We start from the raw sequence: 113308 nt of genomic DNA, 5'->3' as shown, positions 1-113308 counted from the left end.
GGTATGAGAAAAAAGGCTAGGGCTCTAGCAGTGGTAAGCCTTACTTCATTCATTGAAGATAATTAGCTTGATAATCACATATTTTAGCTCTTAGGTTCAAATCCCTCCATGGCCTCACCCCTCCCTATCTCTGTAATCTCTTCCAGCCCACAACCCTCCGAGATATCTGCGCTCCTCTAATTCTGGCTTCTTGTGATTCACTGACTTTAATTGCTCCACCGTTGGTGGCTGTGCCTTCAGCTGCCTAGGCCCTATGCTTTGAAAGTCCCTCCCTACACTTCTCTACTTCACTTTCCTCTTTTAAGACACTCCTTAAAACCTACCTCTTTAACCAAGCTTTTGGTCATCTGACCTGATATCTCCTTTATGCTTTGGTGTCAAACTCTGTTTTATAATGCTCCTGTAAAGCACCTTGGGACGTTTCATTACATTAAAGGTGCTATATAAATATAAGTTGTTGTTGTGTAGTGTACAATATAATTGGTGATATGTTTCTGGGCAAGTTGTAGGGCCTGGTTATGTTTTGTATTGTTTAAAATTATTTTCAGTTTGTTTAAGTGTCCGAATTTAGGGGTTCCTTTGTCACTGTGCAGTAACCAGGGAGACAGCATGCATCATCAGTATTAGAGCCAGTCGACACAAAAGGGGAAATGTGAGGAGTGACATTAATAATCAATAAGCTTTGAATCGATTGTAATCTCCTGACAGGAACCAGTCAGTTCCATCTGAGAACACAAAGTTCAGCTCCCCGTCCCTTATTCTGCAAACCAAATGCAGGAACCTCTCTACCTCTCTTTCGTCCTTTAACATGCTTCTCAATACCTACCTCTTTGACCAGGATTTTGGTCACCTGTCCTAATATCTCCTTATGTGGCTCAGGTTTAAATTTTGTCTGGCAACATTCCTGTGAAGCACCTTGGGATATTTTACTAAGTTAAAGATGCTATCTAAGTACAAAATGTTGTTGCAGCACCTTCAATTTGTCTAATAAATAATCAATGTTTAATGGATTTATTTTGATAATTAAAGAAACCCTTTGACAGGATCAAAAGACAAGAAATTTATTGCAGATGAGCACTTAACACATCTATATGGCATTGCTCTGTCTGCTATTTAATGGAGACATTCACACTCCTATTTTAAATGGATTATTATTGACAGCAGCAATTTAAAATATAGAGGGTGAGAAATTGGGACTGTTCGAGCCAGTTATTTGGGGGCTACAGCACTACAAGTGCCCTTCGAGCTCCAAAATGACGTCCGCAGCACATATGCGCTTGTGGGGTGAGTTGAGCCAGAGGTCATATTGGTGAGGACATCACTGTGCGCGCAGTGAACTTCTGGCAGATTGTAACATCAGTGAGTTTGCAATGTTGAATTGCTGCATGTGGTGCCATTTGAAGCTCAAACCTCCAGCTAATGCCTTTTCTTAACCTCACACAGCACATGTTCAGCAGCAGGAAGGACCACCACCCCCACCCCCTCCCACCACCAGTGCTATTTAAAGGGATCATCAACTATTTACAGGTTAGTTGGTAATTGATTGCTTCTGTCTGTGGCTTTGATTCTACAAGTGTTGGTGTTTTCTATAGTTTAAGGTTGTAGATGTCTGCAGGGAATGGGGTGGCAGGTGCTGAAGGAGTTTTTGCTGATTTCAAGGTGTCTGCACAAACCAGTCACTCCCAGACATGAGTAGATTAGTAGGAATTCCCCTTGGAATATGCATGACTTGCAGAATGGACAGAGCCAAAACAGAGGAAAAGCTGTTAGAAAACGGAGGGGAAGGGGGGAAGGGCTGTTAGCACGAGGGCACATCCACCCTTGGCGTTCATGGAGCAATTCTCCTACCTAAACCTCAATGAGGAAGTATGTTTGAGAGGCCTGCACTTCAGTAAAGATATCCGCACTGAAATCTGCCACCTTATTGCAGCCACAACTGCAACCTCAGATTAGGGCAAGGATCACATTTAATCTCTCCTGCCCTCCACCCTATCACAGACCTTCCCTTTTATTCTTCTTCCCCTCTCCCCCCACCACCACCCCCCCCCCCCCCCCCCTTTCACTTCCTCTAAACCTATTACATTTCCAAACATTCCCAGATCTGATGAAAGGTCACACAGACCTGAAATGTTAACTCTGTTTCTCTCTCCACAGGTGCTGCCAGACCTGCTGTGTATTTCCAGTGTGTTCTGTTTTTATTCCACATTGCCAGTGGCTGTGTAGGTGACCGTGACATTGAAGTTGTATGCATCTGGCTCCTTTCAGGCTGGAGCTGAAGATATTTAAAACATCTCGCAGCTTGATACCCACTGTTGTATAAGGAGGTCACTGAGGTTCTGTATTCAATGACAGCTAACTACATTTCATTCTCTCTTGACTCTGGTGCGCAGCATGCACACAATGAAAGCCATGCTGTCACACATTGTTGTGCTGACACAATGCTTTGCTGCCTGGACCACTCTAGAGGAAAGTTATTTGGCAGGGCAGGCATCAAGATTCGTGCTGGTTTGCTGCATGCTGGATAACCTTGCCACCAGAAGTGAAAAGCTCAGGTGCAGGAGCGTAAGGAGGAGGAGGAGGAACATGAGGACAAGTAGGGGAGGAGGTGAAAGAAGAAGGGAAGAGACAACCTCGACAGCCCCTTTCTGGTCAGGCTGTCTAAAAAGAACTCATCTGAGTGCGTACTAGTAACCACAACCCCAATTCCCTATTTACCAACAGTCCAACTGTGATGGAATATAGGTAGAGGCTTAATTAGGTAGCATTTGGAAATAGTTAGTGTATTATGCCTCTTAGAGTTAGGGATTGAATGGATGATCAGTTTTTAGAATTTACTGATGTTCCCCTTTAAGAAGGTAGAGTTAAATATTTCAAGGTCCCTGTTAGAATAGAATTTCTGTTGCCAGGAAACTGGAAGATAAACACACACATTGAAATATCCTGTGTGGCATCAGTAAGAGGTAGCAATAAACTTAATTAGTTTATGGGTTGTTGATTCAGACAAATCGGCACTGGAGGTTGCTGTGGGGCATCATGGAAAGGGCAATTATAGAAAATGGACTCACAGGAACAAGGTCAAGGAACAAGGAAGAGGTCAAGTAAACACAATTATAAACATTTTGACCAGATAAAAGCTCACAACTTCAAATTCCAGTAAAATATTAAGTGGAAATGGTAAATAAAAATATGGATTTTAAAAGGAACTCAGGAAGGTCACATAAATGCTGGAAGTCAGATGACACCTTAGAAATAGTATTAAAATGAGAAGTTTTGAAAGCAAAGTTTAGGTGTGTTGTATTCTCAAACAACACTTCTCATCCCATGCCTTACTCGGGGGATTTAAGGTAAAAGTTTACTTTAAATTTTGATGGATATTCTGGATATTCTAAGATAATTTTGCTGTAACATTAACAAGGTTAAACTTTTGGATTTTATGTTAGAAATAAGAATATGTGTTACATTTCTCAGTAATATTTGATATTGTGATACACTTATCCACTTAAGTTTTTTGCATGTTAAATTCTTTAATATATATAAAAAAGTTAATAAATCGTCTCATGTAGTATTCTGTATATAACTACAAGAACCCCCTCTCTGTGACTCTTTAAGTGGAGAGATATGTCTTGAAGAGAGTTTCCCAGACCCTTATAATATCTGGGATATTTATGACTTAGCCATAATATTAAAAATAAGCTAATAGTCTCTGTTGGTTTTCTTTCTTTGAGGGAAAGCTAGTGCAATTCTTTGGACCCAAATGAGTGTCTGAGAATTTGTCCGGTTTGAACTTGATTAAAGGAGATTCTTAGGGATGTATGCCTGATTTGGTTTAGTCCCAATAAGGGGTTAAGGTTATACATCACTTCACAACATCTTACCATCCTCTGTCACTGTCCATCACAGCATTCACTTGGACACAATGCAAAAATAAAAAAAGCACAAAATAAGCATGGCAAAACAAATTTATAACTTAAATTATGCCATATTGCATACAAAAGTTGCTAATCACCCTTGTGCAGTCCCTTACTGCCTGTCTTCCGCGAGACTTTGCCTGTCCTACTGCTCCTACGCAGTGCTACTCCAGTGACTTCAGCATGGCTGGTGGAGACTAAAATATGGCAGACCAGCCAGGTGTGCATTGGAATAGTCAAGTCTAGAGGTCATGACGGCATGGACAAGTATTTCAACAGCAGATGAGCTGAGACAGGCAAAGTCGGGCAATGTTATCAAGGTGGAAATAGGCGGTCTTAGTGCTGGCACAAATATGTGTTTGGAAGCTCATCTCTGGGTCAAATGTGATACCAAGGTTGTGAACAGACTGGCTAAATCTCAGACTGCTGCCAAGGAGAGGGATGGAGTCAGTAGCTAGGAAATGGAGTTTAGAGGTCTTAAAGGACCAGGTCCTGTTGCAAACAGGCATGGATGGCCGAACTGCTTCATTATCTGAGAAGTTATGATGGAACTGAACACTATTCATCAGCGAACATCCCACTCCCAATTTTCTGATGGATGGATGGTCGATGAAGCAGCTTAATTTGTTTGGTCTAGACCATTACCCTGAGTAATGCCTGAAGCTATCTTCTGTGGCTGAAATGGTTGACCTCCAACAACCACAACCATCTTCCTTTGTGCTGGGTATGACTCCAGCCAGTGGAGAGTTTTCCCCTGGATTCCCATTGACTTCAATTTTGCTAGGGTTCCTTGATGTCACACTCTATCAAGTGCTGCCTTGCTATCAAGACCAATTATTCTCACCTCGCCTCTGGAATTTAGCTCTTTTGCCTATGGATCAAGGCTGTCATGAAGTCTAGAGCTCAGCATTACTGGCAGAACCCAAACTGAGCATTAGTGAGCAGGCTATTGCTGAGTAAGTGCTGCTTGATAGCACTGTCAATGACACCTCCCATCACTTTGCTGATGATTGAGAGGAGGCCGATGGGACAGTAACTGGCCGAATTGGATTTGTCATGATTTTTGTGGACAGGGCATAACTGCACAGGTGGTGAGGGAAACAACAAGAGGTAAAAATCTACTAGAACTTCTCCTCACCAATCTACCTGTTGTAGATGCATGACAATATTGGTAGGAGTAACCACCACACAATCCTTGTGAAAACAAAGTCCCATCTTCAAACTGAGGATACCCTCCATTGTGTTGTGTGGCACTACCGCCGTGCTAAATGGGATAGATTCAGAACAGATCTGACAACTCAAAACTGAGCATCCATGAGGCACTGTGAACCATCAGCAGATGCAGAACTGTACTCAACCACAACCTGTAACCTCATGACCTCGCATATCCCTCACTCTACCATTACTATCAAGCCAGGGATCAACCCTGGTTCAATGAGGAGAGCAGGAGGCATGCCAGGAGTATCACCAGGCAAACCTAAAAATGAGGTGTCAACCTGGTGAGCCACAACACAGGACTACTGGCATGTCAAACAGTGGAAGCAGCATGCTATAGAGCTAAACGATCTCACAACCAACGGATCAAATCAAAGCTCTGCAGTCTTGTCACATCCAGTCATGAATGGTGGTGGACAATTAAACAATTGACAGGAGGAGGAGGGGCTCCACAAACATCCGCATCCTCAATGATGGGGAGCCCAGCATATCAGTGCAAAAGATAAGGCTGGAGCATTTGCAACCATCTTTATCCATAAATACTGAGTGGATGATCTATCTCGGCCTCCTCTTGGGGTCCCAGCATCACAGATGCCAGTCTTCAGCCAATTCGATTCACTCCACGTGATATCAACAAATGGTTGAAGGCAGAGGATATTACAAAGGCTATGGGACCTGACAACATCCCGGTTGTAGTACTGAAGACTTGTGCTGTAGAACTTGCTGCACCCATAGCCAAGCTGTTCCAGTACAGCTATAACACTGGCTTCCACCCGACAGTGTGGAAAATTGCCTGGGTGTGTCCTATCCACAGAGAGCAGGACAAATCCAAACCGGTCAATTAGTGCCTTACCAGTTTGCTCCCGATCATCAGCAAAGTGATGGAAGGTGTCATCAACAGTACTATCAAATGCCACTTAAACGGCTATAAACCTGCTCACTGATGCTCAGTTTGTGTTTCGCCAGGGCCACTCTGTTCTTAACCTCATTGCAACCTTGGCCCAAACATGGACAAAAGAGCTGAGTTCCAGAAGTGAGGTGAGAGTGATTGCCCTTGACTGAGAGTGGCATCAAGGAGCCCTAATCAAATTGAAGTAAATGGGAATCAGGAGAAAAACTCTCCACTGGTTGGAGTCATACCTAGTGCAGAGGAAGATGGTTGTGATTGTTGGAGGCCAATCATCTCAGCCTCAGGACATTGCTGCAGGAGTTCATCAGGGTAGTGCCCTAGGCCCAACCATATTCAGTTGCTTCATCAATGACCTTACCTCCATCACAAGGTCAGAAGAAGGATGTTCGCTGATGTTTGAACCATGTTTAGTACCATTCGCAACTCCTCAGATACAGAAGCAGTTCGTGTCCATATGCAGCAAGAACTGGACAGCATTTAGGTTTGGGCTGATAAGTGGCAAGTAGCATTTGTGCCACACAAATGCCAGACAATGTCCATCTCCAACAAGAGAGAATCTAACCATCTCCTCTTGATGTTCAATGGCATTACCATCGCTGAATCCCCCACTATCAATATCCTGGGGGTTACCATTGACTAGAAACTGAACTGGAGCATCCACATAAATACTGTGGTGACAAGAGCTGGCCAGAGGCTAAGAATTCTGCAGCCAGTAACTCACCTCCTTACTCCCCAAAACCTGTACCATCTACAAGGCACAAGTCAGGAGTGTGATCGAATACTCTCTGCTTGCCTGGATGAGTGCGGCTCCAACAACATTCAGGAAGCTCGACAGCATCCTGGACAAAGCAGCCCACTTGATTGGCACCCTATCTACCACCTTCAACATTCACTCCCTCCACCACTGACACACAAGGCAGCAATGTGTACCATCTACTTACCAAGGCTCCTTCAACAGCACCTTCCAAAACCGTGACCTCTACCACTCAGAAGGACAAAGGCAGCAAATGCATGGGAACACCACCACCTGCAAGTTCCCCTCCAAGTCACATACCATCCTGGCTTGGAAATATATCGCTGTTCCTTCACTGTCGCTGGATCAAAATCCTGAAACTCCTCTCTAACAGGACTGTGGGTGTACCTGTATCACATGGACTGCAGTGGTTCAAGAAGGCAGTTCAACACCACCTTCTCATGGGCAATTCAGGATGGGTAACAAATGCTGGCTTAGCCAGCGACACCCACAACCCATGAAACAAATTTTTAAAAACAAGTTCCGTTCCCCTCTTACCCCTGTGCTCACTGACCTACATTGATTCCCAGTCAAGCAACGTCTTGATTTTAAAATTTTCATCCTTGTTTTCAAATCCCTCCATGGCCTCGCCCTCGCTATCTCTCTAATCTCCTCCAGCCCCACAACCCTCCAAGATATCTGCACTCCTATATTTCTGGCCTCTTGTGCACCTCTGATTTTAATGCTCTACCCTTGGCCGTGCCTTCAGTTGCCTAGATCCCAAGCTCTGGAATGCCCTCCCTACACCTCTCCGAATCTCCACTTCGCTTTCCTCCTTTAAGACACTCCTTAAAACCTATCTTTTTTTGATCAAGCTTCTATTCATCTGACCTAATATCTCCTTATGTGGCCCGATGCCATACTTTGTTTTATAATGCTCCTGTGAAGTGCCTTGGGATACTTTATAAGGCTAATGGTGCTATATAAATATAAGTTGTTGCTTTTGTTGGACAACATTCAGGCTCAGGCCGCTCAGTGGTAAGTAAAACTTGCGCCACACAAATGCCAAGCAATGACCTTCTTCAAAAATAGAAAGTATAAGTACTTCCCCTTGACATTCAACAACATTAGCATTGTTGAATCCCCCACCATCAACATCCTGGGGGTCATCATTGACCAAAAACATAACTGGACCAGCCGTATAAATACTGCTGCTACAATAGCAGGTCAGAGGCTGGGAATACTGCAGCAACTCCTGGCTCCTTAAAACGTTTCCACCATCTACCAGGCACAAGTCTAGATGGGTGCAGCTCCAACAGCACTCAAGAAGCTCAGTACCATGCAGATCAAAGCAGCCTGCTTGATTGGCACCCATCCACCATCTTAAACATTCATTCCCTTCACCATCGGCGCACCCTGACGGCAGTGAGCACCATTTATAAGATGCACTGTAGCAACACATTAAGGCTTCTTCAACAGCACCTTCCAAATCAGTGTCATCTACCACCTAGAAGCACAGGGACAGCAGGCGCAAGGGAACACCACCACCTGCAATTTCCCCTCCAAGTCACACATCTTCTTGACTTGGAAATATATCGCCATTCCTTCACTGTTGCTGGGTCAAAGCCATGGAATTCCCTCCCTCACAACATTGTGGGTGTACCTACACCACATGGACTGCAGCGATTCAAGAAGGCAGCTCACCATAACCTTCTCATGAGATGGGCAATAAATACTGGCCTTGCCTTTGATGCCCACATCCCGTGAATGAATAAACAAAAACTGGGGGAAGAAAAAACAATAACTGGTCACTTATCTCACTGTAACAATAGTGACTGCGCTTCAAGGCAATTCATTGAATATAGAACATTTCGGAGACATGTCACAAGGCATTATATAATCACAAGTTCGTTCTTTTGCTGATTGTGAGTTAGTGCTGGCACAAAACAGTTGAATACATAAAACAATCAACACACATTAAATCAATTCACTGTGTGACACACTTTGAGATATTTTGATGTGAGAATATAAATGCATGATCATATATTATTATAGCAACTCTATGAGTCAGGTACCATTTACAGTTGCCACCTGTCTAGCTTTGATGGGTTATCCAGGAATTTCTAAATGGCAAAACAGGTATCAAAGGTATTTTTGGGAGCCCATTATTTAATTTACCTGTGCCTTTATAATGTGGAGGAATTTATTATTGAAATAACTAAAGAATTTGTTCATTTTAGTCAGCAATGAAGCAAATCTCAGAATGTGAGTCATGAGTGTGTGCTCTATCCTGCCATTTGTCCAGTTTTGGACTTAGAAAAAGATGCCAAACCTGAGTCCAAATGAGTTGCAAGATACAGTCTCAGAATAGCAAATCAGTAGCATGTGGTATCCTGTGCTTGGAACTTTGTTATGGCATCCACTCCCTGTGTTATTCCCCAGGAACCCACTGAACTGTTGGTTAACCTGCCCATGTGATGCTGTTGTTCTACAGGTCAAACATCATCCACAGTTAATGCACCCTGATACCTGCCTCTTTTTCTCTCCGTGCTTACATTCTCAATGCTACAGTCCAAGTTAAGGTGCTGAATGTCAGACAGCAAAATATCAATGGCAAAGCAAATGACTCAAGTTTTTTCTCAAATCAGTTGTTACAATAAATGCTGTGGTTGCAGAAATGTGACTGCTCATAATTTATTGAAGAGACCCTGGGGTCTGTTCTGACCTGAATTGTTAGATTCTGCACTTAACGTCTAGCAAGAGGCCAATAAATCTTGGACCCAGCCCAGCCTCCTTGCATCCTCCTTTCTTCAATTTTCCAAATGATCTTTCTCTAATTGGCCTGTGTTTTTATCTGGGGATCCCAGGAGATCAAGAAAAAGATTTGCATTTATATGGCGCCTTTCATCTGCCAAAACACTTTACAGCCAATGAAGTATTTCTGAAGTGTAGTCACTGTTGTAATGTAGGAAATGCAGCAGCCAACTCACACAAACAGCAAACTCATACAAACAGCAATGTGATAATGACCAGATAATCTGTTTTACTGATGTTGATTGAGCGATAAATATTGACTAGGACACCGGGAATAACTCCCTTACTCTTCTTCAAAATAATACCACAGGATCTTTTAAGTCCACCTGAGAGGGCCACGTGGGCCTCAGCTTTTAACTTCTCATCCAAAAACAGCACCTCTGACAATGCCAGCCTTGATGTTTGTGCTCAAGTCCTAGAGTGGAACTTGAGCACAAAATCTTCTGACTCAGAGACAAGAGTGCTACCAACTGAGCCACGGCTGACAGACAATCTGATGCTGATCACAGGACTTTCGGGTGGCGTGTGGCATGTATCTATTGTGGCACAAGGCATCGCAGTGGTGTGGGACAGGCTGAGGGAACCAAAGAATCTTTTCCTGTCTGTCATTGTTTGCACGCTGATATATACTTGCTTACTACAGAATTTTGTGACTTCTGGAAAAAAAAGGCTAGTATTTGTGTAGCATCTTATTGTGTTGCTTAGAATCATCTCAAATGACTTTGGACAACTTCACATACAAATGAATTGTTTTGAAATTCAGTGACAAACAGAATGGAAAATGGAATTAGGACCATTGCTCATGTCCCACTCCAGAACTTGAGCACAAAAATCAAGGCTGACACTACTGAAGGAGTGCTGCACTGACAGAGGTGTTGTCTTTTGAATGAGAAGTTAAAAGCCGAGGTCCACGCGGTCCTCTCAGGTGGACATAAAAGATCCTGTGGCATTATTTCGAAGAAGAGTGGGGGAGATGTTCCCGGGGTCCTGGTCAATATTTATCGCTCAATCAACATCATTAAAACAGATTATCTAGTCATTATCACATTGCTATTTGAGGGAGTTTGCTGTGTGCAAATTGGCTGCCGCATTTCCTACATTACAACAGTGACTACACTTCAGAAGTATGTCATTGGCTGTAAAGCGTTTTGGTACATGAAAGACCAACATGGACCCATTGAGTCAAACAGCTGTTGTATTTTCTAGGTAAAACGTGGCAGCTATTTTGCACAAAGCAAAATCCCATAAAGAGAAATGAATTAAACTGCTTTAGTCCAGGACACAGGAGAAATCATCTAACCATCCTCCAGCCTCCAGAAGTGCTAGATATTTACTATTCCTGATATTACTGAAGAACAAAGCTCCACGCAAACTTTATATACTACAAATCATTTTCAGTTTCACACAGCTCTCTCTTTTCAAAAAAAATATGGTTGCCTTGATCCTGGACATTCAAAGGCCACTGATAAAATGGCATTAGCAGTTTATCAATGTACCACCAGCTCATCCCTCAATGGAGCAGCCAATAACAGCACAAAGAGAGCTGGAAGTGGAGTGAGGCAGTGGTGGAAACTCAGGCAATTCGTACATGATTGAAAAATGTAAAACAGAGGGGCGGTCAGAAATGATGAGGAAAATCTAGAATTGGGTTGACATTAATGTCACTGGTGGTCATAAGGACTTATCCCTACTATCATAAAATGTTTATAGAATTTCTAAGGTTTATAGGCACTTTGCCGAAAACAGGTTCACATTTCCTAATTATCTCATTTGACATATGGATTGTCATCCCAATTCTCATCCCGTTTACAAGGTTCAACTTTTCAATGTTATTTCCTCAATGCTGAGGAGATCAAAGTTATCAAAGCATTACATTAAGGGAATTCAGCACCCAGACTTAAATTTGTTTATTCGTTGCACAACTTTCAGCAAAGTTTACAAGAAGACTAATAAGAATGCTCATCTAAATTTGCTCAGTGGGGTTTATCAAATATAATAATCACTGTCTCTGATATCTGAGCAATGACGTTTACCTGCTAGTACTGGCTGCTGTCCATTTGACTCAGTACGGTTCTCCACCTCAGTAGGAACCTCAGCAGTTTGTGTTAATCCAGGTTGCATGTTCCACATTGTGCTGCCAAATGTCACCACGATGTACAAAATGATTTCTCTCATAATCCTAGCATTTGATTAAATGTGTCTGTCTGAGGCCGTGAGTGTGACAGAAGCCGATCTATCCTCTGCTTTCTTCTGTCATCGTTGTTTACCACAGAAGATCTTGCATTTCTTGCACAGCACTTCCTGTTTGTGACCATTGTTCCTTCATCCAAAAGTAATGAGAATAAACTACAGTATCCTACACTTACAACAGTGGCTACACGTGAAAAAGTACTTCATTGGCTGTGAACCGTTTTTGGATGTCCTGAAGTCGTGAAAGGCACTAAATATAATTAAAGTCTTTCTTTCTTAATTATGGTGGGTAGCATTCTCACCTCTCAGTCAGAAGGTTGTAAGCTCAAGTCCCCCTCCAGAAACTTGAGCACAAAAATCTAGGCTGACACTAAGTGCTGCACTGTCAGAGGTGCCGTCTTTTTGATGAAACGTTAAACCAAGGTCCTGTCTGCACTCTCAAGTGGGCATAAAAGATCCCATGACACTATTTCAAAGAAGAGCAGGGGAGTTATCTCCAGTGTACTGGCTAATATTTTTCCCTCAATCAATATCACTAAAAAACAGATCATCCAGTCATTATTACACTGCTGTTTGTAAAAGCTTGCTGTGCACAAATTGCCTGCACAGTGGCGCAATGGTTATCACCGCAGCCTGACAGCTCCAGGGACCCGGGTTCGATTCTGGGTACTGCCTGTGCGGAGTTTGCAAGTTCTCCCTGTGTCTGCGTGGGTTTCCTCCGGGTGCTCCGGTTTCCTCCCACATGCCAAAGACTTGCAGGTTGATAGGTTAATTGACCATTATAAATTGCCCCTAGTATAGGTAGGTGGTGGGGAAATATATAGGGACAGGTGGGGATGTGGTAGGAATATGGGATTAGTGTAGGATTAGTATAAATGGGTAGTTGATGGTCGGTATAGACTCGGTGGGCCGAAGGGCCTGTTTCAGTGCTGTATCTCTAAACTAAACTAAACAACAGCGACTACACTTCAAAAGTACTTCATTGGCTGTAAAACACTTTGGGCCATCCTGAGGTTGTAAAAGGCGCTATATAAACACAAGTCTCTCTTTCCTTTTTGTATATAATGAAAGAGAGATTATATTGAACAGGAAAGATAGATATAAAAATGCACCATGGATGGCTCAGCTGCACAGGGGGGAAGGAAAAACAGTGGAAGAGCAATAGTCATAGGGAGTTTGATAGTGAAGGGAATAGACACACACTTCTGCGGTCACAGACATGTCTCCAGGATTGCCTCCCTGCCGCCAGGGTCAAGGATGTCACTGAGCGCCTGCAGAGCATATTGAGAGGGGAGGGTGAACAGCCAGAGCTTATGGTCCATGTCAGCACTGATGACATAGGCAAAAAAGAGGGATGAGGTCCTACAGGCAGAATTTAGGGGGCTAGGACAGAGATTGAAATGCAGGACCTCAAAGGTAGTAATCTCCAGATTACTCCTGGTGCCATGTGCTAATGAGTACAGAAATAGGAAGATCGAGCTGATGACTACATGACTGGAGAGATGATGCAGGAGGGAGGGTTTCAGATTTGTGAGGCATTGGAACTGCTTCTGGGGGAGGTGGGACCTGTACAACCTGTGTGGGTTGCACCTCAACAGGACTAGGACTACTATCCTCGCAGTGGGGTTTGCTAGTTCTGTTGGGGAGAGTTTAAACTAGTTTAGCAGGGGGATGGGAACCTGAGAATAGATTCAGAAGGGAGAGAAGAAAAGTTGGAAATGGAAGGTAGAAAAATAGTAAGCATGTTTGGAAGGCAGAGGAAACAATGGCTAGAAAATAGACAAGGGTGCCTGGCAGTGCTAAATGGTGTTTTCGTCAATGCAAGGTATCAAGAGAATAGGGCAGATGAAATAAGAGCACAGACTGGCAGGTGAAAGTATGATATTATAGCTATTACTGAAATGTGAATTAAAAGAGCAGGAACAGCAGCTCAACTTTCCTGGTTACCGGGTTTTCAGACGAGATAGGGAGGGGAAGAAAAAAGGATTGGGCTCCCAATATTGATTGAAGAAACAATTATAACTGTAAGGACAGATGATATGGGAGGAGGATCATCAAATGAGGCAATATGGGCTGAAGTGTAGAACAAAAAAGGGGCAATCACACTACTGGGAGTGTACTATAGACCTCCAAACAGTCAGAGGGAGATGGAAGAGTAAATATGTAGGCAAATATCTGAAGTACCAAAACGATAGGGCAGTAATAGTGGGGGATTTTTAACTAGTCTAATATTTACTGGGGTAAATTTAGAGTGAAAGGCACAGAGGGAGCAGAATTCTTAAAATGCATTTAGGAGAATTTTTTTAGCCAGTACATTGCAAGCCCAAGAAGATGTCTCTGGACTTAGTTTTAGGGAATGAAGCTGGCAGGTGGAAGGGGTGTCAGTTGGGGAGCACTTTGGTGGAAGTGATCATAATTTTAGAGCTTTAGGGTAGTTATGGAAAAGGACAAAGTTTGACCAGGAATAAAAGTTTTCAATTGGGGAAAAGCTAATTTTACTAAGATGAGATGTGATTTAGGTAAAGTGAACTGGAAACGGCTACTTGAAGGTAAATCAGTGCCAGATCAGTGGGAGGCATTCAAGGAAGAGATAATGAGGGTTCAGAGCAAGTATGTTCCCTTAAAGAAAAAGGGTGGGACTAATAAATCCAAAGCCCCCTGGATGTCAAGGTGCTTAAAGGAGAGGATAAAGAAAAGAAAGGAAGCTTGTGACAGACGCCAAACGCTCACTACTACAGAAAACCTCGAGGAGTATAAAAAGTGTAGGGGTGAAATTAAAAAGAAAATTAGGAAAGCAAAGAAAGGGTATGAAAAAATATTGGCAAATAAAAACAGGAAAGCCCACAGATTTTTAATAAATTCATGATGGGTGTCATGATCCTGGTGCTTTTTTGGGGGAAATATGCAGCATGTCTTTAAGACAGCAAATGATCAGTTCTGCTTTAAGGCAGCAAGCTTCTGGAGTTACCGAGTAAAGGTGCATCTTGGTTGCCCTGGATACAACCATTTAGAGACCAAGGACAGGACATACAATGTTGCGAATGACTTTTGAAAAACTGGCTTTTGTAGAGACACAGTCATAGACGCAGCTGGGCCAGCATGAACTGAAGAAGAGATCACTGTCAATTTAAACTGAAGGAAGTGAATTTAGACTGATTATTTTTACCCCTCAAAATTCTAAAAGTTAAGCCAGATTGATTCTCTTGAAAGTGGTTGTGAGTTGTTGATCTGCTGCGGTCATCGCTGGAAGGAAGAGGAGTTTGAAGCTTTGGATGTTGGACTGGATTCCCGAATTCCTCATTGGACTCTGGAAGATTGCGAGTGGACTTTGAATCAGAGGACTGTTTCATCAGGAAGTGTAAATCTGAAAGGACTTTATTGTTATTCCTATTTTTTAAATGTTGTTTTATCTTAGTAGGGTTGAAGATTTTAGATTTTTTAAGTTAATTTGTTGATATCTAAAGATACCTGTTTGGTGCATTGCTCCCACCGCAATCAGAATCATATATTTTGATTGGGGGCTTTGTCTTGAGTGGTTGTTCATTAACAAGAGCAATAAAGAAAGAGTAGGGTTTATTAGGGACCATAAGCGTAATCTGTGTGTGAAGGCGAAGGGCATTGGTATGGTCTTTAATGAATATCTGGCATTTGTTTTCACAAGAGAGACGATGCAAACATTGCAATCAGAGAGGAGGAGTGTGAAATATTAGATTAAATTAACATAGTGAGAGAGAATGTACTCAAGGCTTTAACATCTTTGAAAGTGGACAAATCCCCAGTCTCGGACAAAATGTATCTTAGGCTGTAAAGGGAAGCAAGAGAAGAAATAGCGGAGGCTCTGATCATCATTTTCCAATCCTCTCTGGCTACAGGTGTGGTGCCAGAGGACTGGAGGACAGCTAACAATGTACCATTGTTCATAAAGGGAGAAAGGGATAGACCAAGTAATTCCAGGCTAGTTGGCCAAACCTCGGTGGTGGCAAAATTAATGGAAAAAATTCTGAGGGACTGGATAAATCTTTATTTAGAAAGACATGGATTAGTCAGCATGGATTTGTTAAGGGAAGGTCGTGTCTGACTAACATGATTGAACTTTTTGACGAGGTAACAAAGAGAGTCAATGAGGGTAGGGCATTTGATGTACTCGATATGGATTTTAGCAAGGTTTTTAATAAGGTCGCATATGGCAGACTGGTCACAAAAATAAAAGCCCATGGGATCTAAGGCAAAGTGCCAAGTTGAATCCAAAACTGGCTCAGAGGCAGGAAGCAAAGCGTAATGGTTATTGGATGTTTTTGTGACTGGAAGGATGTTTCCAGTGGGGTTCCACAGGGCTCAGTACTATGTTCCTTGCTTTTTGTGGTCATGTCAGTGATTTGGACTTGAATGTAGGGGCATGATTAAGAAATTTGGTCATGTGGTTAATAATGGAAGAACAAAGCAGTAGACTGCAGGAAGATATCAAACGGACTAGTCAGATGGGTGGAACAGTGGAAAATGTTCAATCCAGAGAAGTGTGAGGAACAAACATGATGGGCTCAATGGTCTTGTTTTATTAATTTCATGGGATGTGGGCATCACAGGCAAGGCCAGCATTTGTTGCCCATCCCTAATTGCCCTTGAGAAGGTGGTGGTGAGCTGCCTGCTGAAACCGCTGCAGTCCATCCAGTGCGGGTACACCCCGAGTGCTGTTTGGGTGTGAATTCAGGATTTTGATCCAGTGTATGTGGAAGAACAGCGATATAATTCCAAGTCAGGATGGTGTGTGGTTTGGAGGGGAACTTGCAGGTGGTGGCGTTCCCTCGTGTCTACTGCTCTTGACCTTCTAGGTGGAAGAGGTCGTGGGTTTGGAAGTTGCTGTCTAAGGAGATGTGATGAGTTGCTGCAGTGCATCTTGTATGTGATACACACTGCTGTCACTGTGCATTGGTGGTGGAGGGAGTGAATGTTGAAGGTGGTAAATGGGGCGCCAGTCAAGTGGGCTGCTTTGTCCTGGATGGTATCGAGCTTCCTGAGTGTTGTTGGAGATACACCCATCCGGGCAAGTGGAGAGTATTCCATCACACTCCTGACTTGTACCTTGTAGATGGTGGACAGGCTTTGTGAGTCAGGAGGCAAGTTAATCACTGCGAAATTCCCAGCCTCTGATCTGCTCTTGTAGCCACAGTATTTATGTGGCTGGTCCAGTTCAGTTTATGGTCAATGGTAACCCATCCTGCACCCCCTGACTCCACCCCCCCCCACCCCCCACACAACCCCAGGATGGTGATGGTGGGGGTTTCAGTGATGGTAATGCTACTGAATGTCAGGGGAGATGGTTTGATGCTCTCTTGTTGGAGATGGTCATTGCCTGGCACTTGTGTAGTGAGAATGTTACTTGCCACTTATCGGCCCAAGCCTGAATATTGTCCAGCTTTTGCTGCATATGGACGTGGACTGCTTCAGTATCTGGGAAGTTGCAAATAGTATTTATCATTGCACAATCATCAGCGAACATCCCCACTTCTGATCTTAAGATGGAGGGAAGGTCATTGATGAAGCAGCTGAAGATAGTTGGGCCAAGGACGCTACCCCGAGGAACAACTGCTGTGATGTCCTGGGGCTGAGATGATTGACCACCAACAGCCACAACTAATAGTAAGAGTAGGGGATTTTAACTACTCCAAAATTAACTGGGATAGTTTTAGTGTGAAAGGAATTGAGGGAGCAGAATTTTTGAGGTGAATTCAGGATATATTTTTGGCCAGTATGTAGAAAGTCCAACAAGAGAGGGCACAGATTCAGACTTAGTTTTAGGAAATGAAGTTGGGCAGGTGGAAGGAGTGGCAGTGGGAGAGCATTTTGGTGGTAGTGATCATAATTCAGTCACTTTTAACATAATTATGGAAAAAGACATAGATAGGAGTTAGAGTTCTCAATTGGACAAGGCCAATTTTACTAAACCGAGGAGTGATTTAGCGAAAGTGGACTGGACAACAATGCACCAAGGCTCCTTAGACAGCACCTTCCAAACCCGCGACCTCTACCAACTAGAAGGACAAGAGGAGCAGATGCATGGGAACACCACCACCTGCAAGTTCCCCTCCAAGTCACACACTATCCTGGCTTGGAACTATATTGCCGTTCCTTCACTGTCGCTGGGTCAAAATCCTGGAACTCCTTTCCTGACAGCACTGTGGGTATACCTACCCCAAATGGACTGCAGAGGTTCAAGAAGGCAGCTCACCACCACCTTCTCAAGGGCAATTAGGGATGGGAAATAAATGCTGGCCTAGCCAATGACGCCCACATCCCATGAATTAATTTTAAAAAGCTGCTTGAAAGTAAACCAGTGTCAGATCAGTGGGAGGCATTCAAAGGGGAGATTCAAGGGATTCAGAGTAAACATGTTCCCACAAAGAAAAAGGGTGGGACGGCCAAATCTAGAGCCCCATGGATGTCAAGGAGCTTACAGGGTAAGATAAGGCAGATAAGGAAAGCTTATGCCCGACATCGAGATCTCAATACTACAGAAAGCCAAGAGGAGTATAGAAAGTGGAGGGGTGAAATCAAAAAGGAAATTAGGAAAGCTAAGAGAGGGCATGAATATATATTGGCAACCAAAATCAAGGTGAACCCTTGTTTTATCAATACATTAAGAGTATGAGGATAACGAAGGAAGGAGTAGGGCTCATAAAAAATCAAAAAGGTAACCTATGTATAGAGGCAAAGGATGTGGTAATGGTTCTTAATGAATACTTTGTGTCTGTCTTCACAAAAGAGGGGGATGATGCAGATATTGTAGTTAAGGAGGAGGTGTGTGAAGTATTGGATGTGATAGACAAGGGGAGGGAGGAAGTATTAAAGGGATTAGCATCCTTGAAAGTTGATAAATCACCACGGCCAGATGAAATGTACCCTAGGCTGGTAAAAGAAGCCAGAGAGGAAATAGCAGAAGGTCTGACCATCATTTTCCAGTCCCCAGTGGATACAGGTGTGGTGCCGGAGGATTGGAGGACTGCTAACGTCGAATCTTTGTTTAAAAAGTGAGCGAGGGATAGACCGAATAATTACAGGCAATCAGTTTAACCTCGGTAGTGGGCAAATTATTGGAATCTATTCTAAGAGACAGGATAAACTGTCACTTAGAAGGGCACGGATTGATCAAGGATAGTCAGCATGGATTTGTTAAGGGAAGTTCTTATATAACGATTGAATTTTTTGAAGAAGTAAAAAGGAAAACTGATGAGGGTAATGCAGTTGACGTGGTCTATATAGATTTTTGCATGGCTTTTGACAAGGTCTCACATTGCAGACTGATTAAAAAACTAAAAGCCCATGGGGTCCAGGGAAATGTAGCAAGGTGGATGCAAAATTTGCTCAGTGGCAGGAAACGAAGGGTAATTGTTGACGGGTGTTTTTGCGACTGGAAGGCTGTTTCCAGTGGCATTCCGCAGGGCTCAGTACTAGGTCCCCTGCTTTTTGTGGTATATATTAACAATTTGGACGTAAATGTAGGGGCATGATCAAGAAGTTTGCAGATGACACAAAAATTGGTTGTGTTGTAGGTAGCAAGCGAGGCAATTACTGGGGACACAAATTTAAGGTGATTAGTAGAAAGATTAGAAGGGGCTTGAGGAAAATCTTTTTCACCCAGTGGGTGGTGGGTGTCTGGAATTCACTGCCTTGATCGGCAATGGAGGCAGAAACCCCTAACTCATTTAAAAGGTACCTGGACCTGCACCTGAAGTGCTGTAACCTGCAAGGCTACGGACCGGGTGCTGGAAGGTGGGATTAGATTGGGGAGCCAGTTTATTCAGCCAGCGCAGACATGATGGGCTGAATGGCCTCTTACTGTGCTGTAACTTTTCTATGGATAATGTTACGATGGGGTGAAGAAGGGGTTTCAGGCTCCTCTCTGGCCCCTTTCCTGGATTGGCCGCAACAGGGTTTAACTTTTAAAACAGTGCTTTTAGCTTCACCACAGTGAGTCCTCGCTCACTGCTGTCTAATTATAATTATAAATGAACCTTAGGGTTAAACAAGAAAGTTGTTGTAAATCGTGGCGCGGAGTCAACTCCCCCTTGGCACCTTTATTCCCATCACCCACTTGATCCTGGCCGTCACGTGGGACTAAGTCCTCTTAATTCAGGCTCAGGCTGGGTGTTTGGGATATCAGGTTACAGGAGAGCCACACTCCACCTAAACCGTCGGCTACAGTTAATGGCTTAGTACAAAGAGGAGGAAACTCAGTCCTTTCTTTAACTAACAATTTACTTTATTCACGTTGTTGTACAATGTAAGAATAAGGCTTATACACTTTTAGATTTAGAGATACAGCACTGAAACAGGCCCTTCGGCCCACCGAGTCTGTGCCGACCATTAACCACCCATTTATTACTAATCCTACACTAATCCCATATTCCTACCACATCCTCACCTGTTCCTATATTCCCCTACCACCTACCTATACTAGGGACAATTTATAATGGCCAATTTACCTATCAACCTGCAAGTCTTTGGCTTGTGGGAGGAAACCGGAGCACCCGGAGGAAACCCACGCAGACACAGGGAGAACTTGCAAACTCCACACAGGCAGTACCCAGACTTGAACACGGGTCGCTGGAGCTGTGAGGCTGCAATGCTAACCACTGCGCCACTGTGCCACTTGATTAGACAAAAGCATGCAACTCAAACTGGGTTATACAGTTAATAACAAAGCTAGCTAGAATCGATCAGCACACCCACTAGGTTCCTCTGACCTTTCCCTGACCTAGTCACAGAAAACAAAGGATAATACCCGAAAAAGTGGAGAGCTGACGCTGGCCAGGCGTTCCATTCTCTCTCTCTTTTACGTTGTCGCCGCGTTGCTCATGCAGGGTCTTCCACTTCCACGATGGTTGGTCTCCGAAGTTTCTCGCTGGCTCTATGCCTGAGAATCTCTATACTTATTCTCTTTCTTATCTCTTCAAAACTGTGCTGTTGCTTTCCGGTTGGTTTAAGCCTGCTCACCTCGTTCGTATCTTCTCCTTATTGGCCCAGGCCCAATATACTGCCTGGTATCACACCGTGTCCAAATAAAGCTCTATTCCTGTGATCTCTCCCTGGTCTTGTCACATAAATTAATTAGTTCAAACTGTTTTTTACCAGTGTCAGAGCTCCGGTTACTGTAGTTCACAAGCTATTCCAGCAGTTTGTAACAGACTCTGTATTTCTTTCAGCCCCTGGCCAACAGTGTGAGTTTATTCACCTTAACACTCTAACTCAGTTAAAATTACTAAAAATACATGATGCAACCATGCTAGCATGCATATGTGACAAACACACACAAATAGATACGAAGGGGGAGACAGAATAAAGGGGGCGGGATTTGGTGTAGTAAATGGAATTCAGTTACTGTCTTTGGCTTGGATATAAAGACCTTGATTGGAGTTAAGTCTTGCAGTTCTCATTGGGGCCTAATGCACACATGCAAACCTGTTTCGCTGGTACCAGAAATCTGAAGAAGTCCTGTTAAGCTGCTTCCGTGGGTCCCTGGAACTTTGCTGACGAGAGAGACCAAAAGAGAGTGGTGTTTTCTTCTTGAAGTTCAATTGTACTCTCTCCCAAACATTTCTGTGAGGCACAATTCAATCAATTCCCAGGTTGGCCAGCAGGTTAGTCATGTGACCAGCTCTTTGCTTTGAAACAGTATCGCCTGCAAGGGTTGTTGATTTGTCAAAGCTTACAAGGCACATTCGGTGGGGGTTGTGGGGGGACGGTTGTGGAATGCTGGCTTTTATACAGACAATGGCTCTCAATGTCTTTTGATTATCACTGTTGCCCAGACCAATCTTGCTAATTGAATCAGGGAGCACTTCCATTGTCTCTCTACTCAGTTTTCTCTCAGAATGCAAATATGTAGCCATGTTTTCAGCTGTTCAGCTCTGTGGTCTTTTTAAACAAGTTATGTTCAATGTCCAGTAAAAGTTCAAATAGTATTCCATATGACAAAATTGATTTGTTTCCATTTGGCAGGTATGGTTTTGTCACAATAGCTGTAGGCTGCAGGAAGATATCGATGGACTAGTCAGGTGGGCAAAAAAGTGGCAAATGAAATTCAACTTGGAGAAGTGTGAGGCGATGTATTTGGGAAGGTCAAATAAGGCAAAAGAATATGCAATTAATGGGTGTATACTGAGAGGCGTAGAGATAGTGAGGAACCTTGGAGTGAATGTCCACAGATCCCTGAAGGTAGCAGGACAGGTCGATAAGTGGTTAAGAAGGCATATGGAATCTATTTATTTTATTTTTTATTTATTTTTATTGAGAGATACAGCACTGAAACAGGCCCTTCGGCCCACCGAGTCTGTGCCGACCAACAACCCTACAGTAATCCCATATTCCCTCCCTACACTAGGGGCAATTTACAACAGCCAATTTACCTATCACCTGCAAGTCTTTGGATGTGGGAGGAAACCGGAGCACCCGGCGAAAACCCAATCCTTTCCTTTATTAGCTGAGGTATAGAATACAACAGCAGGGAGGTTATGCTGGAACTTTACAAATCACTGGTTAGGCCACAACTTGAGTACTGTGTGCAGTTCTGGTCACCTCATTGCAGAAAGGATGTAACTGCACTAGAGAGGGTACAGAGGAGATTTACGAGGATGTTGCCAGGACTGGAAAAATGCAGCTGTGAGAAAAGATTGGATCGGCTGGGGTTGTTCTCCTTAAAGCCTGGCTACCTGACCTGAACCCGACCAAACCCGACTACATGTATCGGTTTCGGGTCGGGTCAGGTCTGTATTCAGCGTCCAGCATTCAGGCTCGGGTTGGGTTGGGCAGGCAGTACAGTTTTGTTTTGAATTGTTTTTGTTTTAGTCTATCATCTTTTTCTGTTTCAAAAATATGTTTGTTTTTTTCGGGTCAGGTCAAGTATTTAAAAAAAATTAAAGGACTCAGACTGGGTCAGATTCGGGTTGGCTGTTGTCGGGTTGGGATCGGGTCGGGTTTTAATTTTAGATCCAAGCCAGACTTTAGTTCTCCTTGCAACAGAGAAGGCTGCGGGGAAATTTGATTGAAATGTACAAAATTGTGAGGGGCCTGGATAGAATGGATGTGAAGGGCCTATTCACCTTAGCAGAGAAGTCAGTAACCAGGGGGCATAGATTTAAAGTGATTGGTAGAAAGATTAGAGGGGAGATGAGAAAAATAAATTCACCCAGGGGCTGTTGGGAGTCTGGAAATAACTGCCTGAAAGGGTAGTAGAGGCAGAAACCCTCAATTCATTTAAAAGGTGTCTGGATATGAGCCTCAAGTGCTGTAACCTCCAGGGCTACAGACCAAATGCTGGAAAGTGGGACCAGGCTGCGTGGCTCCTTTTTCAGCTGGTGCAGACACAATAGACCAAGAGCCTATTTCTGTGCTGTCAAATTTCTATGATTCTATGAACTGTCTTCCTTGGTGCTAGGTATGACTCCATGCAGTGGAGAGATTTCCCCCCGATGCCCATCGTCTTCAATTTGACTAGGGTTCCTTGATGCCACATTTGGTCAAATGCTGCCTTGATGTTAAGGGCAGTCACTCTCACCTCACCTCTTGAATTCAGCTCTTTTGTTCATGTTTGGACCAAGGCTATAATGAGATCAGGAGCCGAGTGACCTTGGCAGAACCCAAACTGAGCATCAGTGAGCAGGTTATTGCTGTTTAAGTGGTGTTTGATAGCACTGTCATGATACCTTCCATCACTTTGCTGATGATCGAGAGCAGACTGATGGCGGTAATTGGCTGGATTGGATTTGTCCTTTTTGTGGACAGGACTTACCTGGGCGATTTGCCACATTGTCAGATAGATGCTAGTGTTGTAGCTGTACTGAGACAGCTTGGCTAGGGCCATGGCTAGTTCTGCAGCACCAGTCTTCAGTACTCCAGCTGGAATGTGGTCAGGGGCCATAACCTTTGCAGTATCCAATGCCTTCAGCCACTTCTTGATATCACGTAGAGTGAATCAAAGACTGGCATCTGTGACATCAGGGACCTCAGGGGGAGGCCAGGATGGATCATCAACTCTGCAGTACTGGCTGAAGATGGTCGCCAATGCTTCAGCCTTTTCTTTTGCACTGATGTGCTGGGCCCCTCCATCGTTGAGGATGAGGATATTTGTGGTGCCTCTTCTTCCAGTTAGTTCTTTAATTGTCCACCACCATTCATGACTGGATGTGACAGGACTGTAGAGCTTTGATCTGATCCATTGGTTGTGGGATCGCTTAGTTCTGTCCATTGCATGCTGCTTCCACTGATGACATGCAAGTAGTCCTTTGCTGTAGCTTCACCAGGTTGACACCACATTTTTAGGTATGCCTGGTGCTGCTCCTGGCATGCTTTCCTGCACTCCTCAATGAAGCAGGGTTGATCCCTTGGCTTGATGCTAATGGTAGAGTGAGGGATTTTTTTTTTTAATTTCCAAAATATACTTTATTCATAAAAATCTGTAAAAATTACATTGCCAAACAGTTTCCAAACAGCACCAAAAAATACAAACATTGCAAAGGAGATCAGTTTCCTTCAATACTGTCATGAGTTTCTTCCCAACCCTTCCGTTTCACAATTGTCATGTCAATTACAGTTTTACATTTACAGCAATTGAGAATATTAACGATACAGTTCGAGGGGTTTCCCACTGATCCAGCCCCTCAGTCCAGCTTGGTGGGGGAACCTTACACTGTGGTCTTTCCCCATTGAGCCTTTGCTGCGGCTGCCCCAAGCTTTAGTGCGTCCCTCAGCACGTAGTCCTGGACCTTGGAATGTGCCAGTCTGCAACATTCGGTGGTGGACAACTCTTTGCGCTGGAAGACCAGCAAGTTTCGGGCAGACCAAAGGGCGTCTTTCACCGAATTGATAGTCCTCCAGCAGCAGTTGATGTTTGTCTCGGTGTGCGTCCCTGGGAACAGCCCGTAGAGCACAGACTCCTGTGTTACAGAGCTGCTTGGGATGAACCTTGACAAAAACCACTGCATCTCTTTCCACACCTGCTTTGCAAAGGCACATTCCAGGAGGAGGTGGGCGACCGTCTCTTCCCCACCACAGCCAACGCGGGGGCACTGTGCGGAGGGGGCGAGACTTCGGGTGTGCATGAAGGATCTGACGGGGAGGGCCCTTCTCACCACCAGCCAAGCTACGTCTTGGTGCTTGTTTGAAAGTTCTGGTGATGAGGCATTCCGCCAAATGACTTTGACGGTCTGCTCGGGGAACCATCCGACAGGATCCACCGTTTCCTTTTCCCGTAGGGCCTTGAGGACATTCCGTGCAGACCACTGCCTGATGGACCGGTGGTCAAAGGTGTTTTTCCGCAGAAACTGCTCCACGAAGGATAGGTGGTACGGCGCCGCCCAACTGCATGGTGCGGTAGAGTGAGGGATATGCCAGGTCATGGGGTTACAGATTGTGGTTGATGACAATCCTGCTGCTGCTGATGGTCCACAGTGCCTCATAGACACCCACTTTTGAGCTGTTAGATCTCTTCTGAATCTATCCCATTTAGCATGGTGGTAGTGCCACATAACACAATGGAGGGTATTTTCAGTGTGAAGACAGGACTTTGTTTGCACAAGGATTGTGTGGTGGTCACTCCGACAAATACTGTCATCGACAGATGCATCTGCAACAGCTAGATTGTTGGGGACAAGGTCTAGTAGGTTTTTCCCTCTTGTTGGTTCTCTCACCACCTGTGCAGGCCCAGTCTGGCAGTTATGTCCTTTGGACTCATCCACCTCAGTCCATAGAGGTGTAATGAGGTTGTCATTTTTTTTGTTGAAACTTGAGAATCTGTATTTGAAAAACTGAAAAGGATTTAATGGGCATTATATCATCTGGAGGTTGCTGAAATTTGTGGGTGTTTTTCTTAAAAGGAAGACCAACAAAAAGGTTGACCAGTAAACAAGTACTGGAAAGCATGAGATTTCAAATAAACACAGCAGCTGTTCTAACCTGAAGGGACAGATGTTTACAAGGAAATGATAGATCACGATTGTGGCTGTCACAGGGTTGTTGCTAAATTGTTTTCTGTTTTATTTTGAACTGTTAAAAACCAGCTGTTTTTTGGGCTGAAAGAGGCAGTTGGGATCTGCATATTGACCTGCCAGGAGATTAGAAGAGAAACCAGACAACTGTTATCTCTCTTTGAAGAATCCCTGCTCTTGAAAAGCAAAAGCCTGTATGAAGTTGTACTGTTGCCTCCTGTATTTTGAAGACAGAATGTTTGCAGAAACCTTGCATCTTTAAAAGGACTTTGCTTCGAATGTTTGAGAACTGAAACCTTTGTTGTTGGACACCTGCTGTAAGACCTATGTGAAGCCTTCTGTAGTTGAATTTCTTTGAACATCTACCCCAACAGACTGTTCATCAACCTCACCTGGAAAGATTCAGAGTGGCAGCCACCTATTCAACTTTGGGACACCTCGCCAAAACAAAGGACTTCCATCTTTTCTCTTCAGTATGTTTTTTTTTATTCCTTCTATTTCTTTGTGACAGTTGTGAACAAAAATCCCTTTTTTCTCCCAGTTAACCGGGTTATGTATGTGATTGCAAGTGAGTGTGTGTGAGGGCTAGGATAAAAGGGGCTTTAATATTTCAGATCTCGTATATATTTACTTCATATTGGTTAAGCCTTGTTTTATAATAAACGGATAATTTTGTTGTATATTAAAGAAACCTGGTTGGTGTGCTTTATTCTGGAGACAAATAGAGTATGTAATTGACTGTTTCGGTAAGTGGGAAAATTTATTGATATGCTATGACATGTGGAAAAGTGGGACTGAAGTAACAGTGCTAACCAAGCCACTCGGTGATGGACATTGAAAACCCCCACCCAGCGTACATTCTGTGCACTTGCCACCTTCAGTGCTTCTTCCAAGTGGTGTTCAACATGGAGAAGCACTGATTCATCAGCCAAGTTGGGGCAGGGGGGCAGGGTGCGGTAGGTGGTAATCAGAGGTTTCCTTGCCCATGTTTAACCTGATGCCATGAGACTTCATGGGGCCCAGAGTCAATGTTGAGGACTCCCAGGGCAACTCCCTCCTGGCTGTATACCACTGTGCCACCACTTCTCATGAGTTTGTCCTGCTGGTGGGACAAGACATACCCGGGAATAGTGATGGTGGTATCCAGGACATTGGATGTAAGGTATGTTTCCATGCTGTAAATTTCTATGATTCTATGATATCTACAAAGACTTACATTTATTCCTTGATGCCAACTTTCATTAATAGAGCATCTTTAATAGAAAAAGGTCTTCACAAAGGAAAGCAGAAACTTAGCCAAAATGGGAGATTAGGAGGTGGGGGGCGGGGGGGGCTGGTGGGTGGGTGATGAGTGTATCCTTGGTCAAATAGGTGGGTGTTAAGAAAATGCAGTGGAGAGGTTTAGGGAGGGAATTCTAGATAGTGGAATCCAAGTGGCTAAAGAGATGGCTCTGTGGGGACCTGGAACCATCTTTAACGCTCTGTGGGCCTGATTTTTATTTAGAATCATAGATTGGAGATTGGTTACTGCACAGGAGGAGGCCATTCAGCCCATTGTGTCCATGCCGGCTCTCGGCAAGAGCAACTCAGCTAGTCCCACTCCCCCGCTGTTTCCTCGTAGCCCTGCAAACTTTTTCTCCTCAGGTGCTTATCCAATTCCCTTTTGAAAGCCATAATTAAATCTGCCTCTACCACACTCTGAGGCAGTGCATTCCAGATCGTAATCACTCACTGCGGAAAAACATTTGTCCTCATGTCGCCTTTGGTTCTTTTGCCAATCACCTTAAATCGGAGTCCTCTGCTTCTCGATGCTTCCACCAATGGGAACAGTTTCTCTCTACTGACTCTGTCGAGACCCCTCACAATTTTGATATGTTGCACATGAGCAAGTAGTACGTTGATACTATCGAATTTGACACAAATATTTCTATTTGAGGAGCATGACGTTTAACCCTCAGACCTTGAAGCAGATGCAGGTATCTTTACATTTAAAAGATTCATCAAGCAGTGAGACATATGTATCAGGGAGTACCAGGGTTGATCTTTGGTTCCTGTTGAGTTAGCTAATCACAGCCAAGATGATGGTAGTACAGGATTACAATTAGTTTCACTGTCTCTGGTCGGACACTTACTTCTGTTACCTTATGATGCGGAGGCATTAATTACTGGTATTAAGATTATCAATAAATATGATCAAAAAATAAACAATCAGAATTCAAGCCGTGATCCCATCACTACCCCAACTTAAAAACGTAAGAAATGCTGGAAGGGGAAAATAGCATTTTGGTCATTTGGTCCAGAATCCATGTAATTCCACCTCCGACATGGTTTCTTCCCACTTCCCCCAGGTTCTCTCCTCTCTTCCTAACCTCTATTAATGTCTCTATAAACCTAGAACATCTTTCTCAACACGTATGGCTCTAATTCCTTTTTCAACAATGTCAACTGACCTAGAATTAGCTACTTTTTTGCCACACATCCACTATCCATTTTAGGGAGCGGAAATTCTCCTCATTTCTGATCTTGTTCAAGCCTTGTAAATTTCCTTCTCCGTCCCTCGACTCTGGTTCACTGTCCACGATAACTAGCCTACTTGACCTTAACTTCTCATTACTTAAAACTGCCACCTTTTAATTTAATGAAATCATCTCAGGTTGCTTAGTGTGATGTCAGCAGGCATACGTTACTCATCAAATATCTTTTGACATCAGTAGATGTGGTACTAGTATTACAGTTGTCTGTTCAGGTAAGTTATAGGATTATATGTATTGTACATATTTATTGATCCATTAATTATCCATACTACTGCAGCTGCTGTAATATTTCAATGGCACACAACTGTTGGTGTTATAAATGTACTACCTATTGACAAAAGTTGGAATGTTATAGACTATAGTTCTTGCCATTATTCATCTTCCTATCCAACTTAATATTAGGTATCAAGATATATTCCTCCGTGTCGATGGCTCTTTCCTCCCCAACTCACAGGCCATTTCCCTCTCCCTGTAATAACTTTTAACAGGGTACAACCCCACAAGTATCAGCTACTCCATTTTGAGTACCATACTCAAAAACTAATGTTTACAACTGAGCGAAGACACTGATCTTTCTTGGCAGGCTATCATACATGGGGTACATCATAGCCAAACCTCAGTCTCAGCCTTTCCTCACAAGATGTACACACACATTCTTGCAAAAAGTAGGTGATGGGGACAGGGGGTTGGTGGTCACAGTCAATGGTCAGTGGAAGCTCAGGGGCCTTAAAGTCAACTGCAGCACTACATGGCAGGCCCGGCTGAGATGATCTAGTTCCAACGCAGACTAGATATTTGTACTTTGTTCACTGCATTGAGGCCACACAGGTGCACAGGAATCAAAAATTTTAATTTATGTCCGTAGATCAAAAAAAGAGCGACGAGTGTGCCTTTAAGAGACTGAGCGGTCCCTGCCGAAGCGCTGATTGACAGGCGTGATTGGAAGTGACGTCCAGAACCCGCCCTAACCGTTCCGAGCCTCGGCCAATCAGGAGGCGGCGTGCGTGACGAGCGGTGCATGGAATGACCTCATCCCTAGTGTGGGATGACGTCAAATTCAAGATGGATGGAATCACTGCGGCGGCGCGCGGCACTAAATTCTGAAGCAAAAAAATAATAACCGGAAGCGGGCATTTTGCAGCGACTTTTCTTCTCCAAAGTCGGGGACGCCTGTGAAGAAGGTGAGTAATTACCGAATTTATCGTCAGTGCAAGACGGAAGTTCTCAGACTTGTCTCTCTCTCTATCTCATGTGAGGGGATAGCAAAGAAAAAAGCGGCCTGTCCTGACGTAACTCCGAGGCGGTTTCCACCTCCCTCCCCCCTTCAGCCGCGCCGGTTGGTTTGCGGCTTGGCGACCCCACTGCGCATGCGTCATGCCACGGTCATGACGTCTGGACGCATGCGCACCGGACGCGCGGGGCCCAGGCTGGATTGTCGACACTGCGCATGTGTCATTCACTACACACGTGGGGTGCAAAGTGTGGTCTCTAGCGGCTTAACTGGAGTTATTTTGCTTTAATTATTTAATTTTTTCCAATAACTTTGTTTTGAAAGAAACTCTTAATTTATGAAATTCCTACCTGTTGTAACGTGTCTCAAAAATTGTCTTGGCCATTACATGCTGGGGCGAAAGTAAATCTTAGTGAAATATTTTCATTCAAAATGTATTATGAGGGGAAATTTACATTCTATCTTCATTTTTGTGTGTTTCCCTCGCTCTGCCACACATTTTTGTCAAACTGTATTCCCTTTCGGAATCCTTCCCCGGGTTACCATTTGAGATTTTAATATGCATTTCTGAGTCTGAAGTGTTGCAAATTAAATCGAGTTCTCCGTCTACCTGAAATGAGCTTCTTACTATTGAACTGCGAAATCTGCAGTGGTGAGTCTTGGATGTGAAACCGAAATCCTGCAATGAGATCCTAGAACTATCCTTATTTTTACTTGTACGTAACTGTATTTTAAAACGGAGACATAAAATCCCTGCGTAAAATATAACGGGAAAATTCATGTGCATTGTTTCATACATCAAAATGTAAGTATTGATGTAAGCATTGCTGTGTATTTGATTACTATATACATTTTCAATAAACTTAAATCTCAGTCTATTGTGGGTAGTATACTTTTGTGCATACAATTTGATTAGGACAGTAATTATACAGGTTTCCTAAACTTGTCAATTAATCAAGCAGGAGAAATTCGTGGATTATAAATGTGGTACAGAAGATATGCTGTATGTAGTAAAGTCTATTTTGTGATATTTCAGTGGCGGAAGCAGTTAGAATCATAGAAAAATTACGGCATAGAAGGAGGCCATTCACTCCATCGTGTCTGCGCCAGCCAAAAGAAAACTAGCCACCCAATCTAATCCCATCTTCTGGTACCTGGTCTGTAGCCTTGCAGGTTACAGCACTTCAGGTGCATGTTCAGGTACCTTTTTAAATGATTTGAGGGTTTCTGCCTCCACCACAGTTCCTGGCAGTGAATTCCAGACACCCACCACCCTCTGGATGAAAAAGCTTTTCCTCATGTCCCCTCTAATCCTTCTATCCATCATCTTAAATCTGTGCCCCCTGGTAATTGACCTCTCTCCTAGGGGAAACAGGTCCTTCCTGTCTATATCTAGGCCCTTCATAATTTTGTACACCTTAATTAAGTCACCCCTCAGCCTCCTCTGTTCTAAGGAAAACAACCCTAGCCTATCTCTATTTCAGAGCATGACAGCCCCCCACTTTACTTTCATTTTTAGTTATTTTTTCTTCCTTTTTTTTTGCATTCCTTTTTACATTTTTTACAATCTTTTTTTGCATTTATTTCATTTCATCTTAGTTTGTTCAGTTTGCTTACCCACTGTTTTTTTCAGGTTGTTTTTCTTCAGGTTTGCACTTGCTGATGTTCAATATTCAGTATATTCACACCTAATCTGTACTGATGCTTTGTCTTTCAACACACCATTAACATATTGTTTGCCTTTGCTCCGTGACCTTTTGGTCAGCTATGTGGCCTGGTCCAATCTGCACCTTCTCCTTTGTTATCTCTTGCCCAACCCCCACCTCACTTGTTTATAATCTGTGACTTTTCTAATATTTGTCAGTTCCGAAGAAGGGTCACTGACCCGAAACGTTAACTCTGCTTCTCTTTCCACAGATGCTGCCAGACCTGCTGAGTGAATCCAGCATTTCTTGTTTTTGTTTCAGATTTCCAGCATCCGCAGTATTTTGCTTTTATAACCCTAGCCTATCTAATCTTTCCTCATAACTGCAACTTTCAAGACCTGACAACATTTTTGTAAATGTCCCCTGTACTCTCTCCAAAGCCATTATGTTCTTCCTGTAATGTGGTGACCAGAACTGTACACAATACTCCAGCTGTGACCTAACCAGCGTTTTATGCAGTGCTAGTATTACATCCTTGCTTTTGTATTCTATACCCCAGACTATAATGAAAGCATTCCATATGCCTTCTTCACCACTCTATCTACCTGTTCTGTCACCTTCAGGGACCTGTAGACATGTACACCAAGGTCTCTCACTTCTTATACCCCTCTCAGAATCCTCCCATTTATTGTGTATTTCCTTGCTTTGTTTGCCCTCCCCAAATGCATTACCTCACACTTCTCTGGATTGAATTTCATTCGCCACTTTTCCGTCCACTCAACCAAACCATTGATATAATTCTGGAGTCTACAACTATCCTCTTCACTATCGCCTACACGGCCAATTTTTGTGTCATCAAATTTCCCAATCCTGCCTCCCACATTTAAATCCAAATGATTGATATATACCACAAACAGCGAAGGACCCAACACTGAGCCCTGTGGAACACCACTGGAAACCGCTTTCCATTCACATAATCATCCATCAACTACTACCCTTTGTTTCCTCTCACTGAGCCAATTTTAGATCCAACCTGCCACATTCCCTGCATCCCATGAGCTTTAATTTTTCTGACCAGTCTACCATGCGGGACCTTGTCAAATGCCTTACTAAAATCCATGTAGACCACATCCACTGCACTATCCTCATCAATCCTCCTTGCTACTTCCTCAAAAAATTCAATCAAGTTAGTAAGATATGACCTTCCCCTAACAAATCCGCGCTGACTATCCCTGATTAATCCATGCATATCTAAGTGGCAGTTTATCCTGTATCTCAGAATTGATTCTAATAATTTACCCACCACCGAGGTCAGACTCCTATAATTATTTGGCCTGTCACTCGCACCCTTTTTAAACAATGGTATAACGGTCGCAAACCTCCAGTCCTCTGGCACCTCGCTCGTATCCAGTAAGATTTGAAAATGATCCTCAGCGCATCCGCTATTTCCTCCCTGGCTTCCTTTAGCAACCTGGGATGCAATCCATCCAGCTCTGCCGATCTATCCACTTTCAAGGATGTCAGACCATCTAGTACTTCCTCTCTCATTATGCTTATCGTATCTAATATTTGACACTCCTCTTTTACTACAATGTCTGCATTGTCCCTTTCCTTTGTGAAGAGAGAGTCAAAAAACTCATTAAGAACTCTGTCCACATCTTCTGCATTCACACATAAGTTCCCTTGTACATCTCTGATAGGCCCTATCCTTTCCTTAGTTAGCTTCTTGCTCTTAATGTACTGATAAAACATCTTTGGGTTTTCCATGATCTTACCTGCCAATAATTTTTCATGTCCTCTTTGCTTTTCTAATTTCCTTTTTTACTTCACCCCTGTACCTTCTATACTCGTATAGGCTTTCTAAAGTATTACGTTTTTTATGATCATAAGCTTTCTTTTTCTGCTTTAATTTACAATGTATGCTTCTAGATAACCAGGGCTCTAGGTTTGGCAATACCACCCTTTCTCTTTGTGGGGACATGCCTACACTGTGTTTGTAGAATCTCACTCTTGAATGTCTCCCACTGATTTGCCACAGATTTTCCTTCAAGTAGCTGTATCCAGTCCACTTTCGCCAGATCACCTCTCCGTTTCATAAAATTTACCTTCCTGCAATTTAGAACTTTTACTCCTGTTTTATCTTTGTCCTTTTCCATGATTATGCTAAAAGTAACATTATTATGGTCACTATCTCCAAAATGGTCAACCATTGCTACTTCATGCACTTGCACAGCTTCGTTACTGAAGACTAAATCTAGAATTGCGCCCCTCTCGTTGGGTTTGTTATGTGCTGACTAAAAAAGATATCTTGAATGCAGTTCAAGAATTTTGTGCCCTTCACACTGGTTCCACCTGGTTGAGCTCGCCCTCCTACAAAACTCCACTGTATGCGTCAATTATTTTTTACTTTTGCTAACTGCAATATTTGGTTCAACTTTGCTATAATTTGATATTTTTCTTAAAGTTAGGCAAGATCTTATTGTGTTTTACGACATTAAGATGACAACAACAATTTAATTTGTTTGAATCCCTGCAATCAGGTTTCCTCCCCTGCCACAGGACTGAAACAACTCTTATTAAAGTCACAAATGACATCCTATTTGACTGTGTCTGAGGTAAACTTTCCCTCCTTGTCCGTCTCGGCCTTTGACGTGGTTGACCACAGCAACCTTCTCCAATTCCTCTTCACTGTCGTCCACTGAGTGGGACTGCTCTCACCTGGTTCCATTCTTAATTATCTAATCGTAAGCAGAGAATCACTTGCAATGGCTTCTCTTCCTGCTCCCACACTGTTTCCTCTGGTGCCCCACCAAGGATCTATCCTTAGCTCCTTCCAATTTCTCAGCTACATGCTGCCCCTCGGAGACATCATCTGAAAACACAGCATTAGCTTTCACATGCATGCTGATGACACCCAGCTGTGCCTCATCACCACCTCTCTCGACTCCTCCACTGTTGCTAACTTTTCAGACTGCTTCTCCAACATCCAGGACGAGATGGGCAGAAATTTCCTCCAATTAAATATTGAGAAGACTGGAGCCATTGTTTTCTGTCCCTGCTTCAAACTCTGTTCCTGAACTACCAACTCCATCTCTCTCCCTGGCAACGATCTGAAATTAAACCAGAAAGTGCTGGAAATACTCACTAGGTCTGGCAGCATGCATGGAGAGAGAAACAGAGTTAGCGTTTTGCGTCTGTGACCTTTCATCAGAACGATGAAAGCTAAAGGATTTGGCAGCAAAATGGAGGTTAGAGTTAACACCAGGAGCTAAGAAAGCAGACATAATTGAAATAATAGCACAACGTCTGCATTTGGAAGAAGAAAGCAGAGGGTAGTGCAGTTGAATTAGATAAAGTTCAGATGCAGATGAAACGGCTTGAACAAAAAAGGAGGAAAAAAATTTTAAAACTTGAAAGAGAATTGACAATGAAGAAACTTGAGAAAAATGGTAGAGAATGAGAAGGAAAGGAATTTAAATTTAAAAATATTGGAACTAAAACAAAGGAGTGGCTTTGGCTCCAAAGAAAGTTCTGGTGAGGAAAGATCGGACTCCTGCCCAGGACCCAGTGGAGAGCTGTTTAAATTTGTGTAAGCCCTTCCTAAGTTTGAGGAATCGGACGTAGAGGCATTTTTCATTTTTTTTTTGGAAAAGATAGCCAAACAGATGAAGTGGCCAAAGGAAAGCTGGACACTGCTTATGCAAGGCAGATTGATGGGCAGAGCTCATAAAGTTTATGCCATGCTTTCTGAGGAGGCTTCTGCAGATTATGAGATGGCAAAAAAGGCTGTTCTTGCTGCAGAAGAGTTAGTCCCTGAAGTGTACTGGCATAAATTTTGGAACCTCCGGCACAGTGGCGCAGTGGTTAGCACCGCAGCCTCACAGCTCCAGTGACCCGGGTTCAATTCTGGGTACTGCCTGTGTGGAGGTTGCAAGTTCTCCCTGTGTCTGCGTGGGTTTCCACCGGGTGCTCCAGTTTCCTCCCACATGCCAAAGACTTGCAGGTTGATAGGTAAATTGGCCATTAGCAATTGCCCCTAGTATAGGTAGGTGGTAGGGAAATATAGGGACAGGTGGGGATGTGGTAGGAATATGGAATGAGTGTAGGATTAGTATAAATGGGTGGTTGATGGTCGGCACAGACTCGGTGGGCCGAAGGGCCTGTTTCAGTGCTGTATCTCTAAAACAATAAAACAAAACAATTGTCTGAGCAGATGTATATAGAATTTGAGATGGTAAAGCAAATTAATTTTGATCATTGGATATGGGCACTAAAGATGGAGGCCACACATGAGAACCTTAAGGAACTAATTCTGCAGGAAGAATTTAAAAATTCACTCCCTCCATTAGTAAGAACCCATGTAGGGAACCAGAAGGTTTTAACGGCCAGACAGGCAACGGAAATTGCTGATGATTATGAGCTTGTGTATAAGCCTTTGTCCGTCATCCCCACAAATCTGAGAAGGACAGAAGGTGGGAGGGTGAAAAGAAAGCAAGTAGCCAGGACAGCTGGGAACTCCCAGGATCTCCTTAAGCCAGAAAGGAAGATGCTGAGGGTGAAAGTGAGGTCCGCAAGCCTAAGTGTTATCATTGTCACACGGTGGGACACCTTTGTGAAGAATTCTGGTAGTTGTGGGGTAAACCCATGGGACTTATTGGGATACACAAAGCCAAAGCAGAGAAAGAGGCTCTGACCAAGACTACAGCAGATTAGGCTGTACCTCTGACTGCTGCAGCTGTAAGGCCAAATACAAAAACTGATGTTGAGTGCAGGGGTTGTGAATAAGATACCTGAAAGTTATAGAGAATTCTTGTCGAAAGGAAAAGTAATTCCTTATCCCTCAAGTGAGGCAGGCAAACTTATAGTTACACTTCGGATACAGAAACCACCCAAACTCTCTTGCTGGGGAAAGGCATAACATTTCCACCAGCGAGCGCACTGAATGCTAAAGTTGGAGTGAATGATATTGGCGGGGCGTATATACCCATACCTTTGTATCCGCTGCACCTAGACTGTGATCTAATGTCTGGAACGGCACCTGTAGGAGGTATCCATAGTTTGCCAGTAGACGGAGTTGACCAACTCCTGGGAATGATTTGGCTGGAGTGAAAGTAGTACCTTCTCCAGTAGTCACAAAAAAACCAGTGAAGTTAGAGACAGAACAGTTACAGGAAAAGGTTCCAGGAATTTTTCCTTCATGTGTAGTAACCCGAGCAATGGCTAAACACGTACCATTGTCAGAGGTAAAACTGACACCATTTGATAGATGAATATCTGAAATTTTCTTTGGGGATTTGGATAATCCGAAGGAAATATTTAATAAGTCTTCTCTGTTCAAGGCTCAGCCATCTGATTGTGCCACTTTATTTTAATCGATCAGCTCTAACAGAAACTGAGGCAAAAGGAGTTCCAGAAGGCTATTATATTAAAGATGGGATTCTGATGAGGAAGTGGAAACCTCCTCACAGACCTGCGGCCGAAGAATGGATGTTAGTTCATCAGCTGGTGGTACCACCTAAATATAGCTGGGAACTATTAAGGACAGCGCATGGAATTCTTATAGCAGGACATGTGAGGATTTGGAAGGTCTAATCACATATAAGTCGACATTTTAACTGGCCAGGTCTTTCCGAGGACACGGTGCCGTTTTGTAATATGTGCCAGATTGTGGGAAAACCACAACCTTCCATAAAACCAGAACCTCTAATTCCCATACCAGTTATTGGAGAACCATTTAGTAGGCTGTTGGTAGACTGTGTAAGACCTTTACCAAAAACAAAAGAGGGACACCAATATAGACTCACTATTATGGGTATAGCTTATTGGTTCCAGAGGCCATTCCCTTGAGAACAATTTCTGCTAAGGTAGTGGCAGAGAAGTTAACCCAGTTCTTCACTAGATATGGATTACCAATTGAGCTTCAGTCGGATCAAGGTTCCAATTTTATGTTTAAGATTTTTCAGGAAGTTATGGGTAAATTGGGTAATACACAGTTAAAGTCTTCAGCTTACCACCCACAGACACAAGGAGTTTTAGAAAGGTACCATCAGACCCTCAAAACGATGATCAGGGCATACTGTCATGAATATCCCTATGATTGGGATAATGGGCTAGAATTTCTTTTATTTGCCACTAGGGATTCACCTTATGAGTCGACAGTTTTTAGTCCTTTTGAATTAGTTTACAGACATGAGATAAGAGGTCCTCTAAAACTAATTAAAGAAAGGTTTTTAGAACAGAGGATTGAATCTTCTGTGCTAGATTATGTGTCCATGTTCACGGGAGCTTGCAAAGTGGCTCAAGAACACCTTAAAGCTTCCCAAACAACAATCAAAAAATGGACGAACAAGCATACCAAGATCCGAACATTTCAACCAGGGGATGAGGTATTAGTATTACTGCCTTTACAGGGTGAACAGTTGAAAGCACAGTTCAGTGGTCCTGATAAAGTGGTCAAGAGAATTGGTAAGGCAAATTATTTGATTGACACCTCAGATTGCTGGTAAAAGAATCGGCTGTGTCATATTAATATGTTAAAATAATATCACCAGGAGGAGTATAAGCAAGCACAGGTATGTCAGGTAGTAGGGACAGTGAAGGATGAAAAGGATAGTGAGGACGAGGCAGAAGGAAGCCTAGATAATTCTCAAATTGAACCTCCTACTATCAAGTTAGCTAATATTGAATTGCTAGGGAGATTGGGCACTATGCTTTCATATTTAGATGCAGAAGAATGACCAGACCTAACAAGGCTACTCACAGCATTTAACAGGGTCTGTAGGGATAAGCCAGGATGTACAACCTTAACCACACATGATGTGGTTGTAGGGGAATCCTTTCCTATAAAACAGCATCCTTATCGCTTAAGTCCAGAGAAACAGGCCCAGGTAAAAACAGAAATCCAACACATGTTGGAAAACCACCCAGTAGAACCCAGTCAAAGCAGCTGGAGTCCCGCATGGGTATTAGTGCCGAAACCTGACAGTTCAACTAGACTCTGTACAGACTACAGAAAAGTTAATACAGTAACAAAGGCAAACTCCTAACCAATTCCTCGCTTGGAAGACAATTGACAGAGTGGACAATGCGATGTTTCTTCGAAAATAGATTTGTTAAAGGGATACTGGCAAGTTCCTTTTACACCCCGAGCCAGAGAAATATCGATCTTTGTCACACCGGATGGTCTTTTCCAGTGCCATGTGATGGCATACAGGCTAGGGGATGCCCCAGTCACTTTTCGGAGACTCGTAAACCAAGTGGTAGCCAGTGTGGTTTATCTTGATGATGTGCTGGTCTACAGGGGCACTTGTAAGGACCACTTGGAACAACTGGGAGGCTCTGTTTGGAAGGTTGCAGTCGGCTGATTTGGTGATAAACTTTGTGGAACAATTTAAAAACCAGAATGCTAGACTATTCTGATGGAGTTTACTATGACAGCCCTATCACTTAAAGATTATCCAGATTGAGGACAAAAATAATGTTATTGCAGATGCTTTATCGAGAATCTAAGTTTGTTGAATTATCTGAATGAAAAGAAGATACAGAGCAGAATTGTATTAATTACAAGTAAAGAGTGAATGGGGATGAGTATGAAAGTGTTTTAAAATCTTTTCATCTTTTTTATTACACTTTGTAATGAAACACATTTAAAAATGGTGTTTCATTTCTCCAAGGGTGAAGGTGTTACGAAAGTGTCTCTGTTTTGTTAAATATATTTTTTGAGGATTCATTTTTGAAAGATTGAAGAAATGTTAAACTTTGGGTTTTCAAAGTGGGGGGGGGTGGGGGTCATGTAAAGGCCACTTGTTACGACCAGGTGAGAAAGAGGTCTAGGGTTCCCTTTCAGCCTTCACCTGGTCTTACTGTAACTGAGCTTAATTTTAAACACACCGTGTTTTTAGCTCTCCCTGGGTGAATCTTTGTTCACCATTTTCCAATTATAAGGTAAAGAAACCAGCACAAACAGGCTTTCTTAGGTTTAAAGAAGAAAAGTTGAAATTTATTAAACTTAAACTCAAATTCGGTTAACGCCTAGGGATACATGCCGTGCCCCACGCTAGCATGCATACGCAATATACACATGCAAATAGAGATACAAAAGAGCAGAAGAAAAATAAAGTGGAAAGGTTTGAGGCAATATCTGAAGAGTTGTTGTTGCAGTTCTTCGAGCTCACTGTAGAGTCCTTGATTGTAGGTAGATATTGCTTTTCGCTGGGGCCCAGTATTATTCTTAAACCTTGATTGCTGTAGGAGACTTTTCTCTCTTGGGGTTCATATGTCTTCAGTGGGTTCAGAGGCTTGTGAGAAAAAGATGGGAGCAGACAGGGGAGAGATCTTCTCAATCCAGGAGCAAACAGCTTTCTGCCCAAACTGTTTGTACAAATTCAAAAAACTCAAGTTGCTTAGCCAGTTAGTCATGTAACTGGCTGGTTTGACCATGTCCATTTGTGTATTCAGCCATCTTAGCAGTTAACCTGGAATGCGAGCTCTCCCACCTTCAACGTCTGGTGATCAAAAGTCAGTTGTGGGTTGAATGTCAGGGAATGGCTGCTTTGTCCTTCCAAACACCGTCTGTTAATATGAAAATGTCTTTTCCAGCCTCGCTGATCTATTCAACTAATCCTTCCCTCACTCCGTAACAGTTTAAAATCAACGTTCACAACAAAAATTAATGTGCCTCGTTCTTGGCAGGTGGGGGCCTAGCATGACACCACTTGACTTTGAAAAACCGTCCCTGGAAATGTTTTTTTAAAAGGGACACAGACATCTTGTGAGGCCTTTCCGGGAAACTACTTGACTTCCAGCAACAACAACAAGCCTTTCTGGGAAACCAGCTGACTTCCAGCTTAATAAGCAGCAGAGAACTTTGGACACCTGGAGAAGTTGTTTACGAAGAAGTGACAGGTCAAGATTGATGGAGGTTAAAAGGTTGACCTCCTGTTGTTGGTTTCGCTTTTGAATTGTTTTGAACTGGAGTTGAACTGTATAAGAAGAGGGAGAACGTCCAAGGAGAGGAGAAAATTCACAAGAAAGGAGAGAAGACCACAACCCAGCTCAGCTTTCCAGCACCTCTCTAAAAGACCCTGAGAAGTCCACTCTATCAGCTCATCTCGTTTCCTGTCTTTGAAGAAAAGCCCACTAAATTAATCCTCATCACTGCCTAAAAAGAACTGTTCTGAAAGATCCCAGTGACCTGTCTACATGTACTCGGAGGCCATCTGTATGCCAGTTTTGGAACACAAGATATCTCATCTGCTGTTTTTTCAAGAATGAGCAAGTATTCAGCCCAAGTATCTAATGGAGTTCTAAAAACAAAAATCTCTTTATTTTTCCGGTTAACTGGTGTATGTGAGTGTGAGGGGCTAAGGTAAAAAGGGAACTTTAATATTTCAATCCGTGTGTTTATGCTTTACTTCATTACTGGTTAAAACTTCTTTTTATAATAAACTGATAATTTTGTTGATTATTAAAGAAACCTGGTTAGTGTGTTTTATTCTGGGATAAAAATATAATTGACCGTATCGGTAAGTGGGAAAATTTTAAATATATGTTGTGACCCGTGGAGAAGTGGAACTAGAATAAACAGTGCACTCCTCCCACCTCAATCGTAACATACTTTCTGTTTTTATTTCAGATTTCCAGCATCTGCAGTATTTTTATTATGAGATTAAACCTGTTTGCAACCGTGGTGTCATATTTGACCCTGAGATGATCTTCTAAACACATTCGTGCCATCACTATGATGGATGATCCATCTCGGCCTCTTCCTGAAGTCCCTAGCACCACAGACGCCAGCTTTCAGCCAATTTGATGCACTCTATGTGATAACAATGTTACAACCGAGGCGGGAGGTTTGCACTGTTAATTCAGTCCCACTTCTCCACAGGTCATAACATATATTTAAATTTTCCCACTTACCGAAAGTCAATCAAATACTCTGTTTTCCTCCAGAATATAGCACACCAACCAGGTTTTTTTAAATAAAGAACAAAATTATCTGTTTATTATAACCCAAGTTTAACCAGTAATGAAGTCAAACATACATATTGAAATGCTAAAACCCCTTATTTATCCTAGCCCTCACGTGCACACGCACACAACCGGTTAACCTGGGGGGACAAAAAAAGGGATTTTTGTTTGCAGTTGTTACAAAGAAATCAAAGGAATTAAAAAAACACTTAGGCTGAAAATAAGGTATGGAAGGAAGTCCTTTATTTTAATGAGCTGTCCCACAGGTGAATAGGTGACTGTCAATGGGATCTTCCTAGAACAGTTCTTTCCAGGAAATGTTGATGATCACTCTAGGTAGGCTTTCCAAGAGATGCAGCACAGAAAGCTCCAGTCAAGTTTTACAGCCGGAAGCAGCAACAAGGATTTTCTTAGGTCTCATAGCAGCAATGTAGCAGTAAAGGTTTCTTCAAATGTAGAAGGAAATAGTAAACACACTTGATGTAGGAATTCTTTTCAAGAGAGAAAGATATCAACTGTCTTCTCCTGGCAGACACACAGCAACTGACTTTTTAAACAGTTCAAAATGAAACCAAAACTGTTCAAAAGCAAGTCGCATAATAATCATAAATCTAGGCCTGTTACTACTTTGCAAACATTTTTTCCCAGGTCAAAAATACAACCCCTGCTGGGTTATTTGGACACAGGTGCCTTCCAGTCCATTTACATTTCACTCAGTCCCAAACCTTCTGTTGACTTTTTTTTTTAAAAAGAAAACACAAAGTTGGCAATCTCTAGATGAATCAATGTCCATAATTCAACTCTAATTTCTTTAAAACATATTTTACAAAAAAAAAAAATCAAATCTTTTAATATCAAGAAACAGTTGAAGGCACTGGATACAGCAAAGGCTATGGGCCCTGACAACATTTGGCAATAGTACTGAAGACTTGTGCTCCAGTACTGGCTGCGTCCCTAGGCAAGCTATTCCAGTACAGCTACAACACTGGCATCTACCTGACAATGTGGAAAATTGCCCAAGTATGTCGTGTCCACAGAACACACGGCAAATCCAACCCGGCCAATTACTGCCCACCAGTCCACTCTCAATCATCAACAGAGTGATGTAAGGTGTCGTCGACAGTGCTATCAAGTGACCCTTACTCAGCAATAACCTGCTCACTGACACTCAGTTTGGGTTCCTCCAGGGCCACTCAGCTCCTGACCTCATTTCAGCCTTGGTCCAAACATGGATGGAAGAGCTGACTCCAGAGAAGAGGTGAGAGTGACTGCCCTTGACATCAAGGCAGCATTTGACTTAGTGGCATCAAGGATCCCGAGCAAAACTGGAATAAATGAGAATCGGGGAGTGGGGGGGGGGGGGGGGGGGGGGGTAGACTCTCCAGTGGTTGGAGTCATACCAAGCACAAAGGAAGGTGGTTGTGATTGTTGGAGGTTAATCATCTCAGTGCCAGGACATTGCTGCAGGTGTTTGTCAGGTTAGTGTCCTAGGCTCAACAATCTTCAGCTGCTTCATTAATGACCTTTCCTGCATTGTAAGGTCGGATGTGGAGATGTTCGCTGATGATTGCATAATGTTCACCATTTCCAACTCCTCAGATACTGATGTAGCCAGAACTGGACAACATTCAGGCTTGGATTGATAAGTGGCAAGTTACATCTGCATCACACAAGTACCAGGCAATGACCATCTCCAACAAGAGAGAACCCAATCATCTCCCTTTGATACTCAATGGCATTGCCATTGCTGAATCCCCCACCATCAATATCCTTGGGATCACCATCGACCAGAAACTGAACTGGAGTAGCCATATAAATACCATGGCTACAAGAGCAGGTCAGTGGCTGAGAATTCTCACCTCAGGAGCCAAAAGAAAGATCTTCTCCAAAATGAAGGAAAATTGAAGCCTCTGCGAATCGACGCAATTCTACATTCTCCTGTGTCAATGAAGAACAGGCTGTCATCTGTCTTTTCAGACACAGGACCACTAACCATCTGCTCCTGCAGCCATACATCCTCCAAAAACTCCTTCATTTCAGTAACATCGCTGTGTTTGTTCCAGTTCTTCTTGAGCTGGGAGTAACTCACCTCCTGACTCCCCAAAGCCTGTCCACCATCTACAAGGCACCAGTCAGGAGTGTGGTGGAATACTGTCCACTTGCCTGGATGGGTGTAGCTCCAACAACACTCAAGAAGTTCGACACCATCCAGAGCAAAGCAGCCTGCTTAATTGGTACCCCATCCACCACCTTCAACATTCACTCCCTCCACCACTAATGTACCGTGACAGCAGTGTGTACCATCTACAAGATACACTGCAACAACTCACCTAGGCTCCTTCGACAGCACCTTCCAAACCCGCGACCTCTACCACCTAGAAGGACAAGGGCAGCCGATGCTTGGGAACACCACCATCTGCAGGTTCTGTTCCAAGCCACACACCATCCTGACTTAGAACTATATCACTGTTCCTTCACTGTCGCTGGTCAAAATCCTGAAACTCCTTTCCTAACAGCACTGTGGGTGTAAGTACACCAGATGGATTACAAATAAAAATAATAAATGCTGTAAATACTCAGCAGGTTTGCCAGCATCTGTGGAGAGAGAAGCAGAGTTAATGTTTCAGGTCAATGACCTTTCATCAGAACTGGCAAATGTTAGAAATTTAATAGGTTTTAAGCAAATAAAGCAGGGGTGGGGCAAGAGATAACAAAAGGATGGTGTTGATAGGACAGAGTCACAGAGAATAACTGACCAGAAGGTCATGGAGCAAGGGCAAACGGTATGTTAATGGTGTGATGAAAGACAAAATGTTAATGTAGAGAGGGTGTTAATTGACAGGAAAATGAACAGCCCTGGCCCAAAGCACAAACATGAAAAAAGAGAGTGAGCATGGTTTAAAAAAAAAAGTGATGAAACAAACTAAAATAAACAAAGAAAAAATAACTAAAAACAAAAAGGGGGGCCCGTCATGCTCTGAAATTATTGAACTCAATATTCAGTCCGGCAGGCTGTATCCTGCCTAATCGATACATAAGATGCTGTTCCTCAAGCTTGTGTTGATGTTCACTGAAACACTGCAACAAGCCCATGCAGGCTTGACAGCAGGCAGTTGTGTTGAAATGGCAAGCAACCGGAAGCTCGGGGTCATGCTTTCAGACTGAGCGGAGGTGTTCCGCGAAGCGGTCACCCAGTCTGCATTTTGTCTCCCAGTGTAGAGGAGACCACATTCTGAGCAGCTAATACAGTATACTAAATTGAAAAAAAAAAGTGATGAAACAAACTAAAATAAACAAAGAAAAAAGAAAAATTGCTGCTTCACCTGAAAGGAGTGTTTGGGGCCTTGGATAGTGAGAAGAGAGGAGGTTAAAGGGTAGGTATTACACCTCCTACGATTGCATGGGAAGGTGTCGTGGGGAGGGGATGAGGTGGTCTGGGTAATGGAGGAGTAGACCAGGGTGTCACGGAGGGAACAATCCCTTCGGAATGCTGACAGGGGAGGGGAAGATGTGTTTGGTGGTGGCATCATGCTGGACGTGGCGGAAATGGCGCAGGATGATCCTTTGAATGTGGAGGCTGGTGGAGTGGAAAGTGAGGAGAAGGGGAACTCTGTTGCAGTTCTGAGAGGGAGGGAAGGAAAGGGGTGAGGGTAGAGGTGTGGGAAATGGACCGGACACGGTTGAGGGCCCTGTCAACCACAGTGGGGGGGAATCCTCAGTTGAGGAAAAGGGAAGACATCAGAAGCGCTGTCATGGAAGGTTGCATCATTAGAGCAGATGCATCGGAGACAGAGAAACTTGGAGATGGATTACAGCTGTTCAAGAAGACGGCTCACCACCACCTTCTCAAGGGCCTTTAGGGATGGGTAATAAATGCTGGCCTAGCCAGCAAAGCCCACATCCTGTGAAAGACTTTTTAAAAACCTAAGACTGCCATTTCCACTTCTGTAACATCGCATTTGCACCACCTGTCTCAGCTTATTTGCTACTGAAATCCTCATTCGTGCCTTCAGTACCTCTAGACTTGACTATCCCACTGCACTCCTGGCTCGGATCTCGCATTCTACTCTCCATAAACTTGAGGTCATCCAAAACTCTACTGCCTGTATCTTAACTCACACCAAGACCCATTCACCTATCGTCTGTGCTCGCTGACCTATACTGGCTCCTGATCAAGCGACGTCTTGATTTTTAATTCTCGTTTTCAAATCCTTTTACGGCCTCGCCCCTCCCTATCCCTGTAATTTCAACTAGTCCCACAGCCCTCTGAGATATCTGTGCTCATCTAATTCTGGCCTCTTGAGCATCCCGGATTTTAATTGCACCATCATTGGTGGCCGCAGCTTCAGTTCCTAAGCCCTAAACTCTGGAATTCCCTCCCTACACCTCTCCACTTTTTTTTAAACCTCGCTTTCCTCCTTTTAAGACACTCCTTAAAACCTACCTCTTTGACCAAGCTTTTGGTCAGCTGGCCTAATATCATCATATGTGGCCCAGTGTCATTATGTTTTATAATGCTCCTGTGACCCACCTTGGGACGTTTTATTACGTTAAAGGTGCTATATAGATATACGTTGTCATTAAGATGTCCAAACCCTTTACAACCAATGAAGTATTTTTGAAGTGTGGTCTCTTTTAATCTGAAAATATTGAATATTCCCCATTCACCATTTCATGTGAATTGAAATTTAAAATACAGTTACACTACAGTGTAGAAACAGTTCAAAATACTTTAGCTCCACGCCATTGCTGTAGTTATAGAGTAAACACAGCCTGAATCTAGAGTCAGAGCCTGAACTGATGATGGAAGAAAGTGTAGTAAGACATTCTGGAAAGAGAAATCACATCAATGGTAAACTTGTATTGTAAATACACTGTTGCATTCTACACATAATGCAAGAAATTTCAATCCACTCTGCAGTTATGTCTAATGATTTTACTGGCGGCACAGTGGCGCAGTGGTTAGCACCGCAGCCTCACAGCTCCAGTGACCCGGGTTCAATTCTGGGTACTGCCTGTGTGGAGTTTGCAAGTTCTCCCTGTGTCTGCGTGGGTTTCCTCCCACAGCCAAAAGACTTGCAGGTTGGTAGGTAGATTGGCCATTATAAATTGCCCCTAGTATAGGTAGGTGGTAGGGAAAAATATAGGGACAGTTGGGGATGAGGTAGGAATATGGGATTAGTGTAGGATTAGTATAAATGGGTAGTTGATGGTCGCACAGACTCGGTGGGCTGAAGGGCCTGTTTCAGTGCTGTATCTCTAAACTAAATTATGGTAGAGGGTGATACTGAAAAATCTGCTGGCTCCAAAATATGTCCCATAGTACTGCTAATCAAATCATCAATATTTAAAAAAGTGAAAACATGATGCATTATTGCAATCAGCAGGGGTGTATAACCACCTATTAATTGGTACTGTTTTCTGGATTGTAGAAGAATTCAAGAAATCTTGAGCCTATTGACTACTATTTGTTCTGTTGAGCAACAATTTATGCATTTACAGGGATACTGTAAAAAGCTTATCCTTCCCCATCCCCTACTTAGGATTGTCTCAGATCCCTTTCTTGCATCACAAACCAAAGTGTTGCATGATTGTGGGAAATCTATTTTGTAGTTTATGCTCCACAACTGTAATGCACAAAGTAGGCCAATGTAGACTTTTCCAACTTGCTCTTGTTTTGAGATGGTCACCCACACAGAGATGTTATCTTTTTTGTGATAATTGACCACATTTAACAACAACTTGCTATTAGTAAAAAAAAAAGTCTAAACGTAGGCCCAATGGTTAATTATTGAGGCAGCCTGGGAATGGAGATTTGTGGAAAAACCCATGGTTATGATGTCAAATTCAATTCCAGTGAGATAAATGAGGAGAGTGGGCAGTATATGTGTTTTTTTAAGCTATTTGAAATGCATCTTGTGTTCCCCCTTTATAACATGCTACCAGTTCAATCTCTCAACACTCCAAAAAATTCTGGCATTTGGAAGGCATGTTACCAGTTTTCATGTCTAATTTTTGTTGGTTTGTAATGAAAATTAAAATTGCATCATGTTATTATATATATCTGTAAAGCGAATTGAACTAAAGGCGACTTATGTTCTATACATAAAAGCAAAATACTGCGGATGCAGTATTATGTTCTATACAGTTGATCATATCCAAATGGTCAGCCAGCTCTCCCCCTTATTTGGGATATTAAACGCAGGGTCCAACACAGCACTGAAGTAAACTGGCTAGCAGCTGAGTAGATTCAATTTTTTTAAAAAGTGTCTTCCTAGCCCTAGGCCTCCATGAATCTGGCAAGCTTACTTTTGTATTATCCCATGATTTGTGAGGACCGCACATCTGCAACTGGTAGCACTGTTGCAGTATAAAAGCAGCTTAGGCAACGAGTTATAAAAACAAAAAGTGCTGGAAATACTCAGCAGGCCTGGCAGCATCTGCGGAGAGAGAAACAGAGTTAACCTTTCAGGTCAGTGACCTTTCATCAGAACTCCTATTTTTATTGTACAACGGGTTGTTGGCCATTTCATTTGTTGAGATGCCATAGGTTGCTGCTAATAGACATGAAGGTGTTATTGTAGTAGGGGGTTCTTGACATTGTATCCTAAATTTGACTGGATGTTCATATTGCAAACTATATTGTATGTAACAGTATGTTAATAGGAAATGTTTATTCATGTTTGCAGTATAATCTCGTGAGGCATTCTTGGATCACTTGCCTTCATTGGTAATTGAATATCCTAAAAATGGTCAACGTGATACCATTGCAGATGCATAGATCAAAAGGGAATATGTGGTTGTTACATGATCGGACCTTTGCTGTTGGATCATGAGACTGGTATTTGTAAAGAGCAACATGTGGCACCCAGGCTTGAGCTTTACTACTGGACTCAGGAAGCAGGAAGATGCCAAATGATCGTCCTGGAGGATGGCTTAATGGGCTGTTTGTGATTTAAACTGACAAAAGAATATTTCCTGAATTTTATGGGAGGAGAACTTTGAGAGTGAAATGAGCCTCTGCAAAGGACCATTTAGCAGTCTCGCCAAATCTTAGTCCTGTTTCATAGGCTTCTTTCAATTGTGAAAAAAATAGTGATTAAGTTTTACCTGTAAAAGGGTAGATCTGCGTCTTGTTATTGTGCATACAGAAGTAACTTAAAAGTTGGGATGAATATAAGTAAATTCTGGTATTTGGTTGGCTGCAATTAAGGTAATTATTGAGCATGCAAAGTTTGGAACAGGGAGATGCAGTCCACCCATGAACACCATTTTTAAGAACTTGAATTGTACCTGGGTTGTAAACAAGAAAAATATTTTTATTTTAAAATGGAATATTAAATGGCTAAAAAAAATAGCCAAGCTTATTACCTTGGGGAGGGAAAGGAGGTATTGTGTACCAATTATGTGGAAATACTTAAACAGGACCAAAAATTACCGAAAAGTTAAACCAACTGAAATTTATTCTTGAAAGCATGTGATATTAGTCATTAATTCCAGTGGTTTTAGTAGAAATATTCTAGACTCATGCATATTATCTTGTGTTGATTACAGAATTAAACGTGTGGCTCAAAGAGAAGTTTGGAAAGAAAGGGGTTCAATTCATGTTGCACTGGCACCAATACTGATGAAAAAGGGAACTGTTAGAATTACATAGAATATACAGCACAGAAACAGGCCATTTGGCCCAGTCTGTCCATGCCAGCATTTATGCTCCATTTGAGCCTCCTCCCATCCTTCCTAATCTAACTATCAGCATAATCCACTTCCCTTCTCCTTCACATGCTTGTCTAGCCTCCCAATAAATGTATCTGTACTATTTGCCACATTCACACCATTCTCTGGGTAAAGAAGTTTGTTCTGAATTCCATATTTGATTTATTGGTGAACATTTTATATTGATTGCCTCTGATTTTGCTCATCACAAGTGGAAACACACAATCTACTCGAACATAATCTTTCATAATGTTGAAGACCTCTATTAATCATCACCCCCCTTAGCCTCTTTGAGAGAAAAAAAAAAGATTCAGCCTGTTCTTTCTTTCCTGATAGGTATGAACCTGCAGTTCTGGTATTATCCTTGTAAATCCTTTTTGCACCCTCTCCAGTGCCTCAATAATCTTTCTGTAATATGGCAACGAGAACTGTACACAGTATGCTGTGTGGTCTAACCAAGATTCCAGAAAGGTTTAGCTTAACTTCTCTACTTTTCCAATCTGCCCCTATGAAAATGAACCCTAATGCTTTGTTTGCATTTGTTATGGCCACTTTTAGTGATCTGTGTATTTGTACTCCTAGATCCCTTTCCTCCTATATACCAAATAGATTCGTATTTTCCAAATAATATGTGCATCTCCTCATTTTTCTTTCTGAAATGTAATACTTCACACTTACCTGTATAGAAATTCATTTGCCAAATATATGCCCATTCTGCAAGTTTATTAATGTTGTCTTGTAATTTGTTGCACTCCTCCTCAGTGTTGACTGTCCTCCCAATTTGATGTCCTCTGCAAATTTAGAATTTTTTTTTTATTCCAAAGTTTAAATCATAGAATTATTATGGTACAGGAGGAGGCCATTCAGCCCATCAAATCCATGCCAGCTCTCGGTAGAGCAGTCCAATCAATCCCATTCCCCCGCTCTATCCCTGTAGCCCTACAAGTTACTCTCCTCAAGTGCCCATCCAGTTTCCTTTTGAGATCATTAATTGTCTCTGCTTCCACCATCCTTGTTGGCAGCAAGCTCCAGGTCATTACCACTTGCTAAGTAAAAAAGTTCTTCCTTACATCCCCACTGTATCTGTAGTTCTTGTACATCTGTTCCTCTATCTCTCTCTCACTATTTGTTCTGTTGGGATGGGCTCCACTTGAACTGGGCAGGGATCAGCATCTTGGCAAATCGTACAACTAGGGCTGTAGATAGGGCTTTAACCAAAAAGGGGTGGGGAGGAGTCGATGAATGGAGATTTAGAAATCTAAAAGAGAAAAGTTGAGGCATTAGAGTAGTTGTAACAATTTGGGTAAAGACAAGCAGAGTGGGACAGGAAGAGTTTAATGGTAATAGTGCACCAGAGAATAAGGCCCACGCAAAGAATAGTGTTTTAAAAAATTAAAATTATTTTAAATTTTTAAAGTTGAAATTATGTTAAAGGCTCTTTATCTGAATGCACAAAGCATTCGTAACAAGATAGATGAATTAGTGGCACAAATAGAGATAAATGTGTTTGATGTAATTGCCATTACAGAGTTACATGGTTGGAAGGTGACCAGGTTGAGAAATAAATATCCCAGGGTACACAACATTTCAAAAAGACAGGCAGAATGGAAGAGGAGGAGGAGTAGGCCTGATAATAAAGGATGGCATAAGGATAGTAGGAATAAAGGATCTCGGCACAGAAAATCAGGAAGTAGGGGAGATAGTGGCATAGTGGTAATGTCACTAGTAATCCAGAGACCCAGGCTAGTACTCTGGGGACTTGGGTTCAAATCCTACCACAGCTACTGGTGGAATTTATATTCAGTTAATAAATTCAATTAATTAATAAAAATCTGGAATTGAAAGCTAGACTCAATGGTTGACAACCGTTGATTGTCGTAAAACCCATCTGGTTCACTGATGTCTTTTAGGGTAGGAAATTTGCTGCCCTTACCTGCTCTGGCCTGCATGTGACTCCAAAACACAGAAATGTGGTTGACTCTTAACTGCCCTCTGAAATGGCCCAGCAAGCCATTCAATTGTACAAAACCACGACACAAAAGTTGAAAAGGAATAAAGCCGGACAGAACATCCGGCATCGACCTCAGCACCGGAAACGACAACGGCAGACCCAGCGCTGTCAACCCTGCAAAGTTCTCCTTACTAACATCTGGGGGCTTTTGCCAAAATTAGGAGAGCTGTCCTACAGACTAGTCAAGCAACAGCCTGACATAGTCATAATCATGGAAACATACCTTGCATCCAATGTCCCAGACACCACCATCATCATGTACTGTCACACCAGCAGGACAGACTCACCAGAGGTGGCAACACAGTGATAATCAGGAGGGATTTGCCCTAGGAGTCCTCAACATTGACTCCAGACTCATGACATCTCAGAGCATCAGGTTAAATGTGGGCAAAGAAACTCCTGCTGATTATCACCTACTGACTACTGAATCAGTACTCCTCCATGTTGAACACCACTAGGAAGAAGCACTGAGAGTGGCAAGTGCACAGAATGTACTCTGGGTGGGAGACTTCAATGTCTGTCACCAAGAGTGGCTCCAGGACAGAGCAGCCACTTGATCAGCATCCCATCCATCGCCATTCACTTCCTCCACCACCAACGTACCAGTGTGTACCAAGATGCACTGCAGCAATTCGCCATGCCTCCTTCAACAGTACCTTTCAAACCTGCGACCTCTTCCACCTAGAATGACAAGGGCAGCAGACACATGACAACACCACCATCTGGAACTTCTCCTCCAAGTCACACACTATCCTGACTTGGAAATATATCACCGTTCCTTCATTGTCACTGGGTCAAAATCTTGGAACTCCCTTCCTAACAGCACTGTGGGTGTATCCGCATCACATGGACTGCAGTGGTTGAAGAAGGCAGCTCACCACCACCTTCTCGAGGGCAATTGCGGATGGACAACAAATGCTGGCCTTGCCAGCGACGCTCACGTCCCATGTAAATGCATATTAAAAGAAAAAGTATGGGTGGAGCTTAGGAATAACAAGGGTCAGAAACTGCTGCTGGGAGTAGTTTATAGGCCATTGGACAGAGGATGAAGCATGAAATAATTGGCGCTTGTAACAAGGACAGTGTAATAATCGTGGGGGATATTAATCTTTAAATAGAATGGACAAATCAAATTGGCAAAGGTGGTCTGGAAGATGAGTTTGTAGAATGCTTTTGCAACAATTTCCTGGAACAATATGTTGTGGAACCAACGAGGGATAAAGATATCTTAGATCTAGCATTGTGTACTGAGGCAAGTTTAATTAGTAATCTCATAGTAAAAGATTCTCTCAGAAAAAATGATCATAATATTATTGAATTTCCTACAAGTTTGAGAGCAACATGTTTGAGTACAAAACAAGAATATTAAACTTAAACAGCTGGCTAAGGTTGATTGGGTTAATAGACTGAAATATATGGCAGTAAATAAACAGTGGGGAAACAGAGAACAGTACAGCACAGGAACAGGCCATTCGGCCCTCCAAGCCTGCACCGATCTTGATGCCTGCCTAAACTAAAACCTTCTGCACTTCCGGAGACCATATCTCTCTTCTCATCCTATTCATGTATTGTCAAGATGTCTCTTAAACGTCTCTATTGTACCTGCTTCCACCACCTCCCCCGGCAGCAGGTTCCAGGCACTCACCACTCTCTGTGTGAAGAACTTGCCTCGCACATCCCCTCTAAACTTTGGCCCGCTCACCTTAAACCTATGTCCCCTAGTAACTGACTCTTCCACCCTGGGAAAAAGCTTTTGACTATCCACTCTGTCCATGCCGCTCATAACATTGTAAACCTCTATCATGTCACCCCTCCACCTCCGACGTTCCAGTGAAAACAATCAGAGTTTATCCAACCTCTCCTCATAGCTAATGCCCTCCAGACCAGGCAACATCCTGGTAAACCTCTTCTGTACCCTCTCCAAAGCCTCCACATCCTTCTGGTAGTGTGGCAACCAGAATTGCACGCAATATTCTAAGTGTGGCCTAACTAAGGTTCTGTACAGCTGCAGCATGACTTGCCAATTTTTATACTCTATGCCCCGACCGATGAAGGCAAGCATGCCGTATGCCTTCTTGACTACCTTATCCACCTGCGTTGCCACTTTCAGTGACCTGTGGACCTGTACGCCCAGATCTCTCTGCCTGTCAATACACCGAAGGATTCTGCCATTTACTGTATACTTCCCACCTGCATTAGACCTTCCAAAATGCATTACCTCACATTTGTCCGGATTAAACTCCATCTGCCATTTCTCCAACCAATCTACATCCTGCTGTATCCTCTGACAATCCTCAACACTATCCGTAACTCCACCAACCTTTGTGTCGTCCACAAACTTACTAATCAGACCAGCTACATTTTCCTCCAAATCATTCATATATACTACAAACAGCACAAAGGTCCCAGCACTGATCCCTGCAGAACACCACTAGTCACATCCCTCCATTCAGAAAAGCACCCTTTCACTGCTACCCTCTGCCTTCTATGACCGAGCCAGTTCTGTATCCATCTTACCAGCTCACCTCTGATCCCGTGTGACTTCACTTTTTGTACCAGTCTGCCATGAGGGACCTTGTCAAAGGCTTAAGTGAAGTCCATATAGATAACATCCACTGCCCTTCCTTCATCAATCATCTTTGTCACTTCCTCAAAAAACTCAATCAAATTAGTGAGACATGACCTCCCCTTCACAAAACCATGCTGCCTCTCGCTAATAAGTTTGTTTGTTTCCAAATGGGAGTAAATCCTGTCCCGAAGAATCCTCTCTAATAATTTCCCTACCACTGACATAAGGCTCACCGGCCTATAATTTCCTGGATTATCCTTGCTACCCTTCTTAAACAAAGGAACAACATTGGCTATTCTCCATTCCTCTGTGACCTCACCTGTAGGTAATGAGGATGCAAAGATTTCTGTCAAGGCCCCAGCAATTTCTTCCCTTGCCTCCCTCAGTATTCTGGGGTAGATCCCATCAGGCCCTGGGGACTTATCTACCTTAATGCTTTGCAAGACACCCAACACATCCTCCTTTTTGATAATGGGATGACTGAGACTATCTACACTCCCTTCCCTAGGCTTATCATCCACCAAGTCCTTCTCTTTGGTAAATACTGATGCAAAGTACTCATTTAGTACCGCCCATTTCCTCTGGCTCCACACAGATTCCCTTCTCTGTCCTTGAGTGGGCCAACCCTTTCCCTGGTTGTACGTATAAAAAGCCTTGGGATTTTCCTTAATCCTGTTTACCAACGACTTTTCATGACCCCTTTTAGCCCTTCTGACTCCTTGCTTAAGTTCCTTCCTACTGTCTTTATATTCCTCAAGGGATTCGTCTGATCCTAGCCTTCCAGCCCTTACGAATGCTTCCTTTTTCTTTTTGACTCGGCTCACAATATCCTGTGTTATCCAAGGTTCCCGAAACTTGCCAAACTTATCCTTCTTCCTCACAGGAACATGCTGGTCCTGGATTCTAATCACCTGACGTCTGAAAGACTCCCACATGTCAGATGTTGATTTACCCTCAAACAGCCATCCCCAATCTAAATTCTTCAGTTCCTGCCTAATATTGTTATAATTTGCCTTCCCCCAATTTAGCACCTTCACCCGAGGACTACTCTTATCCTTCTCCACAAGTACCTTAAAATTTACGGAATTATGGTCACTGTACCCGAAATGCTCCCCGACTGAAACTTCGACCACCTGGCCGGGCTCATTCCCCAATACCAGGTCCAGTACAGCCCCATCCCTAGTTGGATTATCTACATATTGTTTCAAGAAGCCCTCCTGGATGCTCCTTACAAACTCTGCCCCATCCAAGCCCCTAGCACTGAGTGAGTCCCAGTCAATATAGGGGAAGTTAAAATCACCCACCACTGCAACCCTGTTACCTTTACATCTTTTCAAACTCTGTCTACATATCTGCTCCTCTACCTCCCGCTGGCTGTTGGGAGGCCTGTGGTAAACCCCCAACATCGTGACTGCACCCTTCCTATTCCTGAGCTCCACCTATATTGCCTCGCAGCACCACCCCTCCGAGGTTTCCTCCCGCAGTACAGCTGTGATATTCTCCTTAACAAGTAATGCAACTCCCCCACCTCTTTTACATCCCCCTCTATCCCGCCTGAAGCTTCTAAATCCTGAAACATTTAGCTGCCAATCCTGTCCTTCCCTCAACCAAGTCTCTGTAATAGCAACAGCATCATAGTTCCAAGTACTAATCCAAGCTCTAAGTTCATCTGCCTTACCTGTTATACTTCTCGCATTGAAACAAATGCACTTCAGACCACCAGTCCCGCTGTGCTCCGCAACATCTCCCTGCCTGCTCTTCCTCTCAGTCTTACTGGCCTTATTTACTAGTTCCTCCTCATTTATTTCACGCTGTCCTACTGCTCTGGTTCCCACCCCCCGCCACACTAGTTTAAACCCTCCCGAGTGACGCTAGCAAACCTCGCAGCCAGGATATTTGTGCCCCTCCAGTTTAGATGCAACCCGTCCTTCTTGTACAGGTCCCATCTGTCCCTGAAGAGATCCAATGGTCCAGATATCTGAAACCCTCCCTTCTACACCAGCTGTTCAGCCACGTGTTCAGCTGCACTATCCTCCTGTTTCTAGCCTCACTGGCATGTGACACAGGGAGTAATCCAGAGATTACAACCCTAGAGGTCCTGTTTTTTAACTTTTTACCTAACTCCTTAAACTCCCCCTGCAGGACCTCGTCACTCTTCCTGCCTATGTCATTGGTACCGATGTGTACCACAACCTCTGGCTGTTCACCTTTCCCCTTCAGAGACATGCTTGACCCTGGCACCAGGGAGGCAACATACCATCCTGGAGTCTCTTTCACATCCACAGAAGTGCCTTTCTGTGCCCCTGACTATAGAGTTCCCTATAACTATTGCTCTTCTGTGCTTTGTCCCTCCCTGCTGAACAACAGTGCCAGCCGTGGTGCCACTGCTCTGGCTGCTGCTGTTTTCCCCTGATAGGCCATTCCCCCTCCCAACAGTACCCAAAACAGTATACTTGTTGGAGAGGGGGATAGCCACAGAGGATTCCTGCACTGACCGCCTGCTCCTTCTAGCGGTCACCCATCTATCTGCCTGCACCTTGGGTGTAACCACTTCTCTAAAACTCCTGTCTGACATTTTCTGCCACCTGCATGCTCCTAAGTGCATCCAGTTGCCGCTCCAACTGATCCATGCGGTCTGTGAGGAGCTGCAACTGGGTACATTTGCTGCAGACGTAGTCATCCGGAACGCTGGAAGCCTCACGGACCTCCCACATCTCACAGGTGAAGCACTTCACCCCTCTAACTGACATTTCTAGCACTAATTAATAAATTAATTTCAAATAAATACTTATTAAATCCTTACTAAATTGTTATTATTAACGATATGGTCCCTAGTGCTAGATTCCTACTATAAATATTAAATGCTAAGTAAATACAGTAATCTCCTCCCTCTGGTTTAGTTACTCGTTAATTAGGGTTTTAATCAATTTTTATCGATGTTTTATTTTCAATTTCAGTAAATAAAATTCCCCACCAGCCAATCAGGTCACAGCTTTCCTGTGACATCACTTTCAGGTTTTTTTTTACCAGAGGTAAGTTTTTTTTTTTTATACTTACCGGTCTGGAACTCTGCCCTCCGAGTCTTCTCCCAGTCAGCTGTGCTCTTTGGAAGCTCTTGGCTCCCCTCATTCTGAGGACAGGTAGGAAATAAAGGAGCTCCTCACTCCCTCCTTACCGAACTTCCTCAGTTACCAAACTTCTACTATAGCACTCTAATGCAACCCAAGTCAGCACTGTAAGATGGCTCACTTTTATACTGACTGACTCTAGCCCCCTGAAAACTGGTTTAAGCCAGTTATCTAATTAACAAGGTGCAGCTGCAAGCAGAGCTTGAGTGAACCCTGTTTAAAGCTGGTCTCAAACTTACCTTCTCCAACCCTAACAGCAACTATTAAGTTAATCTGCTAAATAAAAGACAGATTAGATTTAAGATAAAATTAACCCTTAATTATCCTCAGTTACCAAACTTCCACTATAGCACTCTAATGCAACCCAAATCAGCGCTCCAGTGCAAACAAACATTTAAAGAAATGATCCAAAATGTTCAACAAAAATAGGTTCGATTTAAAAACACAAAAAGTCAGCAGGAAAGATCCATCAGTGGCTTACTGAGGAAGTTAAAGATGGTATTTGATTAAAAGAAGAGGCTTATAATGTTGCAAAGAATAGTAGTAAGCCTGAAGATTGGAAGACTTTTAGAAACCAATAAAGGGTGACCAAAAGTTGAGAAAAAGGGGAAAAGAAGAAAATGAGTAAACTAGCTAGGAATATAAAAATGGATTGTAAGAGTTTTTACAAGTATATATAGAGGAGTAGCTAAAGTAAACGCTGCTCCCTTAGAGGCAAAGATCGGAGGAATTATGGCAAATGAGGAAATGGCAGAGGTTCAACAGATATTTTGTGTCTGCCTTCTTCTATTGTGAAGGCACAAATTATGTACCAGAAATAGAGGGTAAGCCAGGGGCTAATAAGAGTGAGGAACTTGAATCAATTAATATCAGCAGAGAACAATTATTAGAGAAACCTAACTGACTAAAAACCTTGGAGGCGGTACAGTTCACTAGATTGGTTCCTGGAATGAGAGAGTTGTCCTATGATGAGGGGCTGATCTAAATTGAGACTATACTTTCTGGAGTTTAGAAGAATGAAAGGTGATCTCATTGAAACATAAAAGATTTTAAACGGGATTGAAAGGAGTGGTAAGTAAGCATCGCTAGCAATTCCAGCATTTGTTGCCCATCCCGAATTGCCCTTGCGAAAGTGGTGGTGAGCTGCCTTCTTGAACCATTGCAGTGCATATGGTACAGGTACACCCACAGTGCTGTGAGGAAGAGGGTTCCTTTTTCTTTGACTCGGAGACTGTGAATGAACAGCAATAAAGTTCCAGGTCAGGATGGTGTGTGGCTTGGAGGGGAACTTGCTGGTGATGGTGTTACCATGTGTCTGCTGCCCTTGTCCTCCAAGGTGATGGAGGTCACGGGTTTGGAAGGTGCTGTGAAAAGAGGCTTGGCGAGTTGCTGCAGTGCATCTTGTAGATGGTACACACTGCTGCCACTGTGTGCCGGTTTTGGACAGACTGAATGTTTATGGTGGTGGATAGCGTGCCGATCAAGTGGGCTGCTTTGTCCTGGATGATGTCGAGCTGCTTGAGCGTTTTTGGAGTTGCACTCAATCAGGCAAGTGGAGAGTATTCCGTCACACACCTAACTTGTGCCTTGTAGATGGTGGACGGGCTTTGGAGAGTCAGGAGGTGGGTTGCTCACTGCAGAATTCCCAGCCTCTGACCTGCTTTTGTAACCACAGCATTTATATGGCTAATCCATTTACGTTTCTGGTCAGTGGTAACCCTAGGATGTTGCTAAGGGATTCAGCAATGATAATGCCATTGAATGTCAAGGGCAGGTGGTTAGATTCTCTCTTGTTGAAGATGGTCATTGCTGGCATTTGTGGGGCATGAATGTTACATACCTCTTATCAGCCCAAACAAACTGCATTCGGGCATGGACTGCTTCAGTATCTGAGGAGTTGTGAATGGCACTGAATACTGTGCAATCATCAGCGAACATCCCCACTTCTGACCTTATGATGGAGGGAGGGTCATTGATGAAGCATCTGAAGATGATTGGGCCTAGGACTCTACCCTAAGGAACACCTGCAACAATGTCCTGGGCTAGTTATGTTTGGCTTCCAACAACCACAACCATCTTTTGCGCTAGTTGTGACATCAACCACTGGAGAGTTTTCACCCTAATTCCCATTGATTTCAATTTTGCTAGGAGCTCCTTGATGCTACATTTGGCCAAATACTGCCTTGATGTTGAGGGCAGTCACTCTCCCTCACCTCTTTTGTCCACGTTTGGACCAAGGCTGTCATGGAAACTGGAGCTGAATGGCCCTGGCGGAACCTAAACTGAGCATCGATGAGCAGTTTATAGCTGAGTAAGTGCTATATGATAGTACTGTCAATGAGACTTTCCATCACTTTGCTGATGGTTGAGAGTAGACTGGGGAGGTAATTGGCTGGGTTGGATTTGCCCTTCTCTGTGGACAGGACATAGCTGGGCAATTTTCCACATTAGATGCTGAGAGGTTGTTTCCCCTGGCTGGGGAATCAAGAACTGGGGGCACAGCTTCAGGATAAGGGATTGATCATTTAGGACTGAGATGAGGAGAAATTTCTTCACTGAGAGGGTTATGACTCATTGTAATTCTCTACCCATGAGTGTTGTGGATCCTCAGTTGAGTATATTCAGGGCAGAGATAGACAGATTTTTGGTGTCTCAGGGAATTGAGGGCTAAGGGGAGAGGGCGGGTAAGTGGAGTTGAAACAGATGATCAGCCATGATTGTATTGAATGACAGATCAGGCTCGAGGGGCCATCTGACCTACTGCTGCTCCTATTTGATGTGTTCTTATGTTCGAGTTGATTTGTATCGCCCCCAGATAAGACAATGGAAAAGTCACGTGTTGATGTGATGAATTTGACAAGCCTATACGCCTTATGAATTGTCGGAAACAAATTGTAGAAATAGGTAGTACCGCACATTAGTGCCTAACTGAAATAATAAAACTGTAGAAAATTGTGTGAAACTTTGGGAAGTTAATAGGTTTAACCAGCCGCTGTATTACACTAGCAGGGTCTGTCATTAAAGTTCAGATCATTCCTTTTTAACACCATTTAAACGTTTGTAACTTTTATGACAACAAGCATGTTACTATCTACAACTGCTTTGAAACACTTTTGTGGTCATCAGGTTGAGATGCTCATACAATGGGATGTATTACTTTCATCTCTTTCCTTGACAAACACACAAATATAAGCAGTTTCATTTCACAAGTGCTGCAGCCAGAGTCAGGGCCCAGTCTAAACCCAGAATATAAAGGAATGAGACTCCCTGGAAGAGGTACAGTTCAGGCCTCAATACCCAATTTTACCATCTAAAAGTTTGACTTTGGTGTGAAGCGGAAACTGTTTTTCAAATGAATAGAACTGAAAAGCTCCCTTTACTCTGCCCCAACAATATGCCCCAGCTCCACCCTCAGAAGAGCACCCTCTACCATTGTGACTTTTCTTCTGTTTCCCAGTGGTCCATCTGAGTGAGGTTGATAATTACCTGTCAGTTAGTCAACCTCAGAATCAGAATCACTTGTATTGTTTTCCAGTGTCATTAATTCTCTAGGAAAAACTGAAATTGCTGGAAATCAGAAAGACAATGCTGGAAATACTCCAGGTCAGTCAGCATCTGCCATTGTCTAAAAGCACAAGGCACAGCAGGAAATGAGGCTCATTTCATCTGATGGATGTGTGGTATGTTACATCCACCCCTGCTCCCTACTGTCATCACTAAACCTCCTAACTGGTTCTCAAAGATGAAGGATTTATGGTTGTGTGGGCTGCTTATGTGCTTACTATGGAACCTTGTGGTGAAACACAAAGTTTCAATTAATGTTCTAATTCATCCAACATATCTCCAAATGTTCTAATGTGGGATTTAGACATTAGTTAGGCAACAGACTAAGAACTAACCTTTCTAAAACTGCAATCCCACAAATTGCAAACAGGACAAATGAGCAAATAAGAAATCTAAGTGCAAATAGAATTCATTTTGCACAGCTTCAGGACTGAGATTGGGATTATGTGAGCCAGAAATGGCTATAGATTAGATTCCCCTGTCTTGTATCACTATGTATTGCTAAATGTAAAATTTGTCACATTTTAAAGTGTACATGTCTGGGTAAATACCCTGGCCCATTTTCATTTTTATTTGGATTGCCATTGGAAAAGCTTGGTTCGCAAGGATTGTTTTAGAATAAGGATGGGGAGTGCATTATGTATGTATACAAAAATAGCTGATACTAAAGTATTTGCAGGGGAGATTAGGAACTTTCTTCCAGTTGGAAGCAGTGAAGAATGAAGCCAGCTTTTTGTCTCTAACGAAACTTTCACTGTCTTGTCACTGATTCCATCCACTTTTCTTGCTGCTTTTTCAGGCTAAACATAAATGTGTGCATTCTTGGTGCCCTGTTCATCCCAGAGCTGAGCTTCAAATCTATATCCCATCCGTCATCGTGTCCACTTATTTCCACCTTCATAGGATTGCCTGTCTCTGCCCTACTCCATCCCTGCCAGTGCCAAAACCCTTATCTATGTCATTGTCACTTCAAGACCAAATTCCAACATGTCTAGAACTCATCTACACATGTCCTGACGTGCTGAATTTAGCTTGCCTATCGCCTATTTTCTACTTGGCTGCCTCTTCCGACACATTGAATTAAAAATCCTCATCCTGATCTGCAAATCCCTGCACAGCCTCACCTCTTCATACTTCTGCCATCTCCTTCCATCCAACATTTCTTCCTGTGCCCTCCAGTCCTCTGATTCTGGGCATCTGTTCCTTCCCCTCTCTCCTTATTCACTGTTCCATTAGGTTGCAGATCCGTCAAACATCTCGTTGGAGCTTCCTCCCTAAAATCCTTCCCTTTCTATTTCTTTTCCTTAAATCTCATTTGTCTGGCCAAGCCTTCAAATTTAAACCCCAAAGGTTCCTGATTGTCACTTACAATCAAAAGATATGGTATACGTGGGAGTTTGTCATTTGTTTTTCAAATGCAAGTACCAATATCTCTGTTATAGAAAAAAAACCCAAAAAATCCTTCAATTTGTACAATAAATAATATCTGATTTGTCATGACATTGCACACTCCTGGTCTGGAGCACAGTTTTAATAATTAGCTACTAACATGGCCTGTCACTTTAAGGCCATTGGGTTTTGCCTGCAAAAACAAATTCTCCAGATAAATCCTGAAGGTAAGTAGAGTTTTATTACTGTTTAGTGAGACAAGTTAACAGGTTGCCAGGTTCTTGCAAACTCCTGTTCTCAGTCAGAAAAAGAACAGAACGTCTTTATTTTTAACATTTTTGACACATTGAAGTGTGATACCTGGAGTGTCAGAGACTTTTCAAACTTGCCTTTACTGCAACTGTGCTTTTTTTTATAGATTGGCAAAGGGCCATTCCCATCAGTTCATAAATTTAATTCTTCAGGTTATAAAAAAAACAAGTGAAGGTGCAAAGTTATACACTGGATTTTGTGGTGTGAATGTACTACCCATGCATACAGAAACAAAGAGAGGACATGATCACTGCTGGAGAAATAAAGAACTTGTATTTATATAGTACCTTTCACGCCCTCCCAGGTATTCTGAGGCACTTAGACAAGTCTCCAGGGCCTGATGGTTTCCACCCCAGGTATTAAAAGAAATAGGTGAAGAAATTACAAATGTGTGATTCATAATTTTCCAAAGCTGTCCAGAGTCAAGACATCAGATGATCAAAAATAAAGGTGCACAGAATTGGAGGTAACTTTGTGAAGTGGGTTGAAATTGGTTGGGCAGTAGGCGACAGAGGGCATAACAGGAACATTCTCTGATTGGCGGGATGTAGCAAGTAATGTACCACAGGGTGATGTACTGTAAAGGCCGGCTACCGGACCCAATGACGTGTCGTGTTTGGGTCAGGTCACACTTCCGGGTCCGGCATTCGGGCTCGGGTCGGACATGCTCTATCACCACCTCAGGTAGGTGGCTCCACTGTTAATGTAATTTTTGGACTAGAAAGGTAGTTTTGTTACAGTTATTTTGAGCTTGTGCAGATCAGCAACAAAGTGAAAAACGGAAGGTAGATTAACTGATGGTCGGGTCGGGCATGGAAAAAAATGAAAGGACTCGAGTCGGGCTCAGGCTCTGGGTCGGATGTGGTTCTATCAGGCTCGGGTTGGGTTTCGTTTGCAGACCCGAGCCGGCCTTTAATGTACTGAGGCATTCAACTTTTCACTATAATATATTAATGACTTGAATGAAGGAAGAGAGATGTATAACCAAGTTTATACTATGTTAGAAGGAACAGTAAGTTTTATGGGGGTAGGAAATTTTATAAAGTACATCGACAGATAAAATGAGCAGGCACTATGAAAGGTGGAGTGCAGTGTAGTGTGAGGTCATCCACTTTGGATTGAAGAAAGACATTAAACTATTTTCTGACATATATAAGAGACAAGGAGCTGTAGAAGAGCAAAAAAGATTTAGGTACACAAATCACTAAAAAAAAATAGTGCACAGCTGAAATCAGAAAGTTTTTTCCCCACAAAAAACAGAAATCTGAAAACTGTTTTTGCACCACACCCTAATCTCTGGACGAAAGCTGACACAATTGAAATTGACTCATTTTCAAGACTGAGATTGATATGCTTTTAATAGTTAAGGGTAAAGAAAGGCGGCGCAGTGGTTAGCACCGCAGCCTCACAGCTCCAGGGACCCGGGTTCGATTCCTGGTACTGCCTGTGTGGAGTTTGCAAGTTCTCCCTGTGTCTGCGTGGGTTTTCTCCGGGTGCTCCGGTTTCCTCCCACAAGCCAAAAGACTTGCAGGTTGATAGGTAAATTGGCCATTATAAATTGTCACTAGTATAGGTAGGTGGTAGGGAAATATAGGAACAGGTGGGGATGTTTGGTAGGAATATGGGATTAGTGTAGGATTAGTATAAATGGGTGGTTGATGTTCGGCACAGACTCGGTGGGCCGAAGGGCCTGTTTCAGTGCTGTATCTCTAATCTAAAAAAAGAAAGACATGCATTTCTGAAGCACCTTTCATGACCTCAGGATTAAAGGCCGGCTCGGGTTTGCAAACAAAACCCGACCCGAGCCATACCGAACCACCCACATCCGACCCGGCCCGAGTCCTTCTATTTTTTCCCATGCCCAACGTGACCATCAGTTAACCTACCTTCCGTTTTTCACTTTGTTGCTGATCTGCACAAGTTTAAAATAACTGTAACAAAACCACCTTTCAAGCCCAAAAATTAAATTAACAGTGGAGCCACTTACCTGAGGTGGTGATAGAGCGTGTCTGACCCAGCCCGACCCAATCCGAGCCCGAATGCTGGACCCAGAAGTGCAACCCGACCCAAACCCGACACATGTTGTCGGGTCCTGTCGGGTTCAGGTCGGGTAGCCGGCCTTTACTCGGGATGTCCCAAAGCGTTTTACAGCCGACTAAGTACTTTTCAAGTGTGGTCACTGTTACAATATAGGAAATGCGGCAACCAGTATCTGCACAGCAAGCTCCCACAAACAGCAACGTGATAATGACCAGATAGTCTATTTTTGTGATACGGATTTGAGGGATAAATATTGGCTAGGAAAGCAGGGAGAACTCCCCTACTCTTTGAAATAGTGGCATAGGATCTTTTACATCCACCTGAGGGGGCAGATGGTGCCTTAGTTTAGCATCTCATCCAAACAACGGCACCTCCGACAGTGCAGCACTCTCTCAGTACTGCACTGGACTGTCAGCCTAGACTTTTGTGCTCGGGTCCCTGGAGTGGGAGTTGAATGCACAACCTTCTGACTCAGAGGTGGGAGTGCTACCAACAAAGCCATGGCTGACACACAAGAAGTATGGAAAAAAGGCAGGTAAAATAGAGTTGAGGTACAGGTCAGCCATGATCTAATAGAATGGAAGAGCAGACTGGAAGGGCTGAATGGCCTATTCCTGGTCCTGGTTCACAACCAATTACTTTTGAACTGTGTTGTAGACAAATGCAGAAATCAATTTGTGCACAGTAGGGTAAAAGGTGGTGCTGTTTGAATGGCCACTTGGTTGACCAAGATACCAGGAGAAGTCCCTGATCTTCAAAAATGTGCCGAAATGATCTTTTACATCCACCTCAACACGCAGACGGGACCTCAATTTAATGTCTTATGGAAAACTACATCATTATGTTGCACAATATATTGCACCTTCAGCACTGCACTAAAGCGTGAGCCTAGATTATATGTTCAAATCTTGAAGTGGGGCTTAAACCAGCAACCTTCTAATACAGGTGAAACTGCTACCACTGAGCCAAGGTTGACACAGTAAAGAGAGCAATATTCCGCAGTGAAATTCAAGTGCGGACAGGGGCAAGCAATGCAATGAAAAGCGGGTTATCTGAAGTGACCTTCAGGCTAAACAGGTAATTTAAATTGAATAATGAGATGTTATTTAGTTTGGTTGTCGTTATCTTCAGCAAGGAAACAGATGTATGGAGAGAGCAGAGTAAAAAGAGATATGCACTTATTAGCACCTTACCAATCTCTCTGTTTCATATGCATTAAATTTACTGATAGACAGGCAGATGCGTCTGGCAATTTGTACACAGCAGTGAGCTGAATGATTAATCTGTTTTTAATAGTGTTAGTTAAGAGAGAGTAGTAAGAGAGTTTGTTGATTTCCTTCAGCTAATACCATGGGCATCTTAACATGGATCAGATTTCAGCTAAATGACAGTACTTCCAGCAATGTAGCACTCCCTCAAAACTTCACGGTAATGACAGTTCAGAGTATATGCTCAAATCCCAGAGTGAACTTTGAACCCATAACCACTGGATTTTGAAACCAGAATACTACCCATTGAACCAAGCTGCTAAAGATTTTAAAATACCACTATGAAAATAGGCTTGAGGAAACAACACATTCAGACTTTTAAAATAAAAAGGAAATGGGCAAACTGGAAGCTAGTAAATTCTTGACCTGAATTTGAACATAGAACCAAGGTGTTCAGTTTAATCCTAAAGTACCCTAATTTTGTAAATTAATTTATCTAACTTATTCAAACATAAAATACCCCATTCGCCCTTCCCATTCAATTTTTTCTCTCCCTCTCCTGAAGATGCTGACTTAGAGTCATGGAGAGATACAGCACTGAAACAGGCCCTGCGGCCCACTGAGTCTGTGCCGACCATCGGCCACCCACTTATACTAATCCTACATTAATCCCATATTCCCGACCACATCCCCACCTTCCCTCAGTTCTCCTACCACCTACCTATACTGGGGCAATTTACAATGGCCAATTTACCTGTTAACCTGCAAGTCTTTGGCTGTGGGAGGAAACCGGAGCACCCAGCGGAAACCCACACGGTCACAGGGAGAACTTGCAAACTCCGCACAGGCAGTACCCAGAACTGAACCCGGGTTGCTGGAGCTGTGAGGCTGCGGCGCTAACCACTGCGCCACTGTGCCGCCCTTAAACCTATACCAGGATACATTCTACTCTCCGTAAACTTGAGGTAATCCAAAACTCTGCTGCCTTAACTCACACCAAATCCTGTTTCCCTGTCACCCCTGTGCTCGCTGACCTACATTGGCTCTCGTTCAAGCAACGTCTTGATTTTAAAATTCTTATCCTTTTGTTTTCAAATCCCTCCATGGTCTCGCCCCTCTCAATCTCTATAATCTCTTCAAGCCCCTTAAATCTCCAAGATGTCTGCACTCCTCTAATTCTAGCCTCTAGTACATCCCTGTCTTAAATCACTCCACCATTGATAGCTTTGCCTTCAGTTGCCTAGGCCCCAAGCTTTGGTATACTCTCTGTGAACCTTTCCTCCTTTTAAGACGCTCCTTAAAACCTACCTCTTTGACCAAGCTTTTGGTCATCTGACCTAATGTCTCCTTTTGGGGCTAGGTGTCATACTTTGTTTTATAATGCTCCTGTAAAATACCGTGGGATGTTTCATTACATTTACGGCTCTATATAAATCGAAGTTGTTCTAGATACAACACCATGACTGCTGGCTGCCCTTGGTACCTCTCCTAAACTTCCTGTTCAATGAACCTGGGCAATGGGTGACTGCAGGCACTATAGCAAACTATGATTTTCAACTAGGACACATAGAAAATCATAATATGACTGGGCAGAGTCAACACTGATTTACGAAAGGGAAATCATGTTTGACAAATCTGTTCGTGGTTTTGAGGATGTAACAGGCAGGGTGGATAAGGGGGAACCAATGAATGTAGTATATATAGATTTTCCATAAGCATTCAATAAGGTGTCACACAATTCCTGGGATTGGGGGTAATATATTAGAGTCATAGAGTTATACAGCACAAACAGGCCCTTCGGCACATCGTGTCCATACTGCCATCAAGCATCTATCTATTCTAATCCCATTTTCCAGCACTTGGCCCATAGAATCTATGTTATGGCATTTCAAGTGCTCATCTAGATATTTCTTAAATGTTGTGAGGGTTCCTGCCTCTACCACCCCTTCAGGCAGTGTGTTCCAGATTCCAACCACCCTCTGGGTGGAAAAGTTTTTCCTCAAATCCCCTCTAAACCTCCTGCACCTTTCCTTAAATATATGCCCCCTGGTTATTGACACCTCCGCTAAGGAAAAAAGTTTCTTCCTATCTATGCCCCTCATAATTTTGTATACCTCAATCAAGTCCCCCCTCAGCCTTCTCTCCTCTAAGGAAAACAACCCTAGCCTATCCAGTTTCTCTTCATAGCTGAAATGCTCCAGCCCAGGCAACATCTTGGTGAATCTCCTCTGCACCCTTTCCGGTGCAATCACATCCTTCCTATCATATGGCAACCAGAACTGTACACAGTACTCCAGCTGTGGCCTAACTAGTGTTTTATACAGCTCCATCATAACCTCCCTGCTGTTTTACATTCTGTGCTGGGCTAGTAAAGGCAAGTATCCCCTATGCCTTCCTAACCAGCTTATCGACCTGTGCTGCTGCCTTCAATGATCTTCAGTGTACTTGGTGATCAAGTACACCAAGGTCCCTCTGACCCTCTGTACTTCCTAGGGTCTTACCACCCATTGTATATTCCCTTGCCTTGTTAGTCCTTCCAAAATGCATCACCTCTCACTTCTCAGGATTAAATTCCATTTGCCATTGCTCTGCCCATCTTAACAGCCCATCTATATCATCCTGTAATCTAAGGCTTTCCTCCTCACTATTTACGACACCACCAATTTTCGTGTCATCGGCAAACTTACTGATCATGCCTCCTATATTCACACCTAAACCATTAAATGTACACTACGTTAAGTTCTTCTTCTTCTTCTTCTTTGGCCTCCTTGTCTCGAGAGACAATGGGTAAGCGCCTGGAGGTGGTCAGTGGTTTGTACAGCAGCGCCTGGAGTGGCTATAAAGGCCAATTCTCGAGTGACAGACTCTTCCACAGGTGCTGCAGATAAAATTGGTTGTCGGGGCTGTTGCACAGTTGGCTCTCTCATTGCGCTTCTGTCTTTTTTCCTGCCAACTGCTAAGTCTCTTTGACTCGCCACGCTTTAGCCCCGCCTTTATGGTTGCCCGCCAGCTCTGGTGATCGCTGGCAACTGACTCCCACGACTTGTGATCAATGTCACAGGACTTCATGTCGCGTTTGCAGACGTCTTTAAAGCGGAGCCATGGACGGCCGGTGGATCTGGTATCAGTGACGAGCTCGCTGTACAATGTGTCCTTGGGGATCCTGCCATCTTCCATGTGGCTCACATGGCCAAGCCATCTCAGGCACCGCTGGCTTAGTAGAATTAAGTACATTAATGTATTAGTATAGATTGAGGATTGTTTTACGGACAGAGAGCAGAGTAGGAATAAATGAGTCATTTTCGGGTTGGCACATGTAACTAGTGGGGTACCGCAAGGATCAGTGCTTGGGCCTCAGCTATTTACTGTTTAAGTCAATGATTTAGATGAGGGCACTGAGTGTAATGTATCCAAGTTTGCTGATGATACGAATTTAAGTGGGAAAGTAAGTTGTGAGGAGGATGCAAAGAGGCTGCAAAGTGATATAGACAGGTTAAGTGAGTGGACAAGAAAGTGGCAAATGGAATATAATGTGGAGAAGTATGAAGTTATCCACTTTAGTAGGAAAAATAGAAAGCAGAATTTTTTTTAAATGGTGCAAGACTGGGAAATGTTGATATTCAGAGGATTCTGGATGTCCTTGTACGTGAGTCACAAAGTTTACATGCGATTACAATGAGCAACTAGGAAAGCAAATGGTATGTTAGCCTTTATTACAAAGGGATTGGAATATAAATTTAAAGAGGTCTTACTGCAGTTATGTAGGGCTTTGCTGAGAGCACACATGGAGTACTGTGTAATGTTCACCTGACTGATTCCTGGGATGAGGGGTTGTTCTGTGAGAGATTGAGTAGAGAACTAGGCCTATATTCCCTAAAATAAAACAGCAAATGCTGGAAATACTTAGGTCTTTGGAGAGAGAAACAAAGTTAACATTTCAGGACAATGACCTTTTGTCAGAATTCTATATTCTGTAGAGTTTAGAAGAATGGGAGGCAATCTCATTGAAACGTAGAAATTTCTGAAGGAGCTTGATAGGGTAGATGCTGAGCGAATGTTTGTCCTAGCTGATGAGTCTAGAACTAGGGGTTCAGTCAGAATAAGGGGTTGGCCATTTAAGGACTGAGATGAGGAGAAATTTCTTCACTAACGAAGGATTGTGAATCTATGGAATCCTTTACCCCAGAGAGCTGAGGATGCTCAGTCACTGAGTATATTAAAGACAGATCGCTAAATATTTGGATACTAAGGAATCAAGGGACACTGCAGGAAGGTGTAGCTAAGGTGGAAGGTCAGCCATGTTCTTATTGAATGGTGGAATGGGCTCAAAGGACTGAATGGCTTACTCATCCTATTTCTTATGTTCTTATACTGACTAACCTGCTCTGCAGTTGCAGCATTTTACATTTTTAAAAATTATTTCCCTCCCCTTTGCTTCTAAAGGTTTTGAACATTTAATGGAGTGAGTCTTAACAGCAACACTTGTCAGAGTTGGTAACTATCTAGCTCCATGCATCATGCTCTTTTTGATTAATTTCTCTTACACGCTGATTGCTGTAAAACTTGGAATGAATGTATTTTTCATTTTATTAGTTACACTGCAAAAATCTTAGCCACGAACATAATCTGAAAAGGCTGCCTGTTCTAGTTAGGTTTTTTTTAATCCTCATGACTTGTGAGCATTTTAGTTCCATTAAGTGCCACCATATTTGATGTGGATGGAGGGGGAAAAAGGGAGAAGGCTCAGCATCAGTTTGTGTAGGGCTGAGTTCAGCTTCTGTCTTTTCTGTCAAAGCAACATTAAAGGACCCTGTCCAGGTTGTGCCAAGATTTCTTTTGCATCCTGTCAGACTCCACCTCCCACACTGCTGCCACACGCATGGTCTGCTTCCTTCGGCATTTTTTAATCCGCCCAATATTTTCTTTTTTTTTAGACAGCTGCTATTTTTCTGATACTGAGATGTCCCGCCTTCAGTAGGGAAGTGGTGAAACACTAAGTTTATTCCATGTAGCCAACAGCAGTGCACGGGCTATGAGGTTGAGATAAGCATTCCACTGTTTTCCTTCAGTTATGATTCCTTTATGTCAAGACAAACAGATACTTTTACCTAGATGTGTCATCACGGTTTAAAGTTATCACTTCAGAAACTTACAGCCTTCAGTGAGGTTTCAGGCTGCTGGAAAAAGTGAAAAATCACTGTGCTTTTGGACCGCTGCCATTTGTAGTAAATCACACTTGTGTGACTCATCAACGGAAATAGTTACTGGTGAGTTGATGTTGCTGTGTGGCTCAGCTGATGATTGTGTGCTTTGTCACAGTGCAGCTGCATGTTTGAAGAAACAATATCCCTTTTCCTGGGTGTTCTGTGTGCCTCACATCCAAGGCTTGTCTTAAAAACTTGAAAAGCTTAAAAAAAAAAGTGCACAACGTTCTAAATGACGGAAGTCAAAGAATAATGAATTCACAGTAATCATTTTTTGTCATATGTAAGAGATATGCATCTATTCTTTTAAAAGCTTCATTTCTGCCACATCTTCCTCTGTTGGCTGAGTTATCAATTGGTTGAATTTTAATTTATGTAACTTTGTGGTCTATATAAATTTACTAGTGATTTATAAGGGATCTTCTTTTATTAATCCAACATCAAGAGGACAGTCTGTGTTAAATCAGCATGCCTATTCCACAGGGTTGCTCAATTATCTTGTTTATAAGCTGGAAGATAGTTTAGATATCAGAAAGAGCATTGTAACAATTTATTTTTCTTCCTCGGCCCAGCATTCTTCCCTGAACTAACAAGGCCAAAAAAGATGATTAACTGGCCATTTATCTCGTGGTTCATGGGACCTTACTGTGGATTTCGCCTTTGAAGAAAGAACTTGCATTTGTATGGCATCTTATCACATCACAAGTGGATATCCCAAGGCACTTTACAAACAATTGATTACTTTTGAACTATTATGTAGGCAGCGTAATTCATTGTAAGTGAAGTCTTTTGCGATGTTTCCATGAGATGTAACAAGGCATTAGATAAGTCTTTTTTTGCCCCCTGAAGATGCTGACTAATGGTGGGATATGGTTCTACAGTTGCTAACAGCTCTCCGGTATCTTACTCATATTCTATTATTCATTTGCAATTCAGGTTGGGAGCGCCAGTAAGATCGTCAACCACTGGGGTCATCATTACCATGCTTAGATAGTTCTTTTGTTCTTATCCATCAGTTACACATGTATACTTTCTAGTCGAAGTCACTGGATAATGATCAGGAGACCCTGACTGACTTTCCATAATTCTCAGGCACTTGGAATGTTAGCATCCTGCCTGAGATCAATCAGTTAACTTAGCACACTCTGGGGGAATCAAATTTGAGTGCTTCTGTTCTATGGACTAATATCAGTAGGCCATTGGGAAAGTTTGCAACCATTATTGTTTTTGAAACACTGATCTGATTCTTTCAAGAGTTTCTCTTCAAAAATTACTGTTTTTGACAATTTGCTATGGGCAGATGGGGCAAAAAACTTTCTTTTTGAGAACTGGACTTTAAAATCTGTCTTATGAATAAGTGCATTGGGAAGTCAACTTAGTTGGCAATCAAATTCATATTCAATGTGTCAGGCAAAGCCCCCACCTGCCGAGATTGAGGCACACATGATTTCGCCACATGAACATTAAAACTTAAAATTGCAAGCCGCTGACTGGAAAGACATTTTTATATAGTAACTAGCAGTGTTGAAACAAAAGGGACCCAGTTGTTGCTTCCCCAATACACAGAAGTGGTCAAACTAGTTTTAGTCACATGACTAGCTGGCTGGAGTTTTTTTGAATTTGAACTTCCAGAGGAGACAAAGCCGTGTGCTCATGGAGTAAAGGTTTCTCCTGGAACTGACGCAAGAAGACCTCTCTCCTGCCTGCTTCCATCTCCTTCCCACGGAAATTGTGAAAACACGTGAAACTCAAAGAGAGAAAAGTATCCTACGTGAACAAGGTTTTAAGAAGACGACTGGGCCCTGACTACTGAGACCATTTAAGCCCGGGGACGCGTAAAATGCGGGATGGATCCCCAGGCTAGGCGGAAGCGGGTTTGCCACCGACTTTTACGTCAGTGGCGAAATCCCTTCCGCCTATGGTAAAATCCAACCCAGTGTGTTTAAAATTAAACCCTGTTACACTTCTTCTTTGGCCTCCTTATCTCGAGAGACAATGGGTAAGCGCCTGGAGGTGGTCAGTGGTGTGTGGAGCAGCACCTGGAGTGGCTATAAAGGCCAATTCTAGAGTGACAGGCTCTTCCACAGGTGCTGCAGAAAAATTTGTTTGTCGGGGCTGTTTCACAGTTGGCTCTCCCCTTGCGCTTTTCTCTTTTTCCTGCCAACTGCTAAGTCTCTTCGACTCGCCACATTTTAGCCCTGTCTTTATGGCTGCCCGCCAGCTCTGGGGAACGCTGGCAACTGACTCCCATGACTTGTGATCAATGTCACAGGACTTCATGTCGCGTTTGCAGACGTCTTTAAAGCGGAGACATGGATGGCCAGTGGGTCTGATACCAGTGACGAGCTCGCTGTACAATGTGTCCTTGGGGATCCTGCCATCTTCCATGCGGCTCACATGGCCAAGCCATCTCAAGCGCCGCTGACTCAGTAGTGTGTATAAGCTGGGGATGTTGGCTGCCTCGAGGACCTCTGTGTTGGAAATCCGGTCCTGCCACCTGATGCCAAGTATTCTCCGGAGGCAGCGAAGATGGAATGAATTGAGACGTCGCTCTTGGCTGACATACGTTGTCCAGGCCTCACTGCCATAGAGCAAGGTAGTGAGGACACAGGCTTGATACACTCGTACTTTTGTGTTCCGTGTCAGTGCGCCATTTTCCCACACTCTCTTGGCCAGTCTGGACATAGCAGTGGAAGCCTTTCCCATGCGCTTGTTGATTTCCATCTAGAGACAGGTTACAGGTGATAGTTGAGCCTAGGGAGGTGAACTCTTGAACCACTTCCAGAGCATGGTCGTCAATATTGATGGATGGAGCATTTCTGACGTCCTGTCCCATGTTGGTCGTTTTCTTGAGGCTGATGGTTAGGCCAAATTCATTGCAGGCAGCCGCAAACCTGTCGATGAGACTCTGCAGGCACTCTTCAGTGTGAGATGTTAAAGCAGCATCGTCAGCAAAGAGGAGTTCCCTGATGAGGACTTTCCGTACTTTGGACTTCGCTCTTAGACGGGCAAGGTTGAACAGCCTGCCCCCTGATCTTGTGTGGAGGAAAATTCCTTCTTCTGAAGACTTGAACGCATTTGAGAGCAGCAGGGAGAAGAAAATCCCAAAAAGTGTGGGTGCGAGAACACAGCCCTGTTTCACGCCACTCAGAAGAGGAAAGGGGTCTGATGAGGTGCCGCCATGTTGAATTGTGCCTTTCATATTGTCATGGAATGAGGTGACGATACTTAGTAGCTTTGGTGGACATCCAATCTTTTCTAGTAGTCTGAAGAGACCACGTCTGCTGACGAGGTCAAAGGCTTTGGTGAGATCAATTAAAGCAATGTAGAGGGGCATCTGTTGTTCGCGGCATTTCTCCTGTATCTGACGAAGGGAGAACAGCATGCCAACGGTCGATCTCTCTGCACGAAAGCCACACTGTGCCTCAGGGTAGACACGCTCGGCCAGCATCTGAAGCCTGTTCAGAGCGACTCGAGCAAAGACTTTCCCCACTATGCTGAGCAGGGAGATTCCACGGTAGTTGTTGCAGTCACCGCGGTCACCTTTGTTTTTATAGAGGGTGATGATATTGGCATCGCGCATGTCCTGAGGTACTGCTCCCTCGTCCCAGCACAGGCATAACAGTTCATGTAGTGCTGAGAGTATAGCAGGCTTGGCACTCTTGATTATTTCAGGGGTAATGCTGTCCTTCCCAGGGGCTTTTCCGCTGGCTAGAGAATCAATGGCATCACTGAGTTCCAATTTTGTTAGCTGTATGTCCAGCTCATCCATGACTGGTAGAGACTGGGCTGCATTGAGGGCAGTCTCAGCGACAACATTCTCCCTGGAGTACAGTTCTAGGTAGTGCTCAAACCAGCGGTCCATTTGTTTGTGATGGTCAGTGATTATGTCCTCTGATTTAGATTTGAGGGGGGCGATCTTCTTGATGGTTGGCCCAAAAGCTCTCTTAATGCCATCATACATTCCTCCGATGTTTCCGGTGTCTGAGGCCAGCTGAATATGACTGCATAGGTGTTGCCAGTAGTCATTTGCGCAGCGCCTGGCTGCTCTTTGTGCAGTGCTTCTGGCTGCTTTAAGTGCGATGGATGTTAACTCGCTGCGGGCTTTTTTGTAGTTCAGGAGTGCAATGCGCTTAGTGGCTATGACAGGTTCCAGCTCTTCAATATGAGATTGAAACCAGTCTGCATTTCTCTTCGCACGTTTGCCGGAGGTGGTCAAAGCTGACTGATAGATGGCGTCTCTGATGTGGGCCCACTTGGTCTCAGCATCCCCTGTGGGAGTGTTTTGAAGGGCTGTTACAAGTGAATTTAGAAATTTTTGTAACAGCTGTGGATGAGAAATTCTGCTCGTGTTGATGCACGGGTGGCCCTTCTGCTTGGAATGATGCAACGTCTTTGGTCTGAGTCTAACCTTGCTGCACTCCAGGGAGTGGTCGGTGTCGCAGTCTGCACTGTGGAAGCTGCGTGTGATTTGAACACTGTTTAAGGAGGCTCGCCTTGTGACGATGAAGTCTAGCTGGTGCCAACGACGCAATCTTGGGTGCCTCCATGAAACCTGGTGACAGGGTTTAGTGTGAAAGAACGAGTTGGTGATGCAGAGGTTATGATAGGTACACAACTCAAGCAGTCTCTGCCCGTTCTCATTCATCCTTCCAACGCCATAGCGCCCAAGGCAGGAGGGCCATGAGTCATGGTCGGCCCCAACCCTGGCATTAAAGTCCCCCAGCAGGAACAGGTGTTCAGTGTTGGGGATGCTGCTAATGATATTATGGAGTTCCTCGTAGAACTGGTCTTTAGCTTCAGGTGGGGAGCAGAGTGTTGGAGCATAGATGCTGAGTAGGTGTACTGGACCAGAGGTGGTGAGCAGTCGGATGGACAGTATGCGTTACGAGCCATTTGAGGGAGGCTCTATCATGCTGAGCAAGGAGTTTCTGATGGCGAAGCCCATTCCATGCTGTCTTGGTTCTTCAGGATCCCTGTCCTGCCAGAAGAAGGTGTAGTCTTGCTCTGCTAGAGATCCACTCGCGGGGAGGCGTGTCTCCTGAAGTGTTGCAATGTCTACATTGAGTCTACTGAGCTCGTTGTTAATGATGGCGGTCTTCCGAGAATCATAGATTTGTGTAAGGTCTTCCGACAGGCCAGGACACATAGTTCTGACGTTCCAGCTTGCAAAACGAAGGACTGGTACCTTCTTTCCTTTTTTCATGTTGTTTGGTGCGGTGTTGCAGTCCACATTTCGGGCCATGACCCTGAGCTCCAAGCACCCATTGAAGCAGGTGGACTGTGGCGGGACAGAACCTTATTGACCGGGGGCTGCCCGGTTTGAGGCGGGCGGTAGCTGTCCAGTGAGGTGCGATGACCTCTCCCACCGACAAAGGCAACCCGTGGCGCCCAATCTCTATGCCAATTGAGCTGGACGTATAACCTGTAACTGCTGCCTTCCGTGTTGTTTCAGTCGCTGTGAGACAACTATGGAGTGACCTCTCCAAGGCGCGTGCCTGGGCGAATGTATGAAGGTTGAGAGTTGCCCAATCGTCAAAACCCCCCTCTCGGCCTTTCTGGTGGGGTCCAAAGGAGTGCAGAGCACGACGTTTGGCACCGGTATGGCTGCAGGAACTGCCGGAAAAATGCCAAAGGTGACACATGACCGCCTGTGGGGTTCCGCTCCGGATTTTCTGTTAGGGTTTACTCTCTTAGCCTTGGTCTCTCCCGAGACGCCCACAAGGCAGTGGGGTTGTTAGGGCCCCTACACAGGTGTAGGATGATGCCGGTGGGAGGAGGGGGTGGAGGGAAGGGGGCTGTAAGGGGGTAGGGGGGGTGCAGGGGAAGGGGGTGCAGGGGGAAGATGGTGCGAGGGGGGGGCTGGGAAGGGGTTGTGAGGGGGGTGCGGGGGGTGCTGAGCTGAGAAAGGGGAAGGGGGGGTTGGAAGGGGGGAAGTGGGGGGAAAGGGGGTGCAGGTAATAAGCCATTTCCTCAGTTCCCACCATTGACGCCTAGAAATCTCCTCCGCGTCCTTCGGGAGGTGAGTGACATCCTCGGGCGCCAGTACCAGCATTGCCGACAGTGCACTGCAGATGCTTTCCGAGCCATCTCCCACGGGCGCTTTGAAGTTGCGGCCGAGGAGCCGTTCGTGGATTTTTGCGTGTTCGGGGCACCTTTTCGCAAGGCTTCCCTAGGGTCCCGCTGCTCCTTCTTCTCTTCAATGGACTTACCGCACGCCGTGGCCGCGGACACTCTGGACGGTGAAGACAGCAGGATCGGAGATCAAAGTATCACCAGCTGTACTTTGCAGTTTCGTCCGGACACGGTCAGTCTGTGTGGCCATCTTGGTCCTCTCCTGGGCTGTAAGCTCCCTCGGAAGCTCCCTTGCTGTTCAACTCTATCCATGGCCATTTGCTCCCATTCTTAGTGTTTTCTCCCCCAATCTACCCTCTTAAACTGTTTAAACTCCCCTGGCTCTTTAATCAGTTCATTTTAGCCCTAAGTACAAGCTAACAGCTGGTTTATGTTACCTGGGCCAACTGCCCTCCCCCAGCCATACCTGCTCTTTGTTTTCTCAATGAAATTGAACGTAGTCCCTGTTACACTAAGACCAGGTAAAGATAGCAAGACACATTTCTCACCTGGTCGTAACAAATGTATGTAAACTTTTATTTTTCAGGGCATGTCCCATTTTGGACCACCTGTATCAGACTTATGTAGCTGGGTTTTTTGAAAAGGTTTTTTCCTCAAAAAATAATTTATCCAATACATAGGGAATATTTGCCAGTGCTACATAGGTAAAGACTAGTGAGTAATGTTTCACCTTATAAAACGTAATTATCTAATTTCATAGTAGTGTTCTTTTTCGTAACATACCTGGCATTGCACTTGGAAAGACCGTAAGTTATTTTTAGGGAAAGCGTCGTTGGAGACCAGGGGATATTTGGACCAGGATGTGCAGATCTGTCTAGCTCCTAAGCTCTGGAATTCCCTCCTCAAATCTCTTCACCTCTCTTAAAGTATGAGGCTCCTTAAAATCTACCCTTTTGACCAAAGTTCTGGTCACGAGCCCTAATGTCTCCTTTGGCTCGGTGTCAGTTTTTGTCTGATTACGCTCCTGTGAAGTGCGTTGAAACATTTTCTTACATTAAAGACTTTATATAAACTCAAGTTGTTGTAGGCAGCACTGTAATAGGTATTTTCAATGTTAAAGGTATCATGCTATGTGAAGCACAATGGCTCCTATTTTATAGTTAGAGTATATTGCCTTCAGATTGTGTAATATGACCACTGGGTTTTCAGAGATCACTCCTGATGGTTTAAACTAAAATCACCATTTTTCCTTCAGTAACTGGAATTTCTAATCCAAAATAAGGGTTTAAATAAAAATTTCATATTTCATAATATTGATTATGTTTATTAGTTCAGTCATTAAAACTTTAACTCAAATGCCTCGGCCTCTTCCAAAAACATGGGCTTGGACTTGATATTTTTGGTAGGACAGGGAATCTGTATTGGGAAGATGAAGTGGTAACAGATTCATTAGGAGTGAGGGGATGGGGGAAGCATGTAATTGGGGGAGGAGTGCCACATTTTTCCTGCAGCAACCTCCCCCCCCCCCCCCCCCTGCCTAAATACAGCTTGCAGCTGTTGAAGTCCCCTTCACTGCTATATTAACCACCTCCTCGCACCCAAAGGAAAGAAATAGGCAGAGGGAGAAGCAAAAACAGGAGTTAATAGGAAAGAAGGAGCAGAGGAGAAATAGCATCAGCAGAGACAGGTAAGAGAGTGACCGTATCCTCTGACTTTATGTTTGAACAACATGTAGTATTTTTCTAGCAGGTTTCTTTTCATTCAATGCTACAGTTTGCAATAACTATATGCAGGAGAATCTACTCTAAATTGCTTATGATTTACAAGGCAATAATTAAATTGAATTGACCTTTCTGTCAACAGCACTCTGAAATTAAATTGTTGCTTTGGGCTCAATGCCAAACATTGGGCTAGATTTTTCATTTCCACTGCTGAATCAGCGACGGGTGTGAATAATGGCAGTTGATCCACGAGGACCACACGTTGCGGATCCGCTGCGATATTAAACGCGGGGGCTCATTTAAATGGCCAGGGCAGACCCCCACTGTGGAGGAGGCGGGCGGCCCATCCCCGGCGATGGTATCAGGCGCCACTGCGCAGGCGCTGACATAATTTTTAAAGGGCTTCGAGCCCTACACTGCAATTTAAATTTTTAAAGGAGAAATGATACTGAAAAGTGAAATAAAGTGATCCTGACCCTCTCCCACACCCCCCACAATAAGCATAAAAGTAATTACCTGCCCTCTCCCCTCCCCCCCCCACCAAGCACTTACCTTGTGCTCCTGACCTTCCCCGCCCCCCCAATGTTCATCAACTTTAAACTTTACCCCTTCCCACCATCCTCTAGACCAATGAAATTAGTCTGACCCTGCTCCCCCACCCGCCCTGAAAGATTCACCTGCTCCCCCTCCCCACCAGTGTTCCGCCTCGGATACCCAGACGGGTATCTGAAGGCGTGGGAGTGCTGGCTGCCAGCAATGATATCGCCCCGGAATGGAGGGCAGGAGTGGGTAAGTAATTAATTAATTTATTTTAATAAATTAACATATTTAAGTTTTGGTCCCATCACCAAGCAGCGGGGAGGGAGCCACAAGGCCTCGCTACCGCCGGCAATATCGGACCAGGCCTTCCCAGCGTCTAAGCCAGTGGGAGACCTCTGCTGGAGGCATTTTCCAGCACTGCCCACCCTGACCATGACCCCCAACATCGGGGGGGGGCGGTGCTGTAAAATCCAGTCCATCGTTTTAATATTATACAGTTAAATATATTTTTTAAACCTTAATATTTAAGTGCACAGATGACAGGAAAGGTGGTGTGATTTAGGAGAAAAGGTAATAAAAATGGTTATGACCCCAGTATTATTTGGAAGGTAGAATGCAGTGCCGTAACTAACTTTTGTGTCATGATTTCTAATGTTGCTGGTACACATATTGTACTGGATACTAATTAACCTGTGCTCAAAGAGGAAAGAAACAATTTGCATTTCTATAGTGCCTTTCATGACCTAAGGACACACCAAAGCGCTTTACAGTCAATGAAGTTTTTTTTGGAAATGCAGTCACTTTTGTAGAAATCGCAGCAGCCAATTAGTGCACTGCTAGGTTCCCACAAACAGCATGAAATAAATGACCAGATAATATAGTTAGCACCGCAGCCTCACAGCTCCAGCAACCCGGGTTTGGTTCTGGGTACTGCCTGTGCGGAGTTTGCAAGTTCTCTCTGTGACCGCATGGGTTTCCGCCGGGTACTCCGGTTTCCTCCCACAGCCAAAGACTTGCAGGTTGATAGGTAAATTGGCCATTGTAAATTGCCCCTGGTGTAGATAGGTGGTAGGAGAATGGTGGGGATGTGGTATGGAATATGGGATTAATGTAGGATTAGTGTAAATGGGTGGTTGTTGGTCGGCACAGACCTGGTGGGCCAAAGGGCCTGTTTCAGTGCTGTATCTCTCTATGACTCTAATATGTTTTAGATCTTGGTTGTAGGATAACTAATGGCCTGGGTGTGTAGAGAACACCCCTGTTTTTTCTTTGAATAGTGCCTTAGAGTGTTTTCACAGAATCACCGAATTATTAGAGTGCGGATGGAGGCCATTTGGCCCTTCTTGTCTGCACCGGCTCTCTGGAATGCAATTCACTTAGTACCATTCCCCCGCCTTCTCCCCATAACCCTGCACATTCTTCCTTTTCAGATAACTATCTAATTCTCTTTTGAATGCTTCAATTGAACCTGCCTCCATCACACACTCAGACAGCGCATTCCAGACTTTAACTGTTCTCTGTGTGAAAAAGTTTTTCCTTATGTTGCTTTTGCCTCTCTTACCCATTACTTTAAATCTGTTCCTTCTCGTTCTCGATCCTTTCAGAAGTGGGACTGTTCTCCCAATCTACTCTGTCCATATCTTTCATAATTTTGAATACCTCTATCAAATCTCATCTCAGCCTTCTCTAAGAAAAACAGTCCTAACTGCTCCAAACTATCTTCATAACTGAAGTTCATCATCCCTGGAACCATTCTCATGAATCTTTTCTGTACTCTCTCCTGTGCCCTCACGTCTTTCCTAAAGTGCGGCATACAGAACTAGATGCAGTACTCCAGATTAGGCCAAACTAGTGTCTTATACAACAACAAAAACAAGAAATGCTGGAATCACTCAGCAGGTCTGGCAGCATCTGTGGAAAGAGAAGCAGAGTTAACATTTTGGGTCAGTGACCCTTCTTCGGAACAGTGTCTTATGTAAGTTCAACATAACTTCCTTGCTCTTGTACTCTATACCCCTATTAATAAAGCCTGGGATACTGTATGCCTTATTAACTGCTCTCTCAACCTGCCCTGCCACCTTCAATGACTTATGTACATATACACCCTGGTCCATCTGCTTCTGCACCCCCTTTAGAATTGTACCCTTTATTTTATGTTCTCTCTGCATGTTCTTAACATGTTTTACATCCACCTGAGAAGGCATGTGGAGCCTCAATTTAATGTCTCAACCGAAAGATAGTGAAGCACTCCCTTAGTTCTGCACTGAAATGTCAGCCTAAGTTATGGGCTCGTCTCGAGTGGGACTTGAACCCACAACCTTCAGACTGGCTGACGAGCCAAGGCTGACATCTTAGACTTGGAAGAAAGTCGGACTGTTTTCATTGAAGCAGAAAGGTTGGGGAGAAATCCAGTGGACATTTGGAAAGAGTGAATTATTTCTGTTTTTGGTGAATTGGTAACTGGCGTGACTTTAGAATTAATACCCAAAATATAAAAGGGACCATTTTCACATAAAGAATGCAAAATCATAAATGGCTTAGGAAGAAAATCATTCAGGAAATTTTAAGAGGGAATTATATAAACATTCAAAAAGAAAAAATTATTGGATACTGGGAAAGTGCACAAAAACAGTATTGGTGGATAGCTCAAACATGGAATTCACATGTCTGCATGTTGATTCTGTGCTGAAATTTCTGATTCTATGTATGCAATTACCTAGATTTGTGACCTTTGGCTATATATTGCAAATGTGACTCTTTTTTCTTCAAAAGAGGAGACAAGGAGAAACTAGGAAATTATAGGCCACTTCGTAATACTTGAATTGGCAAACTACTAGAGGCTTTATTTCAGAGTGAAATCACTAAGCGTATGGAAAAAACATGAGCCAATCAGGACCAGTCAGCATGGATTGCTAAAAGGCATGTTGTGCCTGACCAACCTCAAAGAGCTCTTTGAAGAAATAAAAGAGGGTAGATAAAAGAAATGTGGATGTGGTTTACACGGATTTTCCAAAAGTATTTGATAACGTACTGCCACAAAGGAAAAGATAATAGCACTTGGAATTAAGGTAACTGTGGTCACATAGATACAGGGATGTTTGAAGGACACAAAGCAGAGAAATTAGAAAGTAAAAGGAAAGTTATTGAACTGGAAAGATTTGATGGTTGGTGTTGGAGTTGTTTTATTTACTATATAAGTAAATGATCTGGTATTCAGAATTGAGGGAGCAAGATGAAAATTTGGGGGATGGCAAATTGTGACCGGGACTGTTGAGTGATTGCAAGAGGACATAAGTAGACTGGGCAGATAGATAGTACATGCTGTTATGTGTAGAAAACCATCTGCTGCAGTTTTGCCCAATCATTTAATCTATCAATGTCTCTTTTTGTAATTTTATACTGCCATCCTCACTACCTAATATATTGCCTATCTTTGTGTCATTGGAAAACTATGATAATATAGCTGTCTGTTGTGTTATCCAAGTCATTAATAAATATAGTGAATGGTTGAGGCCCCAGCACAGATCCTTGTGGGACATCACTAGTCACTTCCTTACAATTTTGAAGGACCTTGATTTGCAGACACACACAGGTCATTAGGATTAATGCAAGTAGATAAAGTCATAAAAATGAAAATTGAACCCTTTATTTTTATATCTAGACATGTAGAGTACAAAAACCAGGAGATAATATTGAACTGTGCAAGCCTTCAATTGGGCAGTTGGATTATTGTTTGCAGTTTCAGGCATTAAAAGGATACAAGTCCCCAGAACATGAGGGATAAAGGGTCACAGTTATAAAGAGACACTCAAGTTAGAGTTCTCTTACCTGGAGCTGAGAAAATTAAGGGGCTAGAAGATTTAAGATTATGAAAAGGTTATGATAATGTAGCTAGTGATAAGTTGGTTCTATTGATCATTAAGACAATAATCTGAAAGCAAGGATTTAAGAGGATGAGAATTAAAGGGGAAGATAGAAAATAATTCTTCAAATAATGTTCGTATAGTGAAATGTGGAGTTTTCTAGCATAAACCTTCATTAAATCAATTATTTGAAAACGTAATTTGATAGTTGCTTAGAAAATAAATTTTTTTTAAAAGTATGGAGTGTGAGATTAGAAAAAGTCATTGTTGTGGAGGAAAAACATTTGTGTGAACTTGATGGTCCAAAAGCATTATGCTATAAATTTATCTGAAGTCTTCTGTGTAGCACTCACTTTCTGTATGCTTCTTCTATCATGATGATGTTGCCCTTACATCCTTCACACCTGTCACTCTCACATGTCTCCTCTACAACCTTTCATTGTTCCAAAACCAAATCTCTCATCCATCCTCCTAGTTCCAGTTCCCAATTTCATCCACCATTTTTCCTCTGCTCCTGCACCTTTTTTAGATTGGTATTTGTCATGCTAGGCCCCCACCTGCCAAGAACGAGGCACATTAATTTTGGCATGAACGTTGATTTTAAACTTACTGGAGTTAAGAAAGAACTTGTTAAAAAAATCAGCTGTGGCTGGAAAAGACATTTGCATATTAACAGACGGTGTTTGCAAGGACAAAGCAGCCATTCCCTGACATTCAACCCACAGTGGACTTTTGATCACCAGATGTTGAAGGTGGGGGAGCTCGCATTCCAGGTTGACTGCTAAGATGACTGAATACACAAATGGACATGGTCAAACCAGCTAGTCACCTGATTAACCTGCTGGGCAACTTGAATTTTTTGAATTTGAACAAACAGTGCGGGCAGAAAGTCTGTTTGCTCCTGAATTGAAAAGACCTCTCCTGGCTGGCTTACCATAGCCTCTCCTGTCTGCTCCCATCTCTTTCTCATGGATCTCCAAAACCCATTGAAGACGTATGAACCCCAAGAGAGAAAAGTCTCCTACAGTGAACAAGGTTTAAGAATAATACTGGGCCCCAACGAAAAGCCAGATCTACCTACAATTAAGGACTCTACTGTAATCTCGAAGAACTGTAACAAAAGCTCTTCAGATATTGCCTCAAATTTTTACACTTTATTTTTCTTTGGCTCTTTACTGACTCTAACTGCATGTGTGTATCATGTATGCCTGCTAACCGAATCAGAGTTTAAGTTTAATAAATTTCAATCTTTCTTCTTTAAACCTAAGAAAGCTTGTGTGTGCTGGTTTCTTTGCCTTATAATTGGAAAGCGGTGAACAAGGGGGAGCTAAAAAGACAGTGTGTTTAAAATTAAACCCTGTTACAGTAAGACCAGGTGAAGGCTGAAGGGGCACCCTCAACCTCTTTCTCACCTGGTCGTAACAGTATCCTTTATTTTATATTGCCTTTCTTCATTCTTCCTATCAAAATATATCACTTCACTGCATTAAATTTCATCTGCCACATGTCTGCCTATTCCACCAGCCTGTCTATATCCACTTGAAGCCTTGTGTTTCTCCTTATGTTTCACAATACTTCAAAATTTTGTGTCAACACATTTTGAAATTGTGCCCTGCACACCCAGTCTAGGTGATTAATATAGATCAAGAAAAGAAGTGGTCCTAATACTGACCCCTGAGGAACTCCTCTATATACCGTCCTCCAGTCGGAAAAACAACCATTCACCACGACTCGCTGTTTCCAATGAATCCATGCTGCCAATGTCCTTTTTATTCCATGGGCCTCAGCTTTGCTGACAAGTCTGCTTTATAGCACTTTATCAAACAGCATTTGGAAGTCCATGTACACCACATCAACCGCATGACCATCATCAAACCTCTCTGTTCATCACAAAACTCAATCAAATTATTTAAAGATGATTTGCCTTTAATAAATCGGTGGTGGCTTTTGTTAACTAATCCACTTTTGTCCAAGTGACTGTTAATTTTGACCCAGCTTGTCCTTTCTAAGAGCATTCCCACCACTGAGGTTAGACTGACTGGCCTTTAGTTGCTTGATTTATCCTTACACCCTCTTTTGAATAAGAATGTAGTATTTGCAATTCTGCAGTCCTCTAAGGCCAGTGCCTCAGCAATTTTCACCCTTACTTCCCTCAATATCCTTGGATGCAATTGATCTGGTCCTGGTGACTTATCAACTTACAGCCAGCCTTTCTAATATGTCGTCTTTATCAATTTTTAGTCCATCCAGTGTCTCAACAATCTCCTTTTGACTATGACTTAGGCAGCATCTTCTTCCTTTTGTGAAGACAGATGAAAGTACTCATGCCTTCTGCCTCCATGCGTAAGTCCCGTTTTTGGTCTCTAATCGTCTCTACTCTTTTACCTTTTACTATTTATATTTCTATCAAAGACTTACCGCCCCATGAAGATGGCAGGTGTCGTCGACAGTGCTATCAAGTGGCACTTACACAGCAATAACCTGCTCATCGATGCTCAGTTTGGGTTCCGCCGGGGCCTTGGCTCTAACATGACATTCACTTGGCTCCAGACCTTATTGCAGCCTTGGTCCAAACATGGACAAAAAAGCTGAATTCAAGAGGTGAGGTGAGAGTGACTGCCCTTGATATCAAGGCAGCATTTGTCTGAGTGTGGCATCAAAGAGCCCTAGCAAAACTGGAGTCAGTGGGACTCTAGGAGAAAACTCTCCACTGGTTTAAGTCATACCTAGTACAAAGGAAGATGGTTGTAATTGTTGGAGGCCAAACATCTAAGCCCCAGGACATCACTGCAGGAATTCCTCAAGGTAGTGTCCGAGGCCCAACCATCTTCAGCTGCTTCATCAATGGCCTTCCCTCCATCATAAGGTCAGAAGTGGGGGGTGTTTGCTGACGATTGTATGATGTTCAGTATCATTTGTAACTCCTCAGGTACTGAAGCAGTCTGTGTCCACGTGCAGCAAGACCTGGACAACATTCAGGCTTGAGGTGATAAGTGGCAAGTAACATTCGCGCCACACAAATGCTTGGCAGTGACCATCTCCAACAAGAGAGAATCTAACCATCTCCCCCTGGCATTCAACGGCATTGCCATCGCTGAATCGCCCACTGTCAAAATCCTGGGGGTTACCATTGACCAGAAACTTAACTGGACTAACCATATAAATATTGTGGCTACAAGAGCAGGTTGGAGGCTGGGAATTCTGCAGCGAGTAACTTACCACTTGACTCCTCAAAGCCTGTCCACCGTCTACAAGGCAAAAGTCACTTGCTTGGATCGGTGCAGCTCCAACAACAATCAAGAAGCTCGACACCATTCAGGACAAAGCAGCCCGCTTGGTCGGCACCCCACCCCACCACATTAAACATTCACTCCCTGCAGCAGCGCACAGTGACAGCAGTGTGTACCATATGCACTGCAGCAACTCACCAAGCCTCCTTTGACAGCACCTTCCAAACCCGTGATCTCTACCACCTAGAAGGACAAGGGCAGCAGACACATGGGAACACCACTATTTGCAAGTTCTCCTCCAAGTCACACGTCATCCTGACTTGGACCTATATCGCTGTTCCTTCACTGTCGCTGGGTCAAAACCTGGAACTCCCTCCTTAACGGCACTGTGGGTGTACCTACACCAGATGGACTGCAGCGGTGCAAGAAGGCGGTTCACCACCACTTTCTCGAGGACAATTAGGTGTGGGCAACTAAAGCTGGCCTTGCCAGCAATGCTGACATACCATGAAAAAATTTTTAAAAACTGATTACACATCTGTTGCTGGTTTAAATGTTTGAATTAAGAGCATTTTTCTGAATCGAATTGTCAAATAGCATCACTGTATATAACTCATGTTTTAGTTTTGGTATTTTTGTAAATGTTTAAATTTTTTTTATTCATTCATGGGATGTGGGCGTCGCTGGCCAGGCCAGCATTTATTGCCCATCCCTAATTGCCCTTGAGAAGGTGGTGGTGAGCTGCCTTCTTGAACTGCTGCAGTCCAACTGGGGTAGGTACACCCACAGTGTTGTTAGGAAGGGAGTTCCAGGATTTTGACCCAGCGACAGTGAAGGAATGGCGATATAGATCCAAATCAGGATGGTGTATGACTTGGAAGGGAACTTGCAGGTGGTGGTGTTCCCATGCATTTGCTGCCCTTGTCCTTCTAGTTGGTAGAGGTCGTGGGTTTGGAAGGTGCTGTCCAAGGAGCCTTGGTGCGTTGCTGCAGTGCATCTTGTAGATGGTACACACTGCTGCCACTGTGCGTCGGTGGTGGAGGGAGTGAATGTTGGTAGATGGGGTGCCAATCAAGCGGACTGCTTTGTCCTAGATGGTGTCAAGCTTCTTGACTGTTGTTGGAGCTGCACCCATCCAGGCAAGTGGAGAGTATTCCATCACACTCCTGACTTGTGCATTGTAGATGGTGGACAGCCTTTGGGGAGTCAGGAGGTGAGTTACCCGCCACAGGATTCCTAACCTCTGACCTGCTCTTGTAGCCACGGTATTTATATGGCTACTCCAGGTCAGTTTCTGGTCAATGGTAGCCCCTAGGATGTTGATAGTGGGGGATTCAGCGATGCTAATGCCATTGAATGTCAAGGGGAGATGGTTAGATTCTCTCGAGTTGGAGATGGTCATTGCCTGGCACTTGTGTGGCGCGAGTGTTACTTGCCATTTATCAGCCCAAGCCTGGATATTGTCCAAGTCTTGCTGCATTTCTACACGACTTCTTCAGTATCTGAGGAGTCACGAATGGTGCTGAACATTGTGCAATCATCAGCGAATATCCCCACTTCTGACCTTATGATTGAAGGAAGGTCATTGATGAAGCAGCTGAAGATGGTTGGGCCTAGGACACTACCCTGAGGAACTCCTGCAGCGATGTCCTGGAGCTCAGATGATTGACCTCCAACAACCACAACCATCTTCCTTTGCGCTAGGTATGACTCCAGCCAGCAGAGGGTTTTCCCCCAATTCCCATTGACCTCAGTTTTGCTAGGGCTCCTTGATGCCATACTCGGTCAAATGCTGCTTTGATGTCCAGGGCAGTCACTCTCACCTCACCTCTTGAGTTCAGCTCTTTTGTCCATGTTTGAACCAAGGCTGCAATGAGGTCAGGAGCTGAGTGGCCCTGACGGAACCCAAACTGAGCGTCACTGAGCAGGTTATTGCTGAGCAAGTGCCACTTGATGGCACTGTTGATGACACCTTCCATCACTTTACTTATGATTGAGTAGGCTGATGGGGCAGTAATTGGCCGAGTTGGACTTGTCCTGCTTTTTGTGCACAGGACATACCTGGGCAATTTTCCACATTGCAAGGATAGATGCCAGTGTTGTAGCTGTACTGGAACAGCTTGGCTAGGGACGCGGCAAGTTCTGGAGCACAGGTCTTCAGTACGATTGCAGGAATATTGTCAGGGCCCACAGCCTTTGCGGCATCTAGTGCCTTCAATCGTTTCTTGATATTATGCGGAGTGAATTGAATTGGCTGAAGATTGGCATCTGTGATGCTGGGGACTTCAGGAGGAGGCTGAGATGGATCATCAACTAGGCACTTCTGGCTGAAGATTATTGCAAATGCTTCTGCCTTATCTTTCGCACTGATGTGCTGGGCTCCCCCATCATTGAGGATGGGGATATTTGTGGAGCCACCTTCTCCAGTTAGTTGTTCAATTGTCCACCACCATTCACGGCTGGATGTGGCAGGACTGCAGAGCTTAGATCTGATCCGTTGGTTATGGGATCGCTTAGCTCTGTCTATCGCATGCTGCTTGCGCAGTTTTGCACGCAGATAGTCCTGTGTTGTAGCTTCACCAGGTTGGCACCTCATTTTGAGGTATGCCTGGTGCTGCTCCTGGCATGCCCTCCTGCATTCTTCATTGAACCAGGGTTGGTCTGCTAGCTTGATGGTAATGGTAGAGTGGGGGAGATGCTGGGCCATGAGGTTACAGATTGTGGTTGAGTACAATTCTGCTGCTGATGATGGCCCACAGCACCTCATGGATGCCCAGTTTTGCATTGCTAGATCTGTTCGAAATCTATCCCATTTAGTATGGTGGTCGTGCCACACAACACGAAGGAGGGTATCCTCAATGTGAAGGTGGGACTTCGTCTCCACAACGACTGTGCGGTGGTCACTCCTATCAATACTGTCATGGACAGATGCATCTGCGGCAGGCAGATTGGTGAGGACGAGGTCAAGTATGTTTTCCCCTCTTGTTGGTTCCCTCACCACCTGCCGCATACCCAGTCTAGCAGATATGTCCTTTAGGACTCAGCCAGCTCGGTCAGTAGTGGTGCTACCGAGCCACTCTTGGTGATGGACATTGAAGTCCCCACCCAGGGTACATTCTGTGCCCTTGCCACCCTCACTGCTTCCTGCAAGTGCTGTTCAACATGGAGGAGTGCTGACTCATCAGCTGAGGGAGGACGGTAGGTGGTAATCAGCAGGAGGTTTCCTTGCCCATGTTTGACCTGATGCCATCAGACTTCTTGGGGTCCGGAGTCGACCTTGAGGACTCCCAGGGCAACTCCCTCCCTACTGTATAGCACTGTGCCACCACCTCTGGTGGTCTGTCCTGCCGGTGGGACAGGACATACCCGGGGATGGTGATGACAGTGTCTGGGACATTGTCAGGTATGATTCCTTGAGTATGACTATGTCAAGCTGTTGCTTGACTAGTCTGTGGGACAGCTCTCCCAACTTTGGCACAAGCCCCCAGATGTTAGTCAGGAGGACTTTGCAGAGTCGACAGGGCTGGGTTTGCCATTGTCATTCCCGCTGCCTAGGTTGATGCCGGGTGGTCCGTCCGGTTTTATTCCTTTTTATTGACTTCTTAGCAGTTAGCTACAACTGAGTGGCTTGCTGGGCCATTTCAGAGGGCATGTTTGAGTTAACCACATTGCTGTGGGTCTGGAGTCACATGTAGGCCAGACCAGGTAAGGACAGCAGATTTCCTTCCATGAAGGACATTAGTGAACCAGATAGGTTTTTACAACAATCGACAATGGTTTCATGGCCATCATTAGATCATTGCATTCTGGACAAAAGTTTGAATAGGTTTTCAACTAAATTTTAAATAAATTATTCAGTTTTTAGTTCGGAAAGTGTGTCTGTTCTTTTTCTTTTCCCCCCAAAAGGCAAATAAGTTGAATTTTGGTGGCTTCTTGGGAGCAAAAAACTCTGATTACCATCACCTCTGATTTGTCAATACTTTGAAAATGTAAACATTCTAATAGTAACTCAGCTGTTAACAGAGAGAGCCCATCACAAACAGAAAATCTGTTTGCAGAGATCTCTTAGAAATTGCAAAATAGTGCTATTTGGGATCCCCTTCTCCCTCTTCCCGCCCCCACCCCACCCCTCCAATTAGGATAAATGCCTTTCTCTTCCCCTCGCTGCTGAAGATTCGAGGAATCTCACTCATTTATAGGTTTCATAAAATACTGAAACAAGGTACAGATTTTGGCTCCGTAGCAACTATAAAATCCAAAAATATCATTGAATAAAAATGAAATTTGACTTGGTAAATCACCATAAGTCTTTAGCCCTGAAGCTATGCCCTGCCATGCATAATATCCCTATTGTTACAAAACAGTATATCCTGTAACTTGCTATGAGCAATGCCAATAGAGGTCTGTTGGAATATAGTAAACGTCTGCACAATTTCTATGAAACATTACCTCTAACTGTATCTTTTACTGTCACACTCTGCTATCATGGCTGTTTCCTCTCAGCCGTAGCCATTCAGTGGTAAACATTTTGGAGCACCAAATGGATCATTCAGCCTTGGTTCTCCCAGCTCTGTTATGGGTTCAAAAACCTAACCAGAGCAGCAGTGCTCACCAGGTATACATTCCAAGCTTCACGTGTTTTTTTTTTCTGTGCTGTTATCTTTATTCAATACCCATTTCGCTACTTTCCTTTTGTCTCTCCTCCCCTTCCCCTACCCCACCCTTTTCTTTAAAAACTTTTTTCTGCCTGTTGCTTGTCCTCGCAGCTGCCCTGACTCCCAAGACTCTCACCCAGCTGATCCTGAGAGAACGGTACTATCGTTAGTGACACTGGACCATTAATCCAAAGGCCTGAACTAATGCTGTGGAGGCATGAGTTCAAATCCCACCATGGAAGATGAGGGAATACAAGTTCAATTAATTAAATAACTATGTAATAATAAAAAGATCGTCTCAGTAGTAATAATCGCAGAACTATCAAATTGGCGTAAAAAATCCATCTGGTTCACTGAGGTCCTTTAGGGACTGAAATCTGTCGTCCTTACCCAGTCTGGCCTACTTGTGATTCCAGACCCACAGCAATGTGGTTGACTTTTAACTGTAAGCCACTCAGTTGTATCAGACTACCATGGAAAAGTCAAATAAGAATAAAACAAATAACCACCTGGCATCAAGTGAGGCGTCGGAAACAACAAAGGCACACCTTGCCTAATTGACCTTGCACCTCACAAACATCTGGGGACTTGTGCCAAAATTGGGAGAGTTGTCCCAGAGACTAGCCAAGCAACAGCCTGACATAGTCATACTCACAGTTCCTTCCAAACCTATGACCACTACCAGCTCGAAGAACAAGGGCAGCAGGCACATGGGACGACCACCAACATAACTAAAAACATACGAATTAGGAGCAGGAGTAGACCACTCAGCCCCTCGAGCTTGCTCCGCCATTCAATAAGATCATGGCTGATCTGACTGTAACCTCAACTCAGCAGAGTCTTTGAATATTGAGCCTATAAGGAGATGGATGATACTCCTGTGAAGCATCTTGGAACGTTTTACACATTAAAGGTGCGAGTGCAAAATGCAAGTTGTTTTATGAATTTGACCTCTTTGTTTATTTGCTAACTTATTTACCCTTCACAGGCCAAAACCACATCCATTTAAATCCATTCCAGTATTTCTCAGGAAGTTTTGGCTTCCTTCCAGAGGGCCAGAGGATTTGTAAATTTGTAAACATTTAAGCATGCCTTTGTCACTGATCAATAAAATAAATTATTTTTCTTTTGATGATGGAATTTAGATTTATTTTTACAATATCACAGGACAATGTTTAAATAAAGAAAGCCCTGCAGCATATCAGGACAAATAGAGATAGACAATGAATGCCTGCCTTGCCAGCAAGGCCCAGCTCCCAAGAAAGAGTACATTTGTAAAACTCCATTCCATGGTTCACACTTCAAGTGGTGTAGGCAATTTAAGCTGATAGGAAGTCAACATTTTTCAAAACAAAATCCTCAAGAATTTCAATGTGATTTGTTTCTTTCTAGGAAAATATATTAAAATATTTGTTAATATTGCTTACTATCATTAAACCTGTTGCATAGGTCACACCTTCATATAAGCCTTAATATGTTAAATTGGGTTACAAATCTTTGCCTTGTATACCAGCAATCTACTCGGCAACTTTGCATAAAGATTGCACGCATGTCCAATGTACTTACTGGTTTTTAGAATGCTGTATTTTTGAAGGTTGACTTTTATTTTTTCCACTTTTCCATCTTCTGCATGCTAGGGTAGAGTTTCTTGTGTAAGTCAGTGTTACTGGTGTAGTGTTCTTGGAATAAGAGGATTGTTGCATGAGGAGAGATTGTGTAGATTGAGCCTATATTCCCTGGAGTTTAGATGAATGAGAAGAAGATTAGATAAGGTGCCACACAAAAGGTTAATAGGCAAGATAAGGGTTCATGGAGTTGGGGGTAATACATTAGCATGGATTGATGATTGGTTAACGAGCAGGAAGCAATGAGTGGGCAAAAATGGGGCATTTTCAAGTTATAGAATCATAGAAAGTTTAAGGCACAGAAAGAGGCCACTTGGCCCATCCTGGCTGTGCCAGCCGAGAAACGATCCACCTATTCTAATCCCACCTTCCTGCATTTGGTCCGTAGCCCTGCAGATTACGGCACTTGAGGTGCGTATCCAGACTCCTTTTAAATGAGTTGAGGGTTTCTGCCTCAACTACCCTTTCAGGCAGTGAGTTCCAGACTACCACCACCCTCTGCGTGAAAAAGATTTTCCTCATCTCCACTCTAATTTTTCTACCAATCACTTTAAATCTATGCCCCCTTGTCACTGACCTCTCTACTAAGGTGAACAGACCCTTCACCTCCACCCGATCCAGGCCCCTCAAAATTTTGTACAAGTTAATATGATCACCCCTCAGTCTTCTCTGTTCCAAGGAGAACAACCCCAGCCTATCCAATCTTTCCTCATAGCTGCATTTTTCCAGTCCTGGCAACATCCTCGTAAATCTTCTCTGTACCTTCTCTAATACAATTACTTCCTTTCTGTGATGAGGTGACCAGAACTGCACACAGTACTCAAGTTGTGGCCTAGCCAATGAGTTATACAGTTCCAGCATAATCTCCCCGCTCTTATATTCTATACCTCGGCTAATAAAGGAAAGGATTCCATATGCCTTCTTAACCACCTTATCGACCTGTCCTGCTACCTTCAGGGGTCTGTGCACATTCACTCCAAGGGCCCTCACTTCCACTGCACTTCTCAGTATTTTCCATTATTCTTGTATTCCTTTGCCTTGTTTGACCTCCCCAAATGCATCACCTCACACTTCTCCAGGTTGAATTCCTGTCATTTTTTTGCCCATCTGACCAGACCATCAATTTCTTTCTGCAGCCTACAGCTATCCTCCTCGCTATCTGCCACAGGACCAATCTTTATGTCGTCTGCAAACTTTTTGATCGTACCCCCTACATTTACATCCAACTCTTTAATATTCTTTGGCCTCCTTATCTCGAGAGACAATGGGTAAGCGCCTGGAGGTGCTTATACCACAATATATACCACAAAAAGTAGGGGGCCCAGTTCTGAGCCCTGTGGAACGCCACTGGAAACAGCCCTCCAGTCGCAAAAACACCCGTCAACAATTTACCTTTGTTTCCTGCCACTGAGCCTATTTTGTATCCACCTTGCTGCATTTCCCTGGATCCCATTGGACTACCCTCATCTATCTTCCTTGTTACTACTTCAAAAGATTCGATCAAGTTGGTCAAACAAGATCTTCCCTTAACAAATCCATGCTGACTATCCTTGATTAACCTGTGCCTTTCTAAGTGACAGTTTATCCTGTCTCTCAGAATAGATTCCAATAATTTGCCCACTACTGAGGTTAGACTGACTGGCCTGTAATTATTCGGCCTATCCTTTGTTCCCTTTTTAAACAGAGGTACAATGTTAGAAGTTCTCCAATCCCCTGGACCACACCTGTATCCAGTGAGGACTGGAAAATGATGGTCAGACCCTCTGCTATTTCCTCTCTTCCTCCTTTTAACAGCCCTGGTGATTTATCAACTTTCAAGGATGCTAATCCCATTAATACTTCCTCTCTCCCTAGGTTTATCACATCCAATATTTCACACTCCCCCTCCTTAACTATAATATCTGCATCATCCCCCTCTTTTTGTGAAGACAGATGCAATATATTCATTAAGAACCATACCAACATCTTCTGCCCCTACAATTAGGTTACCTTTTTGGTGTTTTATGGGCCCTACTCTCTCCTTAGTTATCCTCTTACTCTTAATGTATTGATAAAACATCTTTGGGTTCACCTTGATTTTGCTTGCCAATATTCTTTCATGCCCTCTCTTTGCTTTCCTAATTTCCTTTTTGATTTCACCCCTCTGCTTTCTATACTCCTCTCCGCTTTCTGTAGTATTGAGTTCTCGGTAAGTTGTCAGACAGTAAATGGTGGAGTGCTGCAAGGATCAGTGCTGGGGCCACAGCTATTTGCAATCTATATTAATGACTTGGATTTAGAAACCGAGAGTAATGTATCTGAGTTTGCTTATGATACAAAGGTAGGTGGAAAGGTAAGCTGTGGAGAGGACACACAAAGGCTGCAAAGAGAAATAGACAGGTTAAGTGAGTGGGCACCAAGATGGCAGACGGAGTATAATGTAGGGAAGTGTGAAGTTATTCACTTTGGTTGGAAGAATAGAAAAGCAGAATATTTTTTAAAAGGTGTGAAACGTGTAAGTTTCGATGTTCAAAGAGACTTGGATGTGCTTGTACAAGGAAGGCTGAAAGTTAACATGCAGGTACAGCAAGTAATTAGGAAGGCAAATTCCATGTTGGCCTTTATTGCAAGGGGATTGGAGTACAGGAATCAGGAAGTATTGCTACAATTGTACAGGGTTTTGGTGAGACCACCTCTGGAATACTCTGTGCAGTTTTGGTCTCCATATTTAAGGAAGAATATTCTTGCATTGGAGGCGGTGCAGTGAAGGTTAACTAGATTGGTCCCTGGGATGAGGAGTTTATCCTGTGATGAGAGACTAAGTAAATTGGGCCTGTATTCTCTGGAGTTTAGAAGAATGAGAGGTGATCTCATTGAAACGTATAAGTTTCTAAAGGGGCTGGATAGGATAGACACTGAGAGATTGCTTCCGCAGGTTGGGGAATCTAAAACACGGGGGCACAGTCTCAGGATAAGGGGCCAATAATTTAGGACTGAGATGAGGAGAAATTACTCACTCAAGGATTGTGAATCTTTGGAATTCTCTACTTCAAAGATCTGCGGATGCTCAGTTGTTGAGTGTATTCAAGACAGAGATCAATAGATTTTTGGACACTAGGGGAATCGAGGGATATGGAAATGGGGCAGGAGGTGGAATTAAGGTAGAAGATTAACCATGATTTAACTGAATGGTGTAGCAGGTTTGATGGGCCATATGGACTACTGCAGCTGCTATGTTCTTATATTCCTGTGGCACATGTAAGGAACATAATAGATGAAAATTGAAACAGGGAAAGAAGGAGCAAAAACCATGAGTGATCTTTATTTGTCAATAGTCCAGGGATGATGATCAAACAAAGCTTGTGAATTGATAAAGCACGCTGAAGAAAATAATATCAATTCTGAGAAAGAAAAAGTAAAGATAGATTTTTAAAGACCTAAATAGTGAAACTGAAAGAGAAGAAGTAGCAATATTGAAACTGAAATGATTAAAAGGAAGTGAGAAGAAACTAAAATAGCAATGGAAAATATAGCATCCAAAGCACTGAATGATGTAGTTCATCTTATTTTGAGATCTATTACATTTAGTGAGTTGGAAACTATTTCTAATTTTTGTTTCTGCATGACGCCTGTTGGTGGTTATATTGAAAGTAATGGATACCATGAAGCAATCACAAGACAATCATGCGATCAAGGAGATGGATTACCATGAGAAGCCATTTGATAGAGTAATGGAGTCCTATTGTATTGTAATTCAAGTTTTCTAAACTTTTATCTTGTTAACCAAGCCTTTGGACATCAGGCTTTGTTCATTTGAAAGAGAATTAGCTTTCCTGCTTTTGGTTTCTGTCACCCTCTTTGATAGAACAAAGAACAAAGAAAATTACAGCACAGGAACAGGCCCTTCGGCCCTCCAAGCCTGTGTCGATCCAGATCCTCTATCTAAACATGATGCCTATTTTCTAAGCGTCTGTATCTCTTTACTTCCTGCCCATTCATGTATCTGTCTAGATACATCTTAAAAGACGCTATCGTGCCCGCGTCTGCCACCTCCGCTGGCAACGCGTTCCAGGCACCCACCACCCTCTGCGTAAAGAACTTTCCATGCATATCCCCCCTAAACTTTTCCCCTCTCACTTTGAACTCGTGACCCCTAGTAATTGAATCCCCCACTCTGGGAAAAAGCTTCTTGCTATCCAACCTGTCTATACCTCTCATGATTTTGTACACCTCAATCAGGTCCCCCCTCAACCTCGGTCTTTCTAATGAAAATAATCCTAATGTACTCAACCTCTCTTCATAGCTAGCGGCCTCCATGCCAGGCAACATCCTGGTGAACCTCCTCTGCACCCTCTCCAAAGCATCTACATCCTTTTGGTAATGTGGCGACCAGAACTGCACGCAGTATTCCAAATGTGGCCGAACCAAAGTCCTATACAACTGTAACATGACCTGCCAACTCTTGTACTCAATACCCCGTCCGATGAAGGAAAGCATGCCGTATGCCTTCTTGACCACTCTATTGACCTGCATTGCCACCTTCAGGGAACAATGGACCTGAACACCCAAATCTCTCTGCGCATCAATTTTCCCCAGGACTTTTCCATTTACTGTATAGTTCACTCTTGAATTGGATCTTCCAAAATGCATCACCTCGCATTTGCCCTGATTGAACCCCATCTGCCATTTCTCTGCCCAACTCTCCAATCTATCTATATTCTGCTGTATTCTCTGACAGTCCCCTTCACTATCTGCTACTCCACCAATCTTAGTGTCGTCTGCAAACTTGCTAATCAGACCACCTATACTTTCCTCCAAATCATTTATGTATATCACAAACAACAGTGGTCCCAGCACGGATCCCTGTGGAACACCACTGGTCACACGTCTCCATTTTGAGAAACTCCCTTCCACTGCTACACTCTGTCTCCTGTTGCCCAGCCAGTTCTTTATCCATCTAGCTAGTACACCTTGGACCCCGTGTGCCTTCACTTTCTCCATCAGCCTGCCATGGGGAACCTTATCAAACGCCTTACTGAAGTCCATGTATATGACATCTACAGCCCTTCCCTCATCAATCAACTTATTCACTTCCTCAAAGAATTCTATTAAGTTGGTAAGACATGACCTTCCCTGCACAAAACCATGTTGCCTATCACTGATAAGCCCATTTTCTTCCAAATGGGAATAGATCCTATCCCTCAGTAACTTCTCCAGCAGCTTCCCTACCACTGACGTCAGGCTCACCGGTCTATAATTACCTGGATTATCCCTGCTACCCTTCTTAAACAAGGGGACAACATTAGCAATTCTCCAGTCCTCCGGGACCTCACCCGTGTTTAAGGATGCTGCAAAGATATCTGTTAAGGCCCCAGCTATTTCTTCTCTCGCTTCCCTCAGTAACCTGGGATAGATCCCATCCGGACCTGGGGACTTGTCCACCTTAATGCCTTTTAGAATACCCAACACTTCCTCCACCCTTATGCCGACTTGACCTAGAGTAATCAAACATCTGTTCCTAACCTCAACATCCGTCATGTCCCTCTCCTCGGTGAATACCGATGCAAAGTACTCGTTTAGAATCTCACCCATTTTCTCTGACTCCACGCATAACTTTCCTCCTTTGTCCTTGAGTGGGCCAATCCATTCTCTAGTTACCCTCTTGCTCCTTATATATGAATAAAAGGCTTTGGGATTTTCCTTAACCCTGTTTGCTAAAGATATTTCATGACCCCTTTTAGCCCTCTTAATTCCTCGTTTCAGATTGTGCCTACAATCCCGATATTCTTTCAAAGCTTTGTCTTTCTTCAGCCACCTAGACCTTATGTATGCTTCCTTTTTCCTCTCAGCTAGTCTCACAATTTCACCTGTCATCCATGGTTCCCTAATCTTGCCATTTCTATCCCTCATTTTCACAGGAACATGTCTCTCCTGCACACTAATCAACCTCTCTTTAAAAGCCTCCCACATATCAAATGTGGATTTACCTTCAAACAGCTGCTCCCAATCTACATTCCCCAGCTCCTGCCGGATTTTGCTATAGTTGGTCTTCCCCCAATTTAGCACTCTTCCTTTAGGACCACTCTCGTCTTTGTCCATGAGTATTTTAAAGCTTACGGAATTGTGATCACTATTCCCAAAGTAGTCCCCTACTGAAACTTCAACCACCTGGCCGGGCTCATTCCCCAACACCAGGTCCAGTATGGCCCCTTCCCGAGTTGGACTATTTACATACTGCTCTAGAAAACCCTCCTGGATGCTCCTGACAAATTCTGCTCCATCTAGATGCCAGAGAAATTTAAAATGAACTACAAATTTGGTGATATGCATGTAGACACCTCCTCAAAATTGAAGGTATTTGTTGCAGTATCTTGAAGCACCAGATTTCTAATTCTTCCCACAGGGTTAACTCAACTTGTCCATTAGCACCTCACTGGGCAACGGAGCAAACAAGGAATCACAAATGTTAATTTCCACTGCATCTTTGCAGGAAGATACACCATGTAGAAAAATCTGCCACCAATAAGGAATACAAGCCTTAATACAGCCTGTCATTTTGAGATATACTCTGCCATTGGACAGAAAGGGACTACCAAACCATTTGTATTAGACTGCCTAGTGCTGCAATGCAGAGAAGGTAAGGCATTCCAATATTGGAACTGCCGTCTTTCAGGTGAGACCTTAAAACTGAGGACCTATGAGGTGGACATAAAAGATCTCATAGCATTATTTCAAAGAAGAGCAGGGGAGTTAACCCCAGTGTCCAGGCCAATAATTATCTCCAAATCAGCTTCACTAAAAAGATTATCTAGTCATTATCGCGTTGCTGTTCGTGCGAGCTTGTGCTGAGCGCAAATTGGTGCCATATTTCCTACATTGCAATAGTGACTACACTTCAAGAAGTACTTCATTGGCTGTAAAGTGCTTTGCGACATCCTGAGGTCGTAAAAGACTGTATATAAATTCATGTCTTTTATTATAGCACAGGGGAACTGTGGGATTGGTCAGACTCTCAGCACTGGCACAAATCAAAAGTCAAAAACTCGTGATGTTTATGTGTGATGGAAAGCTGCAACTAAACTAAGTTTGTGTTTTTTAAAGACTATAATAGTAACTGGAAGTGATTATATGGCAGTAGTCTAATCTAGGAACTTAGATAGTATCCTAAACGTAAGGGGAAAAGCAAGAATGGTTTTACATGAATTCTTTTTTAAATATATGCTACCTTATGGGCAGAACCAGAAGGATGTACAGTTTGGATCCAGCTGCAGTACACGCCAATGCCATCTGTTGGTGCACTCCATATTGTTGATCTGTAATATTGTTGACAATGAAGAATTAGCATCAGGCCTGCCAGGAAATTATCTTTTGGCTGCTTACCTAAAAATATCAGTTGTTGGTGTAAATCGCTTAGTGGATAATTGACAAGGCTGTAATCCATTTATAGGGTTTAAATTATCCTGCAGCCAAGAGACCACAGCTCAAGTGGTTTATGCTCATCATTCGAATCTCAGGACTTGGCTGTGAAAAGGTAAAGATGCAAAATTGTTCAAAGAATAAAGAACGGGACACGATTCAAGTGTTTTAACTCGTGAATGGAATCAGTAGAATGGATGCTAGAAGCAGAAGGGATTTGGTTTAAAAGCTAAGGAAATAGTGAGCTAAATGTAATTCAAGGAGTAACTGCTTTGCATTTAAATGGTAATCTATTCTATAAATGAATGAGTCCATTATACAGAATACAGGATTGATTGAAATTAAGTTTTTATTTCAGCAGCTGGCTATTATACAGACTTAGTGTCCAGGCAAAAGGGAAACAGACAATGTGGGCAGCTCCTGAATGTGATTCACTAGATAGTCTTTATGATCTTTCCTTGCTCTTGCCTTTTGTTTAAGCTTATAGTGAGGTGTCACATTTATTAAGCCTATAATGTGAATGCTGCCCCTTATCTATTGTGATGAGCTGTATTTGGCACCTAAAGCCTATAATTGATCTTGTGGTCGACATAATGGTTGCAAACCACTGGCTTTTGGATTATGATTTATGGCGTCCTTCAAATCCTTTGCTCAGGTTGCTGTATTGTAATCACTGCAAGATATCTATTATTCACACACAAAATGAGAAAACTCCTTGAGAGGTCTTGACTTACTCTTCTTCTTTGGCTTCCTTGTCTTGAGAGACAATGGTTAAGTGCCTAGAGGTGGTCAGTGGTTTGTGGAGCAGCGCCTGGAGTAGCTATAAAGGCCAATTCTAGACTCTTGACATACTAATTCTTAGTTAATACTGACAGAATTTTAGTTTTAGATTAGATTAGATTTTTAGATTAGAGATACAGCACTGAAACAGGCCCTTCGGCCCACCGAGTCTGTGCCGAACATCAACCACCCATTTTATACTAATCCTACACTAATCCCATATTCCCAACAAACATCCCCACCTATCCCTATATTTCCCTACCACCTACCTATACTAGTGACAATTTATAATGGCCAATTTACCTATCAACCTGCAAAGTCTTTTGGCTTGTGGGAGGAAACCGGAGCACCCGGAGAAAACCCACGCAGACACAGGGAGAACTTGCAAACTCCACACAGGCAGTACCCGGAATCGAACCCGGGTCCCTGGAGCTGTGAGGCTGCGGTGCTAACCACTGCGCCACTGTGCCGCCCCTGGGTCAGGGAGACTGGCATACATTTCTAATTGAAACATTTTACAGGGAAAAGAAAATGTTGCCACGTTAAGAATAGTCCCATTTTTTTTTTTCCCGTTGGTTTCATTCATAACCATTCTATTACCATTTAGAGCAGGGTAACTAAACAGTGGTCCCTCAGGTATTCACATGCACACTTATAGGCCTTGTTCTAGTGTCTGATACAAAATGTTGAGAACCCTTCCAGCACTCTCAGAATGTAGATTACAAACTTTTATTGTGTCTATAAACCTCACTTCGAAGCTGTTACATTCTCATGATACTTTAATACTCTTTATGTTTTCTATTGATTTCTCCACGTTTGACATTCATTGTTCTGCTGCTGTCTTGCAGGTGGAGCAGACCATGGAAGGGTTACTTCACTACATCAATCCAGCACATGCCATCTCTCTCCTGAGTGCACTCAATGAGGATCGTCTAAAAGGCCAGCTGTGTGACGTAGTCCTAATTGTTGGTGACCATAAATTCCGGGCCCATAAGAACGTTTTGGCTGCCAGCAGTGACTACTTCCGGGCTTTGTTTACGAAGAAGGAGAATGAAAGTCAGTCGGTCTTCCAGCTAGATCTGTGTGAAGCAACTATCTTTGAGAATATTCTAAATTACATCTATTCTTCATCCCTCTTCATAGAGAAGAAAAGTCTTGCAGCCATCCACGATCTTGGTGGCAACCTTGGTATCTCTTTTCTAACCAGCATTCCATCACAGACGCCTCAGATTTCCTGTGCCCCGAATCCTATTAAAAAGCTCACCAAAGTTGGTGAAGATGGAAGTAGTTCCCAGCCACGGAGCGTAATTGTATGTCAGAGTCGCAATGACCTTGATAAAAGTAACATTGATTCTGAAGCAAAGGGAGGAGATTCAAGTCAGAAAAAGGGACCATTGGAAGAAGATCCAAGCCAAAGTTTTAAGTCTTCATCTTTGATGAATGCTCTAAGAGCAAATTCTAGTGTTGTATCCAGAGATGTTGATTCAACTCACCTATTGGATGATAAAGGACAACCTTTGTTAAAGGATATGCAAGGGGCTTTAGGTGACACTAAATTCTGTGAAACCTTTAAATCCCTGGAAGATCAAAACAGTAGAATGAGGTTTTGGTGTGATCGGAGAAATTCCATGAGTGTAGATGGCACCTCAAGTTTTACTGGCAATGTTTCTGATACAAGGCAAAGTCTGACTGACCTCTTAGTGAATGGAAAGCCTTTGTCTAGGCCACATCTTTCACCTGCATTTTCATTTCATGGAACCACAGGACTTCCATATTCCCAACAAAAATCTGGGCACACAGTAAGTGCTGGCAGAATGGAAGAGAGTAATTTGCTATATTACGCCAAAGCGGGGCCCACAGTTCAACCTCCAAGACTGCCACCTAACAACCAGAGTGTTGTCAGCAGTGGTCCATTGGTGAAAAGCCTCCTTCGTAGGTCATTGTCCATGGATAGCCAAGTCCCTTGCTACGCTTCCTCTCTTGATCTAAAAGTAAACTATGGATCACAGGTATGTAAGCGAGAACCACTGGAGTTGACTTATGATTTACCATCCAAAAAGTCATTGAACACGGACTCCATGAAACAGCAACTTCTAAAGGATAAGCCACAGGTTGATCAGCCTTGTCGACCAAGACAACTTAATGTATCTCAGGCTCCTGAAGCTGATGCCATCTCACTAGCAACAGCTGTTAAAATAAAAACAGAACCCTGCAGCCCTGTCTCAGATACATCTGACATAATTAGGGTTACTGTGGGAGAAACGTCACCATCTACCAGTAAGGAGTTTTCTGTGAAAAATATAGAAAGGAACAGAAGAACATCAATGCTGCCAGTGAAGAGGAGGTTCCAGGCTGAAAATGCAAAGTTTTCCTTTGAGAAGTCAGAAGCCTTCCAGCATTCTCCCAATATAACACAAAGCTTTGAGGAAAGTTCCAGCCCTACTGCAGATGATACTAATCTTGATCTGTCGAAAACTGATGAGAACAAAGATGAATATTCTGAGTCTGAATCAGCAATAACTGGCAAACAGTTCAAGTGCAGGACCTGCTTCAAAATATTCCGATCTACAGCAGGTCTTTTCCGGCATGTTGACATGTACCATAACCCAGATAAGCCATATGCCTGCGATATCTGTCACAAGAGATTTCTCACGAATTTCAAAGTTTGGACACACTGCCAGACTCAACATGGAGTGGTTATCAACCCATCAGCGGCTACCAGCTCCAGTCCAGTCCCAGAAGAAAAATTTCAAAAGAAACTGAATGATATGATGCGTGAAAGGGAGATCAAGAAGGCCCTATTTCACAAGTTGCGGCGCAGGCAAGTTTCTCATAGTTACTCAGGCCTGCGGTCAGAACAAGGATTCAAAAAGAATTTGAAATCTGCAACCAAAGGGGTGTACATATGTACAACATGTGGGAAGCTATTTCGCTTCCTTTCACGTTATAGGCAACACATGAAAACCCATCCGGGTGAAAAGCCCTTTGTTTGCAAGCTCTATAACAAGGCTTTCAAATTGAAAGAACAAGGTGTTACTGAAAATGTGAGTGAAGATAGTATTGAACATCAGTGTGAACATTGTAATACCAAGATGTCTTCATTGGCAGAAAAGACAAAGCATGAGAGGATTTGTAGGAATGTTACTGTGTGCTGCTACTGCAGCCTTCGGTTCTGTTCCAGAGAACTAAAGCAAGAGCATGAAAGTCAGTGTGAATATAAGAAGTTAACCTGTCTAGAATGTAAACGCACATTTAAGTCTTCTTTCAGCATATGGCGTCATCAGATCGAAGTTCACAATGAAAACACAATGGCCCCAGTGGAACAATCCTGTTTGGATCCAATATGTCACAATGGTGTCTTGCCCAAAGAGGTTCAAACTGACGTAGGAGAGGACTCTATAGCCAGTCCAAGTACGTCAAAGGAAGATGATGCCTGCAGTGACACTTCAGAACCAATGTATGTTGACTCTGAAGATTCCTCTTGCTTTCCTGAAGATTTGAGCATCTCTAGTCGCAGAAACTCTAGCACTAAAGATAACCATCTACCTGATGTAGTCTCTACAAATCCCATCCATCTGGAAGACATGGCATCAGAATCAAATAGTTGTACTGGGGAACCGGAGGACCTAACGTGCAAAGGAGAACGTGGTCTTTGGCCATGTGAAAAATGTGGCAAGATCTTCACTATACACAAGCAGCTGGAGCGCCATCAGGAATTGTTGTGCGCTGTTAAGCCATTCATTTGTCATGTTTGCCATAAAGCCTTCCGTACCAACTTCCGTCTCTGGAGCCACTTTCAGTCCCATATCTCTCAGTCTGCAGACCGTCTTGAATTTTGTAAACCTGCGAGGAGCCCTTCCTCTCGTCCACCTCCTCCCCCTCCACCACCACTCCCATCACCACCCAAGGAGCAGTCTCCTGAACCTGAACAGCCCTCAAATCATTCGGACAAGTCAAGCAGTCCGCAGGCAGCAGATACACTTTTTTCCCATGCACCTCCTCTTGCAGCAGCCACCTTCGAAAGGCCATTCATGTGTAAATTTTGCCGTAGGACTTTCAAGACTGCTTTCAGTCTGTGGAGCCATGAACAGACTCACAATTGAAATAAGATAGAAGTCTCGTGATTTATTTGAAATTCCATTAGTTTTATCTATAAAGATAACTTGGAAACAAGTGCGCCAAGGGCATGGACTGAATATATGGCAATATAATGTACAATCCATTTTCCAAAGGTTTTAGAGTTGGATAAGAAAGGTGAAAGGTAATATTTGGAACTGGTATTACTGATGGAACAAAGTAAAACCTCTAGAATTTAAAAACAAAATCACCATACTTGCTACTCGGGTGCTACGTGGAAGCATATTTTTTATATGATGAGAGTTTGCCAGTGTTACACAATCATTGTTTTAAGTGGGACTGGTATAAAACCACTGAACCAGTTCATGCATTGAGATGGATCCTTTATCATGTATTTTTAACATTCAGTAATATCATCATCAAAGCAATTGTATTCTGTTAGCATCAAATCAGTTAACATTCACTGGTTCAGCCATTTTGGCAGACTGACCAGGTTCAATGGGAATGAAGAATGTGGCCATTTCGATCAGTTTTTATTCAGCACAGAAAAGATATAATTCTAAATGTGGTTTCTGCACTAGTTAAGACCGAAAGTATATCCTGTAGCTCAAGATCAGTCAGAATGGACTTAACTAGTTAAGACGCTCATGGAATTATTGGAATCTGCTGCAAGCGATGGGTCTCAGCCAGTCAGCAGATTGAAGACAAAACTGGAGCTTGATTGTCAACTACACTTCCACATGATGGGAATCTACTACAAGCAGAGGCATTTTAACCAAGGTGACTCCAAAAGATGGTTTGCAACCTACAACCAGAGAGGGCTAGAGATTATCCTCTATCATGTGTAAATGCTTGTGCACATAGTCATCTGTGATTTTTATATAGTACCTATTAAAGTTAAAAGTACTTCCATTGTGGTGTTGGATGCACTCAATGCCATTCTAGAAGTCCTGTACTGTGACCAGGACCAAAGGTAGCAGACAGTTAATTCGATTTATAAATGGTGTGAGCTAAAACTAAAGAGAAAAGAAACAAAATGCTATCTCTGAGAACCATGTTAGTCTTCCTTCAGCATTGGGCTATGCCGAAAGATGGTGACATGAGCTATACTGGAGGACTGTAGAAAAGGCGCAGTACAGCACAACTATTCTCACATCTCAAGTTCCCCATCATGTGACAAGCAATGTTGAAACACCTCCTCTTTGGGTTTGTTTACTTAATAACTGATTGTGGATTTTTTAAAACTGAATTACAGTGAATTGAAAATGAGTGAAAGACTGATTTGCTAGTAATGACAACAAATGACATCAGGGAAGAGGATATGTCCTTCAGAATCATGAGCCAAACGTTACTATTGAGGCCAATTTGTAGTAAATAAGTATTTTGTATTATAAATTAAGGTAACAGTGAAATGTAGTGGCATAGATGGAGCATTACACTAACTTTGTTTCTGTAGAATGTACTCAGGAAGGGGGAAAGTGCAGTGTGGGAGGATGGGCAACTTAGTGGCCTTTGTATTTGTGCCAGGTTCTAAGAATTTAGATTTTGTTGGAATCTGCCAATGGCTCAAATTTGTCATTTCAACACCCTCCACCCCAGCTCTAAGAGTATGCTATATGAAATTAAATGGTTTATAATGGAACTAATACAAAGACATCTGGTTACCCTGTGTTTGACATTCAAATATGGATCATATGACAGTATTCCGCTGTAGGGATGGTACGTATCAACATTATACTGGTATGTCCAGATACATAACATCATAACAATTGTTTCTTTTTCCCCCCCCAATATGCACCAGTTGTGATTGGCATAAAATGCTTCAGAAATGAGTCCCTCTCACCCCTCTCAAATTGAGGATAATAGTCCTGTCAGTGTTGCTGCAAGTTTTATCATAAACTATAATATCACAGTAATCAGTGCATCATTCTATTTAATCCTATTGTTACAAGAGAAGTTGAAGTAGTTCAGCTTGTTATTACTAAACATTTCCTTTAAAAATTATTATTTTAAAAGACAATATACAGTTTGCTGCATTGGAGTTTCTCAACTTAATTCTTGATTTCATGAGTTTAGTACTGTTTGGTACTCAGAACATCAAATTAAATTGTTTAAATTAATTAATGTATTAATCCTATTTCCTGTGGATTTGTCATTTATTGCAGTAAAACTTTATATAGTTCTATATATTATTCCTCATAATTTCCCTTGTTAACAGTATATCTTTAAGTATAGCAGAATAAAGTTGAGAGCGCTGTAGCCACACGTTGTCTTTTAATTTAAAAGGTTCTTTTCACAGTTAATACTATTGTTCAAATCCATATATTAAGAATGAAATATAATAAGATTTAGCTGAAAAAAAAATCTGTACCAATCTGCTAAATGATGCCAAGACTGGCTAAGATTCTGAACGAATTATGGACAGTGGGGCTGCAATGAATTAATTGGTTTACTATGTTTTTGCTAACCTTCAGCACTAGCTTCCCTTTACAATTGGTTAATCTTTCACTACTTCATGACTAGGCCTAGAATACAGTAAGACAGCACTGGTACTCTGAGGAGTAAGGATAGCTTATATTTAAAAGTAAACATACTTCTGCCTTTGCTGCCACCGAGCTGATCAGATTTATTGAATAATATGTTTGTTTTCAAAGCAGCAGAGAAGATCCTTGCAACAGTACAGAGGTTTTATATTGACAAGTTGCAGGTAATATCCCTGAATCACTTATTGGCGGAGGGGAGGGGAAGGATGTAGCATGATTTTGATGTAATTTGCAGGAAGATGTGCTTAATTTAAGTGCTTTGGCTGAGACTGATCACTATATTTGGTTGCACTGTAGTATACTTGCACTTTTTAAATTATTTACATTATCAAATTTTGCCCATAGTGACCAGGGTAACTCTTTCTGTCTCATTTTTATACATTAAATTCAAGGCTGTCCTTGCTCTTACTGCAGTTTTGCATCTTTTATGTGTGCAGAGGAAATTGATGAACCAGATATGAACTCATGGAACAGGTTAGATTACTAAAGATTTAAAAAAAAACACATGCTGGAATTCTAAAATAAAAACAGAAAATTATGGAATTAAACAGCAATTCAATCAGCATTTGTAAGGGAAAGATGAATTAGTGTTTCAGATGAGACCTTTCAGCAGAACTGTTCTTTGTCCTGCTGAGGGATTTCACCCAAAATGTTAACCTTTCCCGTACTGACTAACCTGCTGTTTATTTTCCATATTTGTTTAAATTTACATCAGTAAAATCTGTTAGCCAAATAATTTTGAAGCTTTTAATGGGCCAGGTGCACAGCAGATTGTAATTAGTGATGGGTAGCTTGCTTCATGGGATGTCCTTTCTTCCATTACACCTTACTGTATCACTGGGGACGTCTGTAATCCACTGTGACTTTTTAAAATGAATAATAAATTAAAAACTGATCAGCAATTGGCATTCACACATCTTGGTGTGGTTCCGAGTCATACAACCAGGAGTTCCAGATTTGGTCCCTAGTGTATGCTGAGTCAGTTGATCTTAGACAGGGCAGCATTAAGAAGTGCTACAATTGACCACAACACCCCTGCTTTCCTGCTGTTGATGACTAGTGATCCTCGCTGGAATCTGCCCTTGTCTGAACATCAATTGAGAATGTCATTGGGATCAGCTGTGATTTCTTTCCTCTCCCTTACCCATCCCTATCCAATAGTCATACAGCTTACCCAAGGTCACACTTGATGATTGACTACTTAGCTGTCTTCTGGAGAGGAGGAAGGAAAATTGAAAGAAGATGATTTATTTTTGCCAGCCCCTGACATCCAACCAGATCATCTTTCCATTGTACTTATTTTACTATTTTTTTCAATCGAGAGCCCAAACTACAATTTTGTTTTATCATTGGATGTCGACACAGTTAATTCTTTTTGAAAAAATGCCCAATTTATGCTATTCATCATCTTATAAAATTAATTCATTTGATGTCCCTTGAAGTTTTTGGTACAGTGAAAAAAACTATGCAAGTACTTTTACTCATCATGCTGTGATGAAACTTTGGAAGCTTGACCTGACCATTGGTTTTGTTTGTCCAAAGGCCTCTTGCCAGCTACTCTTCAATATAACCACACAGTATGCCCCCAATATCACAGCAAAGCAAAATTTTCATCCATTGTTTAAAAAAAAAGAAAAAGCATAGACTTCAACTTTGAACGGCAACAGAATTATTTCCTGAAAACTTGGCATGACTCGGTGGTGCAGCATTCCCTGACTTGAGATTACAGTTGCATTTGATCAGTTCAATACACAGTGGCTGTGTAGAGGTTTCTAGGATAACAGTATATATTTTCAGTTTTCAATTTATACAATCTTTGAAACAGGCCAATAATTTTCTTGTATGATCAGCGAATGAGAAAAGACTTGAGGCAGATATATTTTTTTCCTTGTGATGATATGTGTTAGGCAAGAGAAAAGATTCAGACTGCCATCAGTTCACAATATATTCCTTTAACTAACAGAGGCATATCTTAACACTAGTATAATATTTTCTAATAACATGCATCCGTCTTCATCTATATGTAAATATTCTAGGCAAGTTATTTTGCAATCCCTGCTTTCTGCTAACCCATCAATATCACAGGCAGTTGGTCACTGCAATTTTTTTTTTAGTGATGCATACAGTCGTCCTTTAACTTTTGTAGGAGGAATGATATTGCAAGACTTCATACTTTTTTATTTTAATATTCTAGTTCCAGAATGTGTTGTTTCCTTATTCTAATCAAGACTCCATGTCTAGATTTCGAGAGCCTAATATTGGATATAATGTCAAGTTGAGAAAAAGTGGATTAATGATCCACCCTAGAAATATTTGCTATGTGTTGTAAATAGGAAATAAGAGTTTAATTATGGTAGTGGCAGACATTCTCTATTATCCCAACTTTTGTTTTTGTTTTATGCTGATGAGTATCCAAGTTTAATAACATGGTTCCTTCTGACAGGAGAACTTCAAAAATCCTTTGGATTCTTTTATATGGTTAGGTTTAACACTGCTTCCAGTATGACCTTGATAACATCATGTCAGATAAATGCCGAGTTAGCTTTTTATATGCATCTTGTTCGGTGGACTTGTTACATTAGCTAATTTACATCTCAGGGGGCATCAAAGCAAGGGGAAATTGTATCAATGAATCAAGCAGTTTCAATGTATAATCAGTTTTCCATTTTAGGATACGTCCAATTAGGTTAAAGATCGTAATGTCACCTAGTTTTTATTTAGTCCGAATGGCTATCAAATTTGAAATCTTATTAATAATGTTGCCAGTCAGTCAAAAGAAAAATTAACTTGTGGCTCTGCTTGTGGCTTAGTATGTAAATGCACTATGTGGTATGTACTAAAGAGGTCAGGAAAGTCATAGGTCAGTGTCTGATTTATGCTGACTTAGCTGATCTTTATTTAGGAGAGTGAGTTGAAGTGTTATGGTTGTCTTCAATATTCCCAGGCTAGGAAGAGGGCATGGCTTCTACTGCTGGCTACTATCTATTGATTAGTGTTGGAAATATCTAGTGGTAATGATGGGTGACTGTGGTTTCCTCCTGCAGTAGAATAGCTTGCTGACACTGTATAGGTTCATGGGAAAAGTAGCCACTTGGGTAAGGTACTGAAGAGTTTGTGTTGCCTTTGAATCAGAATTAGTGACTACCTTTAAGAAAAGAGAGAAAACGTACATTGGGGAGAGAAGAAAAGTTAACTTATATGTTTATTAAGTCCAAATCATAAAGTCGGCCACTATTTTCACAGATCCTCTGAAAATAGTTTGCAATGACAATGTAGGAGATTGTAGGAGACAATGCTGCATGTGTAATGAATGAACCATTTTTACTATCATAATTCCTCTGTTGGTCATCTGGAGGCTTCTGTAGTCTAGGCCATTCAAGCTTATTTTAGTTGAACAGTTTAAAATATTAAATACATGAGCCTGACAAAAGAAGGTTTTGTGCCATTGTAAATAGCATTTCAGAGAGTGGTTTGTGTACCAGAAAGAGTAGGTTAAATGAGTGCAAATGATGTGCACAAATTTGTGAAAGAAAATGTCAATTGCCCAGAGACAATAGTGTGGAAGCCTCCAATGTTAGTGTCTTGTGCCCAATAATCTGTAGCTAACTTTCTGCTCCATTTGATATCAAAGAAAAAATTAGTCTTGAGCAGCAATTAATGCAAATAGGATGTAAAATGAAATAGCAGTGGAATATAAGTCAAAGGAGGTAATGATCAAACTGTTAGAGCTGTAGTCAGACTACACCTAGAACATTGCATGGAGTACTAGTTATTGAGAAGCAATAGAGGCATTCAGGTGCTGGAGACAATGTAGAGAAGAGCTGTAAGTCTGCTCCCCAGTGACAGGGTCTAAAGTTATGAGGAAAGACTTGGGATTTAGGGGGGGGGGGGAGTGGGGGGGAGGATGTACAGCCTGGAAAGGAGGCTTTTGAATAGTAATCTTATAGAGGCATACAAGATTGGCAGGAGTATATTAAAAGTTAAACTGGAAGTGGAACTAAGGGACGCAAGTTCAAACCAGTAAAAAGTAACTGTGGGACTGCTACTAGAAAATTATTTTTCACAGCAAGGACTGATCAATGCAGGGAATGAACTTCGAGTTTGAGTAGTGGAGGCAAAAAACTTGGAATCATCTGAGAAATAATTGGATGCTGAAGTGGAGAGTGGTCAGATTTCTGGATCGATGAATTAAGATGTGCCAAATGGATTTTCTCATCTGTATTTATCTTGTGATAGGGAAATAATGGAAAACACAGGTTCACTGTAGAAAAGATTAGATGGTATTTATTATAAACAACTATTTTAGTAGCTTGTCTCTTTTGAAGAATCAGAGTATGGAGGAAGAAGTGATGGGAGATGGGGAAGAGGTACATATTTGAATGTAGAATTGTTTCCAATGAGGATTTAAGGTAAGTACTTTTATGAAATTAAACACCAATATTTGTTAATGTAGTGTAAAAGAACAGAAACAAGGTGATCCAGTCTGCTAGAATAGTTTCCACATAAGGCGAGCTTTGGAAAGTCTATCTAATTTTTAGTGAGTGTAGATCATTAACATAAACTGCTCACAGATTAGCAATAAATTGGGTTTCACTCCGAGATGTTGGTGCAGGAAACTAATATTGCTCCATTAGGCATTGCATTTCTGAGAGTGGTGTTAAGTCGCAGCTGTGTCAGTGAAGTTGCAGCTTTACTATGCATCTATTTGTGTAATAGCTGGGAGTGCTTGATGGTCGCACTTTATTCTAGAAATGAAGAGGTATATTTTCCCTCAACATTACCTTCTGTGATCTTGATGAGGCAGAAATCATATTTTAAAAAAGTAAACAAAAAATTACTTTGTGGGTTTGAGAAGCACATTAAATATTGAGAACATAAAATTCAAGGACAAGAAAAGACCATCCATCAAAGTCCATCCATCTGATACTCCAACTCATACTAAAGCTTTATATCTTACTTTGATCACCCCTGATGCTTTTGACTTTACAAGATCATGTGGCTGATGACTCCAAATATTTCTTTATATAGAAATTCTAACTGTGCTTTAAATATTATGTAATAGTCTGGGTTTATCCTGTCTATAAAATTTGTTATGTTGTATAAGGCACCCGTAACTTTCTAAACTATAGAGTTTAAACTTTGGTCTTAAACCACTCTTGGTTTAAGCTTGTCCTATTGGCACTGGGATTAGCTGTGTGTAAAATCACTGTTTAATGAGTTTTATTTTAATAGGATCTTGATTGACATTACAACTTTGCCAGAAGCACACATCAGAAATTCAGATATGCATGGTACATGATTTTCCAATGCTTATTTTAAATGGCTAGAGATCTATATGTCAAGCGTACCCAAATTGCCAATGTCTGAGGAAAAAAACTTGCATTTTTGTAACGTTTTTCACGATCTCAGGATGTCCCAAAGCACTTTACAGTCAATGAGTACTTTTTGAAGTGTGATCACTGTTGTACATGATCTCAGCCATGATCTCATTGAATGGCGGAACAGGCTCGACGGACTAAATGGCCTACTCCTGTTACTATGTTCCTATGTAATGTAGGAAATGTGCCAGCTAATGTGGGCACAGTGAGCTCCCATAAACAGCAATGTGTTCACTTATTGATGATTAAGGGAGAAATAATAACCAGAACACAAGGTATAACTCCCCTGCTCATTTTAAAAATAATTCCAAGGGATATTCTATGCCAACATGAGAAGGCAGGCAGGTCCTGAATTTCACATCTCATCCTTAATACGGCATCTCCGACAGTGCAGTGCTCCCTTAATGCTGCTCTGAATCGTCAGCCTAGATGTTTGTGCTCAAATCACTGCATTGGAACTTGAACCCACAGCCTTCTATGGGACATGACTCCTTGCCAGGAGTGCGAAATTACTCCTTACATTGTTTTTGTTGGCATATTTTAAGAATACAAAGGAGGGGAGAGGAAAGCTAATGATGTTTGGGGGCAAAATTGAGATGCAGTTCATTTGGCCATAAAAGGCAAATAAAGACGACAAATATTTGGAATCTTCACGTTTCTGCTCAAAATTTTGTTTTCTCCTTTCTCGTTTACAATTTTGAACTATTTAAATTGCACCCTTGATTTGTATAATTATATTTCAAAGATTTACAAATCAAATTGCAGTCTCTTTTTGAACCTTCATATTTTTACAGGATTTTTATTTTCTGAATTGATATTTGCAATCTCACAGCCATATTTATGCTAATACTAATCCTGGTTTTAGCAATATATTGGGATGATATATTCCAGATTATTTCAGACCACTGATTGTACTTACACCATCTTTGGAGAATCTATTGGTGCAACTGGCCTTTTTACTTTTATATTGTACTGTATAATAATGTAGTATGTGATAAAACTCCTGTGCACCGTGTCATATCCACACTATCTTTAACTATAACTCATAATCCTATGAATATGGGAACCTGTTTTCAAAGTTGGCTAATCTTTATTAAGCTAAGTGCCCATGAACACTACATTGGTCTGATCACACTGAGTTTCTTGCACAACATTT

The 113308-nt window shown here is 42.8% G+C and overlaps 1 protein-coding gene across 2 annotated transcripts; it reads left to right on the top strand.

The window, feature by feature from the left end:
- The first annotated feature begins 29335 nt into the window (after positions 1–29335).
- On the top strand, positions 29336–110642 carry zbtb21 (zinc finger and BTB domain containing 21). Of its 2 annotated transcripts, none has more exons than XM_068041241.1 (2): positions 29336–29464; positions 101003–110642. In XM_068041241.1, the coding sequence occupies exon 2, from the start codon at positions 101015–101017 to the stop codon at positions 104255–104257; it is 3243 nt and encodes a 1080-aa protein (XP_067897342.1). In that variant the 5' UTR covers positions 29336–29464; positions 101003–101014; the 3' UTR covers positions 104258–110642. The 2 variants fall into 2 exon arrangements, with proteins under 2 accessions (XP_067897342.1, XP_067897343.1); XM_068041242.1 differs by lacking the exon at positions 29336–29464 and adding an exon at positions 58787–58864.
- The last annotated feature ends 2666 nt before the right edge of the window (positions 110643–113308 follow it).

Source organism: Heterodontus francisci, chromosome 10 (assembly GCF_036365525.1).
Source record: "Heterodontus francisci isolate sHetFra1 chromosome 10, sHetFra1.hap1, whole genome shotgun sequence".
NCBI classification, from domain to species: domain Eukaryota; kingdom Metazoa; phylum Chordata; class Chondrichthyes; order Heterodontiformes; family Heterodontidae; genus Heterodontus; species Heterodontus francisci.
Note: the sequence above shows the minus strand (reverse complement) of the source record. Positions and strands in the feature narration are given on the sequence as shown.

Bases quoted from the DNA above. Each gene is read 5' to 3' on its own strand.
- zbtb21 (XM_068041241.1), top strand. From the start codon at position 101,015: ATGGAAGGGTTACTTCACTACATCAATCCAGCACATGCCATCTCTCTC.